Here is a 144,179-nt window from a genome sequence, read left to right as displayed (position 1 = left end):
TTACCAATCATGCTTGGTAAAGTCGTCATCAAAACAACAACGGCAACCTTATCCTTTTATCTAAAACCCATCGCATTCGAAGAGGAGTAACTTAAACACATTCTTAGAACTGACAACATGAAATGTGTTCTTAGAATTGACAACATGAAATGTGTCAACTAATATTTCATTATCATGATCGAGGCGGGCTTGAAAATTTTGAAAAACTATCCAATTAATTATCCAACTGTTCAAGTCGATTGATTGCAAAATATAGTATGACTCTATGAGAACCAAGTGTTTGATCAACTTGATCTATTGATGGCTATATTGAGGGGTTACAATGACGAATGACGAAGTTCAACCAGATTAGATAGCCTACTAAATGTTAAATTTCAAAGAGATAGGTCATCGGTCCATTACTAGTAATACCGATATTATTCACAACTTAACCGACTACAAAGCCCAGTAGGTGTAGTCAATCATCCGATGTGGAACTTATATTCTTCAACACGCCCCCTCACGTGTGACCACCACATACTGGGTTACACGTGGAGTCAAGCCCACGTGTGACCACCACATACTGGATCACACATGGAGCCAAGCCTACATCGGTATAGGTGGTGGCTCCGTATTGCTCGATCTCTTGTATTGCTGGACCCACCACCTAAACGACCCGCTCTCATCTGTATGGGTGGTGTTTCCGTATTGTTGGATCCACCACCTGGGCCCTAGGCTATGATAGTATGTTAAATTTCAAAGAGATGGGTCATCGACCAACTACTAATAACACTGATACTATTCCCAACTTAACCACCTACAAAGTCCAATAGGTGTCGTCAAATCATTCGATATGAGACTTATATTCTTCAACACGCCCTTCACGTGTGACCATCACATACTGGGTCACACGTGAAGCCAAGCCCATGTGTGACCACCACATATTGGATCACACGTGGAGCCAAGCCCACATCGGTATAGGTGGTGTCTCCGTATTGCTAGGCCTCCTTATTGTTGGATCTCTTGTATTGCTGGACCCACCACCTAAATGACCCGCTCTCATCCGTATGGATGGTGTTTTCGTATTGCTGAATCCACCACCTGAGTCCTAGGCTCTGATACCATGTTAAATTTCAAAGAGACGGGTCATCGGCTCACTACTAACAATACCGATATTGTCCTCAATTTAACCACCTACAAGTTCCATATCACAAAAAACTTCGATGTTAGGAATGGAATCATTTATTATAAGTTGTATTTTATTTAGTCAATCATTTAATATGGAACTTGTATTCTTCAACACTAAAGACCCACTCATTGTAACTGCTCATTATAGCATCACTGCAATATAGAGGACCTTTAAATGCATACTTTAAGTCATGATGCATGAGTTATGAGACTCAGGACCACCCTAACCTAGTTTGGTCCTATTGCTAGAAGAAAGCTCAAACAAAAACTAGTTGGAATCTTTGTGGATCTAATTTCTTGCAATCAGCATATGAATTGGGCCAAAAACCATAGAGAATTTTATTTCTTAATGAATACTTTAACTCATGCAAGTTGGGCCTTCCTTTGTCTCACTATGCCTAGCATTTTGTGGTTTATTTTCCGAAATGGGTTTATTTTTTGTTTAAAGACTTTTCAAATAGGAGACCTCGTAATTTCACAAGACCTTTTTTTTTGGGTAAGTACTATGAGGTGTGTTGTGTAGATACAGCTGCACCAAAATGGATTAAGCTGCATCCTCAACTTGTGATACTCGCAAGTGCACGAGCCGTTCGGTAGTATAGCGTATGTAAGTGTGAGGTCGATCCCACGAGGATTGGTGATTGAATGATCCCATTCATTTTCCCTACACAAAACAGAAATGAAAAAGAAAGGAAATAAATAAAACAAGGAAGAAAGAAAATAACTAACTCAAGTAGATAAGTTCCCAAGTTCAATTTAGATTAATGGATTGGTTCTAGCTAAAGTATGATTAAGCCATGGTGTGTGGTCATAACCTTGTGTTCCTAATTCCCTAATTTGATCATTTGTTGTCTAACCTAAAATTAAGCATTAGGAACCCATTAAGCATAGAAGAACAATTTAAACAACCAAGCATGTATCTAATCCCTGTTGTCGAATGTCCATACATACTCTTCCTATTCATAGTTCAATTCGAATTAAAGCATGGTGTCTACTCTTAATTCAAACCAAGATAGCTAACATGCAAGCCTAAATGGTGATCAATCATTCAAACTAGCATATTAACTTATAAGCATAATGAATAAGAACAAAAACCATAATTGAAACTTGGAAACTAATCAAACTTGAGACTTAAGAAATAATGTACATAAGGAAAAGTAAAGTAGAACTAAGAAATACTTAAGCAGAATTTCAGCACAAATATTTCATTACTACAATTGAAAACTAGAAGATGAAACTAAGAGAATTTGAGGGAGAGAAGGGAAGGGAGCTCTAGAGAAGTGTTTGAGAGCTCCCCCCCTTGGGGTGTGTTTACAAGCTTAGAGAACTTCCCTATTTATAGGCCTAGGGGAAGTGAAAATCTGAATTCAATATGGCTAATGCATACAACACTTGTTTTATAAAATCTGAAATGGTTGATGCACTTGTATTAGAAAATCTAAATTGGGTGATGCACTTGTATTAGAAAATCTTGAATTGGTTGATGCACTTCACCAATAGATCCCACCAGCAGCCCTAGCTCATCTTCATGTCACCATGACCAAGCTTCCAACCAGAAATGATAGCTCATACCTAGCTCACCATGACCAAGCATCCAACCAGCACATGCTGAGGTCAGCATGACCAGCAACTTCAAGGGCTTACAACTTAGGCTTCTCTTAATCAAATTAGGACTTTAAGCACTCGAAATTGAAGTTCAGAATGTCTTCTTTCCAGCCATATGTTATTTGGGCCAATCCAAGGTCGGAGGAAGAAGTTAAGGCCAAAACAAATTGCTAACTCATTTTCCGCGCTGATAAGATCCATCCTGAGCATGGTTCTGTGTTTGCTAGGTAACGGACTCCAGATTTATTCAATGGGGCTGAATTTTGGATATGTTATAGTACACACCCATTGGAACAACTTTCATGAAGAATGCGGCCTCATCCGAGCTGTGTAGGTTGCTGAAACAAAGCTTGCAATGTGACCTACGGAACTGGACTGGCAGGGGGCTGTAGCCAAAATGAGTTTGTCATTAAGCTCTTCTTCCCTTCATCCAAATTAGGCCTTAACATGCTTGAATTGCATGAATTATGCTCTCTTGCTCTATTGGCCTACAAAACACACAAAGGGAGGCAAATCACTTAGAAATCTAGGAAACTAAGCAAAAGAAGTAAGTAAATAGGGCATGTATATGTATGAAATTATGAGCTTAACAAGGTGTCCGTGCCAATTTGCGCGCACCTCAATTAATCCTCACTCACGGAATTGAGCTTGACGCTGGCCAACAGATGTAGCAACTGCTGGGACTCGAGTTGGGAAATTTGGAAAAAGGGGAAGAAAAAAAACAAATATTTAGGAGAACCAAAACTGCAGATGTTGGCAGAAGTATTGCATACTCTTAAATCTAGTTAAAATTCCAACCCACCAATAATTCATGATGTGGAAAAGAAATGAACATGTGTCATTAGTGGTCAAAATGTTAAAACTTTTTATTCTTTGTAAAAGTCACATTAGCCTTTTGGAAACACATCACATAGATCACGATTAAGGTCTAAAATATCAATGGTTTTGGAAATATCGGTAGTCAAAAAACACAAATTTCGATGGAAATATCAGGATATTAACAATATCGATAAAAATTGAATAAAAACCACTGAAATTGTAAAAAAAAAACTTGAAATTTTTTCTTGAAACTTTGGAGGATGTTTATTTAGTCAATTATATATTATTTTATTACAAAAAATTGGAAGGAATGCATTGCATGATGGGTTTAACTGATTTAAGTTGATCATATAGCGAGTTGACAAACATTGCGAGTGTAAAAAATATGTAGTAATTAATGAAAGAAGATTAAACAAACCATAATTATTTATTTATAATGATTTACTACAATATTTTACACTTTTGCATGGTAAGATACAAGTGACTTAGTACCACATAGAGTTTCTATAAGGTTCAAATTTGAGTTATTTACACTAACACCTCATGAGGTTTTCGGCTTTTTCATAAAACTCCTTGAGGTTTTAGAAATTACAAGAACACCCCCTGAGGTTTTAAATTGGTTTCACAAAACTCCTTTTCCTTGATTTTTCATCCAAAGATTGATGATTTTTATACAAAAAAAACTCCAAATGACAAAGTTGGCCTTTGAGATTAGATTGCATATACTTCATTGAGGTTAATTTTGTCATTTGCATAAGCTTTTTTTCTTTTTCAGTGGAATCATCAATTTTTGGACAAATAATCAACAAAAAAGGGTTTTGTGAAAACAAACAGAAACCTCAGGGGGCATTCATTTAATTTTTGAGAGCTAAGAAGGTTTTGTGAAAACACAAGAAACCTCAGGGATTGTTGGTGTAAATAACTCTTCAAATTTTTCATTGTTTTCATCATCTCGATATTATCGATATTATAGCGATATTTCGGCCAAATGTTGCTGAAGTGTGAGAGAAATTATCAACATAGATATTTTCTGATATAATCGATATTTATACGATATGTGTATGGATACATTCCAAAATATCTTTGATTCGAAAAAACGATAATATCCTTGCTATTTCGTTGATATTATTGATATTTTAGACTATGATCATGATCAATAGTTGAACTATTGAACATTTGAATACTCTTAAAATACTAGACACATGTTTGCTTTTATTTTTTATATTAGAAAACTGGCATATAAAAGATTTCAACTTACGATTTCCTTCAACAGAATAGACACTAAATATTTCATAAACTAAACGGTCATATCTTTTCTTTTCAAGTTGTCGTTTTTTGAGTTTTTCTTTCCATAAATTAGTCAAATTTATAATAGTTTAGACTATCTCTTGTATTTGAAAAAAGTGTCGATTTTTATTATATTACAGATGTATTAAATTGTGACTTGTTACAGAATGATAAAATTTGCACGCGTGAGAGAGTTGGAGGACGGCAAAAACTAAAAGACATGTTGAAGAACTAAAATGAATTGGAGAATAAATTCAATAGTAAATTGAGTTGAGACCCATAAAATTCATTTTAAATCTCCTACAACCCTTCTCTTTATTTTTCTATTTAAAATACCCAATTTTTTCAAATAATACCCGATGACTAGGATCCAACTAAGCAAGTTACCAAATATAACTTAAAATCTTATTTATTGTATTTTTTGAATTCCAAAACTACCCCTATTTATAAGTTAATGTGTTATGGGGGGTGTAACTAATGACACACGTTGAATTTGGAAAGATATCCAAATCGTTGTAATGGATGTAGGAATTAATTTAGAAACTTATTTGAAATTAAATATTAAATTCAACATTAACGTATTAGTAATCTATAGGTGATTAACGTTTTGGTTTATTTAATAAAAAAATTATGTTGTTTTCCTTTTATGAATTATACGACTAGTAATCTATTTTATTATAGTTTTATGAACAATAGTGTACATTCTAATTATGTTGAAAAATAATTTGATAATATATTTATTGTTTTTAATTTTTTTTTTTAAATGAACCTATTTTTTCTCTAAATAAAGGACCTATTACTTGTTTTATGAAAAATAATCATCTTTTTATTTTTTGTTTTATGGGAATAATTTTTTTTAAATGAACCTATTTTTTCTCTCCAAATAATGTAACTTTTTTTTTCTCTAATAATATACCTAGTATAATGGACCTATTTTTTTCGCTAAATGTTGTATCTATTTTTTTTCTCTAAATAATGTACCTATTTCTTGTTTTATGAAAAATAATTTGATAATCTATTTATTTTTTGTTTTATGAATTTTTTTTAAATGAACCTTTTTCTCTCTCTAAATAATGTACCTATTTTTTTCTCTCTAATAATGTATACCTATTAAAACAATTTACCTAGTATAATGAACTTATTTTTTTCTTCTAAATAATGTACCTATTTTTATTTTATAAAAAATGTGCACAAATTTCAATTATACAATGTACCTATTTTCTATAAATTATTGTGTACCTATTTTTAATTTATGAAAAATGTACGAAAATTTTAATTACAAAGTAATTGACCTAGTTTTTTTTAAAATTTTTGGTAAATAATATACCTATATTTTTATACGTATATATTTATATTTATATTTTTCATATGTACATTATTGGATATGTAATTTACATATTTTGTTTTTGATTTTCAATTTTAGGGGGAGATATGTTAGAGGGAATGGCAACCAAAAGAAATGGGGTGATTGATTTGCTATTAATAGAGAGTTTTAATTACAATTATGGCAGTTAATGAAATGTTTGGAATAAATTATAAATAAAATATGAAGTCTGTTCCTATATTTATAAAATGATGAGTATATATCTAGAAAATAGAAATTGAAAGAGCCTATATTGGACAAGCCCTAAATTCAAAGACTATTCTTTGCATTGTATGATCGATGCATGGTAACATACGCACACACTGTCAAAGGACTATCATGCACGTGGTGAGCAGGTTACGTTCCACTTGTTTTAACATGTGCGGGCCACGTGTGGGGCCCTCAGTAACGTGCTACTCATACCCCCAGGGACCCACAGGAGATATCCTATCATTACCCACCAGCCAGGACCACAAATACATTGACAACAACAACTTCAATCTCATATTTACCGTTTGAGAAAGCGTTGGAGCAGGTGACATTATCATTGCCCGTGGAGTAAAGGGAGGATGACTAGAACCACCAAGTACAGGGGGCGTCGTACTTTTGGTGATATAAAACCAGTTTTGTCCCTTCTCTTCTCTCTCTCTCTGTGGCCTCAAAGCCTTTGGTAGTCTGAGAAGGTGGTTGGGACAATTATGGCAAAAGAAGGAAAGAATATTGTTTTTTTTCGAAAATGACATAATTGACATTGCCACGCCAACTTGGTAAAAGGGGGACCAAGATATATACACCAAGTAACATTTGCATGGTGTTCTTCTGTCACTTATCCTAGCAGAACTATCGTCTAAACTTACTTAACTTCGGAGTTATGATGAGTTGTAGAGGACGGGAGTTGGTATGAATTGAACAGAAACACCAAAACCTGTTAATGAGTTGGGATCCCGTCTCCCTTGAAACTAAGAAATGAGAGATGAGAGTGGAGGCTAAAAGCTATGGGGTGAAAGTGTGGAATCATCGTCGGTCCTCATTTTAATTTTAAATAAAAATGAGGAATACCCAAGAACATTTTCTTTTTAACTATTTCTTTCTTAGGCTATTTTTCTCAACTCTCTCTCCCATTTGACTCTTTTTCTTCAATGTTCAAGAATTTATGTGTGAAAAATGAAAACCCTAATTCCTAATCAATGGAAGAGACTCAAAATCATATAGTCAGATAGAACTCATATTGAGAGTATGCATAAAAAATTCAATCTCATATAACTTTAGTGAAAGAACGCTTAACTCCATACACCGACTCAACAACAGAATTTTACTCTCGTCTTCCCTTTCAAATTTCGGTTGCCTTTTGGCAATTTAGCAAGTACATCAAATTTAATTTTGAGAATGTCTAGTCGACGTCTGCTATAGTGCAATCCAATAATTAACCAAAGACATTGCCAACTCATAATAAGCCTTTGAGGCCTTCATAGCCATGACATATAGTACACTCTAAAAGTAATAGCATGTACTAATTAATGTCCCTATATATATATTTGCCATCCAAAAGTCATTTCCCCAGTTCACCATGTTCCTCTGACTCACACCATAGACAAGACATAATTTCTTTTTAGATACATATAGGTTATTAAAGAAGATTAGGGTTTGTAATTTGTATGTGAGATGATTGCGGGGAGAGAGGAGCTGAGAAAGATTGAAAATGAAGTGAGCAAAGGATACTTTGTACTCCCCGACAATACCAACTCAGATTATTTTCCAAATATATTTTGGAGCCCAACATGCCTTCCCCACAGCATATTATCTATCGCCCACCTCACCCTACCAAATGTCCTTCTTGTCTAGCTAGTTCATCCCACATTCGAAGAGTATGCGTGAAGCACCAGTTGTATACATTAAAAAAAAAAAAAAAAGGAATTTAAATTAAGTCATAATTAGAAGATAACTTTAGCAACAAACATAAATAAATTAATGCAAATTATGGAGGGAGAGGAAGGAGAGAGGGGGAGAGAGAGACATGAAACGCACAGCTGTGGAGATGATGGATCATACCTTAATAATCACCAACCACGTATGTCCATGTTTAAGGTTTAAATTAATTTAGAATTTGAATTTTGGCTTTGAGTAGAAATGTCTGAGAAGAGACAGCTGAATTCAGAGGTGCCAGCCAATTTGTAGTGTGTATAGCTGCTCATTTAATTACCATGAGGCAACCTTTCCTTTACATAAACTATCTCCTATTCTAATTCCCTCTCTAATGTTATGATTACAAAAAAAAGTGTTATTCTATTATGATCAGTACTTTTATCTGGAGAGAATCGAATATAAGATCTCGAGTATATTTATGGAGAATGAACTTATGAACACTATTTCTCAATAGCCACAATGAGGCCATGGTGAGTACTCTTAAGTATTGGAATTCGAACTTGTGATATTTTTCTGAGATTTAGGAGAAGTGAGTACCATTAGATCAAGCTTTGTTGGCTCAAGTATTATCCTTTAGGAGATTTAGATTAGCAGGTCTATGTCTTGCTCTACAAAGGACAAAAGCTTGTGACGTGATTTTAATTGATCATGCTTGTTTCAGACTATACGACCTTTTTGAACCGATCAGAAGCCTCCTTCCAAGAAATTTCGAGGACTATAGCTATATAGGAGACTGCTGGGACAAGAATGCAGAAGCGACATGTATCTAACTGTAAACTGACCCACTCGATGACTTCTGTCCACTACTCTCTTCATTTTCCTAGTTTTTTTAATTTTATTTTTGTGCACAAATATAATATATTGTAGTTGGATGTCGTTTACTGGGCATTGGTGGAAGAAACTCAAGAATTTTACATATATATGTGTGTGTGTTTTTGATAGTGTAGTGTTTGAGTTGAAACTTTTGTCCATTTTTGAAAACTTTCCTAGTCTTTATTAGGGTTGGTATTTCTTTTGAGTTTAAGTTGGATTGACCCATATAATTTATTTACATGTTCTAAGTTTTTATCGTTCCCAATGGAAAGAGGGGGACCTGACGAACAAGAAGAGGACCATAATTAGAGTAGATATTTTTCTTTTTTTCTGAGGAGGAAATTTTGATCTGGGATTTGGGGTAGCAAATGGAAGATATTCTTTTCAGTTGAAGAAGCAGTTTATGGTAGAGGGTGTGAGTGTCAGAAGAGAGACTTTGTGTTGTGTGGCTGCAAGAGAAACAAACAAAAGTGCATTAATAAGAAGGAGAGGACCAGCTATCCATAGGCAGCCTTATTTGCTTCCCTTCCCTTGCTGGTCCTACTCTTCTTTGTAAAAATTAAAATTGTTCAATGGTTTGTTTATGATGAGTTGGCCATTTCTTACCAAATTGTCAGTTTCGCGTGTGTTGTGTGTGTGTGGAGAGAGAGAGAGAGATGCACGCAAATGAAAATCTGAGTAGCTTTTGTCCTCTCGGTGTCTCAAACCAGAAGGTATTAGCTTAAGGACTTGTTCAGCAAAAGCATGGAAAATGTAAGGCTATGGAGTAATCACTACAACAATAATTGAAATATACTCAAATAGATGATGAATGTATTAAATAATGTCATTTTATTTTGTTAGATGATAGTTTGTTATAAAATCATCGTCTAATAAGGTGTAAAATATTTGAAAAACGACAGCTTTTAACAAATTGTCGTATAATACGTTTTTTTTTTATTCTAATGAATATTTCTAAAACGGTATCACTTTAAAATTTCAAGAGGTGTTAAGTTAAGAAAATGTACAACCATAATAAAGCTAGATGCCATCACAAAAACACAAGAAAAGTTCATTGATTTTCTTATGATCATAGGATCATATTCAATAGAGTACTTCTACTAGTACTAAATTTATTCACCAAATTACGTGTCAGTATACGTTCGATTGATTCAATTTGAGTCAATTTAAACTATTATATTACAAGCGATGAATAAGAATTTAGATTGAAAGTTTAGTATAAGAGAATTTTATGTATTTAAGAAAAAATAATTTAAAAGTTCCAATAACAGATAATATATGATATTAATCCAGCAGTCGAGGACAAGGAGAGCTGGAGGAGTAAGGGCTACCAGTATATACATTCCATATGGACTTAGACTATATGTCATAAATAAAGGATAATATAAAACTGATATTTCATTTTCAATTTATGTATGCATGCTACGTATCTTCTGCAATCAAAATAATAATAATGCAGGCTCCAGAGTTGCATATGGGTCGTTGTATTGTTGAACATATAATTTGGATCATCATCTCTATGGAATTCACTTACAGATATATGTGTCAGTCGCGTTTTTTAATCTCTAAGTTAAGGTTAGATACATAACAATGGAAGGAATCGAACTCTTAATCCTAATGCAATTCTTTCTCATCCACCCTCACCACTTGAGCTAACCGTGTACTTGACTCGAGGATATCTTTAATTGTTCTTGAATTGGAGTTTTAAGAATTGTAAACTCGTAGATTCAGGAAACTTACCCGTTTCAGATCTTGTTTGAATAATATTATTTGTATCATATATATTTATTCAACACATTTTTTGTGAACGAGTTATGTAGAATCTGTTATAATGTATAGTTAAATTATATATTTGTAAGAGATGTACTTAGTAAATGTAATATTTATTATGACATTTTTCATTAGGTAATTGATGGAATTACAGCTATATCACATATATATACTCTTGATGTAAAGTTATGTTAAAATCATGCTGGTCATCATTATTAATGTTATAGATGCTGTAATAATATTCCACCATCTCAAATAACTATTGCCCTCAGGAAGGCCACTTACAGGTAACAAAATTTTGTGCTTCTAGGTGTCTTCCATTCCCAATCCTTTTTTGGCTGCCAAAATAGCACTTCCCCACTTACCTTTCTATTGTTACAAACTTATAAGAGAAAGTTCATTATTACCTGAAAAAGGAAAAAAAAAGCACTTTGGCATCTCAAGTCAAATTTCATCCATTTTTATGTTCAAAAAGTTTCATATGTTTTGTATGTGATCCTTCAAAATGGTGCATTAATTGATATTTTGGACATCAAAACATCCTTCAAAAGAGTCGTGAGTGAACTGCGCACATCTTTTTTCACAAAAAAAATAGACGGAAATCGACTCTAAGTGGCACGATATTGCAACAAAACTTTAATTGAGATGAGAAACTGATGTATGTGTTTTTTTATTTTTATTTTTGCAGATGGAAAATTCCAACAAAGGCTAGAGTTCATGTGATATTTGACTAATTTTTCCAGTTTGTAATTATTTTGAGTACCAACATTTCTTATCAGCAAGCAGTACATACAATAATGAAGAAACCCTGATCGATATAATCCGTACCATATGCCAATGTACCCCACATTCTCTGACAAGCTGCTTTTTTAACATGCTTTTGGTTACACTTTTTTTTATAGCTAACATGCTCCTGATTGTGATTTGACTCCCAGATTTTATTTCACGTAGGCCTAAGCTACTAGTACTAGCTGCTGCTTCAAGCCATGCACAGATCTCAATTTCATGTTCTTCAATTTGTATGAGATATATATATATATATATATATTTGGTATAAGGCAAAGAAGCAATTAATCTGACATTAATTCCTTAAAAACAGTACTAATATTTCTGTCACAGGGTACATTTAACAAGCCACCTCTGTGAACAAAATGGATCTCAAACTAAAATTTATACAAAATTTAACCAAACCCATCTTATGTTCTTGGGTTTCAAGTTAGAGTCAAGAATCAAACATCTCAAAAGAGTTCAATTCGAAGAAAGAAAACCACCACTCCCAAATTTCCAACCCCAAAAAGAATTTAAAAAAAAAACACCCAACAAATTGAAGTCAAGATTGATGGATAAGATAAATGAAGAAAAAAAGATGTTAAAAAAAGAGAAGCTCTCTGTGGTGCTTCATCTTGGGCCATCTTTTTCTCCATGAAAATCCCACAAAGCTCTTGACCTTCAAAAACTTGAAACTTTTCATCTGAGCATTGAAGTTAGGGAGCGAAAAACGACTTCTTCACAAGGGATTGTGAGGCCCATGTCGTGATCGAAACCAAATTCCTCTTCGGCTTGGCGGAGGAGGCACTGGAACTGAGGATGTGTCAAGAAGGAGATGGGAACAATGTACCTTGTTCTGTTCTCTCCAACATAAACTGGGAAATGACCTTTTGGGACATCCAGGGGAAGGCCATCTTCATCATATCCATGTTTCTTCCCCAAGCTTGAGCACCTTTTCAGGATTTGCTTGAGCACTGCGGTTTGAGCCAGTTTGTTTGATTTTCTGATGCCCATCTTTCCTCTTTCTTTTCTTTTTCTTCTGTTTTTGTTGGGGTTGGTTTTGGGGTGAAGGAAAGATAAGAGAGAGTGGAGTGAGAGCGAGAGAGAGAGAGAGAGAGAGAGAGGTGTTGGTGGTGAAGTGAGTGAAGGGTAAGGGGGGTATTTATGAAGAGGGTTCAGAGAGAGAGGGAGAGAGAGAGACTGGGGAGGGTCATGTGGTGTGTGGGGAGGAAAGGACATACCACGGGTGTTTTGGGGTATGTGTGTGTATGTGAGCAAGGACATTGGTGGGAGCCAAACCCATTGGGTTTTCTCTTGTATGTTGGCCCTCCAAATGACAACATGGACCCTCTCTCTCTCTCTCTCTCTCTCTCTCTCTTTCTTCATGAAAATATTTGCATTTTTTTGGATAAAGGGATATCTAAATTTGAAAGTTTAGTTGAAAAGCTCTAATGACTTCTTGATTGATCTTTGACCAAATCACTTATTAGTTAATGACTTCTTGTTATATGTAATGACTTTTGACAACAAAAATCTTCACGATTCACATAGTTTTAAGTAGTATTTAGTCCTAATTCCATCTCTCTCTCTCTCTCTACCTAAAATCACGGACCGATAATAAGTACTATTCAGTACAGTCTTGTGGATGTTTGGCCTTTTCTTATTGTTGGGCAACCTGGTCTGGTGATTCCGTGTACTGCATGACAGATAAAACAACAGTCTCCCTCTCTCTCTCTCTCTCTCTCTCTCTCTCTCTCTCTCTCTCGCGCACATAGCAAACTAAAATTGTTGCAGAAACCCATGTGTATGTTACTGCTACCTCTGCAGCTTTCCACCCTACTTTTTTATCTTCAGATTATGGTCACACACTTACCTGTTTTCTTGCTTTCATGATTCAAACATGCCTCAAACACTTTTCTTACTTTCATTTGATTCCTATATTTAACTTTAAAACTCAACCTAAATCAAGTGTAGGTGGAGGTGAACAATTTTTGATACGAATACGACCTGTTAACACAAATTCCCCTCCGTAACTAAGTAGATATACATTCGCAAATCACATGTATTAAGTAAAATTATGTATACTTTCATCAGACTTTTTGTTTGATAAGTACTTTTTTTGTTTTGTTTGAAAAAGGTACATAATCTTCCTGCGCATGATGATTAATGTTGGAAACACACCATGCAAAGCCACGGACCTAAAAAAGTTCGTACGTAAAATGCATAATTACAATATGTGTACTTTAATAGTGAACTCTCTCAGCCGTTGGTTTAAGATAGGAAAAGAGAAAAGCGTATTTAGTCAGCAAAGGAACATGGCCAATTCAGATGTCTCTCTCTCTCTCTCTCTCTTTCTCTCTCACAAATCACAAATCAACCTCTTCTCTACTAAAGAGGGTGAAGGCAGTGAAAACAGATTCTAATTGAACAGAAAGCGTCCTCCCTTTCTGTTCAAGTTATGGCACATCTAATTGACCAAAAAAAAAAAAAAGACTACATCTCCAACGGTGCAGCGATCATCAAGGGGCTGGTAGGCCAGTCCACCGTCTTCCATGGGGTAGCCCTATACAGAAGCTCTCTCACGATGAGGGGACCGACATATACGTTCAACAAGAATTGCTCGTTAATGACCCCTGTTTACAGATAGGTCATTGATTTTTAAGTGTATGGAAGTTTTGTAAGGGAGATACACTTGCGCTGGTTACGTAAAGAGAGATATAGAGGGATATCACTGTCGCATTAAGTCTTAGCAATTGAGGACCATCCGACCATGACAATTAAGTATGCATGAGTGATGAGAAGTGATATTGAAAAGTATGAACAACATTTACAAGCGATAGTCTAAATTATTGTAAATTAATTTAATAATTAACGGAGAAGGAGATTCAAACTTAATTGCAACGGACGGATTCACTGCCCTAACCAAATTAAAAAACAATGCTCAACCTTGGCTCACTTCCGAACTCAACTTGACTAATACGACTCACCGAACCGACGATTCAATGGCTGTGGACCTGTAAATTAATGCTCACACTGAAAGTGCAGTGTCTTAATAACATGGAGCTTTGTGGTCCTGATGAAACCACTACCACTAGAAAAAAGAAAATTTACAAGAAGACATAAATCTATTACAAACGTACACCACTAGTATATTCCTAGTCTGCCTACCTCCATTTCAGCAAAGTCACCCATCCACGTTCTAAGGCAGGCTCATAAAGTGGTCCGCAAAGCTAAGATTTTGTGCCTGATACGGCCTTGTCCTACATTTCTGTCTTTTCTTTTTGTGTTCTTCTTATCAACCCTCTAATAAGTACATATATCCTTACTTCCTTACCATCATTAACACAATTACAAACCATTAAAAATTTGGTTTTAAAGGGCACTCAAAAGATTAGGGTCCGTTTCGTATCATACTTAAAAAAAAAAATTCAAAAATTATAATTTTTTTTGTTAAGAATATGAATTTTCAAATACTGATTTTAAGATTTAAAAATTTATTTAGTATTGGACTTCAAAACTATTTTTAAAATCTACAAATTTATTCCAATTAATTATTACTTTATGGGTTTTTAGGTCTAATGGTTCTTGAACTTTGACCCGATTCTCATTTTGGTCCCTCAATTTCCAAAATTGTTTCCATGGTCCTTCAACTTCACTTTCGTTAAATGTAGGGACCTTTATTTTAATTGAAAAAAAGGAAAAGCATAGAGCCTCTCTCTCTCTCTCTCATAAGGGACCAACGAAATTAGGGTTGTTTTCTCTACCGCAAGATCGAGTTTCTTGACGCCGACAGTGTTTTGGGGAGACCAGTTGGTATGAAACCAATAGGTGCCGACGACGAGATTTGGGAGTGTTGAGGCCCAAAAAAATTAAGGCTGGGCCCAAATATATTTCTAGCCCAGTACGACACCTAACTTGGGAAGAAACTTGACTTGGGTAAGCAAGAGTTCATCATATGTGCTTGCACACGTGCCACACCAAGCAAATAAGCAACACACCACGCTACAAGCTTTAGTGGGTCCAAGCCACGCGAATGCCTGGGGCTTGCTAAGCGGGTTGTGGTATGGATGGTTACAAGCATTCACGAGGCCCATTGATGGGCCAAGAAGTAGAAGTTTTGGGCTGCTTGGGAGCCCCAAAACTTGAGCCAATTTCTTGAGCCCAAATATGTGGGTAAGCACGAAAGAGAGAAAAAGGTAGACCATTACCTCAGAAAATTGGCCCATCACCTTAGCAAAAAAATAGTCCATCACTCTAGAAGGTTGACTCATCCCCTTAGTAAACTAGCCCATTACCTTAGGGAATGGCCCAAGTGACTTAGAAAAATCTGAAAGTCTCTAGCACATGGCTAGAGACAAAACCACGACAGAAAACCAAGGGATAGAGACTTGCGCAGGTTGCTGGGAATCTCCAACACATGGCCAAAGACAAATCTCAACACAAGCCATCCAAAAAATCGAAGGATACTTGAGCAAAACACCCTTCAGACCAGTGCCATTACCCACTCATTTCTCCCACCAGCTCTTGCAATAAAATGAAGGAGAAAAGAAAGAGAAAGGATAGCCCAAAATAGGAGATGGTTGCAGAGACAGTTGTGGGAAGACTCTAGAGCTTCCAAAAATCTTGTCTTTGTGTATTTGGATTAGGGGAGATTTCATAAAAAGAGGTTGAATCGAAGGAAGAGAAGACCTGGCAAAATTGGAGAGAACCAATTAGGGTTTCTTAGGAAGAAGGAGCTTCCAGCACTTATAAAAGGAGGCACCTTCTACCCAGCAAAACAACTCATCGAAGGCAAGCAACCACATCCAGAAAGAGCAAGCATCACTTCTCATCCTTGGAACCCTTCAATTTCGAGCCCTATTCCTCCATCTCTTCCTATTTTCTCTTCTGGCAAGCCATTCCAGAGCTTGACGAAGCTTTCGTCAAACTGCTGGAAATCTGCTAAAGCCATCCATACTTCCATCTTCTTCCTCTCTTTCCCATAAACACATCCAGAGAGAGAAAGCATCACCTCTCACCTCTGGAACCCTTCGATTTCAAGTCATGTTCTTCCATTGCTTCCTTTTTTTTTTATTCTGTCAAGCCACTCAAGAGCCTGAATAAACTTTTGTTAAGCTGCCGGAAACTTGCTCAAGCCACCCATTCCTCTTCTTTCATTCTTTCCTCTCTTCCCTCAACAAATCATCTCAAAATTCCGTCACCCCCTTACTTCGAGCCTCTGTTTCTCATAGGAAACCCAAGCCTTCTCTCTCTCATGCTAAACTCATGAATGCTCAGCTCCTATGCCACAAGCTTCTCATGCCAAGCCTAAATATTTATTTGTAAGCAACTGTTGGTTTTGTTGGTGAAGGAAGCCAAGGTGTTTCTTAAGGCTCCACGAACCTTTCAAAGCACTCTTGGGGCCTGATTATTGAACTTAGACACTGGGGCAGATCCACCTATTTGCTCTTTACAGCAGCCCAGACCCATCTATAGCTGCCGGAATGAAAAATCCCCTACAGGGAGCAGGTCCAGGTTGGGTTGAGCTTTAGGGAGAGAGAGAGAGAGAGAGAGAGAGAGAGAGAGAGAGAGAGAGAGAGAGAGAGAGAGAGAGAGAGAGAGAGAGAGAGAGAGGGAGGGAGGGCATATAAAAAAACAAAACAAAAAAAACTGTAAAACCTAACTTTTTCGTTTTCAATAATGGGGGTGTTTTTGAGTTTTTAAAAATGGGTCTACCAAACTGGTTTTGTGACTTTGGACTTAAAATTCATTTTTGAGTTTATAAAATTGGATCCAAGTAGGATACCAAGTGGGTCCTTAACATCCCAAAAACACTTTTCTCTATTTCTGCCAAACTTTGTAGATAACACTTTTAGATCTTTAGGATTCGTTTGGGACTGCTTATGTAGAAAGCAATTTTACTCATAATTTTTATTAAAAACCCAAGTGTTTCATGAAAAAGCACTTGGAAGTGATACCTAAAGAAGCACTAACATCATTAAGTGTTTTTTTTTTTATCCAAAGCACTTATAAAATTTTCTTTCAATCGCTAACGCTTTAAAAAAATGCTTTTAGTTGTAAAAAAACAATTTTAGCCCTTTCAACTGCAATGCCAAACATGCCCTTAGAAATGTTAGCATTGTAAAATATGCATCACCAAAAGCACTCGCAAAGAGCAATTGGCAAAATTTCATTCTTAGCCAAAAACACACCCAAACAGGTCCTTAGTTGTTACCTATGGTGTTACTAACCCTTAATTTTTAGCTAAACGTTGTTGTTAAGTGAGCTCGCCACACTTTTAGTTACCTTGAAAACAATTTTAGTCTTACTAAAAACACTCCTAAATTGGGTCGACAAAGCTCGAGTTCGTTTTGAGTTTTACTCGAATTGGCTCGTTTGACTCGTAATAGAAACAAGCCAAGCCAAGCTGGTTTAAGAAACAACCCAAACTTGAGCTTCGTTTTGCTAAACACGCCCTTCATTTTTAGCCAAGTCAACCTTACCAAAACCAAAACCTCACTCAGTCAGGAGGAGGTAGATAACAACATTACCAATTAAAAATTAGCAGGTAGAAAGTCACCAACTATGGGGCCAGGTTGAAGTTAAATCTGTTGCCATAGACAGCCCCAAATACATGAACATATACAGGTATGAATTACCTACATGTCACCGTCATTTGAACAAGCCTTCCCATGTTCTGTGAATGAGATTGATTGGGGGGAAAAAGAATATAAAGAACAGTAGAGGGACTACAAAAGGCCCACCAACCACCCTAGTCATCACCCAAAATGCGGTGCCCCGCAAAGCCAAATAGACCTGGGGGGTTATTTTCTTCTGTGATTGTGACTCTGCCTTGGCTTGGCACATGAAGGCCATGTTACTCTTGCCCCAAAACTCCTGTAAAAGACAACAATGTAAGGACCTGTGAGATCATTTCCAACCACTTCGAACGGTTCTCTTTTAATTACCTACCTTACCCAAAAAGATTACTTCATCAACTGTAATTGTATGTCAAAGAGATAACACTATTTTGCTATCCTCATTCAATTACATTCCGCCATGTGAAATTCTTATCACGAGTGGCGGAACATGATTGGTTGGGGATGACAAAATCGTGCTATCCTCTGACATGAAATTTTTTCTCATACTTTGGAAGTTGGAATATCTTTTGAGTGCCCTGGTTTTTTGTGTAAAAAGCCAAAAAAAGAAAAAAAAAGAAAAGAAAAGAAAAAAAGAAAACATTTTCTGAGCAATTGTCCTTTCCACTGGCTCTCTTGCTGAAAACTTGGTAAGAAATGAGATCATGTTAAAAAATTAACCAAGAGCTGCCATTTATTTATCTATATTCTATAGGCATGGATAAAACAAGACGAACTAAATGAATAAACAAAAGCATTCTTGCCCATGTGGGTTGTAAGCAAATGCTTTGCCAATGGAACCTGAAGCTGCTGCATAATGGAGTTTGATGATGATGATGATGATGATGATGTAAGAATGCATGGTCTCATGGGTTGTTCATAAGAAGTATTAAATATATCAAAAGCACACTAAGAAAATACATGGAAACATGATTAGTCAATGAATATTTATGAAAGATGGTGTTATCCATATCCATATGCATTCTCCCAGAGGATGGATAGGACCAGAAGATCAAGTAACTGATGGTTATGCCATCAAAATGTAAAACCCATGTGGCCTGTAAGGGAAGAAATGACACTAAATATGACATAAAGATGATCAATGAGGTGTGCTCTTTCTGCAACAAATTGGCATTTACTTAAAACAGTGTTAAAAAAAAGGGCAAATGGGTAAACAACAATCATTAGGCTATAACCTACACTATAAGAAGCCTAGATTCAGTTGTGCAATTATGGAGAAGAGAAATTATTCGTATGGACCCACCTCAGCAAACTTTGAAAGGGTTTCTGAGAGTGAAGGATAGGCTCATATCTGAATGAAATTTGCAAAACAAAGAATGGATATCACAACCCATGGAAGCACACACCACCTCGGCTCCCTGCAATCGCTTATAAAGCCCAGATCGGCCCAGTAGTTTACTGACGTGGGACTCAACATGCTGGTGCAACCTGGGCTGTTACAATGACAGATGACAATGGGTTATTTTCAAGAACCCTACCAAAATATGCAGGGTCCAGATATAAGCAAAACTTGATGAACAATTGAATGTTGATGCAATTGAGGTAGCGTGGAAAAAAATGAAATTGTTTATAGTAAAACGTCTACTACTGAGAGTATAATCTAGTACAAGAACAATTCACACCAAGTCAAGATTTAATGCATCTTACTCATTCACTATAGAAAAGCAGCAGCGAAACCGTGAATCTGACTTACCTGCAGAACCATCTGAAGCTGACTTACATAATCATCTGCACAGAAAACCTAACAATTGAAAGAGCAAATTGATCCGGTATGATATTTAATGACTGAATGCATCAGCCATACCAATGACATTCTTATTGCAGAAGTTGTTTGATACATTTAGGTCTATCGAAAATCAAACACCCTAAATTTCAAACCACTGTTCTCATCATCTGTAATTTCAGAAAATCAAGATAAATAAGTTGGACAATAAATAATCGGTATCTAAGTAAACCAAATTTTTTTTATCTTGTGATGGTAAAAAATTATAGTGAAGATACACCACCTTATACTTTCTTCCTTTAAATTGTTTATCAATACAGAGCCGCATTGTGATGAAGAACACCACCAATTCGTGTAGAACAGAAAAATAAAAGAATGCGAAAGGACAAAATTTCTCCACAGCTGGGAAAATACATATAATTGCTACATTTGAATGTCATCGAGTGCATCTGTACGAAAGCAATCTGAAAGCATCTTCTGCAAAATCACTTTGGAACTGAAATATCGAAAAATCTGCAGGTAATGTACATTCACTGGTCGGAGACAGAATTCACTTGTTGCTGCTGCTGTCCATCTAGCAAACTTATCTCTCTTCGAAATTTAGCAATATGAGCTTGAACCTAATATACCATTTAAAGCCAACTGTCAGTATAGTTAACTTGAGCCTTTTTCTATCACTAAGTAATTATTGCATCTTAACTAAGACAGGGAGTAAACAAACTTATAGTTTACATTACTTACTACTCTTGCCAAAACATCAAATACTCTCATATCTCTACAACATGGAATGCATCTCATTAATCCTTAGAAGATTCAGGATTCAAAACACATGCTTAGGTTGGTTCCCCTCACTCTATTTTCCTCATATGAACTTTGATTCATAGAGGCCTCTTGTACGTGACTTGGCCCAGTCACCAAGCGTGACTGGCAATTCAAGAGGTGAAACTCTAATGGTTGTTTGCTGACCTATGGGATCTTAAGTCTTTTGATCAGAGTAAGGTTCGTGAGAGCAATACGACCCATAAATGCAAAACACATGCTGATTTATTGTTATTTGTTTTGGCTGGTTTTCGCCCCAATATCATAAATCAATTTTTTAGCATTTGAGTACCAAACACTGTTCAGTCTAAAACTAGCGTGGTAGTACATGGCTGGCTGGTCTCTGGGGTTTACAAAACACACTCTTGGATTCAAACATTGTAACCCTGTATCCATGGCTGGCTGGCTAATAAAATTGCACTGAAGACAGAGCTGCAGAAGAGGGACAGCATTTGATCATACATATATAAATGAGAAGGGTGAATTACTTCTAATAATGAAAAAAAGGCCTTCAACTTATAACCAAGGTTCTTTTTTGAGTGCACAAAGGGTAAGAATGGAGAGCTCTCCCAGGAAGTCCCTCAACAAAAAAATTTAATATGCAAAAACAATAAGCCTAGGCACTCAGTGCCAGCAGGTAAAGGTTTTGCCAAGAATACACACACCGTGACAGCTCTTCTTGCTCACAAAGCAAATCTATATCCAGAAATTTCAGACAAAGTAATGCTTACCTGCTGACGAGCTGCTGCAAGTTGTAACAGCTCATCTGCTTCTGAGAAATTCATGAACCACTGGGACATCGGATGATCTTTGGTGTCACCTCTCTTTCTCTTACTTGGATCCTCAACTGGCACTAAATGCAATGAAAAGGAGTAGTTATTACATGCATGACATGATAAAGAGAAATTACAGACAGCACAGCAGAAGGAATTCATACCAGGAGGAGGCAAAACAGAGCCAGCAGGTAATCTGGGCACAATTAAAGCTCGCTGATTCTGCACACGAGCTAAAAATGCCTCTGAAGGCTCGGGGAACACAATCTCATCATAGGATTCCACGACAACAGGTTTTTTAGTTGACATAGGACCAGACTCATCCTCTGGGTACAACTTCAAATGATGAAATCTGTAACAAGTGAAAGATCAAGTTCAGCTTCCGGATGGGTAGCTAGTACCAAATGTATGACAAAAAGAAAAAGAAGAAACAGTTGTTTGTTTGTTTCAAGTTGGTTGGTTCTAATTAAATGTAAAATCAAACTCGATGGACTCTAATGTGCCCAAACATGTTATACACGAAAAAAGACGAACAAATGTCCAACAATCACAGAATATAAAGTAGTTCAATCAAACTCGTTCTTTGCACAACTGATCCACCAATTAAAGACATTAGAAGGTTAAGCGAAATCTAGTTGCCACATTTGGTAACAATATGGTGAGATATACCAGGATGTGTTGCTGGAGGGTAATGATAATAACTCATATGGAAAATGAATATAATGAATTTGGACATTAAAACACAGAGTTGCTTCTATTCAACTAGATTTACTTGTATTACTCCTTTCTTCAGCATTATTTTAGCACTTTCTCCAAATTCCAAGAACACAGACTGTGTCAAATAAAAAAATGGCAAGCCAACTACCAAGTAAGTCACATAAAGATGATATTTAAAACAACTCACAAGTTTAATGGCTTATCACAAACATCACTGTGGAAAAAAAGAGTAATAGCGATTTCAAATTCGCCCCAACCACATTCTGACAACTCAAATGGTGGTGACTCGATCACCCTTGTGGGATTATTGAAACTGGAATGCAGCTGAAAAACAGCACGCTTTATCACCACTCCCAAATCCTCATTGGTTGCCCCGCGGATGTATACAGTCCACTTATGTGATTGGTACCTAGTTAAATATCACAAAATGTAATCAGATATTCTATTTCTCATTTAAGTAACTCAAGAAGCCAATAAACCTAGCACAATGAACAATACTTACTCGTTTGCCTTCTTACCGAGCCAGAATGAAATATTGCCATACACTATCGGAACACTAATCTCAACATCTTTGAGTTTCTTATGAAAAATCTACACAAAGTTACATGAAAAAAATACAATAAAAAAACTACAATTCAAGTTCAAAACATGGACTCATAGTATTAGCATGTGCTCAAAACTAGTTTCACAATATTCTGCTGATTAGAATAATGGGCAACAATTCAAAAAAAAAAAAAAAGTTTTATTTTTAAAATTTTAACAAAGATCTACTCTCATCCTCCATAACAAGAACATAAACACATTATACAATGTGAAACAATACTTGGCAAAACAAATCAATCCCAAAACAGGGTCTTGAAGTTGAGGTTCATAACTATTTCCAAAACCAGTTTTGGGCATCTGGGCATTCTTGCTTTGGTCAATTAGGAAATGGGTAATTGTAAAAATTTGAAACAAGAAGGTTACCTTCTTTTCACTGTCTTCTGGTTTGCCCATTTTGGTGCGCAGTGATTTTGGCGTGGGCCCACTTAACTCAGGCTGATCTAGACCGTGCGATTTGGAAGAAGAACTATTGTTCATATCCTAGCAAAAACCTTTTACTTCTCTGGAAGGCAAGTGCAATCAGAGAAACTAGGGTTTCTTCCCGCGAAGTTACAGAGCGTACGGTCTCCAAGCTCACTTACGCTTTCAAGATTTCCTATACGACGCGGCTATAAGGTTTTCTGCTTCCCACCAATGAGGTCGGGACATGTGGTGCCGAATAAGGGCAATTAAGTATGTCCAAGAAAAATAGGCTTTGTGAAATGACCAAAAGACCCTCTCTTGAAAGCACTGGCGCTCTGTGGATGGCTAATGTGAAAGAGCAAGCGCGTATGACATTTCCTGATTTTTTTTTTAATAAATTTGTATTTTACATTTATTTCTCTTACATTCTCCAGAGTTTTGTTTTTTTTTTTCACCTATTTTGTTTTGGAATTTCCAACATGGATGAGTTTGCCCTGGTTGATTTCATCATTATCCTTGATGTAGCAACAAATAAAGTTTGAGACCAAATTAACTTGATATATCATATTCAAGAGATGATAATCCCCTTCTTTTTTTTGGGTGAACAGGGGGATAAACTTTGTAAACCGCGTATCCTCCTTATATGTATGACTTGGACTATGGTAGGGACTTGGGCTCGTAGTTAATCCCGTAGATGAGTAATCTCCTAGGGAAGACCTGCACACTTAGAACAGTATCTGAACAAGAGCGAATTGGAATTGATTCCAGTTGAGCCCTCTCTGATGGTTAAGTCAGAAACTATTTTGGGCTGGAGAGAATGGATGTAGGGTTTTCACAGTGAGAATATGACAGGACTCGACCCAATTTCCATTTTGGAATCCGAGCCGAACCCTGTGTGTATCTGACACATGGCAGGTGTCGACTCAAACAGGCGCACCACTTAACCATTTACCCAAACACAACACTCTCTCGACGCACGGTAGACTGTGCTGGCACGCCCGCACACAACCGCGGCCGTTTGCGGCCCAATAGGAAGTGGCCCCCCAAGGGCTTCGATTTGAAGACGTCTGGCGAATGATCGAGGACGGTCTGGCTTAGAGGCGGCCGGAAGCGCCAAGGTATACAAAGCCGTATCCACCAGGGATTGACCGAACCCCCCTTCCCCGGAACTATCGGTTGCCAGAATTCATGCTATTCTCCGGGGATGGGCAGACCTCCTCCATCGAACACATAGGCCGTTTCACGGCCCAGTGTGGAGAGGCCGATTCGGACGCCCAAATGCTCCGTTTATTTGTTCACTCTCTGACCGGCGCGGCGTTCTCATGGTTTATAAACCTTTCACCGAATTCGGTGCGGGATTGGTCTGACATGTAAAGGATATTCCACGAAGATTTCTATCAGACCAACCGAGAAATAACGGTCGCCGAGCTAGCAAGAATGAGCCAGGCTTCAGACGAGTCACCTCGCGATTACCTGCAGCGGTTCAAAACATGCAGGAATTGGTGCCGGACAAATCTACCAGAAAGGGAATTTGTCAAAATGGCCGAGGAAGGCCTGGAGTTCGAATACTGGAAAAAATTCCAGGGAATCGAATTCTGGGACATGCATGACGTGATCAACAAGGTGGACAGATACGAATCCTTGTTAAAGGAAGAAATGCAGAAGAAGACGGCTTCGAAAGGGACTTACTACAGGAATCCCATCGTCGGTTATGCCGAAGCAGAAGGCACCGCGGAGGCCGAGAGCGGCGAGGTCGAGGTAAGCTCAGCCGAAGTCAGCATAGACAAACCATTCGTCTGCAAAGGACTTGTCAAGGCCGACAATAGCCGCACAAAGATTCCCGACGCCAAATTCGCGGCTCGAGAAACGAAGCTCTACACTTTTGATTTGACAAGGGCCGAGGCTATCTTCGACCTGCGATTGGCCGAGAAAAAGGTCAAATTGTCTTTCGGCCATAAAATTCCGAAACCCGACGAGCTCGAAGGAAAGACGTTCTGCAAGTACCACAGTTCTTGGTCTCACAACACCAACAACTGTGTCGTCCTGCGAGACGTCATCCAGAAGTTGATAGACGAAAAGAAGCTCCAGTTCCCGGAGAAGGCGGCCATGCAGGTTGACTCCAAGCCGTTCCCTCCACTTGTCGTCAACATGGTCAACGCCCAGCCCCGGGTCGAATATAGGGAAGCTCACCGGTCGGCGAAAGGGAAGGAGTCGTTGGCCGAACCAGAGCCGGTGTTTTGCAACCGATGCAAGTGTGAGATCGGTCAGCCCAGACTGCAGGAGAACAAAAGGAAGGCCGATGAGCCCTCTCAACCGACTGTGAAGAAATTCGGCGGGCAGTACGACCATCGGCCAGCCAGCAGAGCCGTTTTCGATCTATTAGGGGCACAAACCCCCAGTATCTCGGTTGGCCAAGGAGATGATCGGTTCATAATTGTATATCATTTTGTACCCTTCTAGCTTATGATTTGGTTATGTTTTTGAGTTAAACTTGTGCTTTTAATCCTTTTTGTGTTTATCTTTCAGTTAATTGACATTTAGGTAACAATGATGACTTTGGATAGGAAATGATGCAATCCATGCATGTTAAGGGCTGATTGGCATATGAGGAATATGAGCTTAAAGACAAACACATTTTGGCTACAGCCCATTTCCAGCCCAGTTTCGTAGGTCAACTTCTTGGCCTTGGATCAGCATTCTCTGGGGCTCGGATGAGGTGAATATCTTCATGAAAGTTGTTCAATTGGGTGTCTAGTATAACATATCCAAAATTCAGCCCAATTGAACATATGTGGAGTCCTTAGCCCGTCCAAGACTGAACCATGCTCAGGAGGATTTGCAGCTGCCAGCTTTGAGCCTTGTCTCCTTCTTTAAGCCATGTGCCTCACCCATGCTGCAATTGACTTTGGATCCAACATAATGAGTGAAGTGGGGAGGCATTCCAGCTATGAAATTCTAAAGGAGCAAGTTGGTACATGCTGGAGCTATTATAGAGAAAGCATGTGCATGCATGTAAAGCAAAGAAATGAAATGAAGTCAATTCCAGTCTCTGTTCGGCTGCCAACTTGCAAGGCCCAAAACGCACACTTCTACTGCTCCGATGGGAATAATTTCTTCATAGACGTTGTTCCAATGGGTGTCTACTATAACATATCCAAATTTGAGCCCCATTGGATAAGTTTTGAAACCTCTGGCCTTCCTACACCAAGTCTGGTTCAGAAGACTCGTTTTTGTTCAACAACCAAAAGAAGACCACATGGGTTGGCAGCAAAAGGCAGCCACAATTGATCACCTTTGATCCCATGTGAAGAAAGCTTGAGGTGCAGCAAAAGAAGTATGGGATGAGATTGATTCCAACCACACTAACATAGACAAGATGAAGTGTGAGTTATGGGTTGTATTAAAAGAGGAATGGTGGTGTTGGATTTCATCATGTTGTTCCTCCCTCTTAGCCCTATAAATAGAGAAGCCTTCAAGCTTCAAAACACACCCCAAGGGGGGAGCTCTCAAACACTTCTCTAGAGCTCCCTTCCCTTCTCTCCCTCAAATTCTCTTAGTTTCCTTTCAAGTTGTCAATTGTTGTAACAATAATGTTTTTACTAAATTTTCCTTCAAGTTTTCTTAGTTCCACTTTACTTTTATTTGTAATGTACATTCTTTCTTAAGTATTCAAGTTTAATTAGTTTCCAAGTTTCAATTATGGTTTTTGTTCTTATTCATTATGCTTATAAGTTAATATGCTAGTTTGAATGATTGATCACCATTTAGGCTTGCATGTTAGCTATCTTGGTTTGAATTAAGAGTAGACACCATGCTTTAATTCGAATTGAACTATGAATAGGAAGAGTATGTATGGACATTCGACAACAGGGATTAGATACATGCTTGGTTGTTTAAATTGTTCTTCTATGCTTAATGGGTTCCTAATGCTTAGTTTTAGGTTAGACAACAAATGATCAAATTAGGGAATTAGGAACACAAGGTTTTGACCAAACACCATGGCTTAATCATACTTTAGCTAGAATCAATCCATTAATCTAATTGAACTTGGGAACTTATTTGCTTGAGTTATTTCCTTTTTTCTTGCTTTATTTATTTTCTTTTTCATTTTTGTTTTATGTAGGGGAAATGAATTGGATCATTCAATCACCAATCCTCGTGGGATCGACCTCGCACTTACATATGCTATACTACCAAACGGCTCGTGCACTTGCGAGTATCACAAGTTGAGGATGCAGCTGAATCTATTTTGGTGCAGCTGAATCGAAGCAACAAGTTTTTGGCGCCGTTGCCGGGGATCGGTAACATTGTTTGATTCTATTTGATTTTCCTACTTTTTATTTATTTATAATGTTTAAAGTCTACTTAGTTCTCTATTGTGCATTCCTAATTCTTTTAATTCCATTTCAAGTTTGTGTGTTGGTTTTAGCAATTTATGACAGCTTAATAAAAATGGAGAGAGATGGCAACCTCAATCGTAAGAATGGGAAGTGTGGAGCAATGGGAGAAGTCGACCTCCAAGTGCATCCATGCTCGACCTAATCGCTTCAAGGGGGAGCATTTCAATCCTTTCTCTTCTTTGAATTCTGTTTATTTCTGTTATTGTTTTTGCCTTTTGGTCCGCGTTGGGTTCTTTGTTTTTCTGTGCTGAATCCAACCATATAAAGAACGTGAAATTTGGACTTGCGGTTGGAAAGTTATGGCCTAAAAACTGAACACAGGTCGAAGCTGAAAAACAGAGAAACGAATCTGTCCAAAGGGTGATAAATAGGTGATAGAAAGTGCTGTTTGTGTTTTTCTTTGGTTTCTTGGTTTGTTTCTTTTAGTACAACAATTTATTTCGTTTGTTTGAGTTTGTTTAGAGTACTTAGTTCATTTTCATTTATGGTTTGTTGTTTCATTTTATCTTAATTTGTTTTTGTTTTTTTTATCTTAGAAAATAAAAAAAGATTTTTTATATGAGCTGACTTATGGTAACCCCAGTGAGCACTTCCGTCAATACAGTGTCTAGGAGTTCTTTAGGCGACACCTTCGGTGTCTAAGAAGTTTGGGTTTTAAGCGGGACCATTGTGACCCCTCCAACCTTCCCGGATCCCCTGGCTGTGTTTTCTGAGGCCCTTAACTGGTCATCCGTGAGTTGCTTGTATATTCGTGTGTTTTTAAATTAAGTTTTTTTTTATATTTTCTTTGTTATCTTTTCTGTTGAGTATTTGTTCTTGTTTTTGTTTTGTTAAGTTAGTTTATGTATTTTATTTACGTGGTATGGTTAGTTAGTTTATTTCTGAGTGTTAAAACACATTTTTATTTTATTTCAAACTCTGCATTAAAAACAAACAAAAACAAACAACAAAAAAACAACAAAAAAAACAAAAAAAAACTTCTTCTTCTTCTTCATCTTCTTTATCTTCATCTTCATCATCATCATGGCTTGCTTCTATTGTCTCGCACTTGTAGAATCTGCAGCAGCTCTACATGGTCATCATTTTTCCTCTGCAGTGCTTCCACATGCTGAGTGGCACAGTAAAGCCGCTTCTGCAAATCTGCCACCATAGCCTTCAAGGAAGCCACTTCCTCGTTCAGCGCTGTGCACTCCCGCATCCTCGCCAGTAATCGCATGCCCAAATTGGTAGCTGAGACTGCATGGAGCACAGATAAAGAGTGGGACTCATCCACTGCCATCTTGTCAGACCTACGTGCCACATGCAGATGATCTGCCGGTGTGAGTATACTGCCAATCATGCCACCCAGCAGCACTGCTCTGTTCGGCCTTGCCTCAGCAAAGTTCGGTATTGCCTCAGCAAAGTTTGAGGCCGTGCCGTGATGATATGTGGAGTTTGGGAAGACAGGAGTTGGAGGAGCCCTTGTCTGGGCATTCGGTGGTGCAAGTGAGAGCTCAAGGTTGAGATCATCAAGGTGAGTGCATGAGGATGCCATTTGTTTTGCTTCTGAATTTTTTGATGTTTTTCCTTGAGTTTGCAGGAAGAAATGCTGGGTATCATCCGCTTGCAGAGGTGTGGTTTAAATAGACATATGCTGATGAGAGAGAGCCAACACCATTTCGGATTTCCCGGGCATGCTCGACCTAATCGCTTCAAGGGGGAGCACATTAACTTTCACTTTACTTTTCTTTTTTCCGTGTTTTCTGGTGTTTTGTGTTTTTGCCCGTTACTTTCATTTTCTAGAGCTTTGTGTTTTTGCTTTTCCCTTTCGGCTATCATCTTTATTTTATTTTAGTTATGGAACTGTGCTTTCTTTTCCGTTTGATTTAAGTTTGGGAGATGTGCTTTCTTTTTCCGTTTTCTTTTTCCTTCTGCAACTTTACTTTTATTTCCGAAACAAAATAACCAAATACAAAAACAACAAAATAAAATAAAAACAACAATAATGCAGTAGGAAATCATTTCTTCTCGGTGCTTGGTGTCTCGACCATTGGAGCTTTGAGTTTGGCCCTCTGGCTGTCCTCTTCCGGGGCTTCACGCACAGCTTCTTGGGGCTCATCACTTGAGCTCCCAAAGATCGCAATCTTAGCTTGAGCGTAACTACTCTCGCGATCTGCTTGTTTGCGTTTACCCGGTCGGTCTAGGTCCTCCAGCTGTTTTCGCATGTCGCGAGAGTACAACTCTACCATTTTTGATAGGTTTTTATTCTCGTCCCGCAATACTTCTAGCTGGTGTCGATTCACCTCCACTATCCTTGCCCTCTCCCTTTTCAAGCTTTTTATAGCACTCTGACACTCCTCAACCATACTTCGCTCCGCCGCCAACTGACCCTTTAGCACCTCTACCTCATGGGACTTCGCAAGTAGGCGATGACCCAAACTTGCCACTGTTGCCGTACTCTGCACGCTCAGTGCCAGGGCATCGCTCACGACCCGGTTGTCATCTCTTGTCCCAAACACACGTATATCTTTAGGAGTCACCAGATTTCTGCCCACTCCAATGGCAACATCGTTGTCCAGGAGTATTGAGTCAGTTACTGTCACAGGCCCCCGTGCGGAAGCAAAGTAGGGCATCCATACTGGTGCCGCTGCTTGGCCTCGTGTCTGAGTCGGTGGAGCTAGGTTGAGATCCAACGAAAATGGGTAGTTAGAGGCCATTTGATTTCTCACTCTTTGTTCTTCTTTCTTTTCTGTTTTGTGTGTTTCTGAGTTTGTGTTTTTCACCCGTTCTTTTTACCTTTTTTATAGACTTAGTCTGCTAAACCCTAGCCGCTGCGGTTCTGGGTTATGTGTGGCCCTTACGGCTTATCTCTATATATCGCCGCACCCATTTCCCAACCTCCCCTTAATTGCATTTTCACCTTTCACAACCTTCAAAGTGAAAAAGTCGTCCCGCTTCACCCAAGAAGCCAATAATTCTGGCTTGGGGGATGTGATAGCTGCCTCTGCGCGACGACACGTCCCTCACCTCTTTTGCCCGTGACTTCCCAGGAACCAAGGCATTATGGACCACATTTTCTCTTTTCAGAAATCCCGCCTTTGCGCTCCCAATTCACGTTTCATTAAATTTAAAAATTAAAAAAATAATAATAAAAAAACGTGTGGGCTTCGGATTTCATTGTGGGTCGGGTTTCCACCGTTGTATAGGTTTCAAGGTGGGTTAACTTCTTTTGGGTTGGGCTTTCAAACGTTTGGGTTTTGGTTTGCGTAAGACTGTTTGTTTAGGGCTTTTTGTTTCGAGTGTTTTACTGTTTCGTTTCTTTTTTATTTGTTTGTTTGTTTTGTAATTTTTATTTTGTAATTATTTTTTTTGGTATTTTAATTCTTGTGTGTTTTGTGATTTTTTTATTATTTGCTTTAATACCTTCATTTGTTATTTTTGACATTGCTTGTGCCTAAATTTTAAACATTGAGGACAATGTTCATTTCTAGGTTTGGGGGTATTGGAGTTTAGCATGTAAATTTGGTTTTTCCTTAATTTAATTTAATTTAATTTTTTTATTTGCTTGTTTTTATTTTTATTTTATTTTGTTTAAGTCTTGCTTTTATTTTTATTTTATTTTGATTTTGATTTTATTCACTTTCCGAACACATTTGATGAGATTGTGATAAATGTTTGCATGACTTAAATGAAAATTGAATTTTATTTATTTATTTATTATTTAATTTTTTTTTTCTTCCTTGTAAATTTCTATTGTTAAAAAAAAAAAAATTTAATTAATTAATTTGGCATCGTTCTAGCATGATATGTTTGAAACCTTCTTTGCACTTGCCATTTGTTTCATAATTCTCCAATTAAAGGATTTGCATGACCTAAAGAATTGTATCAAGCATAAATTAGACTTATATAACCATATAATGTGAGCTTTTGAGCCTTGTGCTTCATTTCATGAGTGTTATACACATACTCTTTATTTTCTTGTCATCAAAGTTGTTGTTTGATCTCATTATTCATTGATTTGGTTGAACACTTAAAAGTCATTCATTCTTTTGCAATTTGATTTCATGACATTTAAGAAATGATATTAAGGCCCTCTTTGGATCGTTTGTGCCTTTCAAGCTAACCTTATGCATGCTTAAGCATGATTTTCCATTGTTAACCATTTTGAGCCTACATGTAAACCTTTTCTTTCATTTTACCAATTATATTTCCTCGCCTTAGCCCGAAAAACAAATATTTACCTTTCTAAGGAACTCATGAGCTCTAATTCGGATGTGTTTTTCATGCTAAGTTTGGGAAGGGATATTACATAAAGAAAAAAAAAAGAAAAGAAATTCACACAATTGGTGAAAGAAAAGAAAAGAAAAAAAAAGAAGTTGTGATTAAGTGGTGGTTGATTGAAAATTCATTTTTGGGCCTTCAAAATAAATTGGTGTTTGGAAAGGAGTGTGAATCAATGTAAATGAAGGTATAAGGAGTTTTGATCATGTAAAAGAAAAAAATCTAATCGTGATGATTCGAAGTCTTGTAAACTATTATTTTATGCTCTTACATTTTGAGTTCCTTGGACTTTGTATTATCCATACCTTTCATTTCTCACTCACCTTACACCCTTGGCCTCATTACAACCTATAATAAAGACCTAAATTGATCTTAAATGTCATGTGGTTGAATTGCATTCATTTTTCTACTTTTAAGTGTTTGGCATCCTTCTTGAGATCATATTAATGCAAGTTCTTCATCTTCCTATTTTTGAGTTAAGTCCCTTATGATTTAACTCTAATCTCATGTTTATAATTGAGTGTTGCATTGTAGCCCTCTTCTGAGTGATTCATTTGTGAGAGGACAACTTTGGTGAGATTTGAAGTTGCATTTGTGTTTGGTATGATTTTTGAAATTGTGTAAAAACTAAGATTGGAGAATTTGTTGCATTTGGCTATCACACTATACACTTTGAGCATGTTGTGCTTTGAACTTTGCCGCCTTGTAAATAATGTCTAAAATTGAGTTTTAACTTTTGAGTCATGTGCATGAGTCATTTCTCTTCAGAAAATGTTCGGAAAGATTGTTTTGAGTTTACTTTTTACATTTTTTATTTATTTATTTATTTATTTTGGTTTTGTAATTATTTTTATTTTGGTTTTTGTGTTTATTTTATTTTGCTTAAGGACTAACAAATCTAATAAGTTTTCTAACCACCTTGTTTTGTAGAGTTAGTAAAACGTTTGTGGGTATCGTTTCTGTTAAACCCTCAGGAGACACAACTCCTCCTACTAGGGATGCCTAGAGGTTTAAAGGCTTGTTGCATATGCTCAATGCAATCGAGTTACCTGCGGAAGTGGTTTAGTTAACTTCTTGTTTTGTTTTTAACTTTGTTTTGTGTTGTTTTGCTCGAGGACTAGCAAAATCTAGGTTTGGGGGTATTTGATCGGTTCATAATTGTATATCATTTTGTACCCTTCTAGCTTATGATTTGGTTATGTTTTTGAGTTAAACTTGTGCTTTTAATCCTTTTTGTGTTTATCTTTCAGTTAATTGACATTTAGGTAACAATGATGACTTTGGATAGGAAATGATGCAATCCATGCATGTTAAGGGCTGATTGGCATATGAGGAATATGAGCTTAAAGACAAACACATTTTGGCTACAGCCCATTTCCAGCCCAGTTTCGTAGGTCAACTTCTTGGCCTTGGATCAGCATTCTCTGGGGCTCGGATGAGGTGAATATCTTCATGAAAGTTGTTCAATTGGGTGTCTAGTATAACATATCCAAAATTCAGCCCAATTGAACATATGTGGAGTCCTTAGCCCGTCCAAGACTGAACCATGCTCAGGAGGATTTGCAGCTGCCAGCTTTGAGCCTTGTCTCCTTCTTTAAGCCATGTGCCTCACCCATGCTGCAATTGACTTTGGATCCAACATAATGAGTGAAGTGGGGAGGCATTCCAGCTATGAAATTCTAAAGGAGCAAGTTGGTACATGCTGGAGCTATTATAGAGAAAGCATGTGCATGCATGTAAAGCAAAGAAATGAAATGAAGTCAATTCCAGTCTCTGTTCGGCTGCCAACTTGCAAGGCCCAAAACGCACACTTCTACTGCTCCGATGGGAATAATTTCTTCATAGACGTTGTTCCAATGGGTGTCTACTATAACATATCCAAATTTGAGCCCCATTGGATAAGTTTTGAAACCTCTGGCCTTCCTACACCAAGTCTGGTTCAGAAGACTCGTTTTTGTTCAACAACCAAAAGAAGACCACATGGGTTGGCAGCAAAAGGCAGCCACAATTGATCACCTTTGATCCCATGTGAAGAAAGCTTGAGGTGCAGCAAAAGAAGTATGGGATGAGATTGATTCCAACCACACTAACATAGACAAGATGAAGTGTGAGTTATGGGTTGTATTAAAAGAGGAATGGTGGTGTTGGATTTCATCATGTTGTTCCTCCCTCTTAGCCCTATAAATAGAGAAGCCTTCAAGCTTCAAAACACACCCCAAGGGGGGAGCTCTCAAACACTTCTCTAGAGCTCCCTTCCCTTCTCTCCCTCAAATTCTCTTAGTTTCCTTTCAAGTTGTCAATTGTTGTAACAATAATGTTTTTACTAAATTTTCCTTCAAGTTTTCTTAGTTCCACTTTACTTTTATTTGTAATGTACATTCTTTCTTAAGTATTCAAGTTTAATTAGTTTCCAAGTTTCAATTATGGTTTTTGTTCTTATTCATTATGCTTATAAGTTAATATGCTAGTTTGAATGATTGATCACCATTTAGGCTTGCATGTTAGCTATCTTGGTTTGAATTAAGAGTAGACACCATGCTTTAATTCGAATTGAACTATGAATAGGAAGAGTATGTATGGACATTCGACAACAGGGATTAGATACATGCTTGGTTGTTTAAATTGTTCTTCTATGCTTAATGGGTTCCTAATGCTTAGTTTTAGGTTAGACAACAAATGATCAAATTAGGGAATTAGGAACACAAGGTTTTGACCAAACACCATGGCTTAATCATACTTTAGCTAGAATCAATCCATTAATCTAATTGAACTTGGGAACTTATTTGCTTGAGTTATTTCCTTTTTTCTTGCTTTATTTATTTTCTTTTTCATTTTTGTTTTATGTAGGGGAAATGAATTGGATCATTCAATCACCAATCCTCGTGGGATCGACCTCGCACTTACATATGCTATACTACCAAACGGCTCGTGCACTTGCGAGTATCACAAGTTGAGGATGCAGCTGAATCTATTTTGGTGCAGCTGAATCGAAGCAACAGGAGACGAGGCCGCCCATAGGCAAGTCAAGACTTTCAAACCGCGGGTCACGCGGGATGACCGTTGGTACCATGCACGACCTGGGGGCAGGGCCGAACCACTGACAAAAACCCAGCTGAGGTGAATGCAGAGACAAGCTCAGCAGGCCAGAATACAGACGACCCAGGTCGAGGGTTCCAAACGCCAAAAGAAAATAGTGACCGCAGACGAGCCACCATCCGTACCAATCGTCTCCTCTCCGACGAAAACGGCCAGCACCAGGCCTTCAAGGACGTGGCGCCCTAGGCAGTACGAGAACCCTCATAAAACAGCGGCCGTTTCTGTTGAGCCAAAGGCCGCGGCCCTAGAGAAGTCAGACGAGAGTATCATCGATGTTTACCGCGGAAGGGACCCCCCATTCTCGGCCAACGGTTTGTCCTTCCTCATAGAATTCTACAAAGACCACTTGGCCACCGATCTATACGGCATGACCCCTGAGAACTATGAAATCATAGAGTTGGCCCGCAAAAACACTAAGGCGGAGGGGCTCCTCATTACCAGAGGGTCTGACTCGGCCATTAAGGCCGTATACCAGGCAAACCGGGAGGCCAGAGCGAGAGGGATGCCAGGTTACCAACCTGACCTGGGAAGATTGGAGGCCAAGGCCCTCTTCAGCAAGGGCGACTTAGAATACCTCCGCCAATATTTTACCGTGACTCCGGCCGACACTATCTTTGGTCTGACGGCCGAGGAAAAGGTTTGGATAAGCCGATTGGACAACTACTTGATAGCCAGGGATACATTGGCTAAGGCTGGACGAGCCCTCGAGGAGAAGGTCGAGGCCTCGGACTTCTCTGAGATCAAAGTGTCCACAGGCGATATCCCTAGGGCTGCAAGGCCTATGATCGATGGCCCCGGTGATCCTTTCTTTGGGCATGAGGCCGAAGACGACCCCACGTTAGGGGTCTCCGATGAGGAATACGAGGGGATCCTCGAGATGGTTGAGGAAAAAGCCCTCGCTAAGGACGGCTGTGTGGCTGAAGAGGGAGCTGATAAGGGAGACCAGCACGGGCCGAAAGAGGTAAGCATGAGCATGGTCTTGGTACTGCCGTCTGAATTTTCAGCCCCAGGAGGGCAGAGCAACGGTCTAGATGATGACGTGGTCGAGGAGCAGTCTGACCAAAGACCAAAGAGAAAAGGAAGAGTTGTTGGCCGTGGCTTTTAACAAGGTGATACCCAGAGACGAGCCGAAGAAATACCGACATCTCAAGCCGTTGTACATCTCGGCTCTCGTAGAGGGTGTACCCGTGTCCAAAGTCTTCGTTGACTGTGGGGCGACGGTCAATATCCTTCCCTATTCCCTAATGAGGAAACTGGACAAGTCAAAAGAGGACCTCATTCCCAGTGACATGGTCATGAGCAGCTTCGTCGGTGATAAATCTAAGACCATTGGGGTATTGCCGTTAAAAAGCACTGTGGCCGACCAGACAAGAGTCGCGGCCTTCTACATGGTCTAGTCCAGTGTGGACTACAATATATTACTCGGCCGTGACTGGATCCATCAATCTGGATGCATACCGTCTTCCCTCTTCCAACCATTGTTCTTTTGGGACGGCCAGAAGGTGTCCATACACCCGGCCGACGAAAAACCTTTCGAAGCCAACGCCGTGCAAGCACGGATTTACGACGATGACGTTGGATGGGTTGTCCTCACTAGCCACGATGCAAGCGGCCGACCAACCAGGACAACGGCCCAGAAAGTGCTGGAGTTAGGTGCCGAGAATGTCCGACAGGATTCGGCGCGCGAAGTATTGATCGACCTCACTAGCCTCTAAATGACAGGCAAGGCCACTAAAGAAGAAGGTGCAGCAGCCGTGACCGACTTGCTGGAAAGACTGTTGGAGCATTGGGCGGAGGAATCCTTGCGTTCAAACTCACCGATCAACCTGATCGAGTTCCTCCACGAATCGGATGATGCGGACGTTTTGACCTTTGAAAACTTGGAAACGGCGCCTGCTGAAATGGAGGATGACTACCCTGAGGTCCAGGACCCTTTATTAGAAATAAATGTAGGTACAGAGGCCGAACCACGGCCACTTTTTGTAAGCTAACTTTTGAACTCTGAGTTAACGGCCGAGATTATCGGCATGCTCCATGAATATAAGGATTGTTTTGCTTGGGATTACCATGAGATGCCTGGATTACCAATAAGTTTGGTCGAGCATGAATTAAAGATCAAGGAGGGGTTCAGACCTTTCCAACAGCCGCCAAGGCGGTTCTCGACCGAAGTACAACTTAAAGTTAAGGAGGAAATTGAACGGCTCCTTAAAGCCGGCTTCATCCGTATGGCTCGGTATGTTGAGTGGTTGGCTAACATCGTACCAGTTTTGAAAAAGACTGGAGCTTTGAGGGTTTGCACCGATTACAGAAATCTGAAACTCGCGACCCCCAAAGACGAGTACCCCATGCCTATGTCCGACCTCCTGGTGGACGGAGCCGCGAAGCACGAGCTCCTGTCCTTCATGGACGGCCACGCTGGTTACAACCAAATATTTATAGCCGAGGAAGATGTCCACAAGATGGCGTTCAGATGTCTAGGCGCAATTGGAACCTATGAATGGGTGGTCATGCCGTTCGGCCTAAAGAATGCTGGCGCAACATACGAACGAGCTATGAACCTTATTTTCCACGACCTTATTGGCCGAACCGTTGAAGTCTACATCGACAGCATGGTTGTAAAATCCCCATCCAAAGCTGACCACGTAGGGCATCTCCGACAAGCTTTCAACCGAATGCGGGCACACGGCTTGAAGATGAACCCTATGAAATGTGCTTTCGGTGTCACCGCCGGGAACTTTCTCGGTTTCTTGGTTCACCAACGAGGGATCGAGGTGGATAAAAATAAAGTTACGGCCATTATGGCGGCACCTCCGCCGAGGACCAAGAAGGAGCTCCAGTCCTTCCTCGGCAAGGTCAACTTTTTGAGACGATTCATATCCAACTTGGCAGGGAAAATCCGGCCGTTGACTCCTCTGCTCAAACTGAAAGACATGGAACGGTTCGTGTGGGGGGCAGAACATCAAGCGGCCCTTGACGACATTAAGAGATATTTGTCTCAACCACCGGTCCTTATGCCGCCAAAAAGAGGGAAACCCTTGAGGCTATACATTTCGGCTTCAGAAGGCTCTATCGGCTGTCTGTTGGCTCCGAACAACGAGTCTGAATGAGAACAAGTGGTGCACTATCTGAGCCGTACTCTTAACATAGCCGAGCTAAACTATTCACCGATCGAGAAGTTATGCCTAGCACTCTACTTTGCGGCTACCAAGTTGCGTCACTACATGCTTCCTTCGGTCGTTCAGATCATCTCCAAGACCGACCTCATCAAGTATATGCTCACTCGGCCAATCATACGCGGTCGAATCGGGAAGTGGACGATGGTGTTATCAGAGTTCACCTTCCAATATGTGGCTCAAAAGTCGGTCAAGGGTCAGGCGTTGGCCGATTTCCTGGCTCATCACCCGGCTCAGGGACAGGAGGAGGAGTTAGAGGTCGAGATCGACATGGCCTGCATGGAGAAGAGCTACTGGACCATGTACTTCGATGGCTCCAGTACCGAGACCATGTCTGGGGCCGGAGTCGTGATCGAGTCCCCTCAAGGACAAAGGTGGCAATTTGCGTTCCAGCTTGATTTCAAATGCACCAATAATCAGGCCGAATTCTGAAATTCTAAAAGAAATGAAGCACTCATCACCGGTCTCGAAATTCTGAAAGAAATGAAGGCAACCCGTGTCTTGGTCTACGGCGATTCTCAGCTAGTAATTAACCAACTGACCGGGGAATACCAATGCACGAGCGAGAATTTAACTATGTATTACGTAACGGCCCTCAATACGGCCGACGAGTTTTCTAGAATCTCCTTTGTTCACGTACCGCGCGCTGAAAACCTTGAGGCCAATGAGATGGCCCAGGTAGCATCAGGCGTGAACATTCCGGACAGTGACCACAACCGCGTAATAAGAATCGAGAGGCGTACCCTGCCGGCTTTGGCCGAACGAGGAATGACAACGCAAGTGTCATCGGCCGAAATCACCGACGAAGTCAACACGGTTGAAGCCGACTAGCGCTACCCTATAGTGAAGTATCTGCGCGACCCCTCCGGCAACCATGAAAGGACTACGCGTTTCCGAGCTCGGTGTTATTTGATTTATCAGAACGAGCTGTATCGAAAGGGATCAGACGGCTTATTGCTCCTATGTCCCAGCGCCGAAGACATCAAGGTTATCATGACCGAATCTCACGAGGGGATTTGCGGCGCTCATCAGTCTGGCGTCAAGATGAGATGGTTGGTTCGGAGGCACGGCTATTATTGGCCGACCGTTTTAAAAGACTGCATAGAATATGCGAAAGGGTGCATCAAGTGTCAAATCTACGGCCCCATACAAAGGGTACCGGCCGGAGCCCTCCACCCGGTTACTAAACCATGGTCGTTCAGAGGGTGGGCCGTGGACATCATTGGCAAAATCTATCCGGCCGGGTCCAACCAACACGCATGGATTTTGTTGGCAACCGAGTATTTTACTAAATGGGTCGAGGCGGAGTCCTATCGGCCAATTTCTAGCGCACAGGTGGTCAAATTCTTTGAAAATCACATCGTCCATAGATTCGGTATACTCGAGACCATCACGGCCGATAACGGCCCAGTTTTCGCATCGGCCGAGACTCGGGAGTACACCAAAAGGATGGGGATCAAATTGGTTTACTCAACACCTTACTACCCCCAGTCTAACGGACAGGCCGAGGCGAGCAACAAGGTAATCAAGGGCATCCTCGAGAAAATGATTGAGGAAAAGCCTAGGGCTTGGCACGACTTCTTCCCTGAAGCCCTTTGGGCTTACCGAGTCTCAAAGCTCTTAGCTACTGGCACGTCCCCTTATGCCTTAACCTACGGTCATGACGCCATCGTTCCCATAGAGTTAAAGGTTCGGTCTCTCCGTGTGACCGAGCGGCTTGGGCAAGAAAGGAGGGACTACGAGCAAGCCATGGCTCAGGAGTTAGAAGATTTAGAGCAGTCCAGACTTGATGCTTATAACTTAATGTAAGCACAAAAGCAGATTGTGGCGAGGGCCTACAACAGAAAGGTCAAGCAAAAGACTTTCGCCGAAGGCGACTTGGTATGGCGAGCCGTGCTTCCTATCGGGACTAAAGACCCTTGGTTCGGCAAATTCTCACCCAACTGGGAGGGGCCGTTTATTATCGAATGAATTCTCGGCCGAGGTGCATTTCAGTTGAAAGATAGGGATGGAGAACGACACAACTTGCCAATAAACGGCCAATACTTAAAGAAATATACCCCATCATTATGGGCGATGGCCGAGATATAGTTGTGAGGTTTGCAATTAAACAAATGAATGAAGTAAACAACACGACGAAGCTAAAAAGGAAAGCATGCATTTAGTCAGTGAAAGAAGGAAGTTATACTTCATTTAAACCAAAAAGGGGGGGTCGCGTTTCAAGGGAATGGCCGGTCGTGGCCGATTAGAAAAACATATATATATGTATAAACGCACATATATGAAATACAGATTACATCCTAAAAATCTATGAATGACGGCTTTGATCCCCTCGCTAAACAGGCAGATGGTCCTTCTCAGCATCCTTGGCGGCCCCGCCACGGCTGTTACTCTGAAAGTTGGGGTCATAGCTGAAGTCGAGGACGTCACTCAGGACACGGCCACGAGCGTCGTGCTGGAAATGGGTGCGGCCGGGCTGAAGCCGAGGACGTCATTCAGGACACGCCCAAGGGCGTCGTGCTGGAAATGGGTACGGTCGAGGTACTCAGCCGAATGGGTATGATCAAGATAAAGGTCATCCTCAAGGAGAGAAAGGTCATCTCTCTCCGGCCCTCCATCTTCATCAATCGCATTGCAGTTTCTCCACGACCTCAAGGAGAGAAAGGTCATCCCCTTCCGGGGCTGGGAAGAAATCTCGGCCACATCATGACCTTGGCTCACATTGGCTTTCCAAGTCAAGAGACGGTTGGTGGATAGCGGGGGAAGAGGGGCCATCTGGATCAGGCCAAACTACCACGCCGCGAGGTTCAGTGGGTAGGGCTCGGTCCCGGCCTTGGAGAGGCCGCTGTAGAGGCCATTAGAGCAGATTGAAATTGAAGGGAAAGGGTTGAAGGAAGAACGAAAATAAAACCCAGCAATCGGAACTGGAAACCCAGCAATCGACTAAAGGCTCGAGAATTTTTGAACAGTAGAAAGAAACACCCGTGTCTACGAGCGAGAGACCACTGAACAAGGGAAAGATTTTCAGAATAAAAGATATAAAGTTGAGGGAGTTGGAGAGTTCAGAAAGAACCTTTGGGGAGCATGAGCTTGAGAATTTTGAAGGCGTGAGGAAAAACGAAGAAGGCAGGGCTTTTATATTGGCGCTCGAATACGAAACGAAAGGGCATGGCTCTCTCTCGAGAGACGTAACAGTCTGACAGCGCACTCTAATGCGCGATGACGTGTCGAAACCCCAGAGGCCGTCGTTTCAATTGACGAGACGAAGCGACGGCTCGCGCGAATCAAGGCAATGATGGCCTAAAAGACGTGCTTGCGTACTAAAGACGCCGACCGACTCGTGCATTTAAGGCACCAACTGTCAATCACTTCAAAAGGAATGCAAAGGGTCCATCCCCTGGAATCCATTCGGCCTCTACCCATATCGCGACCGAAGAATCTGGGGATGTGGGGGCAATGTTTGTGCCTAATAAATCTCGGTCGTAAACTGACCGAAAGAACTTTCTCTCGGCCCTCACACCAGCTCATAAAACTAAAACGTGGCGGTTCGTTAGGCATTTGCCTTCCTAAAAATGAAAGAAAAGATGCGAAGGCGGAATCTTCTCGGCCTCGCGACCACGGTATTATTAGGCCGAGGCCGAAGGGCGTAAAAGACACCACCGAAGATATTAAAGTTAAATCACCACGTGGCAATAGGGTCCCACACTTCATCTAATGAAGTAACGCCTCTGAATATTGCAGCAAACCCACTAGCCGCAAAAAAGCATTTAATGCACGAGGGAAGATGGGAAGTGACTGAAGTCAGGGTTTGGTGATGGAAATCAGAGTGGTTAGGCGCAAACATTCTCACAAATATTCTTACAACTTGAGAGGTTAGGTCACCAACCACCAGACCAGGGCATTAAATGCGTTCCCACGGCCAAAGGCGCAGAACCCACGATCAGGGCGGTGGCCGAGATTTACCGAGATTTATGGGGGTCACACCATCATGCTTCACGATCCCAAATGCCGATTTGACTACCCACTTGTTCTAATCAGGCTCCAACACGCAGATTTTTCAGTCTCGATTATCCCTCCAGGACCTCTCCTATAAATACCAAGTTCAAGCTACATTCAAAGGGTTCAAACACCAAACCAAAAGCCTCCCACGGAGCAAATTATATTTTCCTGTCTTTCATTTCTTGTAATGCACTTTCAATACCTTTACTTGCTTTCCTAGGAGTAGTGATAGATTGTAAGGAAAATCCATTCATCAATATATCATACGACCCTTGATCTTCGAGGCGCCGGAGCACCATCTCTGTTACTCTCTCATCCACCCCATATGTCATACGACCGTCGCTCCCTGAGCAGCGCACCGCCTAAAACCCACCATCAACACCACCACTAAACGGCCTTGTAGCTCAGGTCGTGAACCTGACGGCCGAGATCAGTTCCTCTCTCGGCCACAATCGTTTGATTAGAAGTCGAACTCAAACAGGCGCACCACTTAACCATTTACCCAAACACACCACTCTCTCGACGCACGGTAGACCGTGCTGGCATGCCCGCACACAACCGCACCGCATCCAAAAGAAGGACGTCACGTGTCGTCGCATATCCCCTCGGCCCGGAGCACCAGGCCGTGAGATTTGCGATAGCCAACAATTTTCCAATCCGTGATGGTTAAATTAGATTTGAACTAAGTTGTCTCACCCTTGGGCCATCGAACATCTTCAATCCCTGATTATGAGTCCAATCCAATGGTCTAATCTGACCATTGGAAAAGGCCCGAGGTATAGGATTCCTACTGTTGATCCCGATGTATCTGTTATAAAAAAAAGAGAGATATAGAGAAAAAAAGGTAATGTTGTGAGAATTAAGCCCAAAGAAAAAGAGAAAGAAACGACATCGAGAGTTGAGAAGTCCATAAGAATGCGGCGGTGGAGTATGAGCGAAGAAGAAGTTAAATTAGAAGTTTGTTAGCAAATAAGAATGTAGTGGCTGGGTGCTGACTGGGAAAACTTAGTTTTGAATAAATAAGTTCAAATCGATCGGATCATATATTAATTAGTTAGTAAGTATCCGTTTGGCATTACTTATTTGGAGTGATAAGTGATTTTTTAAAAAAATTGGGAAGCCCAACCGTTTGGTAAACTATGAGAAAATCACTTATTGTTAAAAATTGCTGTGAGAGAAAGCTATAAGGGAAAGCAGCTAATGATGTGCTTTTATTTTCTGATTATGCATGAATCAATTTCGAAGAGGCGTTGGGTTTAATGATTATGCGACAATCATTTTTTAATTATGTGAGAATTAATACCAACAACAATTTTAAGAAAAAGTTTACCAAACGCCAAATTGTTCTCTCTCACAGATGATTTCTTTCACAGCAAATCTGACAGTGATTATGTTCACAACATAGCAATGCCAAACTAACCCTAAATTATGGACCATCTGGACAATCTAGACCAGTATAATCCAAATTGGCTATCAAATTTTAAATACAACTTGGACCAAACCGAATCGGACGATGCGGTTTGACGGTTGTACCAGTATGCCAGGCCACATGAATTGGCCAGGGAATTCATTTAATCCAAACGGTTTTGAGCTCAAGCCACATATTGGCCCAATTTGCCTTATTTATTGCGGCGGGTAAAAACCAGCCCAAACAGAAATATCACCCAAGTTTTTCTGTCACATGGACAAGTAACTGAGCTGGCTTATTAACTGTTTTCCTGGTACTCACTTGAAACAGAAAAAAAAAAAAAAAAACTAACTGATTCAAAATTCTTGAACTCAAAACAAGTTCTAGCTGGAATGACGACCAAAAACATCACCCATTAAAAAATCAACACGTATGGTTTGGTAGGAGGCCATCCAAACAGATTGACTAGGTAAAGGACTAACAAATGGAAATGCATCTCTGTTTTTCTACCATAGAGGCCAACGATAGACAATAACTCCCCCCCGAACACAGCTTACAACTTTCATCGTACTGTGCTCTCCAAAGAGCAACTCTTATTGTAAAAAGTAATCGTTCTGAACAGGTGAGTTCTTTTAGGACTTGGGTTTTCACATTTATATATACGCCCATGAAACATTATGATGATCAAAGAGTTGTAATATTCTCCACCAAATCAATCATTCTGGCAAGGAGACGAGACATAACTTCAAAGAAAAAATTCCATTGAATTATGTCATTGATCAACTTTTTGGGTGGTCATACAATTTCCTCCAAAGGGAAAACACTAGAAAAAAAAAAGTACAAGATCACTTTACAAAATTCTATCCTAATTCATGTATTAAGTAGTGCATGTTTATGCTGCAAATCACAATCCATTAATTCAAGCGGGAAGTGAGGTCAATGAAGATGTCTTCTCTACAAGGAATTGTGAGTCCACCCATCGGATAATTGTATCCGAATTCTTCCTCTGCCTTCCTTAGCAACTCTTGAAATGAAGGCTGACTCAAGAACGATATCGGAACGACAAATCGCTTCTTTTCAAACTCTCCGACGTACACTACAATGTAGCCTTTTGGAACACCAACAGAAGATGATGATGCTGCTTTGTTTGCAAACAATAAACTCGATTGTCGTAGGATTTGTGATAACCGAATCGCCATGCTTAATAAGGAAACTTAATTATCGCCTTATTATAAGGGGTTGGATTTAAAAAACAAAAAACACTTGGAAGAAAGAGAGAAGAGAGAATAGATTTTCTAGCTTGTGGAGAATGCGAGGAGTACTTTGGTTTGCAAATTTTGTTGGGATATTGTGTGTGTATAAATAGAAGTAAGATGGAGAAAAATGTATGGAAAATTATACATTTGTGAGGGCAATTTGGGAAGGAAATGGTAGACATAAATGTTAGGTTAATGCACATGGTTGTGTCATCCTTCTCATGCTCAAAATATTGGTAGCTACGGATTAAGGCTTGCATATTTTGATGGGACCATTAAGCCCCCAAACGTTGTGCTTGACCACAAACCTACAAGGAAGTGAGGAAAACTGGTATTGTTGTAAGTTCTAGTGGCTGACCTTAAATAGCGGAGAGCCATAGACGCATATGTCTATGATTTCTGGACAACAACATTTAAAGACTCTATACATCATCTTACTTATAGCAATATTATAAGGTGTGATATCTAGTTATTTACTAGTTTCAGCTCATGCATGCCAAAACAAAACGAAGTATCTCATTAGTTTGAGGCTCATTTTCTTTACATTAATCAAGCTTTGGACAAACACATCTTTGAAATATTATTCTCACAATATATAAATTCAGCCCTTCAACTTCAACCTACCATGCACCGATATTGTCCAAACCTTAATCACCTAGAAGAGAGAAGATCCAATGGACCTCTAGGTGTGATCACAAAAGGTCTCAATGTAATTAGGAGTAGACCACCTATATTTAAACCGTAGAGTATTTTTGTATTCTTGGCTTGTATTCGAGCCACCTATACCAACACTTAATAGCTCAAGTTAGAATTTATTCTCGAAACACCTTTAGCACCATTGTGACAAGTTTTTTTAACTTATGAAAATCTTATCGTTTTTCTTTTCTTTTAGAAAGGAAAATACTTGCCTCCTTCTGTGGAAGTAGGAACTCCTACTTTCCTGTCAATCACAGTTTGACATCTGTGTAAAGAATTTTCTTTTTATAGTTTTCATGAATTATTTTTGCAAATGTGTCAAACTGTGATTTACAAGAAGTAGGAATGCCTACTTTGAGGGAAGGAGAGAAGGAGGGAAGCAGTGCCCTTTAAAAAAACCTTTAGCCTATAAGTTCATTTTTTTTTTGGTCTAATGCGGTGTAGATAAGTTTTTATTGTATTATGAGAATTTAATTCAAGTCTATTATATGTAATTCTTGTTATTGTATGAACGAACATAAAAGGTTTAACAAGTATATACACTACACAACACACAAAATTTATGAATGGATGTGGATATAAAACAAAGTTTTGGGGAAAATAATATATGTATACACAAAAGCTATACACAAAATGTACGTCTTCTTCTTGTCCTACTACATCAACTTGCTAGACAATCCCTCTTGAAGAGCACATGACGTGTGGCCTACAGTTATCCAAGGTTGCAAGTTTGCAACCCCATTTGAAGTTAATAACTAAATTCCTGTTGTGACATGAATTTATTGTCATTTTGGTGTATGATAAACAAATTAAAACGGCAGGAAAAGAAAGGTAATGGACTGAAAGTAATTTCAGAATCTAAAGAGGAACACCTTACATTTGATGTTGCTAATTGTAGAGTGTCAACAATTTCTATTTACAATTTCCTCAACTGGTCATACAAGTTGGAAGATTTCTTGTCATTTCTATTTACAATTTCTATTCACAATTTGTATCACAGATCACATGTCATTTAATCTAGAAGTAAGATTGATGAAGATTTCTTCTCTGCAAGGGATTGTGAGTCCACCCATTGGATGGTCGAATCCAAACTCTTCCTCTGCCTTACTTAGCAACTCTTGGAATGAAGGCTTACTCAAGAATGAAATTGGAACCATGTATCTCTTCTTTTCACTCTCTCCAACATACACTGCTAAGAAGCCTTTTGGAACACCTACGGCAGATGTTGAAGCTGATCGGTTTGCGAAAAGACTTCCTCGTCGGAGGATCTGCTTAGCATGCATAATACTAGGCAATCGGATAGCCATATGTTTCAAAATCTGAATTATCACTTTTCAAAAAGAGCTTGAAGTTGAAAGTTGACTGGAAGAAAAAGATTTAGGTTAAGATGGTGATGAGGAGTTGATTTGTTTATGGGATAATATATGTGTGTGTGTATATATATATATATATATATACAGATGAAAATTGAAAGGGTGTGTAGAATGTGGAAAGAAATGTATGGAAGCAAATATGGTTGGGTTGGCAAGTGACATAAGAATTTGAAGGATCACATGGCTGTGTTTCCATCTTAATATGAACTACTTGGTAGCTGTGAAGTCTGTATATTTTTTGGAGAACATTATGCCCCAAACCATTTTTATTAAAACCTACAAACATGAGACCCCATTTGAAATTTTAGAGAGATAGATGTGTGGATAGCAAAAGCTTCTTGTTGATTTGAGTGGCTGACTTCCTTTCAATTCAGGACAGGTTTCAGACATATCTATGTCTATAATTTCTTGACAGCAATCGATTAATTAGCACTCTTTGGACCACATTAAATATGTACACATTACCTACTGCATGTTCAATAAGTATCATGGACACTACAAGAAAAACTGCCTTTAGTGACGGTATAAAAGTGTCAAGAATCTATCTCCTTGACGGCTAAAAAAGCGTCAAGAATACCAGTGTCAATAAGGGTACCCACTGATCAGCTTTTCAAAAATAAGATCTCAGCAAGTATAAATTTTTGGCAAAGCTCTTTGAAATATCCTGCATATCAAAATTCCTATAATTTATTATGTATTGTATCTGAATCATTAAAAACTGATGGTCAAATATTTAACCAGTTCAGTTTTCTGATGACAGTCCAGAGTGTTCAAAGAAATGAAATACTTCTTCCTTTGCTTGTTGAAAGGACAAAGCCACATGGTAGGGTTGTTTGGTTCTCCAAACCAATCAAGATATAAAGCATCCTTTCTAATAGCACCACAAATTCTTGTTTTCAAAGCAGCATTAAAAGAACAAACAAGAAGAAAAAGAAGAAAGAAAAGAATACTAGTTGTTTGCCACACAAGCTAACAACTTAGTTGTCATCCCACACAAGCTTTTATTGGGTAGGGCACATATGCAGTACTGTTGGTTATCTTTTGTGACTTTGCATGAGCACTCAATTCAATGAATTTATTATTCTATAAAGTGTTAGTAGACCTAATCCTAAACAATAATTTGTGATTAGTCCAACATATATGAGCCTCTTGTCAAACAGGCTATCTTTGAAATTTAACATCTGGTTGTCCCAGAGGAGATTGCTAAGTAGGGAATGCTGTTTCTCCACAAGGATCTAGCTTGGCCATTATCCAGAGAGTTTTTGGAGGATGAGTTACATAAGCAGGAAGACAAGCCCATGTGATTTGGTACAAGCATATGGCCTTCATTGCTTCCCCTCTCAGTGACTCTTCACCAATCTTTTCATGTAGTGTACCATACGGTTTTCTGCATACCATTTCATCTATATATACACACATGATCAATTTCATCATGAGCAACTAAAGTCTTCCCCTTCCCAAGCATCAAACCTTTCTCTGTTTTCCAAGTACTCTGAATTCTTTTCCTTCTTCTTTTGTCCTCTTGAGCATATAAAAGCCATGGGTTTCCGGTTGCCTGGAATTGTTACCGCAAAGAGAAGTCTCATTCGATCTCGATCTACTTCAAACCAGACAGCTGAATCAAAGACAGATATCCCAAAAGGCTATTTTGCAGTGTATGTTGGAGAGAACCAGAAGAAGCGGTTTGTGATTCCGGTATCATATTTGAATGAGCCTTTGTTCCTGGAATTGCTGAGTCAAGCTGAAGAAGAATTTGGATACAATCATCCCATGGGTGGTATCACAATCCCCTGCAGTGAAAGCACCTTCCTTGATCTTACTTCCAGCTTAAGTGTATGAGTGAACGAGAATCGATCATCAAGAGCATCGAAACGATCCTCATTGCAGAACTCACTGAGTCAAGTTGTTGAAGAATATTGATGTGATCATATCCAAGGAATACTCATTTCAGAAATCACTTTGGATTGAAACAGCGGCTACCATCGATCATCCACAGAATCAACTCACATCTTGTAATCCTGAAGCTGCTTGTGATCTGAGCAGAAGCATAGAAATTTATGTAGCAGATAAATGATGGTATTTTAAACTCCACAAAATCATAGGCCCAAAAATCATGACTCCAATTTTGAACTCAAAGGAAGTCAAATTATTGTCTTTTAATCCCATGTAAACATCTTTGTTGGTCCACCAGAATATTTAATATATGATAAATGCCTCATCCATTCTTGTCATATACTTTTCACAAGAACTAAATGGCAGAAGATTTGCACAAGAACTGCAGTATACTTGCTTATTAATACTTTTTTATTTTTTATTTTATAAACATGGTGCCTCATACAGATTGGGGTCTTGAATTAGACTGCTTTTTAAAATTCTAGTGAATCCAATCTCTCTAAACTAATGATATTGGGGGGAGGTGAGATGGGGGACTTTTCACTATAAGATATCTACATACAGTCATATGTGGGAATTTTTAATTTTACCCTATCGATATTTGTGACTTTGGTTCGCCAAAGCACATGGTAAATACCATGTTCATATCGGTTCCATTTGATGCTTGACACTAAGTAATCGAATGATTCACTCAAATTTTTGTGTGGATTACTTCTCTGTTACTCAAAAGCTGTGACACTAAAATTTGGTTACTGATTCTGTCATTAATTTCTTGAATATAGATAGGGATGTTACCTTTTGGTGCCTTTGTTGCTTCCTGATCTATCAGCAGATCCCTGCATATCCCATCTGATGACTCTCATTTGTTTGAGATAGCTGTGGAAAACATGAATTTCCTTAGCTATACGTTTATCCTTTGTTCACTTAGTACATGAATGTGCTAGTCGTATTGTGTAATTTCAACTTTTAAGTAGCTGAATTTCTATTGTGATTCCTCAACAATTGGAAAACCATCATTAGAGACATGTAAATGTCGGAAGTTACATGTCTGCAGTTGGTGCAAACAGACCATACTTCTGTGTGTTGTTCTTTCACCCCTTCATGTTACTTAAATTCTGTTAATATTGTATCGAGGACAGGAAAATAAATTTAACAAGGTAAAAGGAATTTTTTTCCGGCATAGAGCTATCCCAATGTATTCTGTTTATTTTTGGTCTATTATCCCAATGTATTCTAAAATCAATAACAAATGTACAGTGTGAACAATTTCTATTTACAACTTCCTCAACTGGTCATACAAGTTAGAATCCCTTCTTATGCTGGAAAACATAGAAACAAGAGAATGCACAAGTCTTTACAAAATTGTTTCTGATAATTTATCTTTGAGCGATAAATCACATGCCATTCAACTGAGAAGTGAGATTAATGAAGATTTCTTCTCTGCAAGGGATTGTGAGTCCACCCATTGGATGGTCAAATCCAAATTCTTCCTCTGCCTTACTTAGCAACTCTTGAAATGAAGGCTGACTCAAGAATGAAATCAGAACCATGCTTTCTTTTGCTCTCTCCAACATACACTGGTAAGAAGCCTTTTGGAACACCTATGGAAGATGTCGAATCTGCTCGGTTTGCGAAAAGACTTCCTTGTCGGAGAATCTGCTTAGCACGAATAATACCAGGCAATCGGATAGCCATGTTTAAAAGTCTGTGTTATCACTTTGGAAGAGCTTGAAGTTGAAAATTGACTGGAAGAAAAGATTTAGGTTAAGATGGTGGATGTGGAGTTGATTTGTTTATGGGATAATTGTGTATGCATATATATACAGATGAAAATTGGAAAGGTATGTAGGAAAATATCAGGAATGTGGAAAGAAATGAATGGAAGCAAATATGTTGGGGTTGGCAAGTGACATAAGAATTTGAAGGATCACTTGGCCTTGTCTCCCATCTCAATATGAACAAATTGGTAGCTGTTAAGTCTGTATATTTGTTGGAGAACATTATGCCCCCAACCAGTTTTATGACAACCTATAAACCCCACTTGAAATTTCAGAGAGATTTGTGGATAACAAAAGCTTCCTTTCAATCAAGGACAGGCTTCAGACATATCTATGTCAATAATTTCTTGACAGCAATAGATTAACTAGCATTCTTTCGACCAAATTAAATATGTACACATTAGCTACTGCATGTGCAGCTTTTCAAAAATAAGATCTCAGCCAATGCAGGATCATTTTTTTCACCTAGAATTTTATTTCTATTTTTTTGCAAAGCTCTTTGAAATATACTGCGGAACGGAATTCCTGCCATTTATTATGTGTTGTATCTGAATCATCAGTTCCATGTTTCCACTCTTTCAATAAACAATTGAAACTGATGGTCAAATGTTTTACCAGTTCCTTTTTCTGGTGCCAGTCCAGAGTGTTCATACAAATGAATACTTCCTTTGCTTGTTGAAACTGAACGTCATAGATGAAAGAACAAAGACACATGGTAGGGTTGTTTGGTTCTCCCATCCCAACCAATCAAGCTATAGAGCATCCATTCTTATCCAGGCCCCATGTCAAATTCCAATAGCACCACAAAAATTCTTGCTTTCAAAGCACAATTAAAGAAAAAGAAGACTAATTGTTTGCCACACAAGCTAACAACTTAGTTGTCCTGTCACACAAGCTTTCATTGGGTAGGGCACATATGCCGTTCTGTCGGTTATCTTTCCGTGACTTTGAATGAGCATGCATTCAATTCAATGAATTCATTATTCAAGAACATGTCTTTGCAATTAAGGGTTAGCAGACCTAATCTTGAACAGTAAGTAGTGATTAGTCCAACATATATGTGTTGGAAAAAATGGCTCACCTAAAAGGATACAAAGTTTTTTGGCGCTCAAAGGATGATTTTGAATCTGCCTAAAAGCGACCGGTCGCTGGACATTTGCGACCGGTCGTTTTGAAGCAGATTCGAAGTCTGGAAGCAAAACTGAAGAGCGACCGGTCGCTAGTTCTTTGCGACCGGTCGCAGGCACACGAGCGACCGGTCGCTGGACATTTGCGACCGGTCGCTTAGAAGCAGATTCAAAGTCTGGAGGGAAAAATTCTGGCGACCGGTCGCCCATTCCTGACGACCGGTCGCTCCAGTCGTGCTGTGATGCTTTGCTTACGTATTTTCAACTGTCTTTTCAATGGCTATCGCTTTCCACGAGTTTGCAGGTGCTTAATGGATCACTTCTGAGGTAAAAGAGAGTTGACTACCTGCTGGATAGTTGGGAGAGCACTCATGGCTAATTGGTTATCCTATTTTGATTAATCTCCTCTCCATTTTCTGGTTTAATGGAGGTGGCTGAGTGGGATTGTATTACCTACCTAATCTGACCCTTAGTCTAAGTGGTGACTAAAAGGAAAGAACGTGGAGGACAATCAGATATCCTATCTTTTGTCCATTGGCCTGTGTAGGTAATGGGATGAAGTAAGATAACACAAGGGAGAAAGAATGTTGAACAAATGTAGTGGCAAAAGCTGGAAACAAGTTAGAGTTTCTTGTGAGAGCTTTGTTCAGAAAAACCAAGGTGAGAGCAAGAGAGTTCTCTAAGTGTATCAAGGTGTTGAGCAAGGGTGTGAGAGAAACAGATTGTGAGGGTAGTGTTCTAAGGGGGTTTCCTTTGTAAACCAAAGTTGTAACCTATCTTCATTAGTGAAATTTCTCAAGGTGATCACCAAAGAGGATGTAGGCAATTTGCTGAACCTCTATAAACACTTGTGTCATTTGTGCTTGGTTAATTTCTGTGTGTGTGTGTAAGACTCATCCATCATTGAGTTCTTTGTCCAAAGTCCATCAACAACAAGATCTTAAAAGGGCAGTGAGTTAGTCATTAATTCTCAACAATATGGGCCTCTTCTCTAAGAGGATTATTTTTTATTGGATTGAAATCTCACATCTGGTGGTCCCTTTCGCTGTCTGTTACACAGAGAAGATTGCTAGGCAGGGATGCTGTTTCTCCACAAGGTTAGAGTTTGGCCATTATCCATATAATTTTTTGGAGGATGAGTTGCATAAGCAGGAAGACAAACCCATGTGATTTGGTACAAGCAAGTGGCCCTAATTGCTTCCCCTCTCAGTGCCTCTTCACCAATCATTTCAAGTAGTGTACCATACGGTTTTCTGCATACCATTTCATCTATATATACACACATGATCAAGTTCATCTTGAGCAACTAAAGTCTTCACCTTCCCAAGCATCAAACCTTTCTCTTTTTTTTCCAAGTACTTTGCATTCTTTTTCTTCTTCTTTTGTCCTCTTGAGCATATAAAAGCCATGGGTTTCCGGTTGCCTGGAATTGTTAATGCAAAGAGAAGTCTCATTCGATCTCGATCTACTTCAAACCAGACAGCTGAATCAAAGACAGATATCCCAAAAGGCTATTTTGCAGTGTATGTTGGAGAGAGCCAGAAGAAGCGGTTTGTGATTCCGGTATCATATTTGAATGAACCTTTATTCCTGGATTTGCTGAGTCAAGCTGAAGAAGAATTTGGATATGATCATCCCATGGGTGGTATCACAATCCCCTGCAGTGAAAACACCTTCCTAGATCTTACTTCCCGCTTAAGTGTATGACTGAGCATGAATTGATTTTCAAAATCATTGAAAAGATCCTCATTTCACTGAGTCAAGCTGATGAAGGATTTTGATGTGATCATATCCAAAGCATCATTATTTCAGAAACCACTGGGTTTGGATGGAAAAAGAGGCTACAATGGATCATCCATAGAATCAGTTCACCCTTCTGTAATGCTGAAGCTGCTTGTGATCTGAGCAATATCATAGAACATTTTGCCGCAGAAAAATGATGATATGATGAGGTCCACAAAACCATTGTTCCAAAAATCATCACTCCAATTTTGAACTCAAAGGAAGTCAAATTTGTTGTCTTGTAATTCTATGTAAACTTCTTTGTTACTCTACAGGAATATACAAGAATATATAACATAAGATAAATGCTCATCCATTCTTGTCTTATAGTTTTCACAAGAACTGAATGGCAGCAGCTTTGCACAAGAACTGAAGTATAATTGGTTACTCATACTTCTTTATACATGGTGCCTCAAACAGATTTGGATCTTGAATTAAACTGCGTTTTCATATTCCAGTGAATCCAGTCTCTCAAAATTATGATTGGGGTGTCTTTCCCTATAAGATATCTGCAGATACATTCATATATGAGATTTTCTACCCTATTGATATTTGTGACTTAGGTTCACCAAAGCACATGGAAAATATCATGTCCGTGTTGGTTCCATTTGATGCTTGTTGCTAAGTAATCGAATGATTTCATAATTTTTATAGATTACAATGCTGTAACTCAAAAAATTGTTTAATAGTTCTACCATTAAGTTCTCGATATATAGATAGGAATGTTGCCTTTTGGTGGCTTTGTGGCTTCTTGAGCTCTCAGCAGATCCCTGCTTATCCCATCTGATGACTCTCATTTGTTTGAGATAGCTGTGGAATTCTTGAAACTCCTCATGGCAATAACATACTGTTATCTTAAAGCATTATGTTATCTTTTGTTCATTCAGTACATGAACTTGCTAGCCCTTTTGTGTACTTTCAGCTTTGAAATGACTGAATTTCTATTGTGATTATCAACAAATGGCAAAAACCATCATAAGAGACATGTAAATGTCTGAAGTTACATTTATGAAGTCGATACAAACAGTCCATGTTGCTTAAATTTGTTAATAAATTAATATTGTATCAAGGACAATCTAAACCATGTACGAAGTGATAAAAAATAAAAGGAATACCCAAAAAAAAAAAAAAGTGACAGGAAAAGAAAGTAAGCAAGGTAATGGACTGAAATCATATCAGAATCCAAAGAGAAACAATATCCTTTAATGTTGCTCTTTCTGTAATCGATAACAAATGTAAAGTTTGTCTACAATTTCTATTTACAACTTCCTCAACTGGTCATATAAGTCTTTACATAATTGTCTCTGATAATTTATATTTTAATCACAAATCACAGGTCCCTTAACTGAGAAGTGAGATTAATGAAGATTTCTTCTCTGCAAGGGATTGTGAGTCCACCCATTGGATGGTCAAATCCAAATTCTTCTTCTGCCTCACTTAGCAACTCTTGAAATGAAGGCTGACTCAAGAATGAAATCGGAACCATGTATCGCTTTTTTTCGCTTTCTCCAACATATACAGCCAAAAAGCCTTTTGGAACACCTACTGAAGATGTTGAAGCTGCTCCGTTTGCAAGAAAACGTCCGCGTCGGAGAATCTGCTTAGCATGCATAATACTAGGCAATCGGATAGCCATGTCTTAAGAGTCTGTATTAACACTGTTGAAAGAGATTGGAGTTGAAAATTGATTCGAAGAAAAGATTTAGTAGAGATGATGATGAAGAGTTGATTTGTTTATGGGATAGTATGGAAGTGTCTGTATATATATATATATTGAATTTCTAAAGAGTTGTATTTTGTATTATCAAATCATAATCTATTACAATTGTGCAGAGATGAATATAAAGGAGACAAACCCTCCTACATGAGACTTAGGGAAGGTAAACGGCAGCCCCTTTAATTAAGAACAACCTTCTATACAAAGAGTTCCTAAACACAAGAAAGAGAACTACATGGGGAACGGGAATACACAGACAAACAAAAAACGCTGGACAACTTCCAATACAATGCTGGCACGCTGGACAACTTCCAATACTCCCCCTCAAGCTGGATCCAGAAGGTTGATGGATCCAAGCTTGGACAGAAGCCTTTGAAACTGATGAGAAGCCAAAGGTTTGGTGAATATGTCGGCCAACTGATCGAAGCTTCTTGTATAATGGGTCTGAATCACCTGCGACTGGACTTGTTCCCGAACATAATGACAGTCAACTTCGATGTGTTTCGTTCTCTCATGAAACACTGGGTTTGATGCTATGTGCATTGCTGCCTGGTTATCACAGAATAAGGACATAGGATGAGTTGTAAACACATCTAAATCACATAGAAGACCCTTTAGCCATATCAGTTCACACGCAGTTGAGGCCATTGCTCGGTATTCAGCTTCGGCACTTGATCTTGCGATGACAGTTTGCTTTTTACTCTTCCATGTGACCAGGTTCCCACCTACGAAAGTACAGTAACCAGTTGTGGACTTGCGATCGATTGCGTTTCCTGCCCAATCAGCATCGCAATATCCCATGATTTGGGTGTTCTCATTCTTCTTCATGATGATGCCACGACCCACAGACCCTTTTAAGTAGCGTAGGATCCTTTTAACAAGGTTCAAATGTTCGACTGTGGGAGATTGCATGAATTGGCTTGCGATACTCACTGAATATGTTATGTCAGGTCTGGTGATTGTTAGGTAGATCAACTTACCAACAAGTCTTTGATAATAGCTTATATTCGTGAGTGGCGTGCCCTCCAAGCTGAGTTTAAGCTTGCTATCAAGGGGAGTTATTGCTGGTTTAGCATTGTGTTGTGAAAATGGACAAACACTTTCACTCACTCCCCTAATGATCTTGTTGTTGATGGACTTTGTGACACACACAATGATGGATGAATCACACACACACACTTGAGACAACAACCAAGCACAAAGTGACACAAGAATTTATAGAGGTTCAGCAATTGCCTACATCCTCTTGGTGATCCCCTTGAGAAATTCACTTCATGAAAGAATAAGTTACAACTTTGGTTTTACACAGAAAAACCCCCTTAGAACTCTATTCTCTCCCCAAGCTCTCTTTTCTCTCACACCCCTTGCTCAACACTTTGATGCACTTGTGAACACTCTCACAACCCTTGGTGTTTCCCTCCTTGGTGTCTAGACTCTCAAGACCCCAACTCAGCTCTAAACTTGAACTGATTGCTCTCTCTCACGTTCTCCCTTGGTGAGTTAACCTCCTTTGAATACAATAGCACCCAGCTACTTGACCACCTTGAGATTAACCACACTTAACTTCAACTTGCTTTCACAACTTATAATGTCTTGCTTTACATCCCATTACCTACACAAACCAATGGACACAAGATAAGGCACCATCTTGTCTTCCACGTTCCTTCCTTTAGTCTCCCACTTAGACTAAAGATCAGATCATGCAGGTAAACAAATCCCACTTCAGCCACCTTCCAACAAAACCAGAAAATGGAGAATGGATTCTCCAAACCAAGACAACCAATTGGCAATGAGTGCTCTCCCAACTATACAGCAGGTAGTCCACCTTCTTTTAACTCAGAAGTGACCCATTAAGCACCTGCAATTAGTTGGAAAGCGATAGCCACCGAAAACACAGTTGAAAACACGTAAGAAAACATCAGCACAGCACAGGAGCGACCGGTCGCGGATACCTTGCGACCGGTCGCTTTCTGTGATTTCTTCAGACTTCGAATCTGTGCCAGGGCGACCGGTCGCAAATGTCTGGCGACCGGTCGCTCGTCGACTTCGTTTCTGCTTTGAAACGACCGGTCGCAAATACCCAGCGACCGGTCGCTTCCTCCTTCACTTGCAACCTAAATGTGAGCCATTTTTTCAACAATCTCCACCTTGGCGAACCATTTAATCAACCCGTGAACCATTGTTGACCTCTAGAACCTCTTCAACCTCTTAGAAATCGTTCTAGTAATTTCCAAGAACTCCACCATGGCAATACACCTCTTTGCCTCAATGCACCTTTGGTGGAAGGTGCTCCACCCAAGCCTAAACTTGAGTAACATGGACCTCTTGTGCAGAAAAGAGTTCCCCCTTGCCAAATTCGTTGCTCCTTGCCTCCTTGGAACCTTGAATCTTGGACTTCCCTTGATATGCAAACCACATACCAAACCTTTGTTCACTAAATCCCCACTTAGCACACATTGCTCTTGGATTTAAGAACACCTTTCTTTTCATCATTGCACTTCTCCAACTTTCCCGCTTCATGCTCCCTATAGCACTCCGAAACGTGGTTGGAACTTCTTGGTCCATCCATCCAAAACCTAGGGAAGGTTTGATGGATTCCTTGGGCCCGGACCTTGCAATTGATGATGGCTCCACCTCAAGTAGAACCCCTTTGTGAGTTTGTTGTTGTTGCCCTCCTTCTTCAGCCCTTGTGTCAAGCTCCACCTCAAATGGAGTCCCTTCCATGACCACCTTGGCAAGAAGCTTCTCTTCAACAACATCCTCCCCATCATTCCTTGTCTTGATTTCACCTTTGTGGATATTCCTCTCCACACTTTCTGCAGCTTTGAAATCAGGCACCTTTGATGATGAACCGTTAGTCATACAACCTTGACTAACCTTCCTTGCCCAACTTCTCTTGAGCACACTTGCAGCTACATTATGTTGGACCGTCTCCTTGACATTAAGACTTGTTGCTTGCTCTTCCTTGGTACAAATCTCTGCACCACCCAAGAGCTTGTATGTGTTGTTTGGTTGAATCTCCCCCTTCATAACCACCACAGAACCTTGTGTGACCATGAGCTTCCCTCCTTTGGCCTTGTAAGAGCAACCTTCTCTATCCAAAGAACCAAGAGAGACTAGATTCGTTCTTAGTGCAGGTACAAACCTTACCTCACTAAGAGTCCAAACTTCACCACCTTGCAACTTGATCTTCACAGTCCCTTGTTGCGTAGATTTAGCTCCACCAAAATGGATTAAGCTGCATCCTCAACTTGTGATACTCGCAAGTGCACGAACCGTTGGTAGTATAGCATATGTAAGTGCGAGGTCGATTCCACAGGGATTGGTGATTGAATGATCCAATTTAGTTTCCCTACACAAAATAGAAACAAAAACAAAGAACATAAAACAAGGAAGAAAGAAATAAGTAACTCAAGCAAATAAGTTCCCAAGTTCAATTTAGATTAATGGATTGATTCTAGCTAAAGTATGATTAAGCCATGGTGTGTGGTCATAACCTTGTGTTCCTAATTCCCTAATTTGATCATTTGTTGTCTAACCTAAAATTAAGCATTAGGAACCCATTAAGCATAGAAGAACATTTTAAACAACCAAGTATGTATCTAATCCCTGTTGTCGAATGTCCATACATACTCTCCCTATTCATAGTTCAATTCGAATTAAAGCATGGTGTATACTCTTAATTCAAACCAAGATAGCTAACATGCAAGCCTAAATGGTGATCAATCATTCAAACTAGCATATTAACTTATAAGCATAATGAATAAGAACAAAAACCATAATTGAAACTTGGAAACTAATTCAACTTGAAAACTTAAGAAAAGAATTTACATAACAAAGAAAAATAAATTACAACTAAGAAAACATTAAGGAAACTAAGAGAACTTTGAGGAAGAAAGGAAGTGTTTGAGAACTTTGAGGAGGGAGAAGAAAGTGTTTGGGAACTTTAGAGAATTTTGGAAGAACATGTGTTTGAGAGCTTTGAGGATTTTGGAAGGGAATGTGTTTAAGACATGGGGAATTTGGAAGAGAGTGTTTGAGAACTTGGAGGATTTGGAGAAGAAAGTAGAGAGGTGTTTTGAGAGCTTTGTGGATTTTGGAAGAGAGTGTTTAGGAACTTTGAGAATTTGGAAGAGAGTGGTTGAGAACTTGGAGGATGTTTGTGAACTTGGAGAATTTGAGAACTTAGGGAAGGAAGAGAAATGTGTTTGTGAAGTGTTTGAGACATGGAGACTTTTGGAAGAGAAGGGAAGTAGAGAGATGTTTGAGAACTTTGAGGATTTTGGAAGAACATGTGTTTGAAAGCTTTAGAGAATTAGAAGAAGAGAAAGGAAAAGTGTTTGATATTTAGTACAAAGAAAATTTAATAGAATGATCTTATTACAACAATTGAGAACTACAAAGGGAAACTAAGAGAATTTGAGGGAGAGAAGGGAAGGGAGCTCTAGAGAAGTGTTTGAGAGCTCCCCCCCCTTGGGGTGTTATTACAAGCTTAGAGAACTTCCCTATTTATAGGCCTAGGGGAAGTGAAAATCAGAATTCAATAAGACTAATGCATACAACACTTGAATTATAAAATCTGAAATGGGTGATGCACTTGTATTAGAAAATCTGAAATGGGTGATGCACTTGTATTAGAAAATCTTGAATTGGTTGATGCACTTCACCACTAAATACCACCAGCAGCCCTAGCTCATCTTCATGTCACCATGACCAAGCTTCCAACCAGAAATGATAGCTCATACCTAGCTCACCATGACCAAGCATCCAACCAGCACATGCTGAGGTCAGCATGACCAGCAACTTCAAGGGCTTACAACTTGGGCTTCTCTTAATCAAATTAGGACTTTAAGCACTCTAAATTGAAGTTCAGAATGTCTTCTTTCCAGCCATATGTTATTTGGGCCAATCCAAGGTCGGAGGAAGAAGTTAAGGCCGAAACAAATTGCTAACTCATTTTCCGCGCTGATAAGATCCATCCTGAGCATGGTTCTGTGTTTGCTAGGTAACGGACTCCAGATTTATCCAATGGGGCTGAATTTTGGATATGTTATAGTACACATTGCCAGGGCGACCGGTCGCAAATGTCTGGCGACCGGTCGCTCGTCGACTTCGTTCCAGACTTCGTTTCTGCTTTGAAACGACCGGTCGCAAATACCCAGCGACCGGTCGCTTCCTCCTTCACTTGCAACCTAAATGTGAGCCATTTTTTCAACACATTGCTCATGTTAGCTTCCTTGAGCAGATCGATAACATACTTTCTTTGATTAAGAAATAATCCCTTGTGTGAAGTTGCCATTTCTATTCCAAGAAAATACTTCAAAACACCAAGGTCTTTAATTGCAAACCTTTGTTGAAGTGATTGTTTGAGCTTGGAGATCTCTTCAGCATTATCACCTGTAATTATTAAGTCATCGACATAGATCAACACAACTAATTTTCCCACAGCTCCAGTGCGAACAAACAATGATGAATCGGCATTACTTCTTTTGAAACCAATACTCTGAAGAACTGAACTTAGCTTGGCATACCAAGCTCGAGGAGATTGTTTCAGTCCATAAATTGATTTGTGCAATTTGCACACTAAATCAGGTTCATTGTTTTGAGGATGTCCTGGTGGCAATTTCATGTAGACTTCTTCTTCGAGATCACCGTGCAAAAAAGCATTCTTCACGTCCATCTGATACATGGACCATCCCTTGTTGACCGCAACAGACAATAGAACCCTAACTGAGTTCATTTTCGCAACAGGTGCAAATGTTTCTTTGTAATCCACCTCGAATGTTTGAGTGAATCCCCGAGCCACCAGCCTTGCTTTATGCCTCTCAATGGAACCATCTGAATTAAATTTGATCTTATAGATCCACTTACAACCCACTGCCCTTTTTCCTTTTGGAAGTTTGGTGATGCTCCAGGTTTGGTGCTGGTCTAGAGCTTTAAGTTCTTCTTGCATTGCCTCTTTCCACACAGCATGGTTGTTAGCCTCATGAAAATTCTGAGGCTCACTGTAACTTGAAATATTGTTTAGAAATGCAGCATGTGAGGGAGTCACCCTTTGGTATGATACACAATGGGAGATCGGATGCTTGGGTTTGTAGGTGACAAAATCTTGAAACCTTGTGGGGGGTTGTCTATCACGCATAGGATTGCGTCGTGGTGCTGCAAGTGTTGTCTCACACTCATTCAAATCTTCAGATACATCTTGAAGTTCACCTTGGTTGTCACCATCCTCATGCAGTGTCTCATCAGGCTGAGTGGCTTCATTGTTACTCTCAGTGAATGGTACACTGAGACTTTTATTTGTTGAAGCATAAGGAATGTTGAGCTCAATTCTTGGTAGAGGAAACAAATCCAAGACACACTCCCCTTGAATTGTGGTTTCAAGTAACTTGCTGTAAAAAGGATTAGTTTCATGGAATCGAACATCTTTAGACACAATCATTTTTCTCAGTTGGGGATTATAGCACTTATATCCCTTTTGTGTTGATGAATAACCAAGAAAGATGCATTTAACAGCTCTAGGGTCCAATTTATCTCGATGATGAGGTTGGACATGAACAAAACAAATACAACCAAAGACTCTAAGATGTGAAATATCAACTTTTCTTCCTTTCATGACCTCTATGGGAGATTTAAAGCCCAAGACTCGGCTAGGTAGTCTATTAATGAGGTAAGCCGCTCCCATGACTCCTTGAGACCAAAATCTCTTTGGTACATTCATTTGTAGCATTAAAGCTCTAGTTTTTTCAAGTAAATCACGGTTTTTTCTTTCCGCTATGCCATTTTGTTGAGGAGTGCCAACACAACTTGTTTGATGCATGATGCCATGATTGCTCAAATATTGTGTCATGACATGGGACATATATTCGGTGCCATTGTCAGACCTTAAGGTTTGAATTTGAGAAGAGAAATGGTTTGTAACAAGATTATGAAAATCCTTAAACACTTCCATAACTTCGTTTTTAGACTTTAAAAGGTACAACCATGTGGCTCTAGAGAAATCATCCACAAAAATTACAAAATACTTAAAACCATCAAAAGATTCACTCGTTGGCCCCCATACATCCGAATGAACAAGTTCAAACATCTTACTAGCCCTGGATAAAGATGAGCTAAAAGGTAGTCTAGTGGCCTTAGACATATGGCAGGTTTCACATGAAATGGAATCCTTCCCTAGGTTTGGCAACAAGGTTGACAAAATAGGTTGCGAAGGATGAGCTAAACGTTGATGCCACAATTGGTTATCTTGAAGCGAGGTGGACTTGGCTTGAAAAACTCTGGGACTGCTCTTTGATATGTAATAGAGGCCATCTAGAAAAAACCCTTCACCAATCGTCTTCTTGGTGACACAATCCTGAAAAATGACATTGTGAGGAGAGAAGATGGCTAAACAATTCAAGTTATTGGTGATTTTTCCCACAGATAGCAGTTGAAATGGAAAGGAAGGAACATATAAGGCCACTGACTCAATTTTATCTGACATCAAATTGATTTTTCCCTTTCCCAAGACATCAGCACCCTCACCATTTGCAATTGAGACTTGAGAAGGTTTTGATAATTTTTCAAACTTATGAAACTTAGACACATGGTTGGTCATGTGATCTGTGGCACCCGAATCTACAACCCAAAAATCATGCAACATATTTACATTAAGAGCAGTTTTGAAAGCATTCATGACACCTTGCCTGTCTTGTTGAGGTATGTGTTCAGTGTCTGCCAGAAAACCAGCAAACTTGCCTAGCAACGCTGACGAGTTTCCATCTTCAATACTGGTTGTATGGTTACTTCCAGCCCCTCCATTTTTGCTTTGAAGATACGATGCAAACTCATTTATAAGTGCAGTTGGATTTGCTGTGAAGTTCTTGAGTGTATCAGATCCATTGAAGATGGAGACAGATGCATGGTTGGCTCTGTGTGTAGTACGATTCAGCCTTTGTGAGCCCTTGTTTTCTTTCATGAAATTAGGTTTTAATTCTGGGTGCAAAATCCAACATGTCTCCTTAACATGACCAGGGTAGTTACAGTGTTGGCACTTCAAGTTTGGATGCTTCCCTCTGTACTTCCTCTCGTTGGTTAGATAAGCCCTTGCTTCAGATACATTGGCCTTTGTACCAATGTTCATGACTTTTCTACGTACTTCTTCACGTTGAATAGTTGAACATACACTGGTGAAGGAAGGGAGTTCGGTGTTCATGAGTATGTGGCTTCGTAGGTCTTCATATTCTGAGTCAAGACTGGACAAGAGTTGAAATATCTTGTCTTCTTCAGCCCTCTTTAGTAACGTAGAAGCATCAGTTGTATGCGGGCGATATGTTTCCAGCTCATTCCACATGCTCTTCATGCTACCTAGAAGTTGTACAAAAGGCTTTCCTTCTTGTTGCAGGTTGGAGATGTCCTTCTTCAATTGGAAAACGCGTGCAGCATTGTTCTGACTGCTGTACATTTCCTTGACAGTCTCCCATAGCTTGGATGATGATTCAGAGTTAACTGAATATTTCAGCTAGTTTACGTTCCATAGAATTTAGGAGCCACGACATAACCAGCTGATCTTTGCTAAGCCAGGATTCATAAGTTGATGAAGAAGCATCAGGGGCTTCGATGCTTCCATTTATGAATCCTAACTTGGACCTTCCTCCTAGAGCAAGAGATACTGCTCTCGACCAGGGCAAGTAGTTAAACTCATTCAACAAGACTGAGCTTAATCTTTGATTTGGATTTACATCCACCTCAGACAAATTCACGGATGAAGGAACTTGTGAACTTTCTGCTTCAGACCCAAAAGGATTATCTTCAGCCATTTTGAAGGTTGAAGGAGATCAGATAGAAGTAACGCAGAAGCAGATTATTTTCCCTGCTCTGATACCATATTGAATTTCTAAAGAGTTGTATTTTGTATTATCAAATCATAATCTATTACAATTGTGCAGAGATGAATATAAAGGAGACAAACCCTCCTACATGAGACTTAGGGAAGGTAAACGGCAGCCCCTTTAATTAAGAACAACCTTCTATACAAAGAGTTCCTAAACACAAGAAAGAGAACTACATGGGGAACGGGAATACACAGACAAACAAAAAACGCTGGACAACTTCCAATAATATATATTATATAGATGAATTTGAAAGGGTGGATAGGGAAATACCAGGAATGTGGAAAGAAATGGATGGAAGAAAATATGGTTGGGTTGGCAAGTGACATAAGAATTTGAAGGATCACATGGCTTTGTCTTCCATCCCAATCTGAAGTTGTTAGCTGTTAAGTCTGTATATTTGTTGGAGAACCTTATGCCCCCAACCATTTTTATGACAACCCTGTTGTGAAAATATTGACAAACACTTTCACTCACTCCCCCTAATGATCTTGTTGTTGATGGACTTTGTGACACACACAATGATGGATGAATCACACACACACACTTGAGACAACAACCAAGCACAAAGTGACACAAGAATTTATAGAGGTTCAGCAATTGCCTACATCCTCTTGGTGATCCCCTTGAGAAATTCACTTCATGAAAGAATAAGTTACAACTTTGGTTTTACACAGAAAAACCCCCTTAGAACTCTATTCTCTCCCCAAGCTCTCTTTTCTCTCACACCCCTTGCTCAACACTTTGATGCACTTGTGAACACTCTCACAACCCTTGGTGTTTCCCTCCTTGGTGTCTAGACTCTCAAGACCCCAACTCAGCTCCTAACTTGAACTGAATGCTCTCCCTCACGTTCTCCCTTGGTGAGTTAACCTCCTTTGAACACAATAGCACCCAGCTACTTGACCACCTTGAGATTAACCACACATAACTTCAACTTGCTTTCTCATCTTATAATGTCTTGCTTTATCTCCATTACCTACACAAACCAATGGACACAAGATAAGGCACCATCTTGTCTTCCACGTTCCTTCCTTTAGTCTCCCACTTAGACTAAAGATCAGATCATGCAAGTAAACAAATCCCACTTCAGCCACCTTCCAACAAAACCAGAAAATGGAGAATGGATTCTCCAAACCAAGACAACCAATTGGCAATGAGTGCTCTCCCAACTATACAGCAGGTAGTCCACCTTCTTTTAACTCAGAAGTGACCCATTAAGCACCTGCAATTAGTTGGAAAGCGATAGCCACCGAAAACACAGTTGAAAACACGTAAGAAAACATCAGCACAGCACAGGAGCGACCGGTCGCTGATACCTTGCGACCGGTCGCTACGACCATTTGGATACCTAGCGACCGGTCGCTGATACCTTGCGACCGGTAGCTTTCTGTGATTTCTTCAAACTTCGAATCTGTCCAAAAACGACCGGTCGCCCAAACCTTGCGACCGGTCGCTGCCTCCTTCACTTGCAACCTAAATGTGAGCCATTTTCCAACAATCTCCACCTTGGCGAACCATTTTATCACCCCGTGAAACATTGTTGACCTCTAGAACCTCTTCAACCTCTTAGAAATCGTTCTAGTAATTTCCAAGAGCTCCACCATGGCAATACACATCTTGCCTCAATGCACCTTTGGTGGAAGGTGCTCCACCCAAGCCTAAACTTGAGTAACATGGACCTCTTGTGCAGAAAAGAGTTCCCCCTTGCCAAATTCATTGCTCCTTGCCTCCTTGGAACCTTGAACCTTGGACTTCCCTTGATATGCAAACTGTTGAGAATTAATGACTAACTCACTGCCCTTTTAAGATCTTGTTGTTGATGGACTTTGGACAAAGAACTCAATGATGGATGAGTCTTACACACACACACAGAAATTAACCAAGCACAAATGACACAAGTGTTTATAGAGGTTCAGCAAATTGCCTACATCCTCTTTGGTGATCACCTTGAGAAATTTCACTAATGAAGATAGGTTACAACTTTGGTTTACAAAGGAAACCCCCTTAGAACACTACCCTCACAATCTGTTTCTCTCACACCCTTGCTCAACACCTTGATACACTTAGAGAACTCTCTTGCTCTCCCCTTAGTTTTCCTGAACACACAACTAAAACTTCAGCTCTAACTCAACTTGGAATACCAGCTTCTTCCACTTACAATTATTCAACTTGTTTTCTCCTCTTGTGTTATCTTACTTCACCCCATTTCCTACACAAGCCAATAGACAAGAGATAAGATATCAGCTTGTCCTCCACGTTCTTCCCTTTAGTCACCACTTAGACTAAATGTCAGATCAAGTAGGTAAATAGAATCCAACTCAGCCACCTCCCACTTACACCAGAAAATGGAGAGTGATATCTTTGAAATAAGATAACCAATTAGCCATGAGTGCTCTCCCAACTATCCAGCAGGTAGTCAACGTTCATTTAACTCAGAAGTGACCCACTAAGCCTCTGAAATCTTGTGGAAAGCGATAGCCATTGAAAACACTGTTGAAAACGCGTAAGAAATCGTCACAGCACGACTGGGACGACCGGTCGCCAGGAACTGGCGACCGGTCGCTTTTGGTTTTTCCTCCAGACCTTGAATCTGCTTCTAAACGACCGGTCGCAAATGCTAAGCGACCGGTCGCTAGCTTCCTGCGACCGGTCGCAAAGAACTGGCGACCGGTCGCTCGTTGATGTTGCTCCAGACTTCGAATCTGCTTCAAAACGACCGGTCGCAAATGCCTAGCGACCGGTCGCTTTTAGGCAGATTCAAAATCTTCCTTTCAGCGCCAAAACCAACCTTGTATCCTTAGGTGAGCCATTTTCCCAACAATCTCCACCATGGCGAGCCTAATACTCCTTGTGGACATCATTGCCTTCTAGGACATCTGTAATGTCTTGAGAATCGTCCTAATAACTCTCAAGAACTCCACCTCAATCTTTAGCATGTAACAAGATTGAGCAAGCTCAAACAATGCTTGAACTTAGCTGTTGTGACTGGCTTTGTTAGGCAATCTGAAGCGTTCTCATTTGTATGAACCTTCATTATTGTGATGTCTCCATCATTCACCCAATCCCTTATCCGGTGGTATCTCACATCAATGTGTTTGGACCTCCCATGGAACACTTGATTCTTCACTAAGCAAATAGCACTTTGACTGTCACTTAGAATCACCACCAAGTCTTGAGCTATCCCGAATTCCTTTGCCAATCTCTTCAGCCATACCGCTTCTTTTGAAGCTTCCGTTAAAGCCATATACTCCGCTTCCGTAGTAGACAAGGCACTAACCGATTGTAACACTGCTCTCCAACTAATCGGTCCTCCACCACAAGTGAAGACATATCCTGTGGTGGATCTCCTCTTGTCTAGATCTCCTGCATAATCAGAATCTACATACCCCGACACACATGCCTTTCCTTGTTGTCTTTCAAACAATATCCCAAGCCTTTTGGTGCCCTTCAAGTACCTGAGAATCCATTTTGCTGCTGTCCAATGTTGCCTTCCAGGATTCGCCATATACCTTGACACCACACTAACGGCTTGGGCTAAGTCGGGGCGTGTGCACACCATTGCATACATGAGACACCCTACCAAGCTTGCATATGGAACTTTACTCATTTCCTCCTTCTCCACATTCGTAGAAGGACATTCTTTTGCACTTAACTTAAAATGCTCCGCCAAAGGAGTAGACACCGGTTTGCAATCCATCATATTAAACCTTTCAAGTACCTTGGAAATATACTTGCTTTGTGACAGCCACAACTTGCCTTCCTTTCTGTCTCTCCTTATCTCCATTCCTAGGATCTTTTGTGCAGCACCAAGATCCTTCATGTCAAACTCCCTTCCAAGTAATGTCTTCAAATTCTGGATTTTTGACATGTCCTTACATGCAATTAGCATGTCATCAACATAAAGAAGCAAAAGGATGAAGTTACCATCCTTGAATGCATGAGAGTACACACAACAATCAGATTCACATCTTCTATACCCAATCTTCATCATGTAAGAATCGAAGCACTTGTTCCACTGCCTTGGAGATTGCTTCAGTCCATACAAAGACTTCTTCAACCTGCAAACCAGATTTTCCTTCCCTGCTTCAATGAACCCTTGAGGTTGGCTCATGTAGATGTCTTCCTCCAATTCACCATGAAGGAAAGCAGTCTTCACATCCATTTGCTCCACCTCCATGTCCTCTTGTGCTACTATGGAGAGTAGTAGTCGTATAGAAGTATGTTTCACCACCGGAGAGAAGATTTCATCATAATCAACTCCCTCCTTTTGCAAGAATCCTTTTGCCACCAACCGAGCTTTGAATAAGGTGGCACCCTTCTCATGCATTTCTTCTTTCTTCCTAAACACCCATTTGCAGCCAATAACCTTGCGACCTTTGGGTTTAGGAACTAACTCCCAAACTGAGTTTTGGTGTAGAGATTCCATCTCTTGCATCATAGCTTCCATCCAACTTTCCCGTTCCTTGTTCTCAACAGCTTCTTGGAACGTGGTTGGTTCTTCTTCACTAGCATTTAGGGCATAGTGAACTGCATCCATCTCCCATCCAAACCTTTGAGGTGGTTTGATGGTTCTCTTGGGCCTGGACCGAGCTATAGATGATGGCTCCACCTGTTCTTGAGCCTCTTCTTCTTCTTGAGTGTGTTGTTGATGCTGCCCAACTTCTTCCTCTTCAATGTCGGACTCCACCTCCTCCTGAACGTCTTCAGTTGGCTGTTTCTGAGTAGTCTTTCTTGACACCTTCTTGAGTGGAACTTCAAAGGTTGTTTCTTTCTCAACAACATCCTCCTTTGCCTCTGAATTCTTGACTTTGTTCATAGGTATGGTCTTCTCATCAAACACAACATTTCTGCTGAGTATCTTCTTGTGGTTCACTGGATCCCACAGCTTGTAGCCCTTCACACCACTCTCAAATCCAATGAAAATACATTCAAGAGACTTTGGCTTCAACTTGGATCTTTCATCACTAGGAATAAGTGCATATGCACTGCACCCAAACACCTTAAGATTCGAATAATCGATTGACCTTTTAGACCATACCTCCTCTGCACACTTGAACTCAAGATTTCTTGAAGGCGATCGGTTAACCAAATAGGCAGCGTGGTTAACCGTTTCTGCCCAAAAAGATTCGGGCAACCCTGCATGAATTCTCATACATCTCTCACGCTCCATGAGAGTTCGGTTCATCCTCTCCGCAGCTCCATTTTGTTGGGGTGTCTTCTTCACGGTAAAGTGCCTCTTAATGCCTTCACTTTTGCAAAACTCAAGGAACTTGCTGTCCTTATATTCACCACCATTGTCACTCTTTAGGATCTTGATCTTTCTTCCGGTTAGGTTCTCTACTTCCGCCTTCCACTCTTTGAATTTGGTGAAGACCTCAGATTTCTCCTTCATGAAGTAGACCCAAACCTTCCTGGAAAAATCATCCAAGAAAGTCACAAAATAGCGAGCTCCACCCTTCGATTTAACCGGTGATGGCCCCCATACATCCGTGTGAATATAATCTAGCACACCCGTGCTTTCTTCCTCTTTGTTTCGCTGCTTGAAAGCTATTTTTGATTGCTTTCCCATGGTACAAAATCTGCAGAACTCAAGCTTGCAACTTTGAACACCTTTCAACAATTTTCTGTTGTGTAGTTCCTGCATGCCCCTCTCACTCATGTGCCCTAGCCTCAAATGCCAAAGCTGAGTTTCATCTTCCGAGTCCTTGCTTGTAGATACAGCTGCTCCACCAATGATTGTTGTACCACACAACCTATATAGACAATTAGGTTGAATCTCACCCTTCATAATCACAAGTGAACCTTTTGAGACTATGAGTTTCCCTCCATTTGCTTTGAATGAATAACCATTCTTATCAAGAGTTCCAAGGGAAATGAGATTCTTACGCAACTTTGGAATGTGCCTTACCATTCCAAGCGTCCTAACAGCCCCATCATGCATCTTTACCTTGATTGTACCGGTTCCTTTGACTCTACACATTGAGCCATCCCCCATCATCACTTCACTGCTATCTTCTTTCTCATACGTGTCAAACCACTCCTTGTTTGAGCACATATGATATGAGCATCCGGAATCCAAAATCCAATCGGAAGAGGAACACCTTGAAGAATTAGCCAATGCATTTGTTTTAACATTGCTATTAACACACAAAAGCTCACCATCACTTTCCGTGACATCCTCCGCTGTGTTTGCTGCATTCTTCCCTTTGTTCTTCTTCTCCTTCCATATGGGGCAATTCTTTTTCCAATGCTCCTTTGACCCACACTCGAAACAACCATCTTTCGCCTTGGATTTGGACCTTCCTCTATTGCCTTTCTTGCCTTCACGCCTCTTTGAACGACCTCTCTCTCCGGTCTTTGCAACTAGACCTTCACCTTGAGAGTTTTCTCCCGAACGTTGAGTCATCCTATGGTGTGTCATGATGTCTTGCACCACAGGCTCAAAATCAAGAGTAACCTTTCCGAACATAAGAGTGGTTCGGAAGTGTTTATAGGACGAAGGTAAGGATGTCAACAACATGAGAGCCTTATCCTCCGGACTATAATTCACATCCATTCTCTGCAAGTCAGCAACACATCTATTGAAACTACTTAGATGTTCCATTAGATTTCCTCCCTCCTCCATCTTAAGATTCAGGAGTTCTTCCTTGAGGAAGAGTTTGTTGGACAACGATTTCCCTGCAAACATCTCTTCGAGCTTCTCCCATGTTTGCTTCGCTGTATCCTTTATCACGTTGATGAGCACCTCATCGGAGAGATAGTTTTCGATAGCTCCTCTGGCTAACTCGTCAAGAACTCCCCACTCATCATCCGTCATGCTTGCTGGCTTCTTCTCCTTGCCAACCAACACTACATGGAGCTGTTGTTGTGTAAGAGCTGACTTCATCCTTCGTTGCCAAAGAGTGAAGTTCTCCTTCCCTGTGAAAGGCTTTAACTCCACCTTCATACTTGCTGCCTGTGGTGGCTTCATATGCTGTGAACTGCTACCACTCTCAGCTTCCATGTCACTTGCCATCTTCAACACACTAGCACTCCAAGAGAAGAACTAGCTCCAGCTGCCAAACACAGCTCTGATACCACTTGTTGAGAATTAATGACTAACTCACTGCCCTTTTAAGATCTTGTTGTTGATGGACTTTGGACAAAGAACTCAATGATGGATGAGTCTTACACACACACACAGAAATTAACCAAGCACAAATGACACAAGTGTTTATAGAGGTTCAGCAAATTGCCTACATCCTCTTTGGTGATCACCTTGAGAAATTTCACTAATGAAGATAGGTTACAACTTTGGTTTACAAAGGAAACCCCCTTAGAACACTACCCTCACAATCTGTTTCTCTCACACCCTTGCTCAACACCTTGATACACTTAGAGAACTCTCTTGCTCTCCCCTTAGTTTTCCTGAACACACAACTAAAACTTCAGCTCTAACTCAACTTGGAATACCAGCTTCTTCCACTTACAATTATTCAACTTGTTTTCTCCTCTTGTGTTATCTTACTTCACCCCATTTCCTACACAAGCCAATAGACAAGAGATAAGATATCAGCTTGTCCTCCACGTTCTTCCCTTTAGTCACCACTTAGACTAAATGTCAGATCAAGTAGGTAAATAGAATCCAACTCAGCCACCTCCCACTTACACCAGAAAATGGAGAGTGATATCTTTGAAATAAGATAACCAATTAGCCATGAGTGCTCTCCCAACTATCCAGCAGGTAGTCAACGTTCATTTAACTCAGAAGTGACCCACTAAGCCTCTGAAATCTTGTGGAAAGCGATAGCCATTGAAAACACTGTTGAAAACGCGTAAGAAATCGTCACAGCACGACTGGGACGACCGGTCGCCAGGAACTGGCGACCGGTCGCTTTTGGTTTTTCCTCCAGACCTTGAATCTGCTTCTAAACGACCGGTCGCAAATGCTAAGCGACCGGTCGCTAGCTTCCTGCGACCGGTCGCAAAGAACTGGCGACCGGTCGCTCGTTGATGTTGCTCCAGACTTCGAATCTGCTTCAAAACGACCGGTCGCAAATGCCTAGCGACCGGTCGCTTTTAGGCAGATTCAAAATCTTCCTTTCAGCGCCAAAACCAACCTTGTATCCTTAGGTGAGCCATTTTCCCAACACAAACCACATACCAAACCTTTGTTCACTAAATCCCCATTTAGCACTTATTGCTCTTGGATTTAAGAACACATTTCTTTTCATCAATGCACTTCTCCAACTTTCCCGCTTCATGCTCCCTATAGCACTCCGAAACGTGGCTGGAACTTCTTGGTCCATCCATCCAAAACCTAGGGAAGGTTTGATGGATTCCTTGGGCTTGGACCTTGCACTTGATGATGGCTCCACCTCAAGTAGAACCCCTTTGTGAGTTTGTTGTTGTTGCCCTCCTTCTTCAGCCCTTGTGTCAAGCTCCACCTCAAATGGAGACTCCTCCATGACCACCTTGGCAAGAAGTTTCTCTTCAACAACATCCTCCCCATCATTCCTTGTCTTGATTTCACCTTTGTGGATATTCCTCTCCACACTTTCTGCAGCTTTGAAAACAGGCACCTTTGATGATGAACCGTTAGTCATACAACCTTGACTAACCTTCCTTGCCCAACTTCTCTTGAGCACACATGCAGCTACATCATGTTGGACCGGCTCCTTGACATTAAGACTTGTTGCTTGCTCTTCCTTGGTACAAATCTCTGCACCACCGAAGAGCTTGTATGTGTTGTTTGGTTGAATCTCCCCCCTCATAACCACCACAGAACCTTGTGTGACCATGAGCTTCCCTCATTTGGCCTTGCAAGAGCAACCTTCTCTATCCAAAGAACCAAGAGAGACTAGATTCGTTCTTAGTGCAGGTACAAACCTTACCTCACTAAGAGTCCAAACTTCACCACCTTGCAACTTGATCTTCACAGTCCCTATGCCCAAAACTTCACATGTAGTTTTGTCTCCCAACATAATCTTGCATGCATCCTTATCCTCATATGTGTCAAACATCAACTTATTTGCACACACATGATATGAGCACCCGGAATCTAAAATCCAACTTGAAGAAGAATCCTTACACGAAGAACTTGCCATGACTTCCCCGTTACTTTCATCCGTAACCGTCAAGAGTTCATCACATGTGTCCTCATCACACACGTGGGCTGAACTTCCAGCTTTCTTCATCTTGTTCAGCTTCTCCTTCCATACCGGACAATCTCGTCTCCAATGATCCATAGATCCACACTCGAAGCACCCTTCATTGTCCTTGGACTTAGTATTCCTTTTGCTGCCCTTGCCTTCTTGCTTGCTTGAACGACTCCTTGCGAACAAACCAGCATCTTGAGAGTTCTCCTCCGAACGTTGAGACATCCTGTGATGCGTCATCACATCTTGCACCACCTCCTCAAAATTCAAAGTACTCTTCCCGAACATAAGTGTAGTTCGGAAATGCTTATAAGACGGAGGCAAGGATGTTAGTAACATGAGTGCCTTATCCTCCGTATTATACAACACATCCATTCTTTGCAAGTCAGCAACACATCTATTGAAGCTGCTCAAATGCTCCATTAGATTTCCTTCCTCCGCCATCCGAAGATTTAGGAGTTCCTCCTTGAGGAAGAGCTTGTTGGACAGCGACTTCCCTGCAAACATCTCTTCGAGCTTCTCCCATGTTTGCTTCGCTGTGTCCTTCATCACGTTGATGAGCACCTCATCGGAGATGAAGTTCTCGATGGCTCCTCTAGCCAACTCATCTAGCACACCCCACTCCGCATCTGTCATGGTAACCGGCTTCTTCTCTTTGCCTTCCAAGACAACACTGAGATTTTGTTGTGTAAGGGCTGACTTCATCCTCCTTTGCCAAAGTGTGAAGTTCTCCTTCCCTGTGAAAGGCTTCAACTCCACCTTCATGCTGACAGATTGTGGTAGCCTCTGATGCATAGAGCTACTTCCACCTTCAGCTTCCTTGTCACTTGCCATCTTCAACACACTAGCACTTGCTGCTCCAACACAGCTCTGATACCACTTGTTGTGAAAATATTGACAAACACTTTCACTCACTCCCCCTAATGATCTTGTTGTTGATGGACTTTGTGACACACACAATGATGGATGAATCACACACACACACTTGAGACAACAACCAAGCACAAAGTGACACAAGAATTTATAGAGGTTCAGCAATTGCCTACATCCTCTTGGTGATCCCCTTGAGAAATTCACTTCATGAAAGAATAAGTTACAACTTTGGTTTTACACAGAAAAACCCCCTTAGAACTCTATTCTCTCCCCAAGCTCTCTTTTCTCTCACACCCCTTGCTCAACACTTTGATGCACTTGTGAACACTCTCACAACCCTTGGTGTTTCCCTCCTTGGTGTCTAGACTCTCAAGACCCCAACTCAGCTCCTAACTTGAACTGAATGCTCTCCCTCACGTTCTCCCTTGTTGGGTTAACCTCCTTTGAACACAATAGCACCCAGCTACTTGACCACCTTGAGATTAACCACACATAACTTCAACTTGCTTTCTCATCTTATAATGTCTTGCTTTATCTCCATTACCTACACAAACCAATGGACACAAGATAAGGCACCATCTTGTCTTCCACGTGCCTTCCTTTAGTCTCCCACTTAGACTAAAGATCAGATCATGCAAGTAAACAAATCCCACTTCAGCCACCTTCCAACAAAACCAGAAAATGGAGAATGGATTCTCCAAACCAAGACAACCAATTGGCAATGAGTGCTCTCCCAACTATACAGCAAGTAGTCCACCTTCTTTTAACTCAGAAGTGACCCATTAAGCACCTGCAATTAGTTGGAAAGCGATAGCCACCGAAAACACAGTTGAAAACACGTAAGAAAACATCAGCACAGCACAGGAGTGACCGGTCGCTGATACCTTGCGACCGGTCGCTACGACCATTTGGATACCTAGCGACCGGTCGCTGATACCTTGCGACCGGTCGCTTTCTGTGATTTCTTCAGACTTCGAATCTATCCAAAAACGACCGGTCGCCCAAACCTTGCGACCGGTCGCTGCCTCCTTCACTTGCAACCTAAATGTGAGCCATTTTCCAACAAACCCACGCACATAGAACCCAAAACTTGGAATTTTAGAGATGTGTGGATAGAAAAGCTGCTTGTTCCTTTGAATACAGTTTTAGGTCAGGCTACAAACATTTGTGGCTATAATTTCTTGAGAAAAAGAAATTAGCACTCTTTAGACATTTATGTCTTCAAATCTTGTTAAAATACGGTACTTAGAATTTTAGAAATGTACGCAAAACCTACTGCACGTTCAATATGTATCAACTTTTCAAAAATAAGATCTCACCTGGTTCATGCTCATTTTTTCACCTGAATTATTTTTCTTTTGCAATGCTCTTTAAATATCCTGCAGAACTAACTTCTTTTCAGTTATTTTGTATGTTATCTGGTAAGTCTGATTAATTACAAGTAAATGTCGGAATAACATTTGATTTCTACAATGTAAGAGGTGGGGAAACATTTGACCAAATGGCAAAATAAATTCGTAGATTAATTACAGGTACTACTTGCTTGTTAACAGATATCTTCAGTTGCCATAAGGAAAGAGGAGGAGATTGTCAACACAGCTTCTCCCTTGGCTCTAGAATTTCTAGATTTCTCTAGTAGGTGGTTTTAGGGTTTTAGCTGAACGTGCCTAAAACAAAAATGTCAATGGTTTTACTAAACCAAGAGTTCAATTAATAAATCAAAACTGATGTCAAATAAATGATCTGTGGGGTTTTCTGGCTACAATTCAGATAGACCAAACAAAATGAGATGCTTCATTTTCTTGTTGAGAGTTTTGAGACTCAAGATCATAGCTGAAAGGACAAAGGTGTTGAAACCAATTGTGTCCCACATCGGAGAGAGGGAAGGAGAAAGAGTACTTTAAATAGAATTACCCCACTTCAACTAATACCGAGGCCTTTTGTGATAAAACCCCACACCTGAGGATTGTGCAGGTGGTAAAGTGGGGACAGTATCGGTGTTGTTGGAGTGGGCCCTCGGCCCGTTAACCTGGAAAATTTGACATGGTATCAGAGCCAGGTTGCGGGCCAGTACTTGCCACGTGATGGGTGGGTCCCCGTTTGGCCCCGTGCGATGGGTGAGTCCCCATTTGGCTCCACGTAGGCCAAAGGTGCCACGTGATGGGTGGGTCCCCGTTTGGCCCCGCGCGATGGGTGAGTCCCTACATGGCTCCACGTGGTTGCCGATGTGTGGATCTCCACGTGTGACCCACAAAATGGGGTCTCACGTGCAGGGGAGTGTTGAAACCAATTGTGTCCCACATCGGAGAGAGGGAAGGAGAAAGAGTACTTTAAATAGAATTACCCCACTCCAACTAATACCGAGGCCTTTTGTGATAAAACCCCACACCTGAGGATTGTGCAGGTGGTAAAGTGGGGACAGTATCGGTGTTGTTGGAATGGGCCCTCGGCCCGTTTAACCTGGAAAATTTGACAAAAGGCACATGGTAGGATGGCTTGGTGCTGCCAATCAAGCTATATACTAAATAGCATCTCTTCTTATTCAGGCCCCATGTTAAAGTTTTCATAGCACCACACATTCTTGTTTGTACAGCATTTAAAATAAATAAAAAATCTAATTATGACACAAGTTGGTTCCTTATCAAGCATGCATAATTTTATTGGATTGTTAATTCACGTTTGGCTGTTCCCTCTTATCTAGAAAGGTAGGGAATCCTGTTTCTAAACAAGGATAGAATTTCTGCACACCCTTTCGACTATATATATACACACATGATCAGGCACATCATCGGCAATTCAAGTCTTCACCTTCCCAAGAATCAAGGCTTTATCTGTTTTCCTAGTCCTTTAAATTCTGTTTCTTGTTCTTCATCCTCTTGAGAATATAAAAGTCATGGGTTTCCGGTTGCCTGGAATTGTTAATGCCAAGAGAAGTCTCATTCGATCTCTATCTAGTTCAAGCCGGACAGCTGAATCAAAGACCTTGGATATCCCAAAAGGCTATTTTGCAGTCTATGTTGGAAAGAGCCAGAAGAAGCGGTTTGTGATTCCAGTATCATATTTGAATGAACCTTTGTTTCTGGATTTGCTGAGTCAAGCTGAAGAAGAATTTGGATATGATCATCCCATGGGTGCTATCACAATCCCCTGCAGTGAAGACACTTTCCTTCATCTCACTTCCTGCTTAAGTGTGTGAATGTAAGCAAATGGATCAAAACCATCCAAACCATCCTCATTGAAGAACTCACTGAGTCGAGCTGAAGAAGAAAATTTGGATATGATCATATCCAAAGCATCCTCATTTCAGAACTCATCACTGAGTTAGGATGAAGAAGAGGCCAGAGTTGATCATTCATTGAATCGACTCAAACCTTTTGCAATCCTAAAGCTGCTTGGATATGAGCAGAAACGTAGAAATTTTGAAGCATACAAATGATGATATCATGTTTTGAACTTAAAGGCAGTCAAATTCTGTCTTTTAACCCTATGTAATCTTCTTGGTTGCTCTCCAGGAATATATGGTGACATATAATATACTTGAAATCCTTATCCATCCACGTCTTATACTTAATTACTTTGTTATCTTCTTGTAGCTCTGTTATATAGTGAATCACCAAATGGAAGCAGATTTGCACAAGAATTGAAGTATATAATTCGTTTGTTTTATAAGTAGTGGCTCAGAATGAATTCTTCTGCGTATTTCCCTATAAGATATCTGCAGATAAAGTCATATTTATGACTTTTAACCCTTTTTATATTTGTGTCTTCGGTTTTTTTATTTATGGAGTACATTCTTGTAACTCAAAAGTTGCGACACAAAAATTTCTTTCATGAGTCTTTCATTAACTTCTTAAATATACATAGTGATGATGCCTTTCCATGCCTCTGTGGCCTTTGAGAGCAGTGGAAAATTTTGATTTCGAACTCCGGATAGAGGAAAATCAATATATCTTGCCAAGAACATATTGATTGTAGGACAAGTTGAAGAGCAATTCCTACTTCTTACACAGATGAGACTGGTTGCAGAACAAATAAAAATCTCCTAAAATAATGTTTTTTTTTTTTTTTTTTTTTTTTTTTTTCATTTTTCGTCAATAATAGATAGATTGATTAAAGTCTAATGGGAACATTAGTATCAGAAGCTAAAATATTAAACAACCAGTCCGGCATCCCTATTCCAGTGATCGGAACCGTTGCATCGAGTAACATAAGCTGCAACTGCATGTGCAGCGTTGTTGCACCCTCGGCTCGAACTTGAACACGATATTAGTCAGTTGAGAGCTGAGGCAATTGATATCATGGATGACACCCTCCACTGAAGCATCTGTGATCTCACCAGTTTGGAGCATGTCAATTAACACCTTTGAGTTAGATTCCACCTCTACCCGAATGTACCCATTTCAACACAACTTAAACATTGCTCCTTGCACTGCCTCTCTGCCTCTGTCACAAGACTAGAGATGCATGGAAAGCCGCCCACACCACCTGCAGCAATAAACCAGCCCACAGATGATCTAGCCACCCATCCATAGCCACCCTGAGACATGGTCGCCGACCAAGCGCCATCACATTTCACTTTAATGAATCGATGCGCTGGCTTATTCCAAGATTGAGCTCCATTCTACGTCCCATCTCCCATTACCGAAATCTCAAGCAGCAAAACGGAAGACAACCATTTCGCTTCCATGTATTCTCTCCATTGGCTTAGTTTTTATTTTTTGGATTCATAAAAATCCAGTTACTTGATATGCAGGCCTAGTTTGTTTAGGCAAGACAAAATGGAAATAATTTATAATATACTGGCCCCCTAGTTTACCAGGCTTTTGTTAGGTTAGTACATCAATTTGCTGGACAAACCCTTTTGAAGAGTACACATATGTCTGCCATATTGTGTAATTTTAACTTTGAAGGGGGTTAATACAAACAAACCTTACTTCTCTCTGTTGTATTTTACCCCTTCATATTGCTTAAGTTTTCTTAATATGGTGTCACAAACAATAAAATAAATAAATAAAATGGATGGTAAAAAAAGTGGCAGAAAAGAAAGTTACCAAGATAATGGACTGTAAATCATTTCAGAATTGAAAGAGAGAAATTTTTCATTCAATGTTGCTAATTCTAGAATTGATCATCATGTACAGCCAACTATTTCTATTTGCAACTTTCTCAACTAGTCATAAAATTTGGATCCCTTTCTTCTTATGCTAAAAAGCATAGATGCAAGAGAATGTCTAAGTCTTTACAAAATTGTTCAGATAATTTATATGTGAACCATGAATCACAAGCCATACAACCCAGAAGTGAGATCAACGAAGATTTCTTCTCTGCAAGGAATTGTGAGTCCACCCATTGGATGGTCAAATCCAAATTCTTCCTCTGCCTTACTTAACAACTCTTGAAATGAAGGCTGACTCAAGAATGAAATTGGAACCATGTATCTCTTTTTTTCACTCTCTCCAACATACACTACCAAGAAGCCTTTTGGAACACCTACTGAAGATGTTGAAGCTGCTCGGTTCGCAAACAAACTCCCCGGCAGAGGATCTGCTTTGCTTGCATAAAACTAGGCAATCTGATAGCCATGTTTAAAAGTTCAAGTTATCACTTGAGAATGAGTTGAAGTTAAAAAATGACTTGGAGAACAGATTTTGGAAAGTTTGTGGTTTTCTTGATTTTTTTTATGAGATAATATATCTGTCATATATATGGATGAAACGGTGTATAGGAAAATATTGAATGTGGAGACAACTGTGTGGAAGCAAATAGGTTGGGGTTGGCAAGTGACATAAGCGTTTGAAAGATCACATGCCTCTGTCTTCCAAGTTCCATCTCAATCTCAACAACTTGGTAGCTATATATTGTTTGAATCTGTATATTTGTTGGCGAACATTATGCCCCCAACCATTTCTATGACAACCTACAAACATGGATGCCCACTTGAAGTTTTAGAGATTTGTTGATACGAAAAGATACTCGTTGATTTGTGGATGAGATTCAGATAAATATGTTTATAGTTTCTTGACAGCAACAAATTAGCACTCACGAGACCATATTAGTCTCGATACAATATGCTTTTTAGATATGTACTCATTACGTACTGCGTGCTAAAAAAGTATCAATTCTTCAACCAAATGAAAGACTTCTCTTGCTTGTTGAGTCTGAAGATCATAGATGAAAGGACAAAGCCACATGCTAGGGTGGTTTACCAAACTATAGAGCATCCGAGGGTCCATGTAAATTCTCATAGCACCACAAATTCTTGTCTTTTGAAGCAGCATTTATAAAAAGATGAAAAAGAAAGAGACTACTAATTTATCACACAACCTAACAAGTTTTTGTTGTAGGGCATACCATATGCAGTACTATTAACCAGAGGAGTATCCAACTCAATGAATTCATTTTTCAAGCACATGGTGGTCCCTTTTGTTGTCTGTTAACCAGAGGAGCTAGCTAGGTAGGGAATCCTGTTTCTACACAAGGATAGAGTTTGATCATTTTGATGAGATATCTCTTGTGGAAGGGTTACATGAGCACAAAAACAAACCCATGTGATTTGGTACAAGCTAGTGGCCCTCATTGATTCTCCTCTCAGTGCCCCTTCAGTACCAATCATTTCATGTACCTGATGATTTTCTGCATACCTTTCATCTATATATATATACTATGCTTGGGTTCATCATGAGCAACTCAAGTCTTATCCTTCCCACGCACCGAAGCTCTCTCTGTTTTTTCCAAGTCCTTGCCAATCTTTTTCTTGTTGTTTTGTCCTCTTGAGAATACTAAATCATGGGTTTCCGGTTGCCTGGAATTGTTAACGCCAAGAGAAGTCTCATTCGATCTCTATCTAGTTCAAGTCAGACAGCTGATTCAAAGACCTTAGATATCCCAAAAGGCTATTTTGCAGTCTATGTTGGGGAGAGCCAAAAGAAGCGGTTTGTGATTCCAATATCATATTTGAATGAGCCCTTGTTCCTGGATTTGCTGAGTCAAGCTGAAGAAGAATTTGGATATGATCATCCCATGGGTGCTATCACAATCCCCTGCAGTGAAGACACCTTCCTTCATCTCACTTCCCGCTTAAGTGTATGAGTGAATGGTAAAGAAAAGAAACTATGATCCAAATTCATTCATGTATAAGCATCCTCATTTCAGAACTCACTGAGTAATGATGAGGACGGGGCTATGCTTGATCGTCCACTGAGTCAACTTACATCTTGTGCTGAGAGGAAGCAATCTGTAAGCCTGAAGCTGCTATCATCTTCTCATATGGACGCTGAAAAACTTTTGTCCAAAATCATGATCGAAATTTTGAACTATTGTTCTTGAGGGTACATTCGGAACTTAAAGCCTTGCATTGTAGTATAAAAGATCTTGGGCCTCTCCACATTTGGGTTGGAAATATATTGGAATGTAAATTTAAATCCTGATCCACTTTCTTGTTTTATTTTTCATTGTACTTGTAGCTCTGTCGTAAAACAAAATCACCAATGACAGCATATTTTTCAAAAAATGAAACTATAATGGTTTACTTAGTACTTCCTATATCCATGGTGCCTCATGCCAAAGGGAACCATGAACTTGAAGTACACCACTTTTTAACATTCCAGCCATCCAAAATTAGTAGCCTCCACTTTTTATGACTGTATCTGATAATTTAATCATATATTAAGCACAGTTATGTGCTGGAAATTGGGTGGACAATTAGGTAGGCACCTTCTATAGTGCACCAGGTGCACCCATGCACCATTTGTCCTTTATGATGCTCCCAGATTTTTAAAGAAATTGGTTACCGGTCATACAAGTTATCAAGTTTCCACTTTTTGAAAATGCAATTGCATAAGGGTCATGCAATTATGCCCTTCCTGTTTGGCAATTGGCATATGATAGGATAGTGATTTACAGTAGTTTGGATATGAGAGTACCTACCGGTTATACAAGTTATCAAGTTTCCACTTTTTGAAAATGCAATTGCATAAGGGTCATGCAATTATGCCCTTCCTGTTTGGCAATTGGCATATGATAGGATAGTGATTTACAGTACTTTGGATATGAGAGTACCCTAACATTGTAAGAGGATCCTAAAACTTATAAGTTACAAAATTTGGGTAGCGGTTTACAAGTTTTTGAACCATGATTACAACATTAGGGTTCACCTAATCCATAATGTTGTAAATACTCATTTACAAGGATTAAGGATGCATTTTACAATCAAATGGAACATAACTGTCCAAAACCGAGTAAAACAAGATCTTAATATAGTAAAAGTTTGTGTTTACACGTATAAGGACTCAATTTACTTTCCTAATGTCCCTAGTTACCTTAATATTGTACTAGACGTCCTTCTCTTTGTAAATTACGATATTACAAGATTAAGGATGAGTTTTACAATGTTCTGGAACATAACTATCCATAAAAGAGTAATACAAGACCTTAGTATTGTAAACATTCGAGTTTACAAGTATAAGGACCCAATTTACCATCTGAATGTTCCCATTTACCCTAATATTGTACTTCATGTCTTTATCTTTGTAAATTTCGATATTACAAGATTAAGGATGCATTTTACAATCACATGGAATATAACTATCCAAAACCGAGTAAAACAAGACCTTAATATAGTAAACATTTGTGTTTACACGTATAAGGACTCAATTTACTTTCCTAATGTCCCTAGTTACCTTAATATTGTACTAGACGTCCTTTTCTTTGTAAATTACGATGTTACAAGATTAAGGATGGGTTTTACAATGCTCTAGAACATAACTATCCATAAAAGAGTAATACAAGACATTAGTATTGTAAACATCCGAGTTTACAAGTATAAGGACCCAATTTACCATATGAATGTTCCCATTTACCCTAATATTGTACTACATGTCTTTATCTTTGTAAATTACGATATTACAAGATTAAGGATGCATTTTACAATCATATGGAACATAACTGTCCAAAACCGAGTAAAACAAGACCTTAATATAGTAAATGTTTGTGTTTACACATATAAGGACTCAATTTACTTTCCTAATGTCCCTAGTTACCTTAATATTGTACTAGACGTCCTTCTCTTTGTAAATTACGATATTACAAGATTAAGGATGGGTTTTACAATGTTCTGGAACATAACTATCCATAAAAGAGTAATACAAGACCTTAGTATTGTAAACATCCGAGTTTATAAGTATAAGGACCCAATTTACCATCCGAATGTTCCCATTTACCCTAATATTGTACTACATGTCTTTATCTTTGTAAATTTCGATATTACAAGATTAAGGATGCATTTTACAATCACATGGAACATAACTCTCCAAAACCGAGTAAAACAAGACCTTAATATAGTAAACGTTTGTGTTTACACGTATAAAGACTCAATTTACTTTCCTAATGTCCCTAGTTACCTTAATATTGTACTAGACGTCCTTCTCTTTGTAAATTACGATGTTACAAGATTAAGGATGGGTTTTACAGTGCTCTAGAACATAACTATCCATAAAAGAGTAATACAAGACCTTAGTATTGTAAACATCCGAGTTTACAAGTATAAGGACCCAATTTACCATCTGAATGTTCCCATTTTCCCTAATATTGTACTACATGTCTTTATCTTTGTAAATTACGATATTACAAGATTAAGGATGCATTTTACAATCATATGGAACATAACTGTCAAAAACCGAGTAAAACAAGACCTTAATATAGTAAATGTTTGTGTTTACACATATAAGGACTCAATTTACTTTCCTAATGTCCCTAGTTACCTTAATATTGTACTAGACGTCCTTCTCTTTGTAAATTACGATATTACAAGATTAAGGATGGGTTTTACAATGTTCTGGAACATAACTATCCATAAAAGAGTAATACAAGACATTAGTATTGTAAACATCCGAGTTTACAAGTATAAGGACCCAATTTACCATCCGAATGTTCCCATTTACCCTAATATAGTACTACATGTCTTTATCTTTGTAAATTACGATATTACAAGATTAAGGATGCATTTTACAATCATATGGAACATAATTGTCCTAAACAGAGTAATACGATACCTTAATAATGTAAACGTTTGTGTTTACACGTATAAGGACCCAGTTTACTTTCCTAATGTCCCTAGTTACCTTAATATTGTACTAGATGTCTTTATCCTTGTAAATTATGATATTACAAGATTACGGATGGGTTTTACAATTCTATGGAACACAGCTGTCCAAAATAGAGTAATATGAGACCTTAATATTGTAAACATCCGTGTTTACAAGTATAGGGACCTAATTTAACTTCCGAATGTTCCACTTTACCTTAATATTGTATTACATGTCCTTTTTTTGTAAATTATGATATTACACGATTAAGAATTGATTTTATAATATAATGGAACACAAATGTCCAACAGTGTAATACAAGTCCTTCCTATTGTAATATCGTAAATGGGAAGTGAAATCCTGTGGAAAACGAAGCCAAACGTTAAGAAAATAGGCATGCATGCACGTTTGCAATTTCAAACAGACAGTTTGTCAATTGCATTATACTTGTTCAATTTCGAACTCAATGTTTGTCAATTGCATTATGTTTATTCAATTTCCAACGCATTGTTTGTCAATTGAGTTATTTCCTTTTCCTCCTAGGCGACCCAATCTATCAGTGCCCTTTCCATCTTATGGTCACTTCCTTTCAAATTAACTCATTCAATCCATTCACATACAACAATACACGATCATATTTGACATCATTATATAATACGTTTATGGCATCAAACAAGTTACATAAGCTTTGGGGTTACAAAACTATTTTGAAAGGGAATTGAAATCCTGTGGAAAACCAAGCCAAAAGGGTTGAAAAAAGGCATGCATGCACGTTTGCAATTTCAAACTTACGGTTTGTCAATTGCATTCTTTTTGTTCAATTACAAACTAACTGTTTGTCAATTGTATTATTTTTGTTCAATTTCCAACTCACTGTTTGTCAATTGCATTATGCTTGTTCAGCAAATCAAAAACCCATTTACTTCTGCTTAGTTTCTTCATGTGCTGCATTAATTTCTGCTTAGTTTTTCTAGTTTTCTTTTCATAACATAATTACTTGATTTCATAGAGGGATACTTGATTTCATAGAGGGAAAATTACCTATAGAAATAGCTGGTTTTCTTTGAGCAGATCAATATAGCAAAATGTTATATTGCTGGTCTTTGGGAACTCAGTGTGGACAAGGATAATAAAGCTATTAATTTTACCTTTGCAATGGCCACTTAAATACGTTTCAGCAACATCAACTCGTTTCCACTGGTTTTTTGTGAACCATGCAAAATGCCCAGCCACCGAGATTTAAGATCTTCTCAATTCATCTCCAGAATCAAGCGATTCACATGTAGGGGAAGAGAGGGAGAGATGAAAGAGAGAGTGCCGTTGGTGGGATTGCCTCAGCAGCAATTCACGATCTTCCCTTCTCCTTTTCTGTCGTTCTGTTTTTCTTTTCTTGTTTTCTTTTTCTTTTTCTATTTAATTTTTATTTTATTCACTTTTACCTACACCAACCCTTTTAATAGGTTACTAGCATTCAATGGTGTGGATTTAACCCTCATCTCCACTTACTCATCCAATGGCTGATATTTTGGGCGCTTGGATACACCACGCCCATTGTAGAATTTTCCTATAAGTTCAATAGGTGTCACAGCCTTTGCACGATTGGAATGCAAATGAGAATTCTTTGTTTGTCAATTGCAAAACTAAAATACAAATGGCACTATCTGTTTGTCAATTGCATTGACAAATCACATAATGTATTTACATTCTCAAAATTAAAAAGGCTGCCAATAACATAAAGAAAACAAATCAATAGTTTTTATAATTATTTATATTTCTCATAACCATGAGTTTAATGAAATATCCTACTAAGTACACATAATGGGAATGGATAACTTGTCCATCAAAAGCAATACATTAAAACTAAATGCCAAGTATTTCAGGCAAAAAAATAAAACAAACTAAATGCCAAGTACAAGAAGGAAGAAAAAAAAAACTGAACTACAATAAAGATCTAAAGCCTAAATAACAACAGTAGAAATAGAGCAAAACAATTGAACTACAATCTACTACACTCCCATCTTCAATTCAGCCCATGCCTTACGTCACCAAGCTCATACAAAATTCCTTTATATTGCTACATCACAACCACGTCATGTTGGCAATTGACAAATAGGCGCTATGTAATTGCCATTCTAATTTGTGAAAGCCAATCGTCTGAATGGTAATTGCCAAACGACCTCTGTCATTTCATTTTTCTTATCTTCCATGATTTAAGTACCTAAAAGTAAAAACAACAGAATTTTTGTGCTTTTAACCATTCTAATCGCATATATGAAAAACTAAACAAAATGCCGACAACAATTAAACACATCCTACTCCTAATAAACAATCCAAGAAATCGTATTCTTCCCAGGAATTTGTGTATTTCTTATGCAACCAACTTGACATGACACTCACTCAAACTACTATTCACCCAATTCATAACCAAATAAAACACACACTGCCAACTCATAAGCCACAAAATATATGAATCGTCGAATTATTCTGCCTCTGTGACTCCTTGTACTGTCAAATGTTTCAAGAAAAAATACAAATGAGAAGAAAACAAAAAAGGGAATCACAGCATAACTTCACAAAAAAATTGTAGCATTATATGTATCTTGCTAGTGAAGTCCTCACCTTCACGAGTTGAATAAAATGAGATTAGTAAAATAAAGATAGCTACTCCCGCTACAAAATAAGAGGAAATAAATTATATAGCGATATTTTACTATACATTGAACGAACCAGAAAGCAAATCAAAACACTCATGATGAAAAAGGGCTCGAGGGAACCATTGGACAAGGGAAACACAAAGTGCAGATTCATCTCCACGTCTCTATGTTCCCAAACAACTAGCAAGGATAGGACCTCCAACTTTGGGTGATAGCATAAGTCACCAAGACAAAATCAGCCATTTAGCAATTACTAGCATGCTGACTTAATTCTTCAAATATCTATGCAACTAAGCCTACTAGACTGAATCAAATGTTTGTGTATTTCCAGTTGATCACGAAACAACATTGCATCAAAATGTTACTTTTTTGACTTTTTTCACAGCAACGTCATTCGTATGCAATCATATTTAAAGAAATGTTAGAACACCCACCAACTACATAGTCTTCAACATCCATACCAAAATTTGAATTGTTCACTGAAAAATCAGAACTAATTCATATTAGAAACTAAATATATTACTCTACAATTTAGACTAAATTATCTGAAGCACAAAAATAATACATTATAAGAAGTCATAGATCTCATGGGTTGTAATGGACACCAATTTGCTCCATTGTCGTGGAGGACAATAAATGTCTCAATCCTATCTCAAGTTCTAGATCATTATTTTAACATTGAGATCTCAAGTAAACAGAGTACATAAAATTCCAAGTTATCAAACACAATACACACAGTTTACAAAATAGAAACCTGCAATATCTCTTCAAGGTTGAAATGGATGCTCCATCGTCTAGCATCTTCCTTCAAGAACCCAATGCTTTTGGTTTGAACAATATGCAGTCTCAAGGCCATCAATTTAAAGTCTCATATCATTATCAAGAATGAACAACTCTCAAGCTTCCAACCCTCAAATTCAAATAATAAAAAAGTAAGAAAGTAGCAATGATATCTCTGAGAGGGAGAAAGGGGAGAGAAAAATTCGAAAGAGAAAAAAAAAAGAATTATAATTTCAAAAAATTACCAAATTCCTATATAAATCCAAAATATTACCAAAAATAATAATAATAATAAGGACTTGCGATTCAATACCCAAATCATTAAACCCTTGCTCCGTTTGGATGAAGGAATTGCAAATTACATAGAATTCTAAAATGACGGAATTTAGATTTCCGTCATTTCAATTTCTGGCAATTGAAGATTTCAGTGTTTGGATTTATGTATGTCAAATTTTGTAATTGACAGAAATTGAAAATTTCATTGTTTGGATACCTCATTTAAATTGTCAATGACAGAAATTAAATATTTCGAAAGAACAAAAAAACTGATAACTAACATAGAAGATATTCCTCGAAGTATAAAATAACATATCGTTTGATGAACTAAATAACTCAACTTAAACAAACAGAGCATATTAGCAAACCAAATCACGCCCCACGTGTAATAAACATCAACAACATACTCTTTTTTTTCTTAATTGGGAGTGCCTTCAGCATCTGAAATTGTTTGTCATTTTCAATCAGCCAAGCACATGCTTTGAGTTGTTCATTTTCACTAAGACCTGGTACTGCTTGTACTACAACATATACCTTTGCTGGATCAAGGTTCTTAGTATCAGCACGGATAAACTCTTCAAATGATAAAGCCATTCTAGCAATCGAATCAGCAATAACATCTTTGAGAGCACCTCTTTTATTTGTAGGAAGAATATCAAAAGAATTTGATGCACTATTTCTTCTCTTTTGACCATTTGTTGAGGTTGGTGAAATATCATCAATAACATGAATATCTCCTTAATCTTGTGTATCACATTCAAATCAACATGATCAACTTCATTAGTAGGAGTCATAACCTCAGTTGCATCTGCACCTATTTTTGCGCCCTCTCCAGTGGCTCTATCTTTGCCACACAAATATACTATATCATCCCTATTTTCTATAACTTTAAATCGACAACCTCTAGCATCGTCATGAGACTACCAAACAAATAATCAAAGTGAAATAAGAATGAGAGAAAACCAAAATCGATTTTCAGCAGCATATAACAATCAACAAAGCTTTTCGTTTCCTTACATAGTATATAAAAAGCTTTCAGCAACATAGGCTTTTTCTTCAGAGTAAGGAAACGAAGGATAAAACTTGAACAAGGCGATAACACAAAGCGATAAAGCTAGCAAACAACTACAGAGCTGTACCATAAACACAAATCACACACCAATATCCATGGGCATAGAATATTTTGTTAAAACTTCCCAAAATCCAGCCATAGTGCCGCAAAGATCACAAAACCCATTCAACACATATTCATAAATTTAGTCAGAAACACCCAATTTTGATAGCCATTTAGAAACCCTGGTAACCCTAAAATAGAAAAACATAAATTGAAGGAGAGAAAGGCTTGAAGACTAACCTTCAAATTTGATCCAGAGAGACGTGTACTTTTTTTTTTTTTTTTTATATATTTATAATTAATGAAAAGTTTGGCGGTTTTTTTTAATGTAAGTTTTGGCACACTGGAAAATATGAATTCCCGCACTATGGAAATTGTGAAATGACGCCTATTTTGGTGGAAATTAAACTCGGGAATTTGATGCCTCAATTTCCACGATTTTTTCCGTGCGTCATTTAATAAATTCCGCTCTTAAGTTGCCAAACAAGGGAATTGTCAATTTCTCCGCTTAAATTCCCGACTTTTAGCTAAATTCCGAGTTATTTTCCCTCATCCAAACGGAGGGTAAAATTAAAATAGGACATATAAATCATTTTGTTAGAAAGCCTAGACCATAATACAAAGTTGAAATACTTTCTACTCTGATGCGAATCATCTAAATTGCACAATTAGAAAGATGGGGAGAAAATTAGAGTTCTTACCTGCCATAGAGAGGTTGAGAGAAAGCCAGCCACGGAGATCCAGATGAGAGTGAGACAAAGAAATCATAACTGTGAAAACCTAAAAAAACAAAACAAAGAAAAACCAGCGATGAAGCAGCAGCAACAAGGAAGATACCCAGACCCAAAGCCCTAGAAAGGAGAATGAAATAAAAAAGGAGAAGAAGGAGCATGACCTACCTGAGAGGAGAGGAGATGTGATTGCCGGCATCGTCTCGTCGTCACAGAAGGAGGAGAAGAGCAATCGTAGAAGGAATAGAACTCGAAGATAAAGAAATGAAAAACCCAACCCAAAGTTGACTTGAAATGTCTATGAATGAGAGAGCAAGTATTTTTGTATTTTTTTTTATTATTTTACCTACAGCAACCAATTTAACCGGTAACCAACAATCAACGCTTTAGATTACCCCACATGCCCCAATTACTCATCCAAAGGTCTATAATAAGTGGCGCATCAGTGCGCCAGGTGCACTGTAGAATTTTCCCAATTAGGTATGCTTAACAGCTCTGTTTGTGCCTGATGAATCTCGGCCATGAGCTGGCCGAAGGAGCCCTTTCTCTCGGCCCTGGCACTTGTTCGCAGAGGCTGAAACGCAGCGTTTCGCCAGGGCATTTCGCTTTCTTTAAAATTAAAAGAGGAAATGCCAAGGCATAATCATCTCGGCCTCAAGCTTAGGCCGAGGCCGAGGTCGAACAAAATTGCGGCCAAGACTTTAAAGGCAAATCATCACGTGACAGCAGGGTCCCAGGCTGCATTTAATGAAGTAGTGCCTGTTTAATGCAGCAAAACCCATTGGCCACAAAGTAGCATTTAATGCATGAGGGAAGGTGGGAAGTGACTGAAGTCAGGATTTGGTGATGAAGATCAGAGTGATTAGACGTGGACATTCTCACAAGGATTCTGACAGCTTGAGATGTTGGTTCACCAGCTATCCAGGCAATAAATGCGTCTCCACGGCCAGAGGTTCAAAACCCACGATTGATCGCGGCGGCCGAGATTCACCGGGATTTCTGGAATCTCACCACCATACTTCACGATCCCAAATGTCGATTGGACTGCCCACTTGCGCTAATCAGACTCCACTATGCGCAAATTCAGCCTCGATTACTCATCCAGGGACTCTTCCTATAAATACAAGACTCGAGCTACATTCAAAGGGTTCAAACACCAAAACAAGCCTCCCACGGAGCAACTTATTTTTTCCTGTAATGCACTTTCAATATCTTTACTTGCTTTCCTAGGAGTAGTGTTAGGTTGTAAGCAGAATCCATTCATCAATATATCATACGACCCTTGATTTTCAAGGCGCCGGAGCACCATCCTTGTTTGTTCGTTCATTCACCCCATATATCATACGACCGCCGCTCCCTGAGCAGCGCGCCGGAGCACCGCCCAAAATCCACCACCAACACCATCACTCGACGGCCTTGTAGTTCAGGCCGTGAACCTAACAGCCGAGATCAGTTCCTCTCTCGGCTACAATCGTTTGACCAGGAAGACAGATCAAACAGGCGCAACATTCATCCATCCAACACTCATCGAAACATCAACGCACGGTAAACCGTGCTGGCACGCCCGCGCACAACCGCACCGCACCCAAAAGCAGGAAACCCCGTGTTAACGCATATCCCCTCGGCCCGGAACTCCAGGCCGTGAGATTTGCGCGGCAGACAAGCTCTCAATGGACTGAAAGAATAATGAGAAGGAGAGTCATCACAAGCGAATAGAGCGCGACACTGAGCCGAACCACTAAGTTTCTTTTGTTAAAAAATGGCACAATATATATGCAAGACTTTCCTTATACTGGAGAGTGCAAGCCAAGTTTACATGGGTCCTTATAATCATGTCATCTTTTATTTAAATTTTTTTTTTCTGCAAGGCTCCTTGAAATATCCTGCAGAACAAAGTTGTTGCCAGTTATTTTGTATGGTATCTGAATCCAAACAAAGGTAAAATGCAAGATTCTAATAAATCACAAGTACTAATTTTCTATTTGAGGAAACATTCAACCAAATGATAAATATTAATCCTCTGAGATATCTTCAGTTGTTGCCATAAGTGTGGGAGCAAATTTCCTCCCACGAGAATATTCGCCTAAAGATTCCTTCGTCTTCTCCACACCTCTCTCTCCCTGCAAAACAGATCGGAGTAAAAGGACCACACCCGGGGGGTGTTGGCTAAAGGCCCTCCGATGCCTAAGTTAGGATGGGTGTTTCAAGGAAAATCGGGTGGCCGGAGACGTGTGTGGAGGCTGGAGCCTTGTGTGAGAGAGAGAGAAAGAAGATGGTGGCTAGGGTTTGTGAAGGATAATTTCTGCAGAGTTTCAGTAGGAATTTAGACGTACGTGAACCCTTGTGTATAGCTAGGTATTTATAGGAGCCTTGTTAAGCTCATAATTTCATACATATACATGCCCAATTTACTTACTTCTTTTGCTTAGTTTCTTATAATTTTGAGTTATTTGCCTCCCTTTGTGTGTTTTGTAGGCCAAAAGAGCAAGAGAGCATAATTCATGCAATTCATGCATGTTAAGGCCTAATTTGGATGAAGAGAAGAAGAGCTTAAAGACAAACTCATTTTGGCTACAGCCCCCTGCCAGTCCAGTTCCGTAGGTCATATTGCAAGCTTCGTTTCAGCAACCTACATAGCTCGGATGAGGCAACAGTCTTCATGAAAGTTGTTCCAATGGGTGTGTACTATAACATATCCACAATTCAGCCCCATTGGATAAATCTGGAGTCCGTCACCTAGCAAACACAGAACCATGCTCAGGATGGATTTTGTCAGCGAGCAAACTGAGTTAGCAATTTGTTTCGGCCTTAACTTCCTCCTCCGAGCTTGGATTGGGCCAATACTTGTGTGGTTGGATCATACACATTCTGAACTTCACAATGGACATCTTAAAGTCTTCATTTGATTCAGCCTAGCCCAAGTTGTAAGCCCTTGAAGTTGCTGGTCATGCTGACCTCAGGATGAGCTGGTTGGAAGCTTGGTCATGGTGAGCTAGGCATGAGCTATTGTAGCTGGTTGGAGGCTTGGTCATGGTGACATGAAGATGAGCTAGGGCTGCTGGTGGGATTTATTGCTGAAGTGCATCAACCAATTCAGATTTTATAATGCAAGTGTTGTATGCATTAGTGAAGTGCATCAACCAATTCATCTTTTATAATGCAAGTGTTGTATGCATTAGCCATATTGAATTCAGATTTATCACTCCCCTCTCCCTATAAATACCACATCCATTCCACATTCAAGACACAACAAATCCTGAGATTCACAACCCCCACAATTCACTCCAACCATCCTCAAACACTCTCACAATCCCAAACACTCCAACAATCACCAAAACAACTCCAGCAAACTTCTATTCCATTTACCTACGAATTTCATCTTCCTTAGCCATCACCACTCACTCAAACTCATCCCAAATCACCTCCATATCCTTCATACATCTTTCTAGAAGTGGGGAAGCTCTTGGAGAAGCATTAGAAGTGGAGAAGCACTTGGAGAAGCCTTGGACACCACAAGAACTTCAGAAAAAGGGTTTTTCTACTCTTATTGCATTCATTATGTTTTCTCATTTCTGTTCAAGTCTCTTTTCCATTATGAGTAGCTAAATCCATAACTAGGGCTTCGATGTAACCTAACATGAATATTCTGGGTTTATAAGTTTGGAGTTTCAAGTTTGATTCATGATTCATGTTCTTATTCATTATGCTTATAAGTTAACATGCTTGTTTGAATGATTGATCACCATTAGAACTTGTTTGTTAACTATCTTGGTTTGAATTAAGAGTATACACCATGCTTTAATTCGAATTGAACTATGAATAGGAAGAGTATGTATGGACATTCGACAACAGGGATTAGATACATACTTGGTTGTTTAAAATGTTCTTCTATGCTTAATGGGTTCCTAATGCTTAATTTTAGGTTAGACAACAAATGATCAAATTAGGGAATTAGGAACACAAGGTTAGGACCAAACACCATGGCCTAATCATACTTTAGCTAGAATCAATCTTTGAATCTGAATTAGACTTGTTACTTGAATCTTTATAACCCAGAATTGAATTGTTATGGTGAATCGAATGCCCTAGTCTCCAAACCTGTGTTTTAACTTTCAAAACCACCCTTTGTTACTTTTGTTTACTTGCTTTCCGTTGCAATTTCAGTTTGTTCATTTCTTTCTATAATCACAAGCATTCTCACTTCAAAGTTCATTTTAATCTTGCTGCATTTGTTTTCAAACTCACTCTTGCTTTAAATTCTGTTTTAGATTTAACTTCCTAACTTCTTGAATTTGGTAATCTAAAGTACATAACTAATTTGAACTTCTCAGTCTTCGTGGGTACGACCTCGTACTTGTCTTGCTATACTACTAATTGCCCCGTACAATTGCGAGTTAACATATTATTAACAACAAGCCTCGGAGGCTAGGGTTTCAGAGGAATAATTCTGTAGATGGAAATGAATTATTCCTCCCCGATTAGGCGAGATTTGATTAATTAGGGATTTGATTTATTTGATTTAAATCAAATCCCTAATTGGGGTAGGAATCAAATCAATCCCCATTTTAATTAGGTAATTGCCAATTTAATTGGGTAACTCCCAATTAAATTGAGTAACTCCCAATTAGGGCAAATAATCCCCAAATGGAAGGAATTATTTGACCTAGGGTGATTTAATTCGGTTTCCACAAATGCCCCCCAGCTTCTGCATGGCACGTGGTGGCATGTAGGAGATGTGAATTATCTGTTGGGCTGTCTAGCTGTAACTGGGCTTCCTTCTTGGATTTGGGCTCCTGAGTTGCGGAGGTATTTGACTTGCCAATTGGACTTTGGCTTGGGCAGTCTAGTTGTAGATCTGCCCACGATGAAGTCGCAATCTCACGATCAAGGAATACGTCTCCACAGCCAAAGCAGCCGAGACCTTCTTCTGCCACGAGCAAGTCTTCCTCAAGGAGGGTCTCGTCTGCTGAGAATGTCCTTATGGGAGTTGCTCCTGCCTCGTTTGCTAGGATCAAGCGCCTCGTCAGCGTGAATAGTAAGCATGTCAATAGCATACAGGAGGTTCGGGATATTCTGCTCAAGTCTCCGATTGAACTGCCCAAAACCAGTGATCTGCCTTATAAAGAGGCTGCATAGAAGCAAGGTTTGGGTTGCCTGCACTGATCCGGGGATCAAACTGAGAAGACTGTGCCTCTGTTCAGCAGTCACGACTCATCTGCAAAGCCACGAACAGTCAAGCGCGGAGCTGACTCAATGTTGCAAGTTGTAGCCAAGAGAGATAAAAAGTCGTCTGCTCGAGCAAAAAGTCCTTCAGTTGCGCAAACTACCAATCCGGAAGTCGGTGAGAGCTCTGCTGGTCAAGTTTGACACTCATGTTGAAGCCACAGAGGCATCCAAGCATGAAATTGCTGCTAATGCATACAAGCTTGGATACTTGGACTGCAGGAACGGTGCTCCTCCTTGTTGCTCTCTCGAACATGAAGATGGTGAGCAGCTCTATCTTGACTTGCCCCCTGCTCAAAGTGAGCAGTTCAATGCTGTGGATGTAGAAGCAGTTGAAGAGCAGGTAGCTGATGAAGCTGCAATGCAGGAAGACGACGCCAAAGGTGGCGCCGTTGATGAGATTAGGGCAGATGCGGAGGAGGAGGCAACTGGGGCTGCCGAGCAGATGATGCCGGTTGAGCAGAATCAGGCTCATTTCTTGTTGAGCTTGGCTGGTTGGCAGCTTTGTAATGGAATTTTCAGTTGTCTTTCAAACTTCAATTCTCATTGTATCTTGTAAGTGTATGTCCGGAGACATAGCGCTTGAAAGAGACTCCATTGAGTTTGTACTCGAGAAGTACCTTGCCTACAATGGAGGTAAGGCTTGTAGCCTGTGTGCGTATGTCGGGGACACAGCGCTAAAAAAATGCTTCATTGAGTTTGTGCTCGGGGAGCAGCTTGTCTGCAATTGAGGTAAGGCTTGTAGCCTGTGTGCGTATGTCGGGGACATAGCGCTTGAAAAAGGGGCTCCATGAAGTTTGTACTCGAGAAGTAGCTTGCCTTCAATGGAGGTAAGGCTTGTAGCCTATGTGCGTATGTCGGGGACATAGCGCTCGAAAAAGGCTCCATGAAGTTTGTACTCGAGAAGTAGCTTGCCTTCAGTGGAGGTAAGGCTTGTCGCCTGTGGGCGTATGTCGGTGACATAGCGCTTGAAAAAGGCTCCATGAAGTTTGTACTCGAGAAGTAGCTTGCCTTCAGTGGAGATAAGGCTTGTCGCCTTTGGGCATATGTCGGGGACATAGCGCTCGAAAAATGCTCCATTGAGTTTGTGCTCGGGGAGCAGCTTGTCTGCATTGGAGGTAAGGCTTGTCGCCTGCGGGCGTATGTCGGGGACATAGCGCTCGAAAAAGGCTCCATTGAGTTTGTGCTCAAGGAGCGGCCTGTCTACAATGGAGGTAATGGAGGCTCGTCGCCTGCTTGGAGTCGAGCTGGTCAGCTGCAACTCGAACAATGGCCTTCTTGTTGTAGTAAGATGTGAGCTACTGTTGGTAAGTTGCAACTCGAACAATGGCCATTTCTCATTCTTCTTCGAGCAGATCAAGGTTGACTTTCATCTGCTTGCAGTTTTGATCAAGACTGCCCACCTCAATGCTCATGGAAGGGACTGTGATGTGTGGGGGGATGATTGCTTCTGTCCCATAGGCTAGGGAAAATGGTGTCTCGCCGGTTGACCTCCTTTTGGTTGTGCGATAAGCCCATAGGACTCCTGGCAGCTCGTCGACCCATTTTCCTTCTGCGCCTCCCAGTCTTTTCTTCAGGCAGTCCAGCACGATCTTGTTGGATGCCTCTGCTTGGCCATTGCCTTGGGGGTATCTGGGAGTTGACAGGTGCTGCTTGATGCCATACTTCGCAAGGAATGCGGTGATCTGGCTGCCTACGAACTGCGTACCATTATCGGTGACTATCGACTGCAGGCATCCGAACCGGCAGATGATGTTCTTCTAGATAAATCGTTCGACATCAGCTTCCTTGGTAGAGGATAAAGCCTCGGCCTCGATCCATTTGGTGAAGTAATCCGTGGCGACGGTCATCATCTCCTTGTTGGCAGGTGCTATCGGCATAGGTCCCACCAAGTCGATAGCCCATTGCATGAAAAGCCATGGACTGTTCTGCGGATGGTATTCCTCAGCTGGCAAGCCAGGGATCGGCTTATATCGTTGGCACCGATCACATCTTTGAGCATACTCCGTGGAGTCTTGGCGCATGGTAGGCCAGAAGTAGCCTATGCTGAGAGCCTTCTGGGCAAGCGATCTGCCCCCAGCGTGATTTCCACATTCGTCGTCGTGTATTTTGCAAAGAACCTTGAGCATCTGCGGGTACTTGATGCAAGTAAGGTGAGGGCCGGAGTATGATCTGCGAACAAGCATGTCACCTTTCATGTAGTACCTCGCAGCCTTCTGTTTGATTTTTCGAGCCTCGGACTTGTCCTTGGGTAAGTTTTCGTTAACCAGGTAGTCAATGATGGGGTCTTCCCAGCTAGGATCCTCGTTGATCTGCATCAGGTTTGGCTGTTCTGCCTCTTCTATGCTTGGCTGGTCAAGGTGCTCGACCTAGATAGAGCGTCTGAACTGGGTATCAAGCGCTGATCCTAAGCTCGCTAGTGCGTCTGCGTGTACGTTCTCTGCTCGAGGCACTTGTTGGATGGTGAAGGTAGGAAACGCCTTCAACAGCTCTTGGACTTTGTCAAGGTACAACATCATCCTTGGGTGCTTCGCCATGTATTCTCCTAAGGCTTGATTTGTGATCAGCTGGGAATCTGAGTAGATGGCTAGCTTCTTGATTGACAACTCCTTTGCTAAGCACAAGCCAGCGAGCAATGCCTCGTATTCTGCCTCGTTGTTTGAGATTGGGAAGCCAAGCGTGATAGCTTGCTCCAACAGGGTTCCATCCGGAGTGATGATGACGACACCTGCTCCAGCTCCTTTTTGGTTCGATGCTTCGTCTATGCGCAACTGCCACATGTCTCTGGGTTGGTCAGGTTCATCGGAGGTCTTGTCTGCTCTCGAACTTTCCTTCTTTTTGCTGACCAGCTTCTCTTCTTCGGCCGATGGCGTGAATTCTGCGACAAAGTCTGCCAAAGCAAGGGCTTTTATTGCAGTCTTCAGCCGGTAGAGGAGGTCGTATTGGCTTTGCTCTATAGCCCATTTCATGAGTCATTGAGACGCGTCAGGGCTGTGCAGGATTAACCTCAAAGGAAAGTCAGTCATGACGATGACTTGATGAGCTTGGTTGTAGGGTCGTAGCTTTCTCGCGGAAACTACAAGGGCCAAAATGAGCTTCTCCAATTTTGAGTAGCGAGTCTCAGCATCGAGAAGGGCTTTTGACGTGTAGAATATCGGATGTTGGGCCCCCAGTTCTTCTCGGATGAGAGCTGAGCTGACGGCTGAGTTGGACACCGCCAGGTACACGAACAAGTCTTCACCAGGAACTGGCTTCGAGAGCAGGGGAGGTGAAGTGAGGTAAGTCTTTAAATTCTGGAAAGCTTCTTCGCACTCCTCATCCCATTTATCTCTTTGTCTCTTTTTTAAAGCCTTGAAGAATGGTCTGCACTTGTCAGTGGATCTCGAGAGGAATCGGTTGAGGGCCGCTGCTCTGCCCGTCAGACTTTGTATTTCCTTTACAAAGGTGACTTCATCTCGAGAATGGCCTTGATTTGGCGTGGGTGCGCCTCGATACCTCGTTGAGTTACTAGGTATCCCGGGAATCGGCCGGACGATACACCGAACGTGCACTTACTTGGATTCAACTTCATGCGATACTGGCGGAGCAGGCTGAACGCCTCAGTGAGGTTCTTGATGTGGTCTGCTTGCTTAGGGGCTTTGACCAGCATGTCATCCACGTAGACTTCCATGGTCTTGTCGATCTGCTCCTTGAAAATTTTATTCACGAGCCTTTGGTAGGTTGCTCCGGCGTTCTTCAACCCAAAAGGCATGACCTTGTAGCAGTAGGTCCCTCTTTCTATGATGAAAGAAGTCTTCGCCTTGTCATCTTCGTACATTAGGATTTGATTATAGCCAGAGTAGGCGTCCATGAAGCTGAGCAGCTGATTGCCGGAAGTTGAATCCACGAGTTGATCGATTCTCGGCAATGGGAAGTTGTCTTTAGGGCAAGCCTTGTTGAGGTCGGTGTAATCGACACAAACTCTCTATTTGCCCTTTTCTTGCTTCCCCACCAGTACAACGTTGGCCAGCCATTTTGAGTAGGAGACCTCTTCAATGAAGCCGGCAGCTAGAAGCTTATCGATCTCGGGAGCGAAGTTGCGTCTCTTCTGCACCACGGGTTTGCTGGCAGGGTTGACATGGAGTCAGTGGCAGATGATGTTCGGGTCGATGCCAGGCATGTCAGATGGCGACCATGCGAACATGTCTTTGTTCCTTTGGAGGAAGGTGGTCAGCTCCACCTTCTCGTCTAGGCTTAGGCGCGAGCCGATCCGCGCTTTTTTGTCTGGCTGGTCAGGATCGAGGGGTACTAACTCAACGTCTTCCTCAGGCTTCCAACCTTATTCAAGGGAGTCTTCCGGGCGGATTCCCTCGTCTCGATCCTTCTCGTTTGGATTCTGGCGCGAGCCGATCTGCGCTTTTTTGTCTGGCGGGCCAGGATCAGGGGGTACTAACTCAGCGTCATCCTCAGGCTTCCAACCCTTTTCAGGGGAGTCTTCCGGGCGGATTCCCTCGCCTTGATCCTGGTCCTTAATTGCTATTTTGAGGTAGCAACTCCCCTCCCGTTCGGGCTTGCTTGTCTGCTGGGAGTGTTTCCTGCCATGTCAGTAGCCTGCATTACTGGTGTGAACTGCAATTGTTTGCTATTCTTGAGCCCTTGGGCTGTGCATCTCCTTGCCATGGCCTGATCACTGTTGATCTGCCCGATATCGCCTCCAGGGATGGGGTAGGGGATCTTCTGGTGTAGAGCAGATGTGATGGCTTCGATCTTGCTGATCCATGGTCGGCCCAAAATCCCGTTGTAGGGAGAGACCTCGTCGATGACCATGAAGGTTTGCGAGCAGACCACTGGGGGTGAGTGGACGTCTAGGTCAATTGTCCCAACAGTGATTGACGTGGCCCCATTGAAGCCGGTGAGTGATCTGGCAAGTTTACTGATCTTGGGCTCCAATCCCATCTGTTGGATAACAGATAGTTGCAAGATATTGGCTGCGCTGCCCTCGTCCACGTGAACTCGCTCGATCACAGCTTGTTCAATTTGGATGCAGATTACTAGGGCGTCATTGTGCGGTAGATCAAGCCCGATCAAGTCCTTCTTCTGAAAGCCGATGATGGGTGTATCTGCAATGACTGGTACGCCCGTTATGACTTGGGAGACATAAGTTGCCTGCGCGATCTTTCTCTTACGCTCCTTGGTGGTCAGCCCGGACTACTGGGAGTCAGCTAGAATGGTGTTTATCCGTATGACCTTTTGAGGAGGTTCCTTGGCAGCCGCATCACGATCCTCGATCTGCTGGATGGCCTTCTTTGCAACGAATTCCGTGCAATGGCCGTCTCTGACCAGCTCCTCAAGGTGCCTTTTCCAGGCATTGCAGTTGTTTGTGTAATGACCGTGCTCCCCGTGGAATGCACAGTACTTATTGGTGTCCCTCATAGAGGGATCTCCCCTCATAGGTGGTGGTCTTCTCACCCACGGCTTGTTCTTCACTTGTGCCAGGATCTGGTGGATCGGGATAGTGAACTCAGTGAAGGTTCCTGTTTCCGAGCCTCCCTCTTGGGGCCGCGATCTGCGCTTGTCTCGGGCTTTATGCTCGAACTTGTTGCTTTTTTGGCTTGCCTGCCTTGTCGGGTGATCAGCTTGCTTGCTGGCCTTCTTCGCCGCAATACGGTCATCGTCCCAAAGTGCATAGCGCTCTGCCGTCGCGAAGACCTCTGCCAAGGTTTGGCTTGGAGTTATGGCCAGCTCACGGTATAGCTCTTAAAGTGCCTCAAATGGCTCTAAGGGTCGGAGTCTCCCTTAAACGGAGTGATGGATGGCGTTGTGAACCGTTTCGGCGATGCAGCTTGTTCCACCTCGTCCGTGCTTCCTTTAAGTTGGAGACTTTGGAGTCGGTCATTCACTAACTTCTCGACATCTTCTGCTCGCAGGGCTAGTGGTTCGGGTTGATGTCTTCGGTGTCTCGAGCGCCGACTAGGAGATCCTCCTCGGTTCCCAAGGGTTGATCCTCTTGGTTGTTCTGCCCATGGGGCAGATTAGGAGATTGAGTTTGTGAGGAGTCCTCTACGGCTTGTTGCCGTGTGTTGGTCCTCGAGCGGGCTGGTGAGCGTCGATTGTTACGCCCGTCACGCGATTGTTCACGAACTCAAGCTCCTTGTGAGCCCAGCCTGGATTGGTTACTTCCTTGTGGGCCCAAGTCAGCATGGACATTGGACTGTGGACCCAAGCGGGCATGGACGTTGGACTGTGGGCTCAGCCTTTCGCGTACATTGGTCCTTGGACCTAACCTCGAACGGATCGTCGACCGGCTCAGAGTACGACTTGCAGATGTCTGTGTCTCGCCAACACGATCTCGTTCTCTCCCCTGCCCGTTTGCCTGATCGGCTTGGGACCTCTCGAACTGCTCGCTAACATGCTCGTGCATCCTCCTCTCCTCGTCACGGGGTCCAAGGTTAGGGCCTTGGTTCAAGTTGATCTGCCTGAGTAGCTGGCCAATCAGGTTGTTCTGATTGTCGACTTTTTGTGTAAGTTGATCAACCCGTGAGTTAAGGTCCACCTGACCAGAGGTGTGCATCGGGCCCAATGGCATATGGGCTAGGGCTCCATTAGACGCGTACACAGGTGCATACGTCAAGTGTGGTGGCAGAGGAGGGAGAGGATGGATCTACTCCAAGACAGGGGAGGCGTCAAAGTAGCCGTAGGGCTGTGCAGCAAGTCCGGCAGTTGAGTGGTGTGGCTGCTGCTGTGTTCCGACAGCAGAAGGGCGCGGCAGAGCAGCTCCAACCGCTGGCACTTGCAGCTGCAAGGCTGTGCAGGTCACAGGACCACGTGGTGGCTGTTCTGCAATTCCAGTAGCTGTCTGCAGCGGCTGTTCTGCAATTTCGGCAGTTGGAGGTGGCTGCGAAGCGCTTGGAGGCGGACGCAAGGCGTTGGCAGCCACGCTTCCGTGAGGTTGCAGAGAGGCTTCCACCACGAAACCATGAGACGGGCCCGTCGTGGTGGTGTTACTCTTCGAACGTCTTGTATCGACCAAGGTTGATTGGAAAAAGTTGTGGAAAATGAATTTGGAGTACACTTTGAGTATAATTTCGCGCTCTCAATGAAAGCACCAATTTGTGGGAGCAAATTTCCTCCCACGAGAATATTCGCCTAAAGATTCCTTCGTCTTCTCCGCACCTCTCTCTCCCTGCAAAACATATCGGAGTAAAAGGACCACACCCTGGGGGTGTTGGCTAAAGGCCCTCCGATGCCTAAGTTAGGATGGGTGTTTCAAGGAAAATCGGGTGGCCGGAGCCGTGTGTGGAGGCCGGAGCCTTGTGTGAGAGAGAGAGAGAGAAAGAAGATGATGGCTAGGGTTTGTGAAGGATAATTTCTGCAGAGTTTCAGTAGGAATTTAGACGTACCTGAACCCTTGTGTGTAGCTAGGTATTTATAGGAGCCTCGGAGGCTAGGGTTTCAGAGGAATAATTCCGTAGAAGGAAATGAATTATTCCTCCCCGATTAGGCGAGATTTGATTAATTAGGGATTTGATTTATTTGATTTAAATCAAATCCCTAATTGGGGTAGGAATCAAATCAATCCCCATTTTAATTAGGTAATTGCCAATTTAATTGGGTAACTCCCAATTAAATTGAGTAACTCCCAATTAGGGCAAATAATCCCCAAATGGAAGGAATTATTTGACCTAGGGTGATTTAATTCGGTTCCCACAATAAGCAAAGGCAAGAGATTATCAATCTAGCTTCTCCTTCTCTCTAGAATTTTCTAGATTTCTCTAGTAGGCTTTTCGCTGAACTTGCCTAAAACAAGACTGGCAATGGTTTTGCTAAACCAAGATTTGTAATGGAAAATGGTTTTTAAAAAATTGAGTTTAGACCGAGTAGCTTAAGTTCAATTTATTAATTTCAGTTTTCTTGATCAAGTACTGTCAACTATTTAAATCAATACTGTTTTCTGGTTAAGTCCAGATTGGCCTAACAAAATGAAATAAATACCTCCTTTGTTTGCTGAGACTGAAGATCAGAGACGAAACTACAAAGCCACATGATAGGGTGCCTTGCTGCTCCCAAGCAAGCTATTTAGCACCACACAACAAAATTGTATCAGTGTTGGGTAGGACCACCACATATGCAGTGTTGTTGGTCTTTTGATGAAGTGAGAGGGCAATTCATTAGCAGACCTAATCAAGAAACTTTGTAGTAAACTAGTCCGATTATGTGGTCAGTCTTTGTAGTAAACTAGTCCGATTATGTGGTCAGTTGAATTAGTGTGAACAAAGAGAAGTGCATGTCTCACGCATAAATGCTACTTACCTAACAGACATAATTCTTTTGAATTGAATCACCTCTGGTGGTCCTTTTGTTGTCTGTTACCTAGAGGAGGTAGGGAAGAGTTCCGTGAGAAATCTTTCGAGGATCGATGTGTTGCGTGAGAAGGACGACAAGCCCATGTGATTTCTCAAAATCAAGTGTCCCTCATTGGAGCCCATCTCAGTGCCCTCTTCACCAATCATTTCATGTAGCCGTTGATTTTCTGGATACCCTTGATCTATATATATACACATGACCAAGTTCATCATAAGCAACTCAAGTCTTCACCTTCTCAAGCATCAAAGCTTTCTCTGCTTTCCAAATCCAGGTCCTTTGAATTCCTTCTCTTCTTCTTTTGTCCTTTGAGAATATATAAGACCATGGGTTTCCGGTTGCCTGCAATTGTTAACGCAAAGAGAAGTCTCATTCGATCTCTATCTATTTCAAGCCAGACAGCTGATTCAAAGACCTTAGATATCCCAAAAGGCTACTTTGCAGTCTATGTTGGGGAGAGACAGAAGAAGCGGTTTGTGATTCCGATATCATATTTGAATGAGCCTTTATTCCTGGATTTGCTGAGTCAAGCTGAAGAAGAATTCGGATATGATCATCCAATGGGAGGTATCACAATCCCCTGCAGTGAAAACACCTTCCTTGATCTCACTTCCCGCTTAAGTGTGTGAGTGTACGCGAATCGGTCATCCAAGCCGTCCGAACCATCCTCATTTCAGAGCTCACTGAGCCAAGATGAAGGAATCTGGATATGATCAAATCCAAAGCATCCTCATTTCAGAACTCACTGAGTTGGGATGAAGAAGAGGCTACCATTGATCATCCACTGAATCAACTCACATCTAGTGTTGAAAGCAAACCTTCTCAAATCCTGAAGCTGCTTCTGAGCTGAGCAGAAACATAGAAATTTATGAAGCAGACAAGTGATGATATCATGAACTCCCGAGAACCATTGGTCCAAATATCATCCCCCACCCAAAGGCAGTCAAATTCTGCCTTTTAAACATGTGTAAACTTCTTTGTTGTTCTCCAGGAGCATGTGGGAGTAATACAATATATTTTAAATCCTCATCCTTTCTTGTCTTATTGTTTGCATTAGAGTATTGTCTTGTTGTAGGTAATCCCCAAATGGCAGCAGATTTGCACAAGAATTGGACTAAAATGCTTACCATATAACTTTTTACATGGTTCCTCACACAGATTGGGACCTTGAATTATATTTGATATTCCAGTTTCTCAAAATTAAAAAGATAGGGGGTCCTATTTTCTGAGGACAATATTCCAGCTTGCATAAACCGGTGTAGGTCGTAGGGTCTAGGGCAGAAGGGGTTCTTATTTTAATGAATGCCAAAAAAAGAAAAAGAAAGGACTGCATGAGCTATTAACTAGATTTCTGAAAACCCTTAGAAAAACAAATTATCTGTGGGAAGAAAAACCTTAATGTATTATGGCTTAGGGCTCGTTTGGGAGTGCTTTTGGAGCAGCGAAAAGCGCTTCTAAATGGGTGAAAGCGCTTCTGTCTTTTAAAAATAGTGTTTGGCAAAAATTGCAAAAGCGCTTTGGGTGAGATCCAAAAGCACTTGGAGTGGTTTTGGAAGAAGCACTTGAGAGGTGCTTATTGTTAAAAGCGCTGCAGGACAAAAACAAGGGAAGCACTTGGCTCCCTTTAATGAAACTTTTAAAATGCCAAAAATACCCATATTTAATTTTTTAAAATGCCAAAATACCCTTTCTTTATTTTTTTTTCTATCTCTTTTTCTCTCCTATTAAAACCAAAACACTACCCTTTAATCTTCCCGTAGTTGTTTCTCTATCACATTAGCAAGTCTCCTCTAAATTTGCTTTCTCCTTTTTCTACACCATTTTCCTTGTAAAAATTCTTCATATCCCTACTGTTATTTTGTAAAGATGGATATTGAAGTAACAACCCCAAATTAACCACATCGTCACCAAAATGGAGACTTTTCAAACGCAATGAAATGCAACTCATCACCATCATCTTCTATAATCTTTTCACCTAGCTTTTTCTGGAACACGATTTCCCTTATGCTATCTTCCTACGATTCTTTAAATTTTTTTAAAGTACTTTTAAAAGCACTTTTACTGTGTCAGCCAAACACTCAACAAAATATCAAAAGCGCTTTTATGTAGTGTAAAAGCACTTTTAAATGCGACATCCAAACGACAAACTGCTTCTTTGTAGAAGCGCTTATGTCATAAGCGCTACTGGTATAAGCGCTATTGGCATAAGCACTTTGGGAAGAAGCACTCCCAAACGAGCCCTAAGTATTTAGCTACATGCCTCCTGTGCTTTGCAACTTGTCTCAAATTACCACCCGGGTTTTAAAACGTCTCAAAGTACCCCCCAACCTTTAAAAAATGGTCTCACGTTACCCGTTCCGTCAGTATTTTTGATGTTCTGTTACAAACTTTGGGCCCCACTTCGTTTTAACTCCAGAATCAACCCCCCTCTCTCTCTTCCTCTGTTTCTCTTTCTCCATCTCTCTCCTCATATCATCTCTTGGTTTTGGGCTCTTCTTCTTGGATGCATCTCTTCCTCTGATTTTTCTGGGATATTTTTTTTTCTTTCTCCTTGGTTTTGGGCTCTTCTTCTTTGGCTGCATATTCTTGAAATATCAATGGGGAAGCTAACTGAGAAGAAGAAAGAGGAGGAGGTACAAATGCCTGGGAATGCTGGCAGTAAGTTGAGCAAGCCCTTTTTTTTCTTCAGTCCAATTCACTGGGGTTGCGATGACAGCGTGCCACCTCCACTTGAAGTCGTCACCGATAGCCAGATCCAGTCGACGCCAGGAGGAAGAGAGAAATACGAGGGAGGTGGAGAGTGGAGGTGAGGAAAGAGGAAGAGAGAGAGGGGGGTTGATTCTGGACATTCCCAGCACATTTGAGAATCTGTCGAGCTTAATGGGCTTCAACTTCTCCAGATTCTCCAAAATTCGAACCCCACCTCAGATTTTGCAAAAGCCCTAGCCTTCTCCAAATCTCCCCTTCTCACCCAAATACCCAATTTCCTCCTCTCTGAAAGTGAAAAACCCTAATTCGAAGAGGTTAAAGATTAAAACGAAGTGGGGCCCAAAGCTTGTAACGGAACGTCAAAAATACTAACGGAACGGGTAAGTTGAGACCCTTTTTTAAACGTTGGGGGATATTTTGAGACGTTTGCAAACACAGGTGGTAATCTAAGACAAGTTGAAAAGCACAGGGGGCATGTAGCTAAATAAGCCATGTATTATTGATAGGTGCATGCCAAGATTTTTTCTTTTTGACAAACATACTGTCATAAAGATATATTAGAGTCAGCAACTTCTCTAGCTTCCTGTCCTAGCAAGGAATATAAAGTCTCAATCATTGCCAAATTCTTGAAGACAGAACCATGTGATCCTTCATATGCATGTCTCCCCCTTCATCCCCACCACACCATATAGCCTCCACACCACGTACTGCAGATTTCATGGATTTTCCAATCTAGCATTCATCTCCATATAAATGTTGATTGGACCTGAATTTATAGAGGCCCGATGAATGGCCCATTGCGGTAAATGGGTTTTTGGTGCAACAAATTAGAAGCCCAATAGCATTCATAGTCCAACAAGGAAGAACATATATAATGAAGTAGAAGGCAGTGACTCCTTTTTACTTTATATATTTTGGAGCAAGATCTGTTTTCTACACCAATTTGCAATGGTGATTTCTTACATCTTCTCTAGATTTCTCTAATTTAATTTCCATTTTATTCACAAAGAATTCAAGTTTTATTACTTGTAAGTCAAGAAAAGAACTTATACCAAATCACCTCCCACTTGATTTACGGTGGCTTGGTTAGAAGTTAGATTTCTTGGTCCACAAGCAGTCTCAAATTCACTCATCTTTACAGTACTAGTGACACCCTAGCGCCATTCAGTGTAAGATCAACTAGATAGCTAAATCAACTTCTCACATTGTCCACTAGAAAAATCTTCTCAGCAATCCCACAATTATAAGTATTGACAAAAATTATCAAATTTCATTATTCTTCTGTGAACCATTGTGTATATTTTCTATTTTCCCTTTTCCTATGAGATACATGTCGATCTTTAATTTGATTTTTTTTTAATCTTAATATCCATAGAAACTCAAAAATTCTAAAACTAGCAATAATAGAAAAGTTGAACAAAGTGAATGAGGAATTATTCACTAGTTTGAGAAAATAGTAAATATCTAACATACCTCCTGTAACTTTCGTTTTAAGTTTGATTATGCAATTGAATTATTTAGTGGCGCAAAAACTGGCACTAATATCCACAAAATCCAAAATCCAATTTTGGAAAACAAAAGACATAACTTCCCCTCACCAACCTATCATAGTTTTGGATTCTTTTCTGTTCATAGGTGTATGTAACCGACCGGTTTCTCTTTATCTCTCTCATCATGTTCATCATGTGAACTGATAAAAGAAATAGTTTAGTAGGTACATCAATACTTTATTTTACGACGTGTGGGAAGCATGCATGAATACCAACCCAATTTTCCTTATCCCTTCCTCTGAAAAATTGCCAAAACATGTGGTGAAACAACTACAATGGCACACAGATTCCTCATAGTATGAAAACCATGGGCACTACAGGTTATTTTTTGAACTTATGTACCCTTGGCTTCCCTATAAGTAAAGGGGCTCTAAATCTTGAGAGCATAATACACTCTTAGAATTGGCTGACTTGAAATGGGAGATAGGCCTCCCAAAGGCCAATGGAGATGGGTGGCTGGGAAGGATCCTCTTAATTTCTCTACATTTTCTTAATTGAATACTAAGGAGGTGACATAATAGGGAGCTCCCTCCCATGCCACGCATTTCTATTGTTTCTGGGTTTCTCTCCCTTTTCCTTTCTTGCCAGCCAGTTGAAATTTCAATCTCTAACCGTTCCATAACTATTATCCAGGTATTTCTAATTTTTTCCATTCATTTGTTATAATCAATTTGTCAAGATATATTTCCTAATCACAAAGTTTTTCACTAACAATATATAATGACACTCAATTTTAGCCTCATGCACTCCGAATTGGATATTTCCAGTGATAGGACGGAGTGTATGTAGGAAGTTAAAACTACCGAAGCCTTCTGGTATAGTAACATTTTAGATCTACTAGGTGTACGAAACTGACCTAACTTTCAGGTATAAATTTTACTTTTTGGTGGAAATAATGGTGAAAGCAATAGGAAGCAACATCTTTATAGATCAGAAATTGCTTATTCTTACTGATGTATATTACATAGTTCATGCATCCATTAAATTTTGTCTAGCAATTTTGACGATGTTCCATTTGTACTCTTATTCATTACAATAAACAAAAAAGGAAAAAGTAAAACTGTAATTAATTAGCAATCATTTTCGGCAAAAAATTAATTTAAATAAAAACCCTCTCAACGGTTGAAGAGATAGAAAAAGGATGCTTGCAAACTTGGCACTAGACACATTCTACATAATGTTTACCGACTTCTTCGTAACTCAATTTCTATCACGGGATGATCTTCGATACTCCTTATGTTGAACGCAATACTGGTCACGATTGCTTCAAGCTCGCCAGAGGAAAACCGCCACCACGGTCTTGGTGCCCTCAACCGTATGGGTCACTGACATGCATATGAATGCAATATAAATGAAGAAAGGATTTGATAAATCACCAAGTAAACAAGGAACACTTGATGATTTATCTAAGAAAATAAGCACGGCAGCTTTTCAAAAAGATTCAATATACTCAAGGATGCAAATGCCTTGAAAAGTTTGACTTCGAAAAAGAAACAACGAATGCTTTTATGCAAAGCAGGTTCCTCTAACTAGAGAGAGAACCACGTGACCACCAATCCAATTGAACAAAGACTTTCACGTTATTCAACTACCACACTACAAAACCTTATGCAATATGAACTCATAGCAAACCTCTTCAACTAAGACTCCAAAACTTGATCCAATATAATCTCTTAGTAAAGACGTACAGGACCACATATGTTAATCAATTATGACTATTAGTTTTGATTAAAATGGATTCTTAGAAAAGTCGCCAACCAACTAAACTTTAATAGAAAAACAATATCTATTAAAACAAATGAATTAGACCAACCAAGTAGGAAGTAATATCAAGAGATAAAATCTAATCATATTAAAAATAGGATTAACATAAAAATACTTGAGTGAAACTAATTCCAACTAGGAATTCTATAATGTATGCATGATTATGTCATGATTTACCTGTTGTCAAGTTTCTCATAGGGTCAGGTCATGTCACGGAAGTATGGGGTTGAGAGAGTTGTGCCAAAACGTCCAGTAACAATTCCTAGCTAGAGTCTAGGAAATGACAATCCAATTTTCATACTAACAATCTCCCCCTTTGGCATTTCCTAGACAAACACCTATTACAACTCAAGAGAAATTGCATGGAATTTAACAAATGAAATCCTACTCTAAACTCAAAGCTTTGAATCCCTTTACATTATGAAACAACAAAACCAATGACGCATGTGGGAGAAGAAATGTAATTCAAAGCAAAATTACAACACAACTCCCCCTTAATTCCAGAACACAATCTCTCCCCCTTTTTATCGTAATTTCACACAGTCATCTCTCCCCCTTTTTGTTAGGAAATCCAAAGGGCAAGGAAAGAATAGAAGGGAGCATATCAATTCCAGATGTGCAATGGGTGCAAAAGTCTCATTTGTCATAACCAAGATCCATGCAACACCTACAAGAACAACATACACAAGTTTAGGTTCAATCATATAAACAATATATGATACTTAACTCTGTGTTGACATGTCTTTTGCTCTTCATTGTGGTGACTGTTTATGGCAACAGCTAGGACTTTAATTGATGTGAAAGTTGGAACATTAACTTTACGAGTTCAAGACCAATCTGTGGTTTTTAATTTGTTTGAAGCAGCAAAACGTTCTGCTGAACGGCAAGACTATATGCACATTGATGTGGTAGACAATATGGTTCAAGACAGCTTTCATGCAAAACGTCGTGCTGAACGGCAGAACTGCTGATTGTTGTCCCCTTTTTGTGCCACATACTTACCTCTGTGGTTCAATCATATAAACAAAGAAATGTTCTTGTGAGCATGTTGTGCCACAGGTCTGCAACTGACAGGATTGATAATGACACTACAATCCTCAGATCAATTTATCATGCATTGTCTTAGTAATTCTGATATTCATGCAAAGGTTGAGATGCAACATGAAGCAAGACCTAGCTGCACAATTAAACAAGAAGGATAAACGACACTACGTTTGAAAAGAAATGTAAACATGATCGTATCATCTTGTGCATTGGAAAAATAATTCTCCCCCTAAATATATGCCAATAATAAACACAAGAATAACACTCAGTAAAAAGAAAAAAAAAATGAAAAATAAGAGGCATATATGTGTGGAAGTAATAAGTTGCAGCAACAAGCATCAATTTAATAGATGACAACGAGCAACAAGAGTAAATGTTTCATCATACTACAGCCCTTCCACTTGAGAGTATTCTTGATTCCAATTCTTCAAATTCCATTTCTACACTAGCAATAGGAGGCGTAAAATGATACCAAGTGGGAATTTTTTTTTTGGTTAAATAAATAAATTTTAAAAAAACGAAAAAAAATTTGCAAACTGAAGAAATACGGAGAAGTTTTTAAGAATCCAACCAAAACAATCATTGAGGACATAAAACACAAAACAAAAACAAAATCATCAAGAAAAAAAACTCAAGACATAAAAACACTCCCAAGCCTCTCTTGAAAATATAATTATTTTCCATTCATAAACATGCCAAGCTTGAGAGCGAGATAAAAAAAGTAGCAACAGTCCCATTGCTAGCTGAAACGCATGTGAAGCAAAGCATGGCAGGGACAAAGGCACAACACCACACAAGACGCACAAACTCACAGATAAAAGAGGAGGCATACCACAGTCATGGGGAAAGATAAAAAGCACCAAATGAATCAACCATCAAGAAGCAAAGCTGGGAAGTGAACTCTGTTCAATTAAGCGCAAAGAATATGTCCACCCAAGACTAATCCCACTAAGGATAACACATACACTGAGTGCATAGGAAGTATATAATGATCAGTTTATGTGATTTTTATTTTTCTTTATGGATTTTGTGGCTCACTTTATTTAGCTTTCGACATGATCCATGTAGCGGATGGTCAATCAGTGTGCTCAAGTCAGATGACAATAAACAACTGGGTGATGAGGCACCCCTGGGGAAATACTAATCCGAATCATGAAGGCTCCAAAGATAAGCAAGGATAGCAACCATCACAGCCTGTTGACTCGAACCTCGATGTTGGTTAGACAAGAGGCCCGGTTACTGAGCAATGAGAAGTCATCACCTTTTTATTATTTTTATTTTTATTTTTTATAAACAGATCAAGAACTTACGCACAGCAGTGTTATTGCAATCCAAAGAGAGGCAAGTGCATGAGAGAAGATATTCAAGGAACTTCAAAGAAAAGAGTGTGGTGTGCAATTAAACAAAGAATTGATGGATAGATCATTTAATGAAGTTTATCATGCATCAAGACAATGGAAACCTGTGTGGGAAGCTGTGAGTGTGTGTTCTCAATAGAGTGCAATGACAGAGCCCAATCTAAGATCATCAAATACGTACAGACAACTACATGATTGATACGACCTAACAATCCTTGCACGAGCTGGACAGATTTATAACAAAAAAAATTAATTTAAATATCATACATCATAGAAGAGGCTTTGACATGCAGTAGACTCCGAATTAATCTAGAGCACAGATACCCAAAGACTGTCTAAGAGTGTCAAATTGATGATTACCTAAATTTTTTGCAACAAGACATTTAACATCCAAATTCTCTAAAGCAGCAGGTTCATGCACAGCATTAGTAGAGGCAAACATACAATTATGATTTTCCTTTTTCCTCCAAACTAACTCTGTCTTAGTTGACGGCAAACAATGAAAAGAAGATAGCTTGGATAAACGGTTTACCTCTTTCATAAGATTTGAAATCTTATGTTGGATACTTACTTTTCCACCCATGACATGAGAATTTGAACGAACAAATTCCTTTCGAAGCTTATTGCATCTTGGTCTTATGTGGCCACGAGTTCTACAAAAGTGACAAATTGGAATGAATTTCTTGACTTCATGAGCGGCAGAAGGTTCAAAATTGAAGAGGATTTGACAAACTTTGTTTTAAACACAGCGGAAGACTTATTACTTGGTTCAAATCCCAAGCCTTGTTTGTCACCATCTCTTCTTCCCATGCTTATCATCCTGTCAATTTTTTCTGCACCAATGGTTAAAGAAACAATCCTTTTCTTTGAATTTTTAAGTTCAAGTTCAAGGGTTTTGTTGTCAGAAGTTAGAGATGCAATTAATTTATTCTGATCAGTTAATTTTTTCTGCAAAAACATCAATTTTTCACTCATACATGCACTTACCTTTTCGGAATCTGTGTCAAGGGATTGAAACTCGTTTGCAATCCTGCAATTTTCCAGCTTCAACATAGCCATGGATTTTATGAGCTCATCATTTTGTTTGCTATGTTTCTGAGAAGCGGCCAACAAATCATCATATTTGTTCATGATAAACTCAACATCCATATCTTAACAATCATCATCCTTCTTCATTGGTTCATCCAAGCTTACAGTCGTGATAAGCGCAATGGCCTTCTCATTATTTTCAGAGTCAGAATCACTGTCACTCCAAGTAGTATGCATTGCCTTATTCTTGCCATTCTTTTGTTTCTTTAAGGTGTTGGCACATTCTGAAGATATGTGTCAATAAACTTCGCATTCGAAACATTTGACCTTTTCTCTTGGATTCTTTCGTTCATTTGACCTGTGAAATTTAGACCCACCATCAGTATAGTCAACAAATCTATTTTTAGAATTTATACCTTTTGAATCTCGACTCCTTGGATCTTGATTCTTGAGAAAGTTCATAAATCGTCTTATGAGAATCGTTAATTCCTCATCACTGCAATCTTCATCTGAATGGCCGTCATCTTCTTCATTCACAACCTTAAAAGCAACACTTTTGCTCTTTTTAGGAGCTAGATGTTTCATCTCATAGGTTTGTATAGACCCTATGAGTTCTTGTATAGACCCTATATTTGGTGCTTGTTTCCTAGCAATTTATCTTGGCGAACTAAGGGACAATTCTTTCTTGGTTCAATATAAAAGCTCAAACAACTCTGATGTTAAAATGATCGTAGATAGCAAGCACATTCGGGCTTGCATTGATAAATCAACTTATGGAAAGACAGAAAAGAAACGAAAAATTAATCAGACACCTAAGGATGATGCAACCATTGTAGGTTTTTCCAAGAAGTTGATAACATCTGAAGACTGCCATTGTAGGTTTTTCGTTTCTTTTTTGTCTTTCCATAAGTTGATTTATCAATGTAAGCCCGAATGTGCTTGCCATCTACGATCACTTTAACATCAGAGTTGTTTGAGCTTTTATATTGAACCAAGAAAGAGTTGTCCCCTAGTTTGCCAAGATAAATTGCTGGGAAACAAGCACCGAATATAGGTTCTTTGCTGAGGTTCACTTCCACTGCTGTCCCAGGGCTGAAAACTGATCCCACCATCCTCTTTGAACAATTAGTGAGAAATATCAGTTTTCTTTCTATTAGAAGCACAGCATATAGAAATTTCTATCATCCCTCAAAATACAAGGAATCCAGATATATTGCAAATGAACCGGAAAGGCATGAACTTGCAAACATATAAGTAAAGACCTCAATAAATCCAAACTTCAAACTCCATAAAATCACAAGATCCTAATTTGAGATACAAAAAACAAAGAGAAGACATGAAAGAAAGATCTTTTGAGTGCAACAACATAAAAAGATTATCTTTTTAAGGGGAAAAAGAAGAATCTAAAAGCGGAACAACAAGGGCAAGGACAATGTACAATAAACAACCTACGTGTTGTTAAATCATGAAAACCAAAGGTAAAGACCAAAGAAAATTCATAAATAAACAAACCAAGTACAAATTCTGTATTAAAAAAAACAAACCCACAAGCATAATAATTATTAAAATGCAGAACCAACTTGTACCTTCTTCCGGGGTCGAACCCATTCGCCGTTGAGAAAATCCCAATGAGGGCGCAGCTCAGAGCGCTTAAACTCAAGCATATCAGGTGGGCCTAAGAAACACACCGTATACTTGTCGTCCTCACCAGTGTTTTCAAAGGCATGCCTTCGCGCGCTTCGGAGCGAGGCGGCAGGAAAACGCCCGAGGCGGTCGGCTGTTTAGCGCAGGTAAGGCGTAAGGAGGCGTTGCAAGGCGTAGCGAGGCGGAGCAAGGCGCGCTTGATCTGAACCGGAAGAAATTTTGAAAGTCTGCAATTTGGCTGCGGCGCTGCGAGGAAGACGACTCAGCTTTGTTTTTTTTTTAGGTTTATTGTAACGAAACGACGTCGTTTCGATTGAAGTGTTATAAAAAAAAAACTTAAAGTGAAACGACGTCGTTTCACTTGGAGTGTTTTGAAAAAATGCAAACACGCTAGTTTCTGTTTTTTTTTTTTTTTTTCTTTTTCCTTCCCTTTATTGTAAACGTGCTATCCCTCGAAAATTGTATTACACTTAAGGCAAGATTAATTCTTGCCTTTTCTATCTCCAGCCGTAGTTTTTCTACTTACCCTTTTTTTTTTCTCTTAAATTAATATATTAACACATGGAATTATATATATATATATTGTATAGTACAACCCTAATTCCTAACATTATCAGATAATCTCCATCAATTTCAAGAATTCTCTTCATCTTTCGACTGCAAGTAAGTTATTTTATTTTTCTCTCTAATTCTTCGCAACTGTAATTTGAAGTTTTGTATAATTTTTTTTGAATTTTTTTTTATAAATATATTAGTTATCTTATTCGTTTATGTTAGATAAATATTTTATGTTTTGGGATTGATTATTATGCTTTGAAAGACAATTAGTACTTATATTTAAAAGATTGCTATGGTTCAATAAGAATTAGTTGTAAAATTTAATTGTATTGTATTATTCATAAATTTTTCTTATTAAAATAAATTAATGTTCAAAAGGCTTACGCCTCAACGCTTCAAGGCTTACGCCTCGCATAGCACTACTAAAAACGCCTCGCCTATACGCCTCGCCTTTGAAAACATTGGTCCTCACACCTCATTACAGACCCGACCCACCAAACGTCAGTGTAAAAGGCGTTTACGACGTCGGGAGGCTCGAAGGGCTGGTCAGGATTGTCAGGAGGAGGCACTGGCCGGATGGAGCTCGCGTCAACAAGCTCAATAAGTAGCTTGTTTGGGTCATCGTCAGAGGCCAGATTCTCGTACTGCACCAAAGGCTTGTTCATTTTCTTCTTCGTTGAGGGATTTAAGGGTTGTGGGTCAAGGATTTTGGCTGGGAACCATGCATTTTTGTAACCCTCTTCGTTGATACAAACTTCCACCTTCGAATCCTTGCTCAGATGGGCTTCTCTCCTCACCATCACTTTCTTGTTTTCGCTCACTTTCTTTCTCCAAAGACACACTACTACTATATTTACTAGTGTTTTAGTAGCAGAGCGGTCAAATTGTACGACTCTCCCTCTCTCTCTCTCTTCAAATTGTGCCTTTATCTTATCTCTGGTGAAATGAAACAACTGATGGTAAAATTTGAACCATATATTATTTATTTATTTGTCTGAATTTAAACGATTTGTCGTGTCAATCAAGTTTCCTTGGAAGCCACAGGACTGAGAGAGTTATTGTTGGCTTGGATGTTTTGGTTATCCGGAAGATATACCCAAAAACCCAAATATATTTTCGATACACCTAAAAAAGCCTAGTTAGTCTATCAATCTTATCTTATATATTAACTTGACCTTTTTTTTTTTTTTTTTTTGAAAATTAGCGAAACTTGACCTATTTTTATTTACTTTTTTCTTGCATCAACAAAAAGCATGGTCAGCCATTACCGGCTAGAAAAAAAAAAAGAAAAGGAATGTTTTAGCCATAAAATTAAATCTCAATAGGTTGAAGTTTGGATTTTTCTTCTCCTATATTTCCCGGTTGGGTCTTACATATGAGACGACCCCAAAATCAGGACCATTGGAGCAAGAATGGTCTTGTTGGATCTCAGATTATGCATCTCACTTGGGATGTTAGAGAAGTTCTTACATAATCAATAAATTAATTGATCTCATACACATTCATTATCTCCTCTATTCCTTACGTGTTAAATATTCTTTAAAAATATGCTTCCATGTTTTGTGAATATATAATTTAGCCTCTTTTTTTTAATTAATGTCACATTTTGCATTTGACACTTAAAGAAAAATGTTTAACTCCACCCAAAGTGCCAAATATCATATTATTTTATTACATTTTAAAAAGCAAATGGAGCACATATTATGCATAAAGTTTTAAAATAGAGTTCCATGACTGAAAAATATTAAACTAATATTTGACATCAAGTTTTTTGATATGTTATTTTTGAAGTATATCTTCCAGCCTTTAAATTCATGCATGATTTGACTACTCGGTTTGAGCAATTTTAATCTTTAATTTTTGTCATTTCATGTCCCAGTGATAATTTGACATATCGATTGAAGATGCTCATGATGAATTATATGCTTTGATTTATCTAGTATTGTAGCATATACCAAGCAAGCAATTGACTAGAACCACGTACAAAGATGCACCCTAATTATTTTTTCTTTTTATTAACACTAGCCTCTCCGCACTCGCCTCTGCGCTTGCGAGAGGCTTTTTTTAAAAAAATTTAAATTTATTTTAGAATTAAAAAAAGATAATGGGTAGTTATATTCCATAAAAATAGGATCTATTATCTGATTTTTCTTTTAATTTTTTTTTATTTATGAAAAAAATATGAATTTACCTTATTATCCTCACTTAATTAATAATTTCAATTCTTAATGTTTGCATTAACCAAAGGCATTTTATGGTATTATAAATGTTTCACCATTCTCTGCCTTTTGCTTTATATATACTAGCCTCTCCACACGCGTTTCCGCGCTTGTGAGAGGTTTTTTTTAAAAAAATTCTAAAATCTCCGTTGGTCAAAGTGGGATCTTACAATCCACCCCCTTTAGGAGCCCGACGTCCTCGTCGGCACACTCGCACCACACGACAGAGTGGCTCTGATACCAAATTGTCACATCCCAGGATCGGCTCCACCGTAGCACGATATTGTCCGCTTTGGGCCCCCCTCTCTGCCTTCACGGTTTTGTTTCTGGGAGCTCAGGAGTAACTTCCCAGTGGGTCACCCATCCTGGGATTGCTCTAGCCCCCAACTCGCTTAACTTCGGAGTTCCCCTGACTCTGAAGTCAGTGAGCTCCCAAAAGGCCTCGTGCTAGATGGATGCGGGCATGCACATATAAGGCACATCAACCCCCTCTCCGTTGGTCGATGTGGGATCTTACAAATAGTGTTGATCTTGGCTATTAGGGCATAGGTCTCCTGGTAGTCCACCTCATACTTCTATGTATACCTCTTCGCCACCAATCTAGCTTTATATCTTTCAATGGATCCATCTACTTTGAGTTTCACAATATAGATCCACCTGGATCCCATAATCTTCTTTTCGTAAGGTAAAGACACGAGCTCCCATATGGCATTTTTCTAGAGAGCTCGTATCTCTTTATTCATGGCTTTTTTCCATTTTGAGTCTTCTAGTGCTTTATTCACACTATTTGGGATAGATATATCGGCCAAATGCTTCACAAAGTGTACATGTGACTTTGATAATCTGCTTAGAGATATATAATTATTAATGAGGTATTTTCCTTTGGCTTTAAGATCTGCTTCGTACTGTACTTGAGGTTTACCACGGTTCTTTATTTTTGGAAGTTGGTATATAGGGGTATCTATATCCTTTATGCTTTTTGAAATCAAATCGTCATGATATATTTCATTAGTGTTATCAGTTTCACGGGGAGATGTTACCTGAATGACATCCTTAGCAGGCAATTGGTGTGGTACTATAGCTAAAGACGGGTCCGAGGTGGGCAAAATCTCAATAAAATGTCAACTTCCTCCTCCTGATTTTGGTAGCGTGGAGGTGATCGGTCGTTTTGAAGCAAAGGCGTAGGATGTGCAAATCTAGGTGAGGGCGACTGGTCGCGTAAGGAGGGCCACCAGTCATTTTGAGGCAGATTCACATCCTATGTACAAAAAAGGGGAGGCGACCGATCGTGTAAGAAAGGCGACCGGTCGATTAGACTCTGAGATGAGTCTATTGTGAAAAAATCCAAAAATTCGGGGGTGTTTGGTTTGAGATTCTCTTCCTGTGCTTCTGAAAAGTATATGTCGTGTTCTCGGAACACTATATCCATAGAGGTATTACCTTATGACTTGGAGAGTGATAGCATCAGTAGCCTTTTTTATGAGGGGCCTAGCCAATGAAACACACTTTTTTTGCGCGATGATCCAATTTATTTCATTGGTGATGATGTAAGTGTACGAATACAATACAGCCGAAAATTTGTGGTTCAAGGTTTGGGGTGGGAGGTATTTGGAGGGGCCTGACATCGTGTGGAATGAAGATTTGATATGGGTTTGTGTTTGTGGTGAATGAGTTGATTTGAGAATTTTAGGAATTTGATTTGAGAGGTATGTGTTTAAGGAGTTTGATAAGAGGAATTTGATTTGAGAGGTATGTGTAGTTTGATAAGAGGGTTTGATTTGAGAGGTAAGGAAATAGATTTAGGGTTTGTGGTTTGAATTTGAGAGTATGATTTGAGGGCTTAAAGACAACCTAAGGAAGTATATATAGGAGATTACAATGGTGAGGTGCCCTTCTTCTTAGTTTGATTTTGCCACCCATGTCCATCGAGGGTGAGACCTAAGTGCAGGGTGCCCTTCTATCCTCAAGACTTAGGGCGTGCTTGATGAGGACCTCATCCACCAGGTGGTGAACCAGATGGAAACCGTCTCTTCCACTCAGCTTGGACTCCATCATACCCAGTCACTTTAATACCTTGCTTAGTTACAAGCCCACGCTACATGGCTCATCAATTACAATGCTTCGTGTAAGTTCTTATAAGCAGTTATATCTTTCAACTTTTTTCCATGTGGGACTCTAGCATCTGAATTTCAAGAGTCAGAGCAATAGCTCTATATTCTTCAAATGCCTGTTGAAGTTGTACGAGCCATGTACATTCCCTTGATCAAGATAGATCGTGCTTTGCGCTCAGATACAAATACAAGATAAAACAGAAGACTCATCATAAATTAAATATTAGGTTGTGAGCTACGAGCCTGTCAACCCATGTTATGTTTTGATTTCCCACAAGCTATTATCCTTCACTGGTGCAAATCTCTGCGCCTCGAGACCACTCATTTCATGTAGCAGGTCATACTCTTTCATCTATATATACACAAGAGATCAGGTTCATAACCAACAACTCAAGTCTCTCTCCTTGCCAAGCATCAAAGTCTTCTCTGTTTGAATTCTTTCTTGTTTTAATTTTCCACTTGAGAATATAAAAACCATGGGATTCCGGTTGCCAGGAATTGTTCACTCCAAGAAGGGTCTAAACAAGGCTGCTAATTCAAAGACCTTAGACATCCCAAAAGGCTATTTTGCAGTGTATGTTGGGGAGAGCAAGAAGCGATTTGTGGTTCCAATATCATACTTGAATGAGCCTTTGTTCTTGGATTTGTTGAGTCAAGCAGAAGAAGAATTTGGATTTGATCATCCAATGGGTGGTATCACAATCCCCTGCAGTGATGAAACCTTCATTCATCTCACTTCCCGCTTAAGTGTATGAATGAAGGCAAATGAAGTGAACTGGTTCATATCCAAATCAGCCTCAGTTCGATCAGAAGAACTCGCCATGTCAAGATGAAGTAGAGGCTGTGATTGATCATATGCACATTTTTCTGTTGCTTATGAATCTGGAAAACTTCTTTGATGGTCAAACTGCTTGTGAGCTGAGCACGAAGATACAAAATTTGTGAAGCAGTCGAATGACGATAGCATGAACTCTCGAAGACTATTGAGCCCAAAATCATAACTCCAATTTTGAACTCGATGACAAGAAGATTTGTCTTTTAAGCCATGTACAATTCTAAATGTTTTGTTCTCCAGGAAACATGATAAAATATAATATATTTTGATTCCTCATCCACTTTATTGTCTCATTTTTCAGTAAGTTATTATCTAATTGTAGCTTGTATACAAAAATATCTGGAAGTAGACCAAATTTGAACATCTCACAATCCCAAGGTTGAAGATGGCAAATATTCTGATTTTCTGCCCAATATAATGTTAAAGATGGCTTATATCAGAAGTAATTGGACAATATTGCTTGGATATTATCCAAATAAAGGTTATATCCTTCTAAATTCAATTCTAAATGAGAAACATGGAAAAGATCAATTAGAGGATAAAAAGTACAAATATGTTTCAGTCCCTAGTAGTCCCTAGTAATTCACACTTAACCGGTCTCAATAGATAGGCAAAGATAGAAAGATTCTTTAAATTTTGTCAATTTATTTAATCACGTACTTAGGCTTGATAGAATCCAATGGCAGCTGCAATGACAATCCCAGTAGATTGTAGTTCTTCAAGAGGAATCCCATTTTTGTTGTCCTAATCCATTGTATTCTGCAGGAAGGCTAAGTACTGCTTTCCATGATTACAACTACAGAATCCAGCCTGAGATCACCATCAGTGATCTAACTGCACTGAAGCAGAGTGAGAATGAGCCAGCGATTGGACTTTATTATTTGGTTCATAAAGTTGAAAATGAAGTGCAGAATTCCTATAGAAGAGAGGCACTTTATCCAAATGGCACAAACATCATTGAGGATCTCTGTGGGAACCGAATTCTAGCAAAACCCTAGGTCAAATATTTCCTTCCATGTGGGGATTCGTCCCTTGAATTAGGGATTTGATTCTCATTAAATCCCTAATTGATTAAAATCTCCTAAACTCAGGAAAAATAATTCATTTCCCAACAAGGATTATTTTTCTCTAAACCCTATCCTTACGAGGCTCTATAAATACGAGGTTATGTAAGGCATGAGGTAAGCCATTCTAAGCTCTCCAAATGCTGCAGAAATTCCCCTCTTTGCCGGCTCCTCCCTCTCTCTCTTACACAAGGTTCTGACCACCAAACACGGCTCTGGCCACCCGGTTCACACCATACATACATCTCCGTACCCTTTTTAGCTTTTGTTTCTTTACGAAAAAATCGAACTAACTTAGGCATCGGAGGGCCTTTGGCCAACATCCCCCGGGTGTGTTCCTTTTACTCTGATTGATTTTGTAGGGAGAAAGAGTTCGAGGAAGGAGAAAAGGGAATCTATTGATCGAATATTCTAAGGGACGAAAATCACTCCCACAATCTCCTTGAGAAAAAGGTTCAATGGGATAATATTTGGAGACTTAGCAGAATTGGCGGATAAGGTCACCAAATATGAAGAATTATTGAAGGAAGAACAACAGAAGAGGAATGCTTCTAAAGGTACATACTACAAGACCCCTTCTCTTCAGTACATTTAGTAGAGGTAGAGTCAGAAGAGGAGCTAGAACCAGAGGAAACTATGGCAACGGTGGCAGAATTGGCTAAAATAAAAGGGCCAATAAGTTGTAAAGGTTTGCTGAAGGCACCAAAGGATCAAAAACCACCACCTTTCACTGGAGGTTTCATTCCAAATAAACAACCAACAAACAAGGTTTATTCTTTTGATTATAAAAGTTAGACGCTTAATTTGATGCAATGTTATCTCAGAAGGCCATAGATACACCACCTATACACATGTAGCCAAAGTCAGGAGAATTGAAGGGAAGACAGTATTGCAAGTGGCATAATTCTTGGAATCACACTACCAATAGCTGTGTTGTTTTCAGGGATGTTGTCCAAGAAGCATTATAGCCTCAGGAAAGTTGAAAATAACAGAGAAGGTCCCCACTATTGATACAATTCCTTTTCCCAAAACTCAGGTTAATATGGTAAATCTAAATTGGCTAGAAAAGGAGAAAAGAAAGTTGACAGCGGAGATAGGTTCCAATCAAAACAGGAGGGTTATCAAGGAAACTTTGATCAGACCAAAGGCAACTAGTATGTCTGGAATTGTTCTTTATAGTAAATGAGGTGTGAATGAGCTGGAGACAACCACAAAAGGGCAGGTGTTAGATGAGCACTTAGCAAAGAAGAAAGACAGTGCCCTAACAAGGCTATCCAATCCATCTAAATAAATCCATCCAGTACAGCAGAGCCAAGAATCCAACGTCTTCACCAGGATTGTGCAAGCACAATTATAGGGCATACCAGAATCCAGTGTTTTTAACAAGATTGAGTTGCCACACGTTCAAGTAATGGCACAAGTTCTGCTTGAAAAATCCACTTTCAGGGGGCAAACACATAGCTTAACTGGATAACGGTCGACATTTGAAAAAGAGAAATCAAAGAAGCATGGAGAAGACTCCAATTAAATTAATAGGAGATGAAAGGCCATGGGCCTCAATAATTGCTGGAAAGTGGTATTCCGTTGGCAAAAATGGCAGGGCTTCTTTTTGCTACTCTTTCACCACTTTTCCTTTTGTGATAATCTCCAAGTGCATCAGCAGGCCTTCCATGTGGCCAAAATCCAAATATTTGAGCCATATCGAGCAGAGTTGGAGACATAGGGCCAACACGAAAGTCAAAAGTGTTTGGAGTAGAATTCCAGAAGCACAAAGCAGCAGCAAATAGATTCTCATCTCTATTAATTGAATGCTTACACATAAGCAAAGCATCATATATGCCAGCTTTCTTCCAATGGCTTTCATACCTTGGAGAGAGTTGATCAAACCATTTTGATCACTTCACGGATCTATTCATCACTTTATTAGAAGGGTATGATCTGCTCAGATTCTTGCTAACCGAGGAATGGAGTATTAGAGAAGGATTATGATAGCAAAATGGAGCTTTAGCATCTACCTTAAAAAGTTTGGCCATTTCCACAGGAACTTTCCCAAACTAGGCAGGACCCAGAATAATAGCGATCCAGAGCAAATGAGGGGTATTTTCTGTAAGACAAAATCTTGTCTTAGTCCACGTAAGGTGATCTTCTAATCCTAAGAGGATTCGGTTTTCTTAGTTGATCAGGAAACAAAACCAAGTCTTCTATCTAAACACTTATACAGAGTTTATTAAAGAAAACAAGTGTAAAGAGGATTCCTAGTATATTATGGATTGAACCAAACCTAATCTAAATGCAACAAGGACACACGATTACTTCTTGATAGGCAAGGTATCGATGTGATGCATATATAAATAGAGGTCCCTTCCCTTGCAGCAAATCACTCTCAAATCAGATCTCACCCTATCTAAGAGAAAGAGAAACTAAAGTGCTGCAAAAGGGAAGAAGACTCTCTACAAGAAATCGTGATACTCTACTGCTACCATGGCTGAACTAGGTTAGTATTATAGTTTAAAAGCTTAGTACAGACTTACATGTGGTATCAGAGCTCTAGGCTTTTGTTCTTTAATCTGACTAATTGATCGTAAGCTATAAAGTATGCAGTTTTTCTTTTGTTTGCAAATCTTAACTGTTAAAGAGCATAAGGTTATCTCTGCTCATAAAGTAGTATTATAGTTTAAATGTCGCAACACAATATATATTGAAACTAGAATGATTGCGTGTTCAATAATTGGCTTATAAGGCTACTTGTTTCATAATATCTTGCTCGCATGTAATTGATCATTAGTCATGGAAGCATGTAGTGTTAAACAAATTGCATATCTTATTTGATAAGGTATGATCAAGGGCATAAGGTTATTACTGCTCGATCATGCTGTAAAAGACTTTTGATCAATGATTTGGAATCTGCTATGCAAATTGAGTGAGCCACAGCTGCTCAGTTTGTATGAGAAGGTTTTAAACTCTATAGTTTGGTCAATAATTGCATCTATATTAGTAGCCTTCTGTATTATTCTCCATCCACAGATGGGAATTGTACAGATTGATAATAATATGATGGAACAATCTGGATGGTAGACCGCATAAACTATCAAGTCTTCTCTACATCCACAGATGTGAGTTTTCTTGCACAGGAAGTTTATGTAGTTCATTGTCCGGGATTTTGGAATATGGTAATTTACACCCACAGGTATAAATTAACGTATTTAAGTAAAGATTTTGAGGACAGTTTATCCATGTATATTCATGGTGGAGTGATGCAAAAGACAACATATGTGAATTAATAGGAATTTCCCTCTATCCACAGATGTGAGGATTTAACCTATGAAAGGAATTCATATATGAACTCTCTTGATAAATCACTAAAAACATGTTTGATTCTCTACCCACAGGTGTGAATCAATAATGTACATATATGTTTTGTGTTTTAAAAACTTTTCGGAATGTCACAATGAACCTTAACTCTATTAGGCGCATATACGGTTTTGTTTTGTTATATGGATTGTCACATGATACGTGTTCTATTTATCGATTTTGATAAATCTCGCGTGTATGAGTTGCTGATGATAATTTATTAATAGTGATATTAAATAGTCATAAAAGTTGTTTTCATGACTCAAGGAAAGACATTTTGGTTGATCACATAAAGGGAAACGTGAGCTATTATGGAACTCTCTTGCTTGGCTATATGTTTTGCTTATGTATGAATATGGTTGATGTTTGGTTGTTTTCATATGAAATTAAGCGACTATTTCTTGACATACATACAGTTGGATTGATCCATAGGTGTAAAGGGATTGATACATACTTGATTGGGTTGGATCACATAAAGTCGTATTGACAGATAAGATTGTGTTTTAACATCAAGTTAAAGCAATATAAGATTGGCTGGTTTTGTAAGCTTTGTTATGCTGGTTGGTTTATAAACTTAATTAAGGCTGATTCAATATAATTGTTTGGTTAACTGGTTAAGTCCAGAAAGCACCATTTCAGTTGAATTAAAGTCTAATGACGGACATGCCTATCTGAATTAATAAGTTAATTCAATTTAAAGTTTATAATGATAATTGGTTTTTGCAGCATGTGTTTTATGGCATGATTAGTGTAATGTTTAAACACCTTCAGTTTTGAATTTCAAGCATAAAGAGAAAGTTGTCTTGTGAATGTAAGTTTACATGCTTTACAAGTATTAATTTGCAGATGCATCGCTTGCATTTCAGGAATATCTGAATTCTATTGACATGAATATTGTATCAACGTTCTCAATTCTCAGTTTTATCAACGTCTAATTATTTATCATGTTATATAGAATTCATGCATATTATTGAGAAAGATACCCAAGGAAGGATAACTCTTGAATAATCACTGAAAGAAAACTTGGACTTTTTGCATGGCAAATTTTGTTATAATTTCAAAGAAGATGTCATGCAATATGAAGCTTATCATGTTTAAGAATATTGTATTACTATTATTTCTTGATTGAATGAGTTGTATGGATAAAATTGCACTTTTGATTGAGGTTCATTAATTTTTGGTTTAAATCAAAAGTGGCATATTGCAACATATAAGATACTCAAGATACGAATGATCTTTTGATTGCTCGAAGTGTTTTAAACTTGATAAAGTGATATTTATATTCTACCTTTGTGATATGGTATTAATTGTTTCGTTTGCACCTACATGGAACTTACGGTTTTATGATGTTCAGAATGCACATAAGGATGATGAAATTTTGAGGAGCATATTGATAGCATTCATAATTCTATAGTTAACTAATTTTTCAGTTTTGAACTATGCTGCTATGATGTCTATTTACATAATGTTGTAGTACGAATTAATTTGTGATAAAATTAGGAGATAAGGATCATTTTCTAAGCTTTCTTTAGACGCTGAATTCATGAAAATATATTGAGAATTGAATTTTTGGTGAAATTATAAAGTTGAAACAGATGCACAGGAATTTTCCTGACAGTTTCTGCATTATGTATAAAGATTGTTGAATGACTCACCTAAAGATCTTCAAATTACCTGAAATTTTGGTATGTTGAGAATATATGTGTCTTCTTGAATTCTATAAAGTTTCGTGATTATTGGATGTATAGATTATTTGTGAGAATTTTATTAGTGATCTGCGTTCAGGAAAAGTATGTGCTGACAGATTTTCTGAGTAACCTTGTAGGTCAATTTCAGACTTTTTAATTTGCTATAAAACGACTCATTAATTTTTCTGTTTGAAGATTAATGGCTCTAGTTTGTTTGCATTAAATTTGATGCTAATCCGATTTATAAATTAATTATGGTAAATTCTCAAGTAATCACATATCATTGCTGGAATTTTCTTGACAGTTTTGTGCATTTAGGCTTATATTGTGAAGTACATTAGGAGCACGCCTTGAAAGTTCTTTTACACCTTTTTTGTCACAGTGTTTCTAATCATAAGGTTATTGGTGCACTATATATTGAAGTAGCAAAGTAGTGAGTGTTTGCCCAAGTGGGAGAAGTGATGTAAAGTTTTGGGCTTCACACTCAATACCTTATTATCTTGTATTTGATAAAGCTCATATAGGTTTTGGAGCATACTTGGAATTCTTTTCTGGTTTTGACACATTGAAGTTTTCTGAGTACTAATAAGCATACTTGGAACTGTTTGGATGACTGACTGTTTCGTTTTGGCTACTAAAGTTCTTACCATGCTTATTGTTTTCTACTTGTATTGCTTAAAGAAAATTGAATCGGTGTTTAAGATACAACTGGAATAAAGTTGAATGCTTCCATTACAATTTTTTTTTTTTTTTTTGTTTTTCTCATCTACGTGCAACTTACATGTAAAGTGTTGTTTGAGAAAGAATTGAATTAAATTTGAGCTCTAACTCTAAGGATTGGACTGCGATAAAGTTTTATAATGTATTAATTCATTTTATATGGTATTGATCCATTTTGTAACATGCAAAATATATGTTTTAAAACAGTGGGAGCGTTCAATGATCTTCTTTGTTGCATACATTTAGTTTTGACTGTTTATGATTAATCACTTTATGTTCCAGTTCTTCATTAAGGGTTTTAAGGCTAATACGAACAAAGTTTGTTTGGATGTGTTAATTGTTATTGTTAATTCATATTTTCAGTTAACAGTGGTTAATCAATGACTCTTACCTTTCATTGAATTTATGATTACTAATAAGCATTAAGGTTTTTTGTTTCAAGCTTGTAAGGTAGAAGGTAAATGAAAGGAAATTGCATTGGTTGATTGATTTACTGTATGAGGTTATTCCCAAAAGTTTTAATGGGTTGATTCGATTTTGGTTATGCCATTCATTTTCTATATGCAAAATCAGTGGGAGCCGAGTTTTATTCCACTTAATTTCGTTATTTTCTTAGAGACAGTTCAGTTATTTTGTTTGCTACTGTTTCGTTCAATCTTTTAATGAATTATGTGACTTCAATTTTATGTTTATTATTCTTGACAAATGAATCCAGTTACATGTCATCATGCAGTATAGATAGCTATAGTCACTGCATAAAGACATGAATTCATACCAGAGTCATTAAGGAGAGATCTTGGTAATCTCTAAAAGGAGGGCGTATGAATGAAAGTGACTTTTGTAAACACAAATTAAGTTTGATCATGATCTCTGCATTCTAGTCTTGACGGAAGTCTCTTAAAGGAGTCCCAAATGCAGTGTTCCATAGGCATGTTATGAGCATGGGATTAAGGAATGCAGTTTTTCACAGGCATGTTCGCAGCATGGGACTGAAGAATAATTTGGATGCTTAAAACAGTGGGAGCATTGTTAAGTTTAAGTAATTTCGGTTTTGTTATTGTTTTTTTTTTTTAAGTTCACAGTTAGTTTTGGTTTCAATGGAGGATGATCTGGTTTTGAGATTCAAATAAAGGAATTTATTTTTTCATTAAGCAATTATATGTTTAATGGATGAGTATGCGTTTTAATGCTTGAATGAAATGAAACAGAAAAGCTAGCTAAAGATATCTGTGCAAATTTCATTCATGACAGAATTGTCACTGTAACAAGTGATTAGACCTTGGCAGTCGAATAAAGGGACAATGAATGAATGTGTTCATAAAACTCTACAGTAGAACATGTTTGTTTTCTGTTTAATCTTGATGGAAGCTTATGTGGTTTTAAAGGATGTTAAATGTGATTATAAAGACCCTGGAGTATTAGATATTCAGTAAGGTCTTGATGGTTCTTTCACATTCCTTAAAACTGACAATTGCTTGAAGGAATCAACTAGAGTTATGTTTCACAAAGGCCTTAAGTGATCAACATAGAAACTTAGGGATTAGTCGATCAAGTGGGAGAATGTAAGACAAAATCTTGTCTTAGTCCACGTAAGGTGATCTTCTAATCCTAAGAGGATTCGGTTTTCTTAGTTGATCAGGAAACAAAACCTAGTCTTCTATCTAAACACTTATACAGAGTTTATTAAAGAAAACAAGTGTAAAGAGGATTCCTAGTATATTATGGATTGAACCAAACCTAATCTAAATGCAACAAGGACACACGATTACTTCTTGATAGGCAAGGTATCGATGTGATGCATATATAAATAGAGGTCCCTTCCCTTGCAGCAAATCACTCTCAAATCAGATCTCACCCTATCTAAGAGAAAGAGAAACTAAAGTGCTGCAAAAGGGAAGAAGACTCTCTACAAGAAATCGTGATACTCTACTGCTACCATGGCTGAACTAGGTTAGTATTATAGTTTAAAAGCTTAGTACAGACTTACATTTTCATCAAAATTCTTCTTGGAATATGAATGGAGTTTGCTTCAAATCTCAATGGCATGTGCGTAAACACCTTCGCTTGAAATATAAGGTGGAGGGAAGGAGGAAGAACTACCAGCACGGATTTTGGGAGAAGCCATCGAGAATATTCAGGCAGAATTGGGGAAATGTTTGAATTTTTCAAAGAAATTTGAAGTTTCAAAGCTTGGAAATACTCTACAAATTGAAGAACTAAGGTTAGTGATGATTTTAAAAGAGTAAAGGAGGTTGCAGCTTTATACTCTAAAGAAGACAGATTGTGGGAGAAGAAGAGTTGCCAAGAATTAACTAGCTGTTAATACCCACTTTTCCAAAAAATCCAATTAATGAATAGATGCGGCAGGAGCAAATAGATCAAAAGGGCGGGGATCATTAAAAGGCAGGTCAATCATTAAGTGCCGTTGTTTAGAAACGATTTAGACTTAGGGGTCGTTTGGTACGGCGGACTGTCATGGACTGGACTAAATCCTGGGACTATCTTGGATTGGCTTGGATTGGATTAAGCTGGATTAAGCATTGACCTACGTTTGGTGCTGCGTCGGACTAAGAAGCTGGATTGTAAAAATAGTGAAGACCTATGTTTGGTGTTATGTTGGACTAAAAAATAAATATTGTAATATTTAAATTTAATTAAGGATTCTAATTTTTTTTAAAGGCTTTCTAATATCTTTTTTAGAATAATAATATAAAAGCTATTTTCAAGTGTATTTTTATTAACTTATGTTCTAAAAAATAATAAAAATTCTATTTAAAAAAACTAGATAATAACATCATAATTGATATAAACAATTAATAAATAAAATTTAAGCTAAAATAATTAATTAACTATAAACTAATAAAATATTTGAGAGAACCACAAATATCTTCTCTTCTTCCTCTTCCCGTCACCTCACCACCTACAATCCTCCTCAAACCCATTTGCCTACCTCCCCAAACCACACAGCTTAGGCCATGCTTTCCACAAACACAACCATGCCTCTTTTCTTCACTATCACCCCACTTTGCCCCTAATTAAGGCCATCAGATTCTTACCGACATTAGCAAAAGGAACAAGATGGGGATGATTATGATGATGATAGGGTCCTATTGGATTGCTCACAGTTGGAAGAGGCGATGAAAGAGGGAAACGCAACAGCCTATTAATTGGGGAAGAAACATTTCCAAAGGTGACAGACCCACCATTAATCTTCTTCTATTTTCAAGAATCCAAATTCTTCATCCCTTGATTTTTTTTCCCAAAATATGTCACTCTTTGGTTTTTAATTTTTTCAAATGGAATTATTGGCTATGTGGAAATCGGTTGTGCAAGGGATGTTGTGGTTGTGCAGGGGAGGTGGAGACGCCAAGGTTCTGGGTTATGTAGTGGGTTGGGTGGTGATGGGTGTTTAATTTGGTATGGTTTTTGGTATGATAAGGTTTACAGAAAACAAAAATCCAGAAAATCTAGTTCCAAATGAAGAAGAAGGAGAAATTGGTGTAGTTTCGGACTCGCCTGTTTTATTTAGTGAGTTCGCTATTTTGTGAATCACTTTTCGACTTCGCTATATTAGAGCAGCGAGTGAAGGGTTTTGATCACTGTTGTGCTATTTAGTCTCATTTAAGTTAGTCCCCTCTTTTACCAAACATGGGTTTCCAGTATTATTTATGCCAGTCCAGTCCAGTGAGGGGTACCAAACACAGCCTTAGGGGACATTGTTTGGGCCTGAAATAAGCGCACCATCCCGAAATAAGCATTGGGTTCACTTTCCAAAAAGGTATTGGGCTTTATTTACCAAAAGTGGTGAATGGCCCATACTATTCAAACAAAAGGGGATTAAATTAAAATAAATTCATATTATTTTGATAACCAAGAAATAAATTATCACCAATGGTGATTTAATCCAGGGGTCAAAATTATTTGAATTAGTTTTAGCCCAAAGTTCACAATTTCTTAGATGTTAAGGTATGTCAGAATGACTCCTCGCCATTGGTAACTAGGCTCCAAATTACTTTGATGACCATGAAAGCTGGAAAGTGAAGTCATACTTACTTTAGTTGGAAATCACGACTATTTATTGTAAGTTCGACAAATTTCTTTTCTACTACCAGGATATTTGTATTTATGGAACCAACGTTGGAGGAATCTGGGCATTATTGCTCACTTTAGCTTGGTTGTTGCAAAAGGAACATTGATGACCAGGTGCCAAAAATGATCAATGCATTAACTGACAAAACTTTTGCCACTTGTGCATTAAATGGAGGACAGTCCAAAACTAAAAATATCCAGATTTCTTCAACATCATTTTTCTCCTATAAATACAAGAGTGCTTGGACTGGAGAAAGGACAAATAACCAACCAATTAAGCAAAAATTCAGCAATCACTCCATATTGATAAAAAGAAATCAAAGGTCATACGATCTTACAACTACCAAAAGCAGGCAAGAAATTCCTTAAGAAGCAATCTAGCTCAGAAAGAAGTTCAGAAAACCAAGAAGAAACCAAGATTGCCCTTGCAATCCAGATAAGGTAAATTAGACATAATTCAAAAGAGATTAATTCCTCTTACAAATTTGGTTCAGCAAATTAGATAAAACAAGAAGAAGTCAAGTATTTCATATGATATAAAATCCTCAACAAGCTTTTCAAATACATCTTAATGTCTTAAAATTGTTGAGGTAGCTTTCAAATCACTCAAAATCAATCAGAACAGGTACTCGTCTGCAGTTCTGATCACTTTCATAGAAACATTCAAACTTGGTATCGATTTCTATCTAATCTTTATTGTTGAAGGTGCTAATGTGCAATTCCAATGCAGAAACATTTAATCCAGTCAACAAAAGTCCAGTCCAGTCTAATCACAAGTCATCATTGAGACTATTTTTCAAACAGAAGTCAAAGTCCAACCCCTTTGAGAACTACGTAGATTTAATTTGTTACTTTGTGCTTCAAGCTGTTCTGCTTGGATTAGTCTGTTATACCCTCTATAAATTTGTGTATTTTGCTTTGCTTACCATTTTTGTCTAGATAAATTGTGAAGTCCTCACCAGTATGAGGCATAGAAAAGAACTCTCATGGTAGGTTTCCCCCTCCAAAATCACAATCGTTTATTTAAAGTCTATTACTTGGGGTGCAAGTATATAAAGTCATTCAAATCTGTTAGGGTATTATCTACTAACAGTGGAAGCTTGCATAAAAGAAAGTTGATCAAGAAACCATTAAGTGGTTAAAATATTAATGGGGAATTTTACTTAGTCTTCAACAAACTCAAATATAAAAAGGGTAAACAATACCATATAAATATTTAATGCTCTTATCATTATAAATATGAGCTCATTGTTTTTATATTGGAGAACATATGAAATTCAAGCCATTGTATACAGTGAAAGTCTTATGAAAATAGCCTAGATATTTTTCTGTATTACTCAAACCTCAACAAGGATTAGACGAATGAAGACACACAGGTATCCTCCAATGATGCTGCAACAACAAGTTTTATACAGGCATTACCAAAGATCACTTCGTGAAGTACAAATGTGATATCAATATCAGTTGTGTTGGATCATCAAAGAAGCCATCAATGGGAGTAATTCTTTAGGGGGAGCATCCAACAGTATTACAAGATTGATTCACGGAAGCAATGTTCAACTACGACATTCAGAAAGATGGTCAACATCATGACTTAAAAGATATTTTGTTAGCATCAAGGGGAGCGTGCCATCGATAAGATTCTCACACACTGTACCCTTTTTTCCTTTGTTCAATTTTTTTTTTTTGTCCCACTGGGTTTTACCTGGCACGGTTTTAACGAGGCAGTGTCGCACGCGTGTTAGTATTCTATACACATAATTTAATGTTACACATGGTTATGCGCTCTTTTTCCCTTTGACCATTTTTTGGCCCACTAGGTTTTAGGGGGAAGGTTTTTAACGAGGCATATTCCATACATTGTGGTATCCAAGGGAGAGTATTGTAAAAGTTTGAAAGTGGAGCCCACAAGTTGGAAGGAAATTGCCTATAAAGAAGGGGCTACCTTCTCATTTGTAATTGTTGAAAAGTAATGCACATTTGAATCTAGAATAATCTAGAATAGTTGAGAAATGAACAAACCAACTTAACAAAGTCGGTAACTCCAAAAATATCATGATAACAAAAACATGTTTTAGTATAAAAAAAAAAATCAAGGTATTGTAATATAATAAACTAACCATAGCTGTAGTATAATAAACTAACCGACATAGCTGTATACAAAGTCGGTGACTCTCCTATATATAGGCTTGTTGCCTTGAACAAAGAAGTAAGCTGAAAACTACAGCTATCCAGTCTCAAGCAATAAGCCAAGAGTGAAAAGGCTAATAAGCCGGCAAAAGAGTGAAAAGGTCAATAAGCCTAGTAAACAGTTTCTAGTTGTTGAAGGCCAATGAGCCTAGTCCTCTATAAAGCCTTGTACCCATCTATTGTTGAATAAATAAAATCACTCTTTTGTTCTTCCCATAAACCAACAATAATGGATATGGAGTAAGCTTTAATACAAGTAGATGAAGAGCTTTTCTATTGCTACTTGTTTTCTCTATATTCTCTCCACAATTCCCTTAGTTACATAACAAGCTTTACAATATGAATATTTTGTTGGAGATATACTAGGTAACTTCTCTACTTTAACAAACTAGCTAACTGAGTAATTAGCAAAGAAGGTTCGAGTGTGTTTACACCATAAACAACCAAGCATATTCGGCAATAGATGACTGATACCTAGGCAGACACGCCAGTTGCCATAGGGAAGAAACACTCCAAACAGACACATGGACAAGCCCTTAGAAAACGAGTGACATCACCTCCTTCTTAGCCTACCAAAGGAAGGCCCCCTTCCGAAGCGGTAACCACCTGTCGAAGCTCCTGACTGTAGAACCTAGAACCACAGACATGTGTCACCTCCACAACAGTTTGCAAAAAGTCCCACATCGAAACTTTGTGCAATACTCTGCCAAAATTACCACATATAGTTGTCTTAAGCATCAGAGAGCCTTCGGCAGGCACTACACCGGTGTCCGAAGCTTGACGACTGTTTCTTCCTTGTTTCCTTCTGCAGGGTTTTCCTGTACCAAGGATTCGTCACCTTCTCCCCCTCCTGAAGGTCTAGCACTCCTCCTCCTGAAGGTCTAGCACTCCTTTACCTAAGTTGACCCTACCAAAAATAGCATCAACAGTTTGGCGTCGTCTTTGGGAATCGACTTCCGAACCCCACTTCTCTACTAGTTTCGCTGGCTCCATCCCCCATCCGACCTCATCGTCTCTTCAGCCCCTCATACTCCGTTATGCCGAGTGAAGCTAGCCATGATACCCAACACCATAACCCTCGTGGGGAGTCTGATCGGTTCATAATTGTATATTATTTCTTACCCTTCTAGCTTATGATTTGGTTATGTTTTTGAGTTAAACTTGTGCTTTTAATCCTTTTTGTGTTTATCTTTCAGTTAATTGAGCTTTAGGTAACAATGATGGCTTTGGAGAACATAATTCATGCAATTCAAGCATGTTAAGGCCTAATTTGGATGAATTGATGAAGAGCTTAAAGACAAATTCATTATGGCTACAGCCCCCTGCCAGTCCAGTTCCGTAGGTCATATTGCAAGCTTTGTTTCAGCAACCTACATAGCTCGGATGAGGCCACATTCTTCATGAAAGTTGCTCCAATTGGTGTGTACTATAACATATCCAAAATTCAGCCCAATTGGATAAATCTGGAGTCCGTTACCTAGCAAACACAGAACCATGCTCAGGATGGATCCTATCAGCGCGGAAAATGAGTTAGCAATTTGTTTCGGCCTTAACTTCTTCCTCCGACCTTGGATTGGCCCAAATAACATATGGCTGGAAAGAAGACATTCTGAACTTCAATTTAGAGTGCTTAAAGTCCTAATTTGATTAAGAGAAGCCCAAGTTGTAAGCCCTTGAAGTTGCTGGTCATGCTGACCTCAGCATGTGCTGGTTGGATGCTTGGTCATGGTGAGCTAGGTATGAGCTATCATTTCTGGTTGGAAGCTTGGTCATGGTGACATGAAGATGAGCTAGGGCTACTGGTGGGATTTAGTGGTGAAGTGCATCAACCAATTCAAGATTTTCTAATACAAGTGCATCACCCATTTCAGATTTTCTAATACAAGTGCATCAACCATTTCAGATTTTATAATTCAAGTGTTGTATGCATTAGTCTTATTGAATTCTGATTTTCACTTCCCCTAGGCCTATAAATAGGGAAGTTCTCTAAGCTTGTAATAACACCCCAAGGGGGGGAGCTCTCAAACACTTCTCTAGAGCTCCCTTCCCTTCTCTCCCTCAAATTCTCTTAGTTTTGCTTTCTAGTTCTCAATTCTAGCTTTCTTTAATGTTTTCTTAGTTGTAATTTATTTTTCTTGTAATGTACATTCTTTCTTAAGTATTCAAGTTTGATTAGTTTCCAAGTTTCAATTATGATTTTTGTTCTTATTCATTATGCTTATAAGTTAATATGCTAGTTTGAATGATTGATCACCATTTAGGCTTGCATGTTAGCTATCTTGGTTTGAATTAAGAGTAGACACCATGCTTTAATTCGAATTGAACTATGAATAGGAAGAGTATGTATGGACATTCGACAACAGGGATTAGATACATGCTTGGTTGTTTAAATTGTTCTTCTATGCTTAATGGGTTCCTAATGCTTAATTTTAGGTTAGACAACAAATGATCAAATTAGGGAATTAGGAACACAAGGTTATGACCACACACCATGGCTTAATCATACTTTAGCTAGAATCAATCCATTAATCTAATTGAACTTGGGAACTTATCTGCTTGAGTTAGTTATTTCTTTCTTCCTTGTTTTATTTATTTCATTTCTTTTTCATTTCTGTTTTGTGTAGGGAAAATGAATTGAATCATTCAATCACCAATCCTCGTGGGATCGACCTCGCACTTACATACGCTATACGGCTCGTGCACTTGCGAGTATCACAAGTTGAGGATGCAGCTGAATCCATTTTGGTGCAGTTGTATCTACACAACAAGTTTTTGGCGCCGTTGCCGGGGATTGGCAACATAGTTTGGTTCTATTTCTTTTCCCTACTTGTTTTATTTTTATTTTTCATTTTCTTGTTTTTCTAGACAATTTCTTGTTTTAAAGTTAATGACGTTAATGGACCAGTTGTGTTTGTAGTCCAACAGAAAAGGACAATTGCCCAACAAGCAAGAGAACTGGGTTTAAGTCCCAGCTTACACAACCCATTGGTGCTTGTTGCTTTGAAGCATGGAATTGGACATGTGTTGATTTTTCCTTTTCATTTTTAGTTTTTTTTTTTTATATTTCGTAATCCTTTAATTCTGTTTCAAGTTTTTTGTGTTCGTTTTAGCAATTTATGATAGCTTAATAAAAATGGAGAGAGATGGCAACCTCAATCATAAGAATGGGGAGTGTGGAGCAGTGGGAGAAGTCGCGACCTCCAAATGCATCATGCTCGACCTAATCGCTTCAAGGGGGAGTATTCCAATCCTTTCTCTTTAGTTGTTTTGTTATTACTTCAGTAATTTTAATTTTCTATTTCTTTTATTAAAAAAAAAATTAAAAAAGATTTTTTATATTAGCTGACTCGTGGTAACTCCAGTGAGCGTCTCCGTCAATACAGTGTCTAGGAGTTCTTTAGGCGACACCTTCGGTGTCTAAGAAGTTTGGGTTTTAAGTGGGACCTTTGTGACCCCTCCAACCTTCCCGGATCCCCTGGCTATGTTTTCTGAGGCCCTTAACTGGTCATCCATGAGTTGCTTGTATATTTGTGTGTTTTTTTTTCAAAAAAAAAAACAAAACAAAACAAAAATTAAAAAATTAAAAAATTAAAAAGTTTAAAAAAAAATTGAAATTTGAGTTTTTATTTAATTTTCCTTGTAAAGTGCAATTTGGAACTTCTTTGTTGTTTTTTTTTTCTTTGTGTGGTCAGTTAGTTGTAAATAATAATAAATTAAAAAAAAAAAATCAATTTGGAAGTTCTTTGTTTTCTTTTATGTTCTTTTTTTTGTTTTGTTAGGTTAGTTTATTTATTTACGTGGTGTGGTTAGTTAGTTTATTTCTGAGTGTTAAAAACCCATTTTTATTTCATTTCAAACATTACAAACAAAGAAAAAAAAAAGTAAAACAAAAAAAACAAAAAAAACAAAAAACAAAAAAAACATTCAAGTAAATTAAAAATAAAAACAACTTCTTCATCTTCATCTTCATCTTCATGGCATGCCTCTATTATCTCTTACTTGCAGAATCTGCAGCAGCTCCACATGGTCCTCATTTTTTCTTTGCAGTGCTTCCACGTGCTGATTGGCACAGTAGAGCCGCTTCTGCAAGTCCGCCACCATAGCCTTCAAGGAAACTATTTCCTCGCTCATCGCGGCACACTCCCGTGTTCTCGCCAGCAATCGCATACCCAAATTGGTAGCCGAGACCGCATGGAGAACAGTTAAATTATTGGACTCCTCCACCGCTGCTTTGTCAGACCTCTGTGCCACATGCAGATGATCTGTCGGTGTGAGCTTGCTGCCAATCATGCCTCCAAGCAGCGCTGCTCTGTTCGGCATTGCCTCAGAAAAGTTCGGTATTACCTCAGCAAAGTTTGAGGCCGTACCGTGATGATATGTGGAGTTTGGGAAGACATGGTTTTGAGGAGCCCTTATCTGCGCATTCGGTGGCGCAAGGGACAATTCAAGGTTGAGATCATCAAGGTGAGTGCATGAGGATGCCATTGTTTTGTTTTTGGATTTTTTGATGTTTTTCTCTGAATTTGCAGAAAGAAATGCGGGGTACTCTTCTACTTCACCGAGATGAGTTTAAATAGACTTATACAGACGAGGGAGCCGAAAGCACTTCGGATCTCGAGGGTGCTATCCTGTGCTCTTTTCTCTCGGATCCCTTCATTTCTGGCGCAAATTGCGAGCACGTTTTTTTTTAAAAGGGAGCATGTCTACACTTTCACTTACTTTTGCCTCCCTGTTTTCTGATGTTTGTGTTTTTGCTTTTTCAGTTTTTATTTTATTTTATTTTATTTTCAATTATTTTCTTCTTGTTTGACAGGTTTCTTAATAATGTAGTTGGAAGAAGAGACAAAATTAAAGATGCGTCTTGGACACCTGGTGCAAGAATCCCAACTCTTCTTTTAAATTCTTGTTTGAATTGCGTGTTTATTTCAGTTTATTTATTTATTTATTTATTTTGTTTTTTATTTAATTAGGTAGTATAATTTAAAACTCATAGGATATTCTTTGAAGGAGCTAAATTTTTGGTAACTCCAGTGAGCAACCGCAGTCTATACAGTGTCTAGGAGTTCTTTAAGGCGACACCTTCGGTGTCTAAGAAGTTAGGGTTTTAAGCGGGACCATTGTGACCCCTCCAACCTTCCCGGAACCCCTGGCTGTGTTTTCTGAGGCCCTTAACTGGTCATCCTTAAGTTTTTCTCTTAAAAGAAGAAGCAGTTATTTGTGTATTTACTTAACTAAAAATAAAAAATAAAAAAAAATAAAAAATCTTGTTTGGGTCTTCGTGTTTTTGTTTGATTGTCGTTCTTTACATTTAGGGTCAATCGTTTCTTTGAGATAGCTAACGTTTTTATTTCCCAATTAAAGAAAAAAAAAAAAAAAAAAAAACACACATACACTTTAAAATTAAATAATAAATAAAAACTGAAATCATTTCTTCTTGGCGCTCGGTGTCTCGACCATAGGAGCTTTGAGTTTGGCCCTTTGGCTGTCCTCTTCCGGGGCTTCACGCACAGCCTCTTGGGGCTCATCACTTGAGCTCCCAAAGATCGCAATCTTAGCTTGAGCGTAACTACTCTCGCGATCCGCTTGCTTGCGTTTACCCGGTCTGTCTAGGTCCTCCAGTTGCTTTCTCATGTCGCGAGAGTACAACTCTACCATCTTTGATAGATTTTTATTCTCGTCTCGCAATACTTCTAGCTGGTGTCGATTCACCTCCACAATCCTTGACCTCTCCCTTTTCAAGCTTTTTATAGCACTCTGACAGTCTTCAACCAAACTTCGCTCCGCCGCCAACTGAGCTTTAAGCACCTCTACCTCATGGGACTTCGCAAGTAGGCGATGACCCAAACTTGCGACACATGCTGTACTCTGCACGCTCAGTGCCAGGGCATCACTCGTGACCCGGTTGTCATCCCTTGTCCCGAACACACGTATATCTTTGGGAGTCACTAAATTTCTGCAAACTCCAATGGCAACATCGTTGTCCAGGAGTATTGAGTCATTGACAGTCACAGGCCCCCGTGCAGAGGCAAAGTAGGGCATCCATACTGGTGCTACTGCTTGGCCTCGTGTCTGAGTCGGTGGAGCTAGGTTGAGATCTAACGAAAAGGGGTAGGAAGAAGCCATTTGATTTCTCACTTTTTTTTTTCTTTTTCTTGCTTCTTTTCTCTTTTGTGTTTCTGAGTTTGTGTGTTTTTTGTTTTTTGTTTTTTTCCCTTCTTTTTCCTTCTTATAGATGTAGTCTTTGACAAACAAACCCTAGCCGTTGCAGCGTCTAAGCGTTTTCTGAATATCCAGCGTTCCTCGAGTCCCACAACCTTCTCACTTTCCAACCGTTTCCAACACATTTGTCACGACTTGCTTTGTCTGAACGGACGCGTTCAGCAAAGTTGTCGCGCCTTTCCATGAGCCCGTAATTTTCGCTTGTGGATCTGCGGCGCCTCTATGCGTCGACACGTGGCTCCTGCTTTCTGCCCGTGACTATCCATGAAACGACATCAGGGACCACATTCCCTCTTTTTAGAAATCCCGCTTTGCGCTCATAATTCACGTTTTATCTTTTTAAGAAAAAAATTAAATTTAAACGTGTGGGCTTCAGATTTCATGTTGGGTCGGGTTTTACCGTTGTTGGGTTAATTTCATTTTGGGTTGGGCTTTCAATTGTTTGGGTTTCAGTTTGTGTAAGACTATCTGTTAGGGCTTACTGTTTTGAGTGTTTTACTGTTTCGTGTTTTTTTATTTATTTATTTTATTTTATTTTATTTGATTGTTTGTTTTGTAATTTTTATTTTGTAATTGTTTTATTTTATTTTTGTATGTTTTGTGATTTTTATTTGCTTTAATACCCTTCATTTGTTGTTATGACATTGGTTGTGGCTAATTTTTAAACATTGAGGACAATGTTCATTTCTAGGTTTGGGGGTATTGGAGTTTAGCAAGTAAATTTGGTTTTTCTTAAAATTAAAAAAAATAATAATTGAAAAAAAAAAATTATTTATTTTTTTGCTTGTTTTTATTTTAAGTATTGTTTTGTTTTGTTTTTGTTTTGAGTCACTTTCCGAACACTTATGATGAGATAGTGATAAATGTTTGCATGACTTAAATAAAAATTGGATTTCATTTTATTTTAGTGTTTTTTTTTCTTTATTAAAAAATAAAAAAAAATTGGCATTGTTCTAACATGATATGCTTGAAACCTTCTTTAAACTTGCCATTTGTTTCATAATTTTCCAATTAAAGGATTTGCATGATCTAAAGAATTGTATGAAGCATAAATTAGACTTATATAACCAACCATATAAAGTGAGCTTTTGAGCCTTGTACTTCAATTCATGAGTGTTATATACATACTCTTATTTTCTTGTCATCAAAGTTGTTGTTTGATCTCATTATTCATTGATTTGGTTGAACACTTAAAAGTCATTCATTCTTATGCAATTTGATTTCATGACATTTAAGAAGTGATATTAAGGCCCTCTTTGGATCGTATGTGCCTTTCAAGCTAACCTTATGCATGCTTAAGCATGATTTTCCATTGTTAACCATTTTGAGCCTACATGTAAACCTTTTCTTTCATTTACCAATTTTATTTCCTCGCCTTAGCCCGAAAAACAAATATTTACCTTTCTAAGGAACTCATGAGCTTTAATTGGGATGTGTTTTTCATACTAAGTTTGGGAATGGGTGTTACATTTCGAAGAAAAAAAAAATCACACAATTGGTGAAAGAAAAGAGAAAATTTAAGTGGTGGTTGATTGAAATTTCATTTTTGGGCATTCAAAATAAATTGGTGTTTGTTCAATTAAAGGAAAGGAGTATCAATCAATGTAAATGAAGGTATAAGGAGTTTTGATCATGTAAAAGAAAAAATCTAATCGTGATGATTCGAAGTCTTGTAAACAATTATTTTATGCTCTTACATTGCGAGTTCCTTGGACTTTGTATTATCCATACCTTTCATTTCTTACTCACCTTACACCCTTGGCCCCATTACAACCCATGTTAAAGACCTAAATTGATCTTAAATGTCATGTGGTTGAATTGCATTCATTTTTCTACTTTTAAGTGTTTGACATCCTTCTTGAGATCATATTAATGCAAGTTCTTCATATTTCTATTGCGAGTTAAGTCCCTTATGGTTTAACTCTATTCTCATGTTTATAACTGAGTGTGCATTATAGCCCTCTTCTGAGTGATTCATTTGTGAGAGGACAACTTTGGTGAGATTTGAAGTTGAACTTATGCTTTGTATGATTTTTGAAATTGTGTGAAAACTAAGATTGGGGAATTTGTTGCATTTGGCTATCACACTACTACACTTTGAGCATATTGTGTTTAGAACTTTGCCGCTTTGTAAATAATGTCTAAAAATTGAGCTTTTATTGTTAAAACGTTTAAGTCATGTGCATGAGTCATTTCTCTTCAGAAAATGTTCGGAAAAATTGTTTTAAGTTCTTTGTGTTTTTGTGTTTGTTTTTGTTTTTGGTTTTGCTTAAGGACTAACAATCTTTAAGTTTTCTAATTACTTTGTTTTACAGAGTCAGTAAAACGTTTGTGGGTATCGTATCTGTTAAACCCTCAGGAGACACAACTCCTCCTACTAGGGATGCCTAGAGGTTTAAAGGCTTGTTGCATATGCTAAATGCAATCGAGTTACCTACGAAAGTGGTTTAGTTAACTTCTAGTTTTGTTTTTAACTTTGTTTTGTGTTGTTTTGCTCGAGGACTAGCAAAATCTAGGTTTGGGGGTATTTGATCGGTTCATAATTGTATATTATTTCTTACCCTTCTAGCTTATGATTTGGTTATGTTTTTGAGTTAAACTTGTGCTTTTAATCCTTTTTGTGTTTATCTTTCAGTTAATTGAGCTTTAGGTAACAATGATGGCTTTGGAGAACATAATTCATGCAATTCAAGCATGTTAAGGCCTAATTTGGATGAATTGATGAAGAGCTTAAAGACAAATTCATTATGGCTACAGCCCCCTGCCAGTCCAGTTCCGTAGGTCATATTGCAAGCTTTGTTTCAGCAACCTACATAGCTCGGATGAGGCCACATTCTTCATGAAAGTTGCTCCAATTGGTGTGTACTATAACATATCCAAAATTCAGCCCAATTGGATAAATCTGGAGTCCGTTACCTAGCAAACACAGAACCATGCTCAGGATGGATCCTATCAGCGCGGAAAATGAGTTAGCAATTTGTTTCGGCCTTAACTTCTTCCTCCGACCTTGGATTGGCCCAAATAACATATGGCTGGAAAGAAGACATTCTGAACTTCAATTTAGAGTGCTTAAAGTCCTAATTTGATTAAGAGAAGCCCAAGTTGTAAGCCCTTGAAGTTGCTGGTCATGCTGACCTCAGCATGTGCTGGTTGGATGCTTGGTCATGGTGAGCTAGGTATGAGCTATCATTTCTGGTTGGAAGCTTGGTCATGGTGACATGAAGATGAGCTAGGGCTACTGGTGGGATTTAGTGGTGAAGTGCATCAACCAATTCAAGATTTTCTAATACAAGTGCATCACCCATTTCAGATTTTCTAATACAAGTGCATCAACCATTTCAGATTTTATAATTCAAGTGTTGTATGCATTAGTCTTATTGAATTCTGATTTTCACTTCCCCTAGGCCTATAAATAGGGAAGTTCTCTAAGCTTGTAATAACACCCCAAGGGGGGGAGCTCTCAAACACTTCTCTAGAGCTCCCTTCCCTTCTCTCCCTCAAATTCTCTTAGTTTTGCTTTCTAGTTCTCAATTCTAGCTTTCTTTAATGTTTTCTTAGTTGTAATTTATTTTTCTTGTAATGTACATTCTTTCTTAAGTATTCAAGTTTGATTAGTTTCCAAGTTTCAATTATGATTTTTGTTCTTATTCATTATGCTTATAAGTTAATATGCTAGTTTGAATGATTGATCACCATTTAGGCTTGCATGTTAGCTATCTTGGTTTGAATTAAGAGTAGACACCATGCTTTAATTCGAATTGAACTATGAATAGGAAGAGTATGTATGGACATTCGACAACAGGGATTAGATACATGCTTGGTTGTTTAAATTGTTCTTCTATGCTTAATGGGTTCCTAATGCTTAATTTTAGGTTAGACAACAAATGATCAAATTAGGGAATTAGGAACACAAGGTTATGACCACACACCATGGCTTAATCATACTTTAGCTAGAATCAATCCATTAATCTAATTGAACTTGGGAACTTATCTGCTTGAGTTAGTTATTTCTTTCTTCCTTGTTTTATTTATTTCATTTCTTTTTCATTTCTGTTTTGTGTAGGGAAAATGAATTGAATCATTCAATCACCAATCCTCGTGGGATCGACCTCGCACTTACATACGCTATACGGCTCGTGCACTTGCGAGTATCACAAGTTGAGGATGCAGCTGAATCCATTTTGGTGCAGTTGTATCTACACAACAGAGTCCTCCCGAAAGAAACCCTGAGTTGATGCGCACCTTCAAGCTGAAGAAGGAGAAGCAAGCATCAACTGAAGGGATGGGAGGAGGTATGCCACTAGTATCAAAGTTTATATCCAAGCCTGGATTAAACCTGGCCACCAATTTCTCCCAGCCAAATTGCTCCTCCACCATCGCGTCGAGCACAAGGTTCTTGAACTCATCATAAACCTTGTACTCATCCACCGCCTCGGCACGAGCCGCCGCTAGCTCCTCCGTCTTTTTCCTCTCCGCCTCAACCCTGACTTCCTCAGCAGCCTCCAGCCGGCGAGACACCTCCTTCAGCTCCCTCTCCAACCTCCCCACTTTTAGCTGCAACACATTCTTATCTCAAATGGGGGCCTGAGCTTCGGCAGTGGCATCCTTCGCGGTCTCTAAGTGACGTCTCGTCAATGCCACCTGTTTCTCTGCCCTGACCAGGGTCAGATACATATCCCTAAAGGCCTGCAAACACACATCATCATCATCAGTTAGACATAGCTTCAAAAAAAAAAAAAAAAAAAAAAACACACACACACACACACACAAAACAAAATAGCCATCAATTAACCAAAGTGCCAAGAC

General features: G+C 39.3%; 10 protein-coding genes, 1 long non-coding RNA gene and 4 pseudogenes across 17 annotated transcripts; 6 read left to right on the top strand and 9 right to left on the bottom strand.

Moving 5' to 3' along the window:
* Nucleotides 1-11,808: 11,808 nt before the first annotated feature.
* On the bottom strand, nucleotides 11,809-12,774 carry LOC110760591 (protein SMALL AUXIN UP-REGULATED RNA 12). The gene has a single exon (XM_021962893.2). It carries the CDS (start codon nucleotides 12,752-12,754, stop codon nucleotides 12,215-12,217), a length of 540 nt encoding a protein of 179 aa, XP_021818585.2. The 5' UTR covers nucleotides 12,755-12,774; the 3' UTR covers nucleotides 11,809-12,214.
* Nucleotides 12,775-20,088: 7,314 nt separating this feature from the next.
* LOC110760589 (transcription initiation factor TFIID subunit 14b-like) lies at nucleotides 20,089-23,384 on the bottom strand. 2 transcript variants are annotated; one of them, XM_021962890.2, is made up of 6 exons: nucleotides 23,152-23,384; nucleotides 22,688-22,776; nucleotides 22,373-22,594; nucleotides 21,633-21,820; nucleotides 21,427-21,548; nucleotides 20,089-20,496 (listed from the first exon to the last, which is right to left on the bottom strand). In XM_021962890.2, exons 1-6 carry the CDS (start codon nucleotides 23,263-23,265, stop codon nucleotides 20,407-20,409), a joined length of 825 nt encoding a protein of 274 aa, XP_021818582.1. In that variant the 5' UTR covers nucleotides 23,266-23,384; the 3' UTR covers nucleotides 20,089-20,406. The 2 variants fall into 2 exon arrangements, with proteins under 2 accessions (XP_021818582.1, XP_088101151.1); XM_088245025.1 differs by lacking the exon at nucleotides 22,688-22,776 and having other exon boundaries at nucleotides 23,152-23,349.
* A 20,882-nt stretch (nucleotides 23,385-44,266) lies between these two features.
* LOC110760594 (auxin-responsive protein SAUR21 pseudogene) lies at nucleotides 44,267-44,845 on the bottom strand (annotated as a pseudogene).
* A 1,468-nt stretch (nucleotides 44,846-46,313) lies between these two features.
* LOC110760592 (auxin-responsive protein SAUR21 pseudogene) lies at nucleotides 46,314-47,121 on the bottom strand (annotated as a pseudogene).
* An 852-nt stretch (nucleotides 47,122-47,973) lies between these two features.
* Nucleotides 47,974-49,082, top strand: LOC148292420 (auxin-induced protein 15A-like). Its single transcript, XM_088245343.1, has one exon. It carries the CDS (start codon nucleotides 48,391-48,393, stop codon nucleotides 48,688-48,690), a length of 300 nt encoding a protein of 99 aa, XP_088101469.1. The 5' UTR covers nucleotides 47,974-48,390; the 3' UTR covers nucleotides 48,691-49,082.
* A 914-nt stretch (nucleotides 49,083-49,996) lies between these two features.
* Nucleotides 49,997-50,850, bottom strand: LOC110760593 (auxin-induced protein X10A-like; annotated as a pseudogene).
* Nucleotides 50,851-52,769: 1,919 nt separating this feature from the next.
* LOC110760588 (auxin-induced protein 15A-like) lies at nucleotides 52,770-53,756 on the top strand. The gene has a single exon (XM_021962888.2). The coding sequence runs from the start codon at nucleotides 53,057-53,059 to the stop codon at nucleotides 53,354-53,356; it is 300 nt and encodes a 99-aa protein (XP_021818580.1). The 5' UTR covers nucleotides 52,770-53,056; the 3' UTR covers nucleotides 53,357-53,756.
* Nucleotides 53,757-54,612: 856 nt separating this feature from the next.
* Nucleotides 54,613-64,455, bottom strand: LOC110760596 (auxin-responsive protein SAUR21 pseudogene; annotated as a pseudogene). Its single transcript, XR_015826246.1, has 2 exons — nucleotides 64,292-64,455; nucleotides 54,613-55,089 (listed from the first exon to the last, which is right to left on the bottom strand). The product of XR_015826246.1 is annotated as an auxin-responsive protein SAUR21 pseudogene (transcript).
* A 12,364-nt stretch (nucleotides 64,456-76,819) lies between these two features.
* On the top strand, nucleotides 76,820-77,588 carry LOC110760598 (indole-3-acetic acid-induced protein ARG7-like). Its single transcript, XM_021962900.2, has one exon. It carries the CDS (start codon nucleotides 76,925-76,927, stop codon nucleotides 77,225-77,227), a length of 303 nt encoding a protein of 100 aa, XP_021818592.1. The 5' UTR covers nucleotides 76,820-76,924; the 3' UTR covers nucleotides 77,228-77,588.
* A 1,518-nt stretch (nucleotides 77,589-79,106) lies between these two features.
* LOC110760597 (auxin-responsive protein SAUR21-like) lies at nucleotides 79,107-79,862 on the bottom strand. Its single transcript, XM_021962897.2, has one exon. It carries the CDS (start codon nucleotides 79,463-79,465, stop codon nucleotides 79,310-79,312), a length of 156 nt encoding a protein of 51 aa, XP_021818589.2. The 5' UTR covers nucleotides 79,466-79,862; the 3' UTR covers nucleotides 79,107-79,309.
* Nucleotides 79,863-80,516: 654 nt separating this feature from the next.
* LOC148292419 (indole-3-acetic acid-induced protein ARG7-like) lies at nucleotides 80,517-81,480 on the top strand. Its single transcript, XM_088245393.1, has one exon. The coding sequence runs from the start codon at nucleotides 80,818-80,820 to the stop codon at nucleotides 81,118-81,120; it is 303 nt and encodes a 100-aa protein (XP_088101519.1). The 5' UTR covers nucleotides 80,517-80,817; the 3' UTR covers nucleotides 81,121-81,480.
* Nucleotides 81,481-103,433: 21,953 nt separating this feature from the next.
* On the top strand, nucleotides 103,434-104,260 carry LOC110745070 (auxin-induced protein 15A-like). The gene has a single exon (XM_021945146.2). It carries the CDS (start codon nucleotides 103,558-103,560, stop codon nucleotides 103,858-103,860), a length of 303 nt encoding a protein of 100 aa, XP_021800838.2. The 5' UTR covers nucleotides 103,434-103,557; the 3' UTR covers nucleotides 103,861-104,260.
* Nucleotides 104,261-108,570: 4,310 nt separating this feature from the next.
* On the bottom strand, nucleotides 108,571-114,601 carry LOC110773131 (uncharacterized). 5 transcript variants are annotated; one of them, XR_015826527.1, is made up of 5 exons: nucleotides 114,272-114,601; nucleotides 112,421-113,800; nucleotides 110,072-112,309; nucleotides 109,432-109,921; nucleotides 108,571-108,815 (listed from the first exon to the last, which is right to left on the bottom strand). It is a non-coding gene; the product is annotated as an uncharacterized LOC110773131 (long non-coding RNA). The 5 variants fall into 5 exon arrangements; XR_015826526.1 differs by having other exon boundaries at nucleotides 109,432-110,431; nucleotides 111,337-112,309; XR_015826528.1 differs by having other exon boundaries at nucleotides 109,432-112,309; nucleotides 112,421-112,489; nucleotides 112,644-113,800.
* Nucleotides 114,602-115,324: 723 nt separating this feature from the next.
* Nucleotides 115,325-115,687, bottom strand: LOC148292418 (protein AGENET DOMAIN (AGD)-CONTAINING P1-like). Its single transcript, XM_088245810.1, has one exon. The coding sequence runs from the start codon at nucleotides 115,685-115,687 to the stop codon at nucleotides 115,325-115,327; it is 363 nt and encodes a 120-aa protein (XP_088101936.1).
* A 3,909-nt stretch (nucleotides 115,688-119,596) lies between these two features.
* On the top strand, nucleotides 119,597-120,328 carry LOC110773130 (indole-3-acetic acid-induced protein ARG7-like). The gene has a single exon (XM_021977639.2). It carries the CDS (start codon nucleotides 119,694-119,696, stop codon nucleotides 119,970-119,972), a length of 279 nt encoding a protein of 92 aa, XP_021833331.2. The 5' UTR covers nucleotides 119,597-119,693; the 3' UTR covers nucleotides 119,973-120,328.
* The last annotated feature ends 23,851 nt before the right edge of the window (nucleotides 120,329-144,179 follow it).

Source organism: Prunus avium, chromosome 8 (genome assembly GCF_965620075.1).
Source record: "Prunus avium chromosome 8, drPruAviu1.hap1.1, whole genome shotgun sequence".
In the NCBI taxonomy this organism is placed as follows: Eukaryota; Viridiplantae; Streptophyta; class Magnoliopsida; order Rosales; family Rosaceae; genus Prunus; species Prunus avium.
This window is presented reverse-complemented; position numbering and strand designations above follow the sequence as displayed.

What these genes read in the sequence shown, in the direction of transcription:
- LOC110745070 (XM_021945146.2), top strand. Translation starts at nt 103,558, where the DNA reads ATGGGTTTCCGGTTGCCTGCAATTGTTAACGCAAAGAGAAGTCTCATT.
- LOC110760598 (XM_021962900.2), top strand. Translation starts at nt 76,925, where the DNA reads ATGGGTTTCCGGTTGCCTGGAATTGTTAATGCCAAGAGAAGTCTCATT.
- LOC110760588 (XM_021962888.2), top strand. Translation starts at nt 53,057, where the DNA reads ATGGGTTTCCGGTTGCCTGGAATTGTTAATGCAAAGAGAAGTCTCATT.
- LOC110760597 (XM_021962897.2), bottom strand. Translation starts at nt 79,465, where the DNA reads ATGGTTCCAATTTCATTCTTGAGTCAGCCTTCATTTCAAGAGTTGTTA.
- LOC110760589 (XM_021962890.2), bottom strand. Translation starts at nt 23,265, where the DNA reads ATGAACAATAGTTCTTCTTCCAAATCGCACGGTCTAGATCAGCCTGAG. An exon ending in CTCTGTTTTGCCTCCTCCTG is followed by an intron (nt 21,549 to 21,632) that starts GTATGAATTCCT and finishes CATTGCATTTAG; the next exon opens with TGCCAGTTGAGGATCCAAGT. An exon ending in TTGCAGCAGCTCGTCAGCAG is followed by an intron (nt 20,497 to 21,426) that starts GTAAGCATTACT and finishes ATGGTATATTAG; the next exon opens with GTTCAAGCTCATATTGCTAA.
- LOC110760591 (XM_021962893.2), bottom strand. Translation starts at nt 12,754, where the DNA reads ATGTCCTTTCCTCCCCACACACCACATGACCCTCCCCAGTCTCTCTCT.
- LOC148292420 (XM_088245343.1), top strand. Translation starts at nt 48,391, where the DNA reads ATGGGTTTCCGGTTGCCTGGAATTGTTACCGCAAAGAGAAGTCTCATT.
- LOC148292419 (XM_088245393.1), top strand. Translation starts at nt 80,818, where the DNA reads ATGGGTTTCCGGTTGCCTGGAATTGTTAACGCCAAGAGAAGTCTCATT.
- LOC148292418 (XM_088245810.1), bottom strand. Translation starts at nt 115,687, where the DNA reads ATGGTGAGGAGAGAAGCCCATCTGAGCAAGGATTCGAAGGTGGAAGTT.
- LOC110773130 (XM_021977639.2), top strand. Translation starts at nt 119,694, where the DNA reads ATGGGATTCCGGTTGCCAGGAATTGTTCACTCCAAGAAGGGTCTAAAC.